At 33.4% G+C, this 135,741-nt stretch overlaps 1 protein-coding gene across 5 annotated transcripts; it reads left to right on the top strand.

Annotated features, from left to right (window-relative positions):
* Window positions 1-27,792: 27,792 nt before the first annotated feature.
* Nckap1 (NCK associated protein 1) lies at window positions 27,793-115,914 on the top strand. 5 transcript variants are annotated; one of them, XM_047547796.1, is made up of 32 exons: window positions 27,793-28,049; window positions 42,792-42,809; window positions 43,877-43,987; window positions 55,320-55,406; window positions 55,707-55,763; window positions 56,451-56,593; window positions 56,678-56,768; window positions 59,418-59,555; window positions 60,262-60,310; window positions 64,094-64,250; window positions 67,117-67,173; window positions 69,477-69,573; window positions 70,937-71,043; window positions 71,764-71,896; window positions 74,584-74,665; window positions 76,348-76,406; window positions 80,093-80,238; window positions 82,034-82,166; window positions 85,799-85,918; window positions 87,048-87,187; window positions 87,928-88,059; window positions 90,389-90,607; window positions 90,793-90,923; window positions 91,223-91,320; window positions 97,492-97,585; window positions 103,802-103,884; window positions 104,313-104,393; window positions 108,751-108,844; window positions 111,053-111,169; window positions 111,788-111,897; window positions 113,892-113,981; window positions 115,000-115,914. In XM_047547796.1, exons 1-32 carry the CDS (start codon window positions 27,942-27,944, stop codon window positions 115,114-115,116), a joined length of 3,399 nt encoding a protein of 1,132 aa, XP_047403752.1. In that variant the 5' UTR covers window positions 27,793-27,941; the 3' UTR covers window positions 115,117-115,914. The 5 variants fall into 5 exon arrangements, with proteins under 5 accessions (XP_047403752.1, XP_047403751.1, XP_047403754.1 ...); XM_047547795.1 differs by having other exon boundaries at window positions 55,314-55,406; XM_047547798.1 differs by lacking the exon at window positions 42,792-42,809.
* The last annotated feature ends 19,827 nt before the right edge of the window (window positions 115,915-135,741 follow it).

The following is a 135,741-nucleotide window of genomic DNA, read 5'->3' as shown; positions in this document are numbered from 1 at the left end:
AATTCCCTAGGAACATGCAGACATAGCCTGAAATGAATATAGTAGAGAAAATTCCTGTTGTGATTATGGCACCTGCTCCCTATATGATCTTTTTAAAGACATTTTCAAAAAATTAGTTCAAATAAGGCAATTTTAGATGCAAATTTTCTTTATGAATACAATGCCCTATGAATTGTTAATGTAGTAATTTGTTACCCAATTTGTTTTTGATTATGCAACCTTTGTTTTGCTTATTTATGTTGTAGTGATAATAAAAGGAAGCAATAAAGAGCTGGGATTGTGGTTCAGTGGTGAGTGCTTGCCTAGCAAGTGTGGAGCACTGGGTTCAACCCTCAGTACCACATTAAAAAATAAATAAATAAATAAAACAATGTTATTGTGTTCATCTACAACTAAAATAGTTTTAAAAGAAGCAATGAAAATGGAAGCCTTCTGCATTTCTTTCCAAATTGATAAGATTCAATTGATAAAAGTATAAAATTCAAGAACTAAAAATAGATTCTGATCTCTAAGAGCCTTCAATTCTATGTGAAAGACGTAAAAATCAACCCACAAAACTTTTCACAGAGTAAGAAAAACACTATCAGCAAAAAGCAAAGAAGTAATAAATAAATAATACATGTTTGTGGGTATACTTCCTAACTATAAAGAAGGGTGAATGTTGGTAGTAATATTTACATGGTATGGTTGGTCTAGATAATGTAAGCCTTAAAAACCAGGTGGAGATCGATGTTCGTACTTACAGTGTTTATGAATATCAAGAATGAAAAAACCAGGTGGAGATGTTCGTACTTACAGTGTTTATGAATATCAAGAATGACATAATCAAATATTACTATACAGGCCTAATAAGTCTAAGAATCAATTAGACACAAAGATAGTAATCCAGCTATAAGGGGCATGGCAAAGTAGATTATGTTGAAGCCCATAAAAACAAAAGTCACTTTTTAAAAAACTAACAAAAGCTTATTGAAACAAGGATAGTAGGGATTGAGAAAGAAATTCATCAAAGATAACAGCTCCTAGTTAGGGAAACTTGGACACTGTTATGGGGTGCAACTTAAGAACAGACCAATCACTGAAAAGTCCAAATTTGAGAGTCTTTATTAGCCAGTCAGCTGACTGTCTCACACAATGCCCCAAAAATGACTATTGGGAGAACAGCCCCAACCAAAGGGTTTCAGGGGTTTTTATACTGTAAGTTAGTACTTCACTCATAAGTGTCTGTTGCTATGATTCAAAACTATAAACTAACATTATGAGATCTAAAGTCATAAGCAGAAGGGGAAGTGGGTCAAAATGACCTTACTTAGGTACAAATTAAAGAATGGTTACTAACATCTAGACAATCACTGTTGATATCACTGTTGACATGGTGCATCATGTAGGAAAAATAAGAATCAAAGACACAAGCACAAGGCCCTCGCAAGCATAAGGCCCTGGGTTCAATCCCCAGCACCGCAAAAAAAAAAAATAATAATAAAATAAAAGAATCAAAGACAGAACAATTTTTCATTATATAAGAATTTGGTGTTGCCAAACATGTCATGCTAAGTAACTGATAATGGGTACAGAGGCAGGGTGTTCCCATGGGAGAAGTATTTTCTACATAACATGGAGTCTCAAGGTAAAATGGAGTCTGTTTAGTTATTGCCCATATAGCCTGGCCTACATTTCCATGGAGTCAATATGTCAACCCATCAAAGACACTAGTGTTACAAGAGTTATGATTTGTATTTTTTTAGGGAGGATCCCTATGTATTTATTGAGTGACTGACATATTGTAAGCATCCAGTGAATATTTCATGGGTGGATGTATGAGTGAGTGAAGCCAGGACATTTAAGATGAGTTGAAGTCATTCATATAGAAGTAGTGGTTGAATGAGAGGACAGGAATTTCTCAAATGAGATAGTGTGGAGAAAGCCCAGCAAAGGAAAACACCCCAGGAGACAAATGTTGGAGATCTGAAAACAGAGAACATGTAAAAATACCACTCTACACAAACCAGTAGAAAATTTGGACCATGTTAGCAAAGATAAAATAGAGTGAGCAGAAAAAAGTTGTCCAATGGTAGAAGAAGTTACAGAAAGGCCACTAAAAGAGAGAACCAAAAAAAGGTAACTTGATAGGATAAAACAAAGTCACCTGATCATTTTTTATAGGATAGCTTAGAAGAGTAGTAGGAATGTCAAATTAGGGAGGTTGAAGGAATTTGATGTATTGGAAGTAGAAACAGATATAAGCCATGTTCAGATGCACTATATTGTCCACGACAGAAAATCCACTGCCATAGTGTTTTCCTCAAGGAATGTTGACCTCCTCATCTCCAGGAATTTGGCTTTATCTAAACACCTTAATTCTATTAATTATTTAATAATATTTATATAACATTTTAATTTAAAATAAAAAGCAGAGAATAAATATGCTCAAATTATTTAAAAGAATCAGGAATAATATGGACAATATGAACAAACGATAAAATCCTTTTTTTTTTTTTCTCTTTTTGCAGTGCTGGGGATCAAACCCAGGGCCCTGTGCTTGCAAGGCAAGCACTTTACCAACTGAGCTATCTCCCCAGCCCAAAACAATGAAATCCTATGGTAGGAAAACTACTAGAGACTGTAACTTGAAATTTAAAATTACTTTTATGTCAACTAAAAGGACATGTGGGTAGTAGGATTAACTGAGTATGTTGTCTTATCTGGTCTGAGCAAACAACATATTAATGATCAAGAAGCTTAGGAAATGTTGGGGCCATGCCTAATTGATTCAGTTCAATTAGGAAATCATCCATATTGCTGAATTTTTGACTGCTGAATTAGAAAGCTATAATATGTTCTTTTTGCGGGGAGGGGTACTGGGGATTGAACCCAGGAACACTTCATCCCCAGCCCTTTTTATTTTTTATTGTGAGACAGGGTCTTGCTAAATTACTAAAGCTGGCCTTCAGTTTGCAATCCTCCTGCCTCAGCCTGTGAAGCCACTGGGATTACTGGCATGTGTGACCATGGCTATCAACAAATGAGAGCTTAACCTGAGAGTAGTAAAACATATAAGATTGACAAATCTGGGCAAAAAATAAAAGTTTCACAAAATTTTTAGTGCTAAAATTCTAGAAAACAGTTACAACAGTACTGAAGTGGAAGAGAACAAAGTTTTTTGCTGACATAGTTTTATATTTTGTTGATCTGCTGCTGAGGAGTTTATCCCAGATCTAATACTGCAATGGTGTATCAATTTGAAAATGGCAGCAAACATTTAAGAACCTAAACAACTTTTTTTAAGTGAAAAAGACTGTGAAAGATGTGTTGTTTTATAGTTTTACTTTTTATGTACTCTTAACAATTGTAGGGTGTTTGTGTGCCCATCGCATATTAAAATAGCTATCTTTAAAAATATGCAAAAACATAATTGTTATGTTTATTTGGTGTGCCTTTCTTATGATTCTATAAAATAAGTCCAGTTGCTTGGCTTCCTTTTTGTATACTTTCAAATATGTATGCATAAATTAATCTTGCAAAACCATTGGTGTATTAAATTGCCTGCAGTTTGCAGATATTATTATTATTACTATAGTTTCTAGTTATTATTATTTTACTGAATTTAGTACTTCATGCTGCACCCTATATGCAATGAAGTCTTTAAGTTTTACAAGAGTGTATAAAAAACTCCAAATTATAGAGAAAAAATATTTCTTATTGGCTATTGTAATTATTCAAATGGATATTTACTGTGATATTTTCTATTTGATTTAAAATAATGGGAAGGAGGGTTATAAATCAAACAGAATCAGCCCTATGTTGGTAAGTATTCAAGTTAGATGGTGGATACATGGGGAGTTAATTTTACTATCCTTTGTCTTTTTGTTAGAAAATATGAAAATGTCCACTATAAAAAGTAAACAAAAAAGTCAAAATAAATGAATGTAAATCAACTTTTATCAGAATATTTGCATTTGTGATCTCCTGAAAGTGGCTAGTCTCTTGGAGCTTTATGTATCTTTTTTAAATGATTTATTTTACCAACCATATTCTTCGCAGAACTCAAAAAAATAATCCAAGGATTCATATGAAAGAACAAAAGACCGTGGATAGCCAAAAAAATCTGAGAAAGAACAATTCTACAAGATATTGCAATACCTGATTTCAAAATATTACAGAGTCGTAGTAACAAAAACAGCATGGTATGGGCATATAAATAGACATAGACCAATAGAATATAATAGAGGACACAGAGGCAAACTCATGGAGCTACAGCCAGCCATCTGATTCTTCACAGAGGTGCCAAAAAAATGAAGAAGAAAACAGCCTCTTTAACAAATGGTGCTGGGAAATCTGGATATCCATATGTGGAAGATTAATACAAGATCTCAATCTTTCATCCTGTATAAAATCAGCTCAAAATGGATCAATGACCTAAATGTAAGACCTGAAACTTTGAAACTGCTAGAAAACATAGGGGAAATATTTCATGACTTGACCATAGGAAACAACTTCCTGAACAGGACTCCAGTATCTCAGGAAATAATGTCAAGTGTTGACAAATAGTACCGTATCAAATCAAAAAGTTTCTGCACAGTAAAAGAAACTATTAATAGAGTGAAGAGACAGTGTACAGAATAGGGGAAAATCTTTACCAGCTACTCTTCCAAAAGAGGATTAATATCCAGAATACATAAAGAACTCAAAAAACTTAACACCAAAAAACCCCAAATAACCCAATAAAAAATGTTAAAAATTATCTGAACAGACACTTCTCAAAAGAAGCACGAGAGGTCACTAATTATATGAGAATATTTCACATCTGTAGTCATCAGGGAAATGCAAATCAAAACCATATTAACATGTTATCTCACCTGTCAGAATGGCTATCAAAAATCCAAAAAACCATAAATGCTGGTGAAGATTTGGGAGAAAAGGAACCATTATACACTATTAGTGGGAATGTAAATTAGTATAGTACCTATGAAAATCAATATGACGTTTTCTCAAATAAATTAAAAATAAAATTACCATATGATCCAGTATACCACTCATTAATAGATAACTGAAGGAATTACTGCCAGTGTACTATAGACATACTTTCTATGTACATGTTTATCATGGCACAATTCCCGATAGCCAAACAATGAAATACTGTGACCTGCATGGATGTTAATTCAGGTTCCTGGACCTGACCATGAGGGGATGGAGAAAAGATAAACAAACACACGTAGAGAAAAAGCTGGGTCTCAGTGCTTGACTACAACCCTGGTAGGGAAGTAGTGACACACAACAAGCTCAGTTCGTTTATTATGTATGTATAAACATCAGAAGGATTTATTGGGAGAAAGTTTCTTCAAACTAAGCAGAACCAAGGTCATGAGTATGAACAGCCCAGATGTGATTATCAGCTTGCACCCATAACTTTCTACTCCTCCATCTGGCATCTGAACTTCAAGGTCAAGAACTGAATAACTCTGTGACTGGTACAGAACCTCCTATTGAATAGGGTGTCACCATAGCACCTGGGCAGTCTCAAATTGAAGCTTTCACACTGAGAGATACCAAAAGAGGCATCACCTCTGTCACAGGACAGTTTAAGACCCGTAATTCAGTTGCTGCTCCTGACAATGGAATAAACCTTGGTGCCTGTCAATATCAATGGATGAATGGATAAAGAAAATGTGGAGTATACATACAGGTGAATATTATTCAGCCATTAAAAAAAGAAATCTTTTCATTTACAGTAAAATAAATGGAACTAGAGATAATTATGTTAAACAAAATAAATCAGATTCAGAAAAACAAATGATGCATGTTTTCCCTCATATGTGGAATCTTTGGGATAGACAACATGAATATGGAAAGGAGACTACTGGAGAAGAGGAAAAGGAGCTGGACGCAGTGGTACCTGGCTATAATCCAAGCAACTTGGGAGGCTGAGGCAGAAGGATCACAAGTTTGAGGCAAGTCTTAGCAACTTAGTGAAACCCTATTTCAAAATAAAAACATAAAAATAAAAAGGACTGGGGATGTGCACCCCTAGGTTCAATCCCCAACAAAAAAAAAGGAAGATGATGATCAGGGAAAGTAGGAGAGAAGAGTAAAGAGTACAGAGGGTAATGGAAGGGTTGGTATGATCAAAGTATATGTATATAAGAATATGCTGCAATGAGGCCTACTATTTTTATAATTAAGATGCACTACAAAAATTTATTGAAGGAAAATAAAGGCAATACACAGGAAAGGAAACAAAATTACAAAGATATGAATGAACTGGCTAGATGAATATATGCAGAGAGGGAGAAAGAGAGAAAACAAATAGCAGTATTTAATATTATTGAAAGCTAGGGGGAAAATAACTGAAGTTTTAGTAATATTTTTTGAGTTTGTTTTTTGCCATTTTATTTTTATATTTGTACTTTAAATAGAAATGATGCCTAAAAGGTATGTTCTCATTTATTTTACATATTAAGTTATCCTTTTAAGTTGATGCAGACTGATGACATTTTTTAAAAAGTGGTTTTGATATTATTGTAAAGTAATATACTTTAAAATGTCTAGAGTTTGCAGGCCCTTCCACCACCAGAGGTCAGCACTGGATGAAATTTTATTATTATTATTATTATATTACAAAAAGAACAACAAAACTTGAGTGAGCATGTGTGCATGGGACCTTGTACATCTGTGTGCATATATAGTTATTTATGTCTAAGTAGCATAGATGACTCTAACTTGCCAGCTGTAGAGTCACACAACATGTGCTCATCTCCATGGTAACCATTTCTAAGATAAATGCACTCCTGAACAATGGTCCCAAAATAGTCTAGTACCCATTTTTGTAGATTTCCATTGTGTCAGCAAAGAACTATTGTGAAAAACATTGATCTGTTCCTTAATAAACGAAAATAGAGACAATAAACATATCCAAACCTTCAGAGAAACTGTTTAAATATAATGACATTTTCTGGAATAAACTCAAAATTTCATGGGTTCTGATTTTCATCTTATAGATTATCTAGACTTTGCAACTTTTTGGCTTCCTACATTTACCTATTTACCTTTCTATGCTTTCTCATCCATAAATAAAAGGGGAAGAAATTATCCCCAGGCCTCTTTTAGTTCTAAATTTGTATGATCTTATGATTTCTCCTCTCATGTGAACCATCTTGAGAGGGTGAGCAGGGGAAATAAACATAACTGATAACTTAGGCCAATCTTTCCCTCTTGCTAGGTTGGATATTGAGAGTTTAAACTACTTTAACAACTGATAGTGTTCTTATAAGTTCCAAATATTTTAGTTTTCTCCTACTAAAGTTGGTTACATTTCCTTAAAGTTTAGGACATCTTAATTTTCCTAAATGGGGCAACCTGTGCCTGTAGCTTAAAAGATGCTCATTCAACACATATCCTTCCACATCCTTTTTCTGGGGTTTCAATGTCAGACTCCTAGGTGCAGGAAATTCTTTGTGATTCTTAAAGGGCCCTGGCCTGATAAACATCAATGGAGAGAATGGTGAAAAGCAGGGCTGAATCTACCGAACCCTTTCAGTTCCTAGGAATTAGAAAGTTGACTCCTTGCCTTTGGTTGCTCTACTGTTCCCTCTCACACCACGACTTCCAGTACTCTGTGCGCTAAGATTTAGAGAGACAGGGAGGAGGTAGATCTTTTATTTATATAAAAGTAAACTAGAACAGCCTTTGACATAATCTTGATGGTATCATGTTTTCTTTGAGGGCAATCCTTCCTTCAGGCCCAACTATAAGTAAATTCCTTTTGAGCAGTTTCCAGCCCTGGGAATCAGGTCTCTCATAGCATTCCTGAATGCTGCCAACTTCTCCCTCTCCTCAGTGGAGGAAAACCTCCCCCATCTCTTTCTAGGACATAGGGACTCCTTATAGCATACCTTGGCCAGACTAAAACGATTGCTGGAATTCTTTTCCCAATTCTGACCCACTCCTAAATATATTAACCCCTCTGTATCTTCTTGCTCAGTACAAGGCTGCCAACTGACCTCATCTATGCTAACAAAGGAAAAGGAGGCTAAATACCAAGGAGTGGCATGGCTGGGTCATATGGTCTTCTATTTCTAGACTTTTCAGGAAGCTCCATACAGATTTCAATAGTGGTTGTATTAACTTACAATCCCACCAGCAGTGTAAAAGTGTCCCTTTTTCTCCACATCTTCTTCAGCATTTATTATTGTTTGTGTTCCTTTTTTCACAGTAATGATTGTAAGTTTGAGGGTAAGGGCTGGTGGCCAAACAAAAGCAGATAGAAAATGAACTTTATTGGAATTTGACTCTCGGTGGAAATTCCCAGGCCCCCAGAGTACAGGTCAGGGTGGAGAGCCAAAGAAAATCGCAGGTGGCTGGGGCTCCCAGGGTCTTTATAGGTCAGAATAGGCAGGGAGTCCTGCTGAGTGATAGGTGGACATAAGGGTCAGTGAGGTTTATCTGTCCGTGTTTGATTGGTCGCTCTTTGGCACGCTACCTGTTCCCTCAGTCATTTTGCTCCTTCCCACGAAGCCACTCAAGTCCCGACCTAACAATGATAATGTAAGTTTTAATCCAAAGATCACATGAAAATGAGTTAGCATGATAGCAAACATGGTACTTTCCCTTATGTCAAAATTCAGTATACAACACAGAATGATGTGCACATTATTCTTCAAAATGGTTGATATATTTGCAAATAATAAAATAACATGGAAGGACTTGCTCCTCAGATGTATTATAACTATAAAAGATATAGAGCTCTCTTCACGGGGCGATCCAAGATGGCGGCCTAGAGGGAGACTGCACCCCCAGTCGCTCCAGAACCCTGGAGTTAAGAAGGGGAGGCATTGAGAGACTCGGACTGAAATAGAGCCACGGGTGAGTCTGCCCACTGGGTAAAGCTCGGCCCGGGTGGCAGGCCCAGATAGAGGTGGCTTATTGGAGCCGGGCAGGGCAGCTAGAGTCATCCACAGGCAGCCCTGCGCACTCCGGCAGTGGGCTCCTCCCACACGGCCAGCTGCACGGCGCAGGCCCACAGTGAGAGCATTTCCGCACAGAGCCAGTTCCAAACCGTGGAACCAGTAGGGGGCTAGGGGCAGTTTTCTTCAGATGAGCTGCTTTATCAGATTCCTCCAAGACATCAGGCTACTGAAGGCTGGGAGGTGATACACTGGAAATCTACCGGGACACTATAAGCCAGTAGCGGAAAACTGCAATATCTCAGGGTCCCACTGACAACTGACCAATATGAGAAAACAAGGGAAGAAAATGTCCCAAACAAACCTAGATACTACATCAATAAAACCCAATGACAGCACAGCAGAAGAAATGTCAGAAAGGGAGTTCAGAATGTACGTAATTAAAACGATCAGGGAAGCTAATGAGGAGATGAAAGAGCAAATGCAGGCATTGAAGGAGGAGATGAAAGAGCAAATGCAGGCATTAAATGATCACACCAATCAACAGTTAAAAGACCAAATACGGGAAGCAAGAGATCATTTCAATAAAGAGTTAGAGATACTGAAAAAAAAACAAACTGAAATACTTGAAATGAAGGAAACAATAAACCAAGTTAAAAACTCCATAGAAAGCATAACCAATAGGATAGAACACCTGGAAGACAGAACCTCAGACATTGAAGAAAAATTATTTAATCTTGAAAGCAAAGTTGGCCAAACAGAAAAGATGGTAAGAAATCATGAACAGAATCTACAAGAATTATGGGATATCATGAAAAGGCCAAATTTAAGAATTATTGGGATTGAGGAAGGATTAGAGAAACAAACCAAAGGAATGAACAATCTATTCAATGAAATAATAACAGAAAATTTCCCAAATCTGAAGAATGAAATGGAAAACCAAGTACAAGAGGCTTATAGAACTCCAAACATACAAAATTACAACAGACCCACACCAAGGCACATTATTATGAAAATACCTAACATGCAAAATAAAGACAGAATTTTAAAGGCTGCGAGAGAAAAGAATCAAATTACATTCAGAGGGAAACCAATAAGAATATCAGCAGACTTTTCAATCCAGACCCTAAAAGCTAGAAGGGCCTGGAACAACATATACCAAGCCCTGAAAGAAAACGGATGCCAACCAAGAATCTTATACCCAGCAAAACTTACCTTCAAATTTGACGATGAAATAAGATCCTTCCATGATAAACAAAAGCTAAAGGAATTTACAAAAAGAAAGCCAGCATTACAGAACATTCTCAGCAAAATATTCCATGAGGAAGAGATGAAAAACAATGATGCAAATCAGCAACAGGAGGCGCTAGCCTAAAGGAATAGCCAAATAAAGGAGAAACCAAATCATGTCAAAAACAAATATGAGTCAATTGACTGGGAATACAAATCATATCACAATAATAACCCTGAATGTTAATGGCCTGAATTCATCAATCAAAAGACACAGACTGGCAGATTGGATTAAAAAGAAAAATCCAACAATATGCTGCCTGCAAGAGACTCACCTCATAGAAAGAGACACCCATAGACTAAAGGTGAAAGGATGGGGAAAAACATACCATGCATACGGACACAGCAAAAAAGCTGGAGTATCCATCCTCATCTCAGATAATGTGGACTTCAAACCAAAACTAATCAGAGGGATAAAGAAGGACATTACATGCTGCTTAAGGGAAGCATAAATCAGCAAGACATAACAATCATAAATATCTATGCCCCGAACATTGGCTCATCCACGTACGTCAAACAAATCCTTCTCAATTACAGAATTCAAATAGACCACAACACAGTAATACTAGGTGATTTTAACACACCTCTCTCACCACTGGACAGATCGTCCAAACAAAAATTGAATAAAGAAACTATAGATCTCAACAACACAATCAACAATTTAGACTTAACGGACATATATAGAATATACCATCCAACAAAGAACGAATACACTTTCTTCTCAGCAGCACATGGATCCTTCTCTAAAATAGACCATATTTTATGCCACAAAGCTACTGTTAGCAAATACAAGAAGATAGAGATACTACCTTGTACTCTATCAGATCATAATGGATTGAAATTAGAAATAAATGACAGAATAAAAAACAGAAACTTCTCCAATACCTGGAGACTAAATAATACACTATTATATGATGAATGGATAACAGAAGACATCAGGAGGGAAATAAAAAAATTCTTAGAAGTAAACGAGAACAAAGACACATCATATCAAAATCTCTGGGACACTATGAAAGCAGTACTTAGAGGAAGATTTATTTCATGGGGTGCATTCAAAAAAAGAAGTAGAAATCAACAAATAAACGACTTAACACTACAGCTCAAAGCACTAGAAAAAGAAGAGCAGACCAATACCAAAAGTAGTAGAAGACAGGAAATAGTTAAAATCAGAGCCGAAATCAACGAAATCGAAACAAAAGAAGAATTGGAAAAATTAACAAAATAAATAGTTGGTTCTTTGAAAAAATAAATAAAATTGATAAACCCTTAGCCACACTAACAAAGAGAAAGAGGGAGAAAACTCAAATTACTAAAATTCGGAATGAACAAGGAAACATCACAACAGACACGAGTGAAATACAAAACATAATTAGAAGCTATTTCGAAAATCTATATGCCAACAAAACAGAAAACCTCGAAGACATCAACAAATTTCTAGAGACATATGAACTACCTAAACTGAACAAGGAGGACATACACAACTTAAATAAACCAATTTCAAGCAATGAAATAGAAGAGGTCATCAAAAGCCTACCAACAAAGAAAAGTCCAGGACCAGATGGGTTCTCAGCCGAGTTCTACAAAACCTTTAAAGAAAGGCTCATTCCAATACTTCTCAAACTATTCCATGAAATAGAAGAGGAGGGAACCCTACCAAACTTGTTCTATGAAGCCAATATCACCCTGATACCTAAACCAGACAGAGACACATCGAGGAAAGAAAATTTCAGACCAATATCCTTAATGAATATCGATGCAAAAATTCTCAACAAAATTTTAGCAAATCGCATACAAATATATATTAAAAAGATAGTGCACCACGATCAAGTGGGTTTCATCCCAGGGATGCAAGGTTGGTTCAACATTCGGAAATCAATAAATGTCATTCACCATATCAACAGACTTAAAGTTAAGAATCACATGATTATTTCAATAGATGCAGAAAAAGCATTTGATAAAATACAGCATCCCTTCATACTCAAAACACTAGAAAAAATTGGGGTAGTGGGAACATTCCTAAACATTATAAAGGCAATCTACGCTAAGCCCATGGCTAATATCATTCTAAATGGTGAAAAACTGAAAGCGTTCCCCCTAAAAACTGGAACAAGGCAGGGATGCCCTCTTTCACCGCTTCTATTCAACATCGTCCTTGAGACTCTAGCCAGAGCAATCAGACAAACCAAAGAAATTAAAGGGATACGAATAGGAAAAGAAGAACTCAAACTATCCCTGTTCGCTGATGACATGATTATATATTTAGAGGAACCTGGAAATTCCACCAGAAAACTTTTAGAACTCATAAGTGAATTCAGTAAAGTAGCAGGTTACAAGATCAATGCTCATAAATCCAATGCATTTTTATACATAAGTGATGAATCTTCAGAAAGAGAAATTAGGAAAACTACCCCATTCACAATAGCATCGAAAAAAATAAAATACTTGGGAATCAATCTCACAAAAGAGGTGAAAGACCTCTACAATGAGAACTACAGAACACTAAAGAAAGAAATTCAAGAAAACCTTAGAAGATGGAAAGATCTCCCATGTTCCTGGATAGGCAGAATTAATATCGTCAAAATGGCTATACTACCTAAAGTGCTATCCAGATTCAATGCAATTCCAATTAAAATCCCAATGATGTACCTTGCAGAAATAGAGCAAGCAATTATGAAATTCATCTGGAAGAATAAAAAACCTAGAATAGCTAAAGCAATCCTCAGTAGCAAGAGCGAAGCAGGGGGTATTGCAATACCAGATCTTCAACTCTACTACAAAGCAATAGTAACAAAAACGGCATGGTATTGGTACCAAAATAGACAGGTAGATCAATGGTACAGAATAGAGGACATGGACACAAAACCAAATAAATACAATTTTCTCATACTAGACAAAGGTTCCAAAAATATGCAATGGAGAAAAGATAGCCTCTTCAACAAATGGTGCTGGGAAAACTGGAAAACCATATGCAATAGAATGAAATTAAACCCCTATCTCTCACCCTACACAAAACTGAACTCAAAATGGATCAAGGACCTCGGAATCAGACCAGAGACCCTGCATCTTATAGAAGAAAAAGTAGGTCCAAATCTTCAACTTGTTGGCTCAGGATCAGATTTCCTTAACAGGACTCCCATAGCACAAGAAATAAAAGCAAGAATCAACAATTGGGATAGATTCAAACTTAAAAGCTTTCTCTCAGCAAAGGAAACTATCAGAAATGTGAAGAGAGAGCCTACAGAGTGGGAGAATATCTTTGCCAACCATACCTCAGATAGAGCGCTAATTTCCAGAATCTATAAAGAACTCAAAAAACTCTACACGAAGAATACAAATAATCCAATCAATAAGTGGGCTAAGGAAATGAACAGTCACTTCACAGAAGAAGATGTACAAGTAATCAACAGATATATGAAAAAATGTTCAACATCCCTAGTAATAAGGGAAATGCAAATCAAAACTACCCTAAGATTTCATCTCACCCCAATTAGAATGGCGATTATCAAGAATACAAGCAACAATAGGTGTTGGTGAGGATGTGGTGAAAAAGGAACACTCATACATTGCTGGTGGGGTTGCAAATTAGTGCAGCCACTCTGGAAAGCAGTGTGGAGATTCCTCAGAAAGCTTGGAATGGAAACACCATTTGACCCAGCTATCCCACTCCTTGGCCCATACCCAAAGGACTTAAAATCAGCATACTACAGAGATACAGCCACATCAATGTTCATTGCTGCTCAATTCACCATAGCCAGATTGTGGAACCAACCTAGATGCCCTTCAGTTGATGAATGGATAAAGAAACTGTGGCATATTTATACAATGGAATATTACTCCGCAATGAAGAATGATAAAATTATGGCATTTGTAGGCAAATGGTCGAAATTGGAGAATATCATGCTAAGTGAGATAAGCCAATCTCAAAAAACTAAAGGACGAATGATCTCGCTGATAAGCGGATGAGGACATATAATGGGGGGTGGGAGGGGCTAGCATTAGGTTTAGGGTTAGGTTTAGAGTGAGGCTAAGGAGAGCGGCAAGAATGAAGGAAAGAAGGACTGTGTAGAGGGAAAAGAGGGGTGGGAGGGGTGGGGGAGGGGAAAAATAAAATAAACATCATTACCCTATGTAAATGTAAAAAATAAAAAATAAAAAAAAATAAAACCATTCATAAACGAAAAAAAAAAGATATAGATATTAAGTGATATGAATGGATCAATGGAAATCCCAGGAAAAAATTAAGACAATAAGAAAATGTACTTGGTTAAGGTTAAAGGAGGAAACTGCAGAGTGGTAGGTAAAGAATGGTCCTTTGAATAAGGTAAACAATTTATCAGAATAATTGTATATTCTTGTAATGATAAATTTCTTTCCTTACTTGTTCTTTCTAGATATACATGACAGTAGACTATATTTTGACATATTATACATACACAGAATAAGCATAACTTGTTCCAATTATGATCACATTATTGTGGTTCTATATGATGTGGGGTTACTTTGGTCATGTATTTATATATATGGATAGGAGAGATATATCCAATTCATTCTACTGTCTTTTCTATTCCCATCCCTCCCCCTTCCCTTCCCTTTGTTCCCCTTTGTCTAGTCTAATGAACTTCTGATCTTCTCTTCCCTTGCTGTGGATTAGCATCTATATATGAGAAAGAACATTCTGCCTTTGATTTTTGGGGGATTGGCTTGTTTCATTTAGCATGATATTATCCAGTTCCATCCATTTACTGGCAAATGCCATAATTTCATTCTTCTTTATGGCTGAGTAATAGTCCATTACGTATATATTTCTTTATCCATTCATCTGTTGTAGGGTACCTAGATTGGTTCCACAGCTTGGCTATTGTCAATTGAGTTGCTATAAACATTGAAGTGGATTAGAGGTCACTTTTCTTGTTGGTCCAAGGTGTGAAACCAAGAATTCAGATGCATAGATTTTCAGCAAGGTGAGAGAGGGAAACTTTGTTTGTATTCTGTGTTTTTTGTTTGTTTGTTTGTTTGTTTGGTACTGGGGATTGAACCCAGGGGCGCTTAACCACTGAGCCACATCCCAACCCTTTGTTATATTTTATTTAGAGACCGGGTCTCTCTGAGTTGCTTAGGGTCTTGCTAAGTTGCTGAAGTTGGCTCTAATTTCATGATCCTCCTGCCTCAGCCTCCCAAATTGCTGAGATTACGGGTGTGTGCCACCATGTCTGGCTATTGTTTGTATTCTAGATGACTGCCATTCTGACTTGTGTGAGATGAAATCTAGTGAAGTTTTGATTTGCTTTTCCCTAATTGCTAATGATGTTGAATGTTTTTTTTTTTCCTTGCTATTTGTATTTCTTCTCTTTGAGAGGTGTCTGTTTAATTCGTTTGTCCATTACTAATTGAGTTGGGGGGAGGGGTTGGTGTTAAAGGAGGGCCTAGAGAATTCAGATCTACCTTTTAGATACAGTTACATTTAAAAAGCAGCTCCTTGCAGTCAGTGCCATTACACATTTTGGCTAAAGGATATTGGGGACTTTAAAAGGGTCGAGTAGCCACCATACAATGCCTATGAAAGAAATGGTTTGGCCCTTAGGATCCATGGTTTCTGTTAAGGTGCCACAGAGGACATAAAGTCATCCAAGTATAAAACTTCGTTTTGGTGCCTATTAGTTATTTTAGATTTTGTTGGACCTTTGGCTAGAAACTCTTTTGTTAGAAATCAGGCTGGATTCAGTTGGAACTTAGAAGTCCAACTCAGTCATTTCTGCAGGCTAAGTGGAGCTTGAGATAACTGTTTCTGCCTGGTTCTGACCCCTTGACAGACCACCAAGCACAGGCACTCCTCTTGGAAGAACCATTGGTCTGAATTACTTAATCTTTGGTTATGACGTCAGAACCTTTATTAATGAAAATATGTATCAGGTTTTTGTAAGGCAGGGTATCCATGTTTTCTTTCATCCACATGGAATTGCTTAGAAACGTCTTGGTGTGGGTGTACTATAACTCCTGTAACTGTTCCCTACTGTGAGAATTTAGATGTGTCTGTTATTATAAATAGTATAATTTTTTTTTATTTAGGGTTTTTTCTTAGCAACTTTTTCAAGGACTGGAATTATTCAAGTATATAAGTGCATACTTATACTTAGAAGTGATGAATAACTTGAATGCTCTTGATAACTATGTCCAGATTGACTCCCGAAAGGTTACAACATTGCATAGAAGCACTGTTTTTACTCAAAAGCAGTTTGTTTTTAAATTTAATTTTTCCTCTTTTCTAGACTGTTGCTGTTCTGAATTTTGAAGACCTCTTTTTTAAACATGCTGTAAACAAATGAAGAAAATAAAATTGGGATATAGAGAAGAAAAGGCAGATGATTTCATGAACAATACAAAATTATGCAGGTTCATATTTATCTATTTTATAAAGCTCTTACAATGACTCTTAGGCTTATCTTAAAATTTACTATAAAAATTGAATGAGTATATTAACAAAGAAAAACAGAAAAAGGTTTATGAGCTTTTAGATAAAATAAGTTCCAAGAGATATGGTCAACATTTCCAGCAAAAATGCTGTTTGATGAGTCTTGATGGAGGATGGGGTGGGGGGGTGGCAATGTCAAATAAAATGATTTTGCAAAATTTTTTTTGTTACTTGGTATAAATAACTAGCACATGTTTAATACTTAGAAAAAAATTTTAGTCAATAAAATACTTACCTATGATTTTGAATATTATCTGAGTTTCTAAAATTGTTTTTGCTTACAACTACATAGCAGCCAGAGAGCTTTTTACATAATCAAATTCCCTGTTCACCAAGTAGTTGACTAACATCAAAATCAACAGAACAAGCAGTGGGTGAGAATTATTGTAGACAGGACGGGTAGCACAATTTTTGATGGTTTCATGTCTGTGAGACCCTAGAAGAAAAAGAATGTGATTATTTGGGTTGTGGTTTATCTGTCTCTCTTTCAATTCAGTGACTCAGCACAAGTGAAACACTTCATCTGCTTCTCAAAAAAACCAAGATTTAGGAAGCTACTTATCACAAGCCCTTGGGTTCTGTTTGACAGAGAGGTATGTATTTAACTGATCTTGATGAGTTGTACCCCTTGGTTTTACTATTGCCAATATTGATATTCATTCTTAGTCTTCTCTTTCAAAAATGTTAAAAATTACCAAATGTGAAAATAAAATTAAGCCCTTGTTGAGAATACTGTATAACTCCAATGCCTTTCTGAGCAAACTAAAAAAAGTGGGCTTTGAAAAAATAATTCAGAAATTACTGTCAAGAGTTTCTGATAATAACATTACATTATTTATATGCTACTATTAGGACAGCATAAATAAAGAATTCTGGGTTTGATTATAGACTAGCTAAAACCCTTTATGTTCAAGTCTGGGAAAAGATCATTAAGATTCAAAGTTGGGTGATAGTTGTCATACTCTTCTTTCTACTTTTTCATGTCTAAAATTTTTGTAATAAAAAGTTTTTAAAAACTCACAACCTCACCAGGCACAGTGGTGCACACCTGTAATCCCAGCACCTCTGGAGGCTGAGGCAGGAGAATCACAAGTTCAAAGGCAGTCTCAGCAACTTAGCGAGGCCCTAAGTAACTTAGCAGAACCCTGCCTCTAAATAAAATATAAAAAGGGCTGAAGATGTGGCTTAGGGTTAAGCACCCCTAGGTTCAATCCTCTGTACAAAGCAGTCAATAAATGGGCTAAGGAACAGAACAAGCAATTCACAGAAGAAGAAATACAAATGGTCAAAAAAAAAATATATATATATATATAAAATCCAACCTCTCTAGCAATTAGAGAAATGCAAATCAAAACTATACTAGATTCCATCATTCTAGTCATAATGGCAATTATCAAGAATAGAAGTAATAATACATGTTAGCAAGGATGTGGGGGAAAAGGTTCATTTATACATTGCCAGTGGGACTGCAAATTGGTGCAACCACTCTGGAAAGGCAGTATGGAGATTCCTTAGAAAACTTGGAATGGAACCATTCCTGGGTATATACCCAAAGGACTTAAAATCAGCATACTACAGTGATGTAGCTGCATTAATGTTTATAGCAACTCAATTCACAATAGTCAAGCTAGGGAACCAATGTAGGTGCCCTACGATGATGAATGGATAAAGAAAATGTGGTATATATACACAATAGACTATTACTCAGTCATAAAGAAGAATGAAATTATGGCATATGATGGTAAACTGATGGAACTGGAGAATTTCATGTTAAATGAAATAAGCTAGTCCCCAAAACCAAAGGCAGAATGTTCTTTCTGATATGTGGATGCTAATCCACCACACGGGAGAGGAAGATTAGAAGTTCATTAGACTAGACAAAGGGGAGCAAAGGGAAGGGAGGGAGATAGGAATAAGAAAAACAGGAGAATGAATCAGACATAACTTTTCTATGCTCATATATGAATACATGACCAGTGTAACACCACATCATGTACAACCACAATAACGAGATCCTAATTGGAACAAGTTATACTTATTCTATGTATATATAATATGTCAAAATATACTCTATTGTGAAGTGTATCTAGAAATAACAAATAAAAAAATAAAATGGATGGGTTGATATGAGGATTAAATGACATACACTTAGCATTTAGGTTGAACAATATGAAATTACTTTTTCTTGATAGGTTAAAAATGGTAGATCATCAGCAATTTTATGTGTTCAACCTAATACTAAGTCTTTAAAATATTAGTAGTAATAGCTATTATTATTCATCCATATGACCTTGAGGGAATTACTTTATTTCAGAGAGTTTTAGTTTCTCCATTCATGCAGTGAAAACATAAAGATTCTGCCTTCAGGTGTGGTACTGTATCACATACCTACAGGCCTGCTCTAGGAAGGCTGAGGCTCGGGAATCACTTGAGTCCATGAAGGAGTTCCAGACCAGCCTGGGCAACATAGCAAGACCCCATTTCAAAAATAAATAAATAAATAAAATGAAGATTCTGCTTCTTCATCTGACTGCTGTAAGATTCACATGAAATGATGTTTACGTAATCACTTTGAAGATGACAAAATATGAGAAAATCAGAAAATATTCTTAGAACTGGGCATCTCATGTACTTAAAGATGAATACTTAAAATTCTGGAAAAATTAGAGAGGTATGTCTGCACAGTATGAAACTTGGGAAGGGAGTTGCAATTCATAAAGTTTTCGGGATTCAGACAGGAAATCACTTTTTAAGCCTGTTGTTGAGTTCAGTATCACTCAAAATCACAGAAAACAGAAGAGTGAAACCTGTGGACTCCTGCCAAATTCAAATTTGTGTCATGATTGAGAGGATGGTTTGCACTATCTGCATGGAAGATAACTAACACTTGTACAATGCTTGTCACCAGTTGGCCTCTGTTGACATTCCCTACATGTATATTTCTTTCAATCCTCAAAAAAGTTGTATCACGGTTCTAGTTTTTCACAGGTGAGGAAACTGAGGGGAGGTTAAATAATGTGTCCACACCTAACAATAAAAGGCATTCAAGAACCAATACCTATGAAAAGGGCTTGTGTTAAATGAGTAAGTTCAAAATTATAGCAAAGTAAAATAAATAACAAAATATTTTACTGAGAAAAACAAAAAAACAAAAAAAAAAAACCCAAAATCCTCACAACCTTTCCATTAAAAGTAGGAATACCTCTTGAAATGAGGGCATACAAGAAAAAGAAATCCTTCACGTGAATTAAGTTAATATGTCTCCCATGAAGAAAAGAAAAATAATAAACCCTTATTCCTAGTATTTAATTATCTTTCTACATGACCTTGTTCCACAAAGAATTGAAGTAGCTTACCTAACACTGATAATGATGGTCAAGTCTATTGTGTCAAGCTTATTTAATGTTAAATGATGATGGGGTGGTGATATTTACTTTTCCCTACCTGAAAAAGCAATCACAGTATGAGACAAAGAACTGATTGTGTATTGGTAGAGTGGGAGTTTGCCACCTGGCATGGAAATCAAGAGAGGAGGTATTTTGCTAACAAGAAAATAACATCAACATTCTAAACATATGAACATCTAAGTATTTGAAAACCTAACTGATAGTAAATTTGCTTAGAATTCCTTCTTCCATTTTAGTGATCCTTTCGTCTATTTTATGTCTCCCTCGTGTTAAATTTTACTTCTTAGGAATAGGATATGAAGAGAGTGTACCAGCAACAGATTTCCAAATGTGCTGCTTTACACAGAGCAGCTTTGAAAGTTGAAAAGCTGGCTGGGTCTACTTTAGCAGCAGGTTTCTGAAACTACATTTACAATAATTCTGCAATCATTTTGAGGCAGACTAACTATGGCTTATGTAATGTGTAGGAGCCACCGGCTTTCTTTAAAACACTGTAAGTTTCATTAAGGAAGCAGCCAACCCTGTTACCTATAGCAAAAAGAGAAAGAGACAGGGAAACAAGTGATAATTTGCAGTCCATCCAAATACTTTGTGCTAAACAGCAGTTTCCATTTCTTCCTTTCCACCAAACTGTTTAGACAAGGGGTTCAATTGAGAGCAAAAACAAAACAACTTGAGTTTCATGTTTTCAGTCCTCCTTCAAACCTTCTGTTGGAGGTGCCAAAGGTCTGGCAGCCAGAGAGAGGCACATAAAGAATGAACTTGAGTAACTGAAGTAGGGGTTATTTAATCCTGATAAAATGTCAATTTTAGAGGCTACCCTGTTACCATAGGCTAATGCACTGAACTTACCAGGGAAGAGGCACTTTTTACAGCTCTGGATGGTGTTTAAAAAAGTTTGTTTTCTAACTTTTATGTCAGTTTAAACCTGGAGACTTGGCGTGTGATTACTTGGGTATAAAATTGTTTCCCATTATGTTTCTTTTGATAGACATTACAATGCAGAACTGCATCTAGCTTTGGAGCTTTATATAGAATTAGTGAACCCAGGAACTCTTTAAAATTGTGCTAAAAATCATACTTTTGCTGCAGTGTTGGAGATCAAACCCAGAGCCTTGCATGTGGGTAGACCAGTGCTCTACCACTGAGCTATCCTCTCATCCTTGCTCATTTTATGGGTAAAATGCATCATTTCATTGGATTTATATAGGGTGGGGGAGGGGTTTATGGTCCATATCTTATCAGAAATCTTAGAACCAAAAATTAATTTGTCCTATAAACCTGTACCAGAATGTTAAAAAAAAAATGATTACAGTTTTGTTTTATTTCTGCTTTGACTTCTTGGGAAAAATGAGTAAAGATGAACTATTCATTTCATTCCTTTCTTCTGATTCAATTCATAAGCTTTAAATCTATCTCACACTCTTTTAAAACAAGAAGAGTTAACTACACTAACTTTGTTATTTCTAGAATCAATTGCATAGTCAAAATTTTCTTCTAATGTTTGGAATTTCTATAGTTTGTAATCTAGTAGTTGCATTTTCAGCTAACAGTAGATAACAAAACTACTAGCTTTTTGAAATCAAATATGCTATTTTCCACTTAAATCAACTTAACATGTTTACTGCTCAAGTCAAATAATTTTATAATTTAAATCTGACACAAAGTATTTATGCATACATATGTATGCTAAAGTTTGTTTTAATAGTTCCTGATATTTTAATTCTAGAATCAACTGTATGAAATAAACAAATAAATTGAATAGTAGTCGAGGAAATGTCACTTTGCTCTCTTCAAAAGCTAAAAATAAGTTGTTCATCCTTTCATTTCAAATATAGCACAAATGAAGACCATGGAATAGGATAAATGCATAGAGTAATTGTAGAAAATGTGACTAAATTCTGATTCTAAATGTCCATGAAAGATCAATGAACTGAAGTAATTAAAAATAATGGAAGAAATGGTAAAACTTTAATACACAAACAATCTAGGTGGGGATGTAAATGATCATGGAGTTTTAATGGGGAAAGTCATCTTATAATGAATTTATAATATTTTAGCACAGTATGCATTTTATTTTTAAAATTTTTTTGTAGTTGTAGAAGGACAGCATGCCTTTATTATATCTGTTTATATGTGGTGCTGAGGATCAAACCCAGTGCCTGACACATGCTATGCACATGCTCTGTCACTGAGCTACAGCCCCAGCCCCAGTGTGCTTTTTATAATAAAGAAAAATTTAGTGTTCTTAACAATTGTATGTAATCAACACTTAGAAGTATAATGCATATGGTGTGTGGCTAACATAAAAGTGAAAATGTCACTTTCAGAAATTACTACTTGGAAATAGGAGTTTGTCAAGCAAAACAATTTAATACAATCAGGTAGGTTTTAATTTTTTTAATTGAATGTTGGAATACAATGAGCTAACTATCTAAAGGAGGCTACTATTCCATAACCAGTATGCTACTCCTTTTCTGTTTTCTTTCTCCATCGCCCTCACCTAAAGAAAAAAACCTCACAACCTCCTTTTTTTTTTTTTTTTTTTTTTTTCTGCTTCTGAAGCAACTGACCAATATAGGCAATCACAACTGGGCAGCCAGGGGCAACCACCACCACAATAATAATAATAGTAATAGAATAGTAACAACAGGCAACACTTTAGCTCATGTAACTCTATGAGATATAAGTGCTGTAAATGATTTCATGCTTTCCTCACAACAATCTAGTAAGTTACCTTAGGTACAATTATCTCCATTCAAGGTTAAAAAATGGAGAGGATTAGAGAACTTTAGTCACATGTCCCAGGTCACACTGCTGTAAGAAACAAAGCCAGAATTCCAACTCTGAGTCTGATCTCAGAACTTAGGCTTTTTTCTGCTAACCTAAATACATGACATAAAGCTCGAGTGAACATTTTAATATTTTTGACACCAGCTTTCCCTTGTAGGATGATGAAATATTTCTATTTAATTGAGAAATTAGAAAAGATGAGAAAGCTTTCTCATCTCCAAATCAATTCTGCGTGACCTACATCAATGCACAAAGCAAGTGGTTAAGGATGGGAGCATCATCCCTTACTAATTGTGATGTTAGGGACAACATCCTCGTCTGTTTAATAGGAATGATAAAGTATATTTTAAGAGTTTGTTTTGAAGTTGAAACATTAATACATGTAAAACAGCTGGAATAGGGCATGATACCTTGCAAGTGCTCAATGGGAACTAATATCATCTTGTTTTCCTCTACCCCATCCTACCTTGAACGCTATAAAAAATTAATCTGGTCCTATACCATTTGCTTCCTCTCCATCGCTCTCTTGTTCTGTCCACACCTCTGCTCCTTTAATTATTTCTTCATTATCTACTTAATCATAGTTTTCCCTCCCTGATAGATAACCTAGAAACTCCTGTTGAAAATAAAACCCTTCCCTTAGCTTTTTAGGAACTGGCACAAACTCACTTAATTTTAGTTTTAACAAACTAAAACCAATCTCATACTTAAACTGTTCATTCAATTCAACATTTTCCATGGAGAAAACTGAAGTTCTTTAAATGACTTTAAAAGGAAAGCTGAATCCATTGTTAGTTTTGTGGGGCAGAAGCAAATAAAAATGTGTGAGTTGTATTACCAAAGATCTGTCAGGCTACCATAATGAATCTAATTGGATATGAATGCTCAAGATCCAGGCTACATTAATTTTTCATTGTTTTCTTTTTGAGCTTTTTGGATCAGTTCTATTTCTGGCATCTTTTTCTGCTGACTATTGGGGACTCTTACATTTCATTTAGGCCTGTCTTGGTTATTCTTCTGCCATACCAAGTTGCAGTCTCTGATTATCTTTATTTCTTCCTTCATTTCCTACAGATACTGGGATACTGTTGCTCCATCTTTTCCCTATTTTCTTTTTCAGTCATTTTTAGTTGATCAAATTTCATACCTTACAGTCTTTGCCATGTAGGAGGATAGAGCTTGAGGTACTGAGTTAGCATATACCTTACTATGTAGCTTTTCTATAACCACTGCTAAACTACAATGAAATCAATCATCCTTTCCCACAGATCTTCACCCAGAGTTAGTTTTTCTATTTACATAACATTCTGACTTCACAGTCTTTTAAATAATTTAAAAACGATATTCCTTGAAAAACTCCATTAATTTGTTATTTATTGATACCTGTCTCTTCCCACAGTTTGGCCCTCCTTTTACTTTCTGCAGTCTATTTTGTCAGAATGTAGGGAGAAAGGGAGGACAGATGAGTCCAATATATGTCCACTCTCCTATTCTTAGACTGTTTGAAGATAAATTTGTTCATATATTTCTAGTCACAACTAACTACTAATATCTGATTTGAAATCTGATGGGGGCGGAATGTTGCATTTGTCTTGAAGAACACAGGAACATTATCTTTGACAGAGACATCCTAATAATAGGGTTTTAACCTAAGAACCCATGGAAAGGCCCTTCATCAATTTTCCTTTGTTCTTGCCTTACATAGGGAACAGTCAGCTAATTGATTTTTTAAAAAAGCAAACTAGAACATTCCTTACAATTTGCAAAAAGCATTTCAGAAATAATTCTCTTTCTAGTTACTAGAGAAAGCAAAGCTAAAGAAAGCCATTTGAAAGAGCTGGTGAATCATCAGTGAAGGAAAATATGGCAGACTTGAGTTGCAAAAGAAAGTGAAGGGATTATTTATGAAGAATTGATCAGGTTTAAGTAATTCTAGAGGAAAGAGTAGAATTAGACCATGCCAGATGCATAGCAAATGTAGTGCCATCTAACTAGTCATTAGTGGCTTCACAGTAAAGAGCATACATGACCTTTGTAGTCCAACCAATAAGGGATCCAATACCAGCTTTTCCACTTTTACAGGTGTGACTGTTGGTAATTTAAGACACCTTTCTGCATTTCAATTTCCTTATCTGTAAAATGAAAGATAATATCTTGAAGGATTTTTGAGAAAAGTAGATGAGGAAATACAACTCAAATGGGAGCAGCTGACACATTGCAAAAACACTTAATACATATTAAATTTAATTCCTATTGCTTATTTTATGCCTGATAGAGATAATGTTGCTGCAGAAACTGTTATCATTTAGAATCCAGTTAGGCTGTAAGTAATAGATCTTCCTCTCATCCCCCACCAAAAGGAGCTGAAATAAGTTTATTTCCCTTTCACTTAAAATTCAGATCTAGATGGGCCAGGTTTGATATGGCAGTTCTGAGAAGCACACACATACCTTCCATCTCCGTGTTCTGCTATTCTTATGAAGTGGCTGTTATTCTTATGGTCTAAGAGAGTAGATGATGCATCCTTGACACAGGTGTCCAAATGAAGAAGTGGCCAAAAGGAGAGCAGTCGCAATCTCTTAAGGAAGGTTCTTGAAAGCATATTTTCTACTAACCAGAACGTTAGTCATATGGTTACACTAAGTGCAAGGAAGGTTGGGAGATGTAGTCTTTATTCTGATTTTAAGGAGGAAAGAGACTACATACACATGTGCCTGATCTTAATATCAAAATTCTTGATGCAAAATGTAGAGAAATGCAAAAATTGTGAATAGTTCATTAATATCTAATCTCCTTTATTCAAAAATGAGATAAAGTACACTGGGGTTAGTATGTCTAAAAGTCAGTTACAATGCAAATTGAATAAGATTAGGATCTACAGTCAGGTGTGATGGTGTACCCTTGGAATTCCAGAGACTTAGGCAGCTAAAGCAGGAGGGTAGCAAGTTTGAGGCCTGCCTGGGCAACTTAGTGGAAACCCTGTTTTAACATAACAATAAATAAATAAAAAGGGCTGGGGATATAGCTTAGTGGTAGAGTGCCCCTGGATTCAATTCTCAGTGCCTCAGTAAAATAAAATTAAATTAAAAAAATAGGATCTACATGGGGGTCCTTCTTTTGGATACTCAGTTTCAAGCATCCACAAATATTCAAGTTCTTGAGTAAGAATTGTGTTCAAATGTATACTATAGTGTCATGTCATTTTCTTGTTCTGGCTATGTAGCACTTTCTAAAAAGTACAAAAGGAGATAAATTTTCATTGGTAAGATTCTGTAATTTGACCTCTAAAAATTGAGGCATTTGTGATTTCCACAAAAGAGCACATATTTTCCTTTATGCCCAGCACCTTCAAAGTTTCTTGCCTGGGTGCTGCAAACCTTTACCTGGGTGCCTTCCCTTCCCAGGTTCCAGACCCTTTGCCTCCTCCAAATTGAGATGTTAGCCGTCAGCTTGGAAAGTAACTGGATACATTAAATTCCTCAACCGGTTGATGACTGATAGTAAATAAGTAAATAGGTGATTGTATTAAACAAACGAGACTATGTACAAAGTATTCATTGAAGGCAATGCAACTCTCATGCATAAACTTTGAAGAACAATGGCAGTTATGCTTTCGACTTTTTTTTTTTTTTGCGGGGTGAGGGGATGGGAACAGGGTTCTTTTTAATATCCCTTGAATTAAATCCATTCAGTCTACTTTTTCTTTCCGGGACACTAAAATGAAGATTTCCATACAAATCTATATGTTACAATTGCCTTTTCCTAAGTGTTTTTTTTTTTTTTTTTTTTTTTATCAATACATTGATGGTTTATTTACTCTTGAGAATGTCTCATTGAAGGTGGGCAAGACATTTAGTCATTGACTTAAAATTAATGAATGTAATATGAAAGGTTAACATAGTGAAAGAAGGTAAAGCCCAAAGTTCTCTTGCCTGGAATTTGTCACCCCTATCAAACGCATTAAGTCCTTGATTCATTTACTTTAGAACCATGTCTAATGTATTTGATCAGAGCGGGTAGAGTTGGAGTGTCGACGAGAAGAAATTGATGAAAAGTTTCCAAGAAAAAGTGGGATTTCGGGTGGAGGCTGGAAAAAAAAAATGGGAGCGTTCCCTCATTCACTGAACAAACATTTATTTGTTGACTACCACATGCCTGAGCCTGCTAGTGTCCCCTCCGGATGGCTGCTCCTCGTCGACAAATTTCAGATTCTAATTATCTCAGGAACTTGAGTAGTCTTCACTTCCGACCTCCTTCCTCGCGAACAGGCTGGAGGCGCGGGAGTGAGGATGGGTCGGGAGGCTGGCAGAGGCGACGCCGGTCTTGCTGAGCACAACAGCTGCTGTGTTCCGTGGGGAGCGTCTGTTCAGCCGTGGGAGGAAGAGCGCTCGGATCCACCAGCCCACTCTTCGGCGAAAATCGCCCGCAAAACCTCCCTTTTTCCCAGTGTTGCTGCTGGCTTCTTTAGGGGGGTGGTGAGGAAAAGCAACTTCGGGGAACTAGAAGCAGAAGGTTGCGGGGGGCAGTGGGAGGCGCAGAGGACGCGACCCCAGTGTGTCCTGCTCGGGACGTTCGCATCGCGGCAGCGGGTGCAGTGGGCCAGCCCAGCCAGGGCCGGGCAGGCCGGGGCGGGCGAGGGCCAGCGGGCGCAGTTCCCTGATGGGCCTCGCGGGGGCGCCAGCGGGACAGATCAGGTGACCGAGCGCTCGTCCGGGGCTGCGGGAAGCGGCCTCGTTCTCAGCCGCCGGAGACGCCGCCGCCGCTGCCGCCGCCGCCGCCGCCACACCTAGTGGAGGAGCCCGGGAAGGCGGCTCGGTGGGGGCTGGGGCGGAGAGCGCCGGGGGTGGGGACGGAAGGGCGGCGGGCGGAAGGCAGGAGGCTGCCGGGGCGCTGGCTGCTGCCCGGGAAGGGGCCGCGAGGCGTCCGCCGCGGCTTGCTCTGTGACCGGCTTGGGGCGCGAGGGCTATGGGCGCGCTTCCCTGAGGCAGAGGTCGCGGGCGGGAGGGCAGGAGGCCGGAGAGAGGTTGCTGCGGAGGCCGCGGGCCGGTGACTGGGCGCTCGGCGGCCGGCGGCGGCACCACCATGTCGCGCTCCGTGCTGCAACCCAGTCAGCAGAAGCTGGCAGAGAAGCTCACCATCCTCAACGACCGGGGCGTCGGCATGCTCACCCGCCTCTACAACATCAAGAAGGTGCGCACGGGCCGGCGAGGCCGCGGCGGGGGCGGCGGGCCCTGGCGGGATGGAGGCCCGGGGAGGCCGGGAGGGTGGGGGCGGCGGGCGGCGCAGGGGGCAGAAATCTCGGCCTCGTCGCATCAGGCCCGACCCCGGGTCGCCGGGATGCGCCGCGGCCTATTGCGGAGTCCCCGGCGCCTCCCCCGTTGGCTCGCGGGCCGGCCAGAGGCAGGGAGAAGCCATTTCCCGGCTCCCGGCGGCCGATGGGAATCGGCCGGGCCCCGCGCCGGGTGCGGGGCGCCGCGGCCACCGCGTTCGCCCCTGGGCGCCCTCGTCGCCCTAGTCTCGGGATCGCGTCCTCGGGAAGGTGGGGGGAGGGACTCTAGGAGGCCTGGGAAAACTTGGCGCTCCGGGACTGAGGTCGCTGGGGCTCCGGCGGAGATGGCAGCAGCGAACAGGGCTTACGGGCCTCTGCATTTCTGGTGTGCGAGTGTGGGAATGAGGGCAGGAATGGCTAATCGGATGGACCCCGCATCCTCTCCACTTGGCCACTTTATTGTAGGTTGCTAAGTAAAAGCCCTTTGAGAGAGTGTTGAGGATTTGAGATTATTTCATTTGGAAGGTGGAGAGGAGGGGGAAGTGAGGGTGGAACCAATTTTCTTCTGAAATCCTTCTAGGCTGTGAGTCACTAGAACAGGAATAACAACCTTTTCTCTTCCCCCTTTACTCCTCCTCATTTTAGTTTTTCCAATTCTTATCTGATAATACCAAAACACTGTTTCTTAAAAGTACAGTGTCTCCACAGAGTAAATACTAAATATGTTGGCCTTACTGCTGGTGTATAGCATAGTCCCACAGTTTGAGTAACTATAACAGGTCCATTGAAAATGTACATGTCTAAAGATTGAGAGGAAGGCAGAAAAGTGGATGTAAAGATAGAAAAGAAGTTACATTCATTCATTTAAGGAGAAAACAACCTAAATCTTTTTTGCTTTTAGAACAAGGTTAAGAAGTTTTTAAAAATTTGATAAAGAGAAGATTAAAGGGAGATTTTTTGGGGGAGGGTGCAGTTTAGATCTTTGTGAGTTTTCCATGTGTATTTGATGTCATTATCTTCATAATTTTTTGTTGGCTTTTTATGATATCATAAATGTTACCTCTTTAGTTTAGTCATAGCAGTAGATTGTAGGTTGTGAGTTAGGCCTGTGGAGATTTTCACATCAAAGGGTTAGTGTATAAAATTGATTATTTCTACAGATGATTTACACACTAATTATAAAGAAGACTGTCCTGAGTAATAATGATACATTTGGGACTGAGGATGTAGTTTAGTGGTAGAGTGAAGGCCCGGGGTTCCATTGCCACCACCAAAAAACAAACAAACAAACAAACAAAAAACCAAAAAGCAAAACTTTGAGAAAGGATAGCTATCTTCTGGGACTGCTCACCTGCCTAATTGCAAGGATTAATGGACTTCTAAACCCAGTGCAATCTGGAAGAGTAACTGCAACATGCCTGTTTAGTTTGTTACATGTTATGTGACTGGAGCTCACTGTCATTACAAAGAAGTCCTCTGCATTTACAAATTTATGTAGTTTAGAAATAGTTTAATTTTAGATAGAATTACTTGTAGTTTACATTGACCTTTTGTGTGAATTTATGCTCTTTTAGAAATTTGGAAATTGGTTCCTATATGAAGTGTGCCCAAAACATGAGCAAGACAAACATTTCAGAAAGTTACTAGATCTGTGGTATTGTGGTTAAAGGAAATGGTTATGATGGTTTTCAGAAGAGGAAGTGAGAGTAACATCAAAAGTGATTTGGGTATTTGGGCAGAATACCTATTTTTAAGTAATCTTTAAACATTTTATAGTGTACATGCAGTCAGATTTTAATATCCACTTTCATAGATAAGATTAAATGATAAGCATTTAAACTCTTATAATTCCAGTTCATTGCCTTTTCTCAAAGTACTATTTTTTTCACTTCCTGTTTTGAGGAACTTTAGGCTTTTGTTTTATTAACTACTGAAATTTAAAGTAAACTAAATGTAATTGTTGTTGAAGTCAAATGTCGGATATTTTGAGTTACTGAAATATTTTAGCACTTGCCATATATTTGTAGTTTCTTGAGAAATATTTTGCCTACCTTGCCTGATGATGAATTCCCTCTAGGCAGTGTAATTTATTTATTTATTTATTTTTAGTGTAATTTATTTTTGAAGTACTGGTATTTAGGGCATTACTTGGACATGAGGCCATTGATTAGAGCTTGTTGAAATGAATTTTATGTATACACAGAAATACTTGTCTAATAATAATAGCTTTTGTTTTCTTCCCCTTGTATAATTTTGCATATAAGGCATTAGAGATTTTGGATCTTTCAGCCTATGGAATTGTCTGTAAGACTGTTATATCTTCCCAGCTGGCCAAGGCATTGAAACATTTGTTCAAATATCTTGCCAAAGAAGTGAGTAAGAACTGTTCACCATGTGTTTATAAGGTTTATGCTGTCTGCATTCTTATGGCAATGTAAACCACATAATCTTTTCAATCTCAATCTCATAGAGCCCTCCAAAAAATCTTCCACCTTATAGTTAATGCCTGCCAGCCAATTATCACATTTTTATTAATGTATGTGCACATTAAATCGTCTACCAAATGTGATTTTCTGCTCTATTTCAGTTGAAAGTATAGGCTGAGTGTTCTTTATATGAAATGCTTGGGATCAGAAATATGTTGGATTTTTTTTTTTTTTTTTTCAGATTTTGGAATATATATAATGAGATATCTTGGGATTGGGACCCAAGACAGCATTAATGTTTTGTATGTATCATATGCACATAACCTGAAAGTAAACTTATACAATATTTTTAGGACATCTGTGTTTTGACTGTGACATGCCACGTTAGGTCAGGTGTAGAATTTTCCACTTATGGCATCGTGTAGGTATTAAATAAAAATTTTAAGATTTTGGAGAATTTCACATTTCAGATTTTAGGATTAGAGATGTCTAACCTTTATACAGTGGAAGAGATGTTAGTGAAGATATGCCGATAAAAATACTTTAGTGAGCTAAACAAAATAAGTTACCATAATAATATGCTTGAACATTCATTGGGGAAGTGTAATATGGCTAATGAAAATTTTTAAAATTCAGTCAAAATATTTTGAAATCTGAATATTTACAGTTTTGAAAATTTCAGAAACTTATAGTTTAATAGAGGTTGTAGGAACACAAAGGGAAATTGTATGTAAAGACATGAAGGTGATAGGTAACTTTATGTTTAAATTTATTCCTTAATTCCTTAAAGTTTTAATTTTTATTAAAAATATATATCTTCCTTTTCCAAACCTAATAATGCCACTCAGTCACACATGGTGATAACATTTTTGTAGGCTACTTTTCTGTCCCTTGCTATAGCATGGCAGATAGTATGGTGGTAGGTTTAAGAGCATTGGGCCAAAGGTTAGGAGATCTGCATTCCAGTCTTCATTATGTTGCTGAGAGTTCTTTAACCATGAGGAGGTTACTTGACTTCTTCTACTTCACTTTTCCTGATGGGTGAAATGGAGAAAATTAAGAGGAATACTATTCTAGCTCTGATTATGTTTATCTTTATTAGTTCATTAAGAAGTAGTAGAGTACAAGTTATGACTCATTTTAAATAATAACTGAACAAGTCACTTTAGTTTTCTATAGTTTAGGAATTAAAATGCCTGTTATTTACTTCATAGGACTGTGAAGATAAAGGATGACAATATGCGAAAATAGGTTAATATTTCTTTTTTTTTTAATAGTTTAAGGTTTTTAATAAATGTTAGGCAATTTGTAAGTTTGATGAACTTTTTTTAGTATTTGTGTTTCTGAAAATTTACTGTTGTTTAACACAACAGACTCCCAAAATCCCAAAAGATTTTGCTGAGTTTAAAGTGTATTTCTTTTTTTAAATTATTCTTTGTTTTGCTGCACTATCACCAACATAAGATTGATCTCTGTTATCAAAAAGGTTTATTAATACTTGTTCATTTTTCCTATTGTTAAATTATTGCCTCAACTCTGAAGGTTAGAAGAGGAGAAAAAACCCTTGCAGCTATTGGAAATGGTTTCTTTAATGGATTATTTTCAGGGTTTCAAACACCTTTTTTTATTTTATTTTATTTTTTAATTAGATGAATTCCTTGCCCTTCTGTCCTTTTCCCATGGTTTTGGATAGTTTTATTTCTTGAGACAAGATATTATCAGAATAATAGTAAAAATCAAAACTCTTTAGCTGATAATCTGTTTAATGGCAGGGGAAAAAAGATGTTTGGAAAAGGAGCAGTGCAGGGTAAGGGGAGGAGAACTGACTTTAGTCTTCCCTTTCAGAATTAGGGCACTCCTTTTTCTGTTGGTCATTCAGGTGCAGAGAGATCAGGTTAGTCTTGTTCCAAGATCGACTTGTGACAGTTCTATGCTATTAAATATTGCTAATATCAGTATTTTTTTTTTCCGTTTTGGGCTTCATTATTGAGAGCCTTAAACACTTTATTAATAAACTGAATTTAATATGTACTTTTTAATAAATCCTGTTATATCTGCTTGTAGGTTTATTTTTTAAGGAAGCTGCGTGTAAATTGAGGATTGATCATTTATTTTTTATGTTGGAGGTAGACTGAGAGGATAAAGATCACTGGATTGGGGTGTAGCTCTGTGGTAAAGCCCTTGCCTAGTTGTGGGTTCCATCCCCAGTACTGTAAACAACAACAACAACAACAAACTATACTGGATCACTGGATAATACTGAGGAAAAATGTTTATTTTTAGTTTTTTAAGTGGTAATGATGGATTATCCATATTGTGTTTCATTGGTGGAATTAAGTAACTTAAATATTAAAACAAATTTTAATCATTACAAAAGTAGTATATGTTTATTATAAGAACTTCAAACAGAACAGAAATGTGTGACTTCAAAAATTCACTGTTCATCTCTTTTAAAAATAGGCTATATATACTCACACCCTTCTCTGTACAAATGCTAACATATGTGCATGCATATTTTATTATATTATTAAATTAGGTAGATTCTTTACAAAAATAAAATTGGAGAGGCAGCATGGTACAATTTTCAAGTAAACGAAATTAGGGTTCTTAATTTTTTGCTTGCATGTTTACATTTAAAGAAAATTAAAGGGATGAACATTTAGCTAACAATAGCCTATATGTTAAAAATGAGGAGGTTAAGAGAAAAAGTATGTCAGTGTTGAAAGTTCTTGTACTTTCTGGCTAGGATGATTGAAAAGTCTAATTTACAATCTTTGATGATGATGTGCTAACAATGTTATTAGCAGTTAGTTTAGTAAAATTCCAACAGTAATTTGGGCCAAGTGACATTTTATGTTAGTAGAGCTAAGCAGTTTTAGTCCTTCAGGCTTCTTGGACCATTTGTCCAATGATAATGGTACAGAATAAAAGTAAGGCTAGCTGCCATTTACTGAGATTTTACAATATGCTGTTTTGCATTTTTCTTTTAGTCTCCTTAGATGTGTAATATAGATCTGTGTTATAAAGAACTTGAATTATTGAGATCTATGTTGTAAAGAAAATAAATTATTGAGAAGTTAAATAATTTGCCTAAGATTGCAGAAAAATTTGATTAGTATCTTCTCTTCTTGACCCCTAATTCTGGGTCCTAAATTTAATTATTTTACCATCAGATTTACAGTCATTAGTGAAGTTTTTATAGTAGAGATTTCTTTTGAACTCTTTCTGTGGAAAGATATAATTCAGTATTTGAAATGTGATAACCTTTAAAATATGCATTTACATTACAGAAATTTTCCTTTATGTGAACTACTTCTGTATGAAAGTTATATGAACTTGTATGAAAAGATCATTTAGATCATGTTGTCAGTGTACCAGAGTGATTTTGGTACTGGGTATTGAACTGAGAACACTTTACCACTGAGCTACATCCCCAGTCCTTTTTTGTTTTTAATTTTGAGACAGGGAATTGCTAAGTTGCTTATTAAAGGAGATGTTTACATGACTTTAAGGTGTTAAATGAGAAATAACTTAGAATTATATATTTAAAAAATCAGTTCAAACTTCTTTGGGGAAGTATATTTTGTGTTGACTTTACATGTTAAATGAATTTTTTCTTATGATTATTTCTGAGATTTAGTCCCAGATGCTTTTTTTTCTGTGGGGTACCAGGAATTGAACCCAGGAGCAGTTAACCACTGAACTACATCCCCAGCACTTTTTATTTTTTATTTTGAGATAGGGTCTCACTAGGTTGCTCACAGTCTTGCTAAGTTGTTGAGGCTGGTTTCAAACCTGAGGTCCTGCTGCCTCAGCCTCCTGAGCTTCTGGGATTACAGGTTTGCACCACCATGCTTGGCTCCAGATGCATTTTGAAATATACAAACTGAAAGGAGTAACCATAGTAGTAGTACTAAAGAAAGTAAGTAGGAAATTTTGCTTAAACTGGGAGAAGGAGTATGTATAAAACAAAATGTTAAGTGTGGAGGAAAAGAAACAACAAGCATTTTTCTTTCATAATTTTAAGAGTACATGCAGTTATTTCCTCACTTGAAGATGTTTAAAGTCACATGGTGACATTTTTACATGGAATAAACCCTCTAACTTGAAATGTAGGAAATGCAATTAAGAAAGCATGACAAATAAGTCTATTTCTTTCACTGTCTTGGACTTTGCAAAATTAATTGTACTTAATTATGTGCCTTAAATGTGTTTTTTTTGTCTGCTATTTTAAACATTGCATTTATTTTAAATATAGTAAATCTTAATTTTGATTTAAAAATTTAGCAAGATTGTTAGACTTTGCTAAATTATTTAAGTGATGAGTTAAACACAGTACTGGAGTATTTTACTTGTGTTATCAAACTTCATAAGCTCTTAATGTTAGTTTGTAAATAAATTTGTATATGTTCTGTTCAAAGGAATCTCTTGTTTTAATAAAACTACTGGAAAATTGTTTCTTACTGCATAGTTGAGTATCTTAGCTATTTACCTATGATAAAACTGCATCTTTAAAACTATTTTATAACTCATAAGAACTGGTCTTGCAGGTGGTCCCAAATGTTATGGGTTCCTTTTTATTCATTTACTCTTTAATTAATTGACTGTTCTTTGGCATTGGAGAAACAGGTAAATTAAAATAAGGTCTTTAGTGCCAACACATTTGTAACTAAGTGAGAGAGAGATATGCATAGATGTTTAAATAAAATGCAGTGTGTAAATAGGATTGTGGGAATCTTGAAGGAAGTTAAGGATTTCAGTCTGAGAGAGATGGGAAGGAGAGATAATGACACTGTGCTTGGTTTTGAAGTATGAATAGGAACTTCAGCCTGGCATTGATAATCATTACTTCAGATTCCAGAACATTTATTTATTCAGTTGAATAGGTAAAGATATAAAATACATAAGATTATAAAATACCCTAGTAATGGGCTTCTTACAGGCATACAATATGTAAACTTTTCTAAACTTCCTTTCTTAACTTTTTCCATACTTGAAGTATATTTCTGTGGATTGACAGCTGTATTGTAGAGCTCTGATACTAATGTTTTTTAAAACTTGGATAAATTATCTATCCTTTTTGGGATATAGTTATTTATAAAGTGAGGAGATGAGTAGTTCTTAGCTATAATAGAATTATCTTGGAAGGTTTTTAATTTTTTCATATATCTGAATCCTTATCTAAACCTACTGAATCAGAAAAAACCCTGAAGTACTTCTGATGTTAAGAATCACTGATATAAGTAAAATGTTAATTCTTAATACCTCTTATTTCTTTCCCTGATAATTTTATTCACTGTCATGCTTCTGTTCTGTTAGGTGGCTTATAACTAAATTTCTGAGTCTGCCCATAGGCTTCCTATTATAGCAAAACTGACTTCATAGTACTTAATGTGCTCCTAGGTCCTCTAAGCTGTTTTTTGACTTTTTAAGTCATGCTAGTCTTAATTGGTTCTAATTCTTATAATCTCAAGTAGGTGTTCCAGTTCTTCCACATTTAGGAATTTTTTTTCTTAACCTCATAGTTGAGAATTAAATGGCTTAATTCATAGAAGTAGTAGTACAGTGTCTGATTAAGGGTGAGAAGTGAATGAATGTTGGATAAATGTTAACTCTTGTTTTTCTGTTTCTGGCTAAAATGCAAGGGTCTCACACATGTTAGGCAAACTTGCTACCACTGAGCTACATTCTCAGCCCTTCATGTTCATTTTTTTCCATCATTAAATAAAGTTCATGGCCACATTTTGGAAACATTGCTTAACTATTCCTTTTTACTACCAGATTTTATAATTTAATATCTACTCAGTGCTGATACAAAATAATCATTTGCATTTCAAAATATGTTCTGTAATAGTCCTTTAAAAACTAATTTTTTTTTGGTACTGGGGATTGAACCAAAGGACACTTAATCTCTGAGCTGCATCCCCAGTCCTCTTTTTTTTTTTTTAATTTTGAGACAGGATTTCGCCAAGTTGCTTAGGGCCTCACTAGTTTGCTGAGGCGGTCTTGAATCTGTGTTCTTTCCTCAGCCTCCCCAGTTGCCAGAATTAATAGGCATGTACCAGTGCACCTGACTAAAATCTAATTTTTTTTATTTTTCGTAATGAATTTTTTTTTAGTTGTAGATGAACACAGTACCTTTATTTTATTTATTAATTTTTATGTGGTGCTGAGGATCCCAGTGAGGAACTCAGTGCCTCACACATGCTAGGCAAGCACTGTACCACTGAGCTACAATCCCAGCCCCAAATCTAATTCTTAATAACAAATGTGTGACATTTTATAACACTTAACTAATGTCTTTGTTTCGTAAACTGAAATGTTCTATATATTGGAAGCTGAGAAATGTTTTAGGGCAATAGTAACAGACATCTTCTTGTAAATTGAGTAGCAATTAGTAACTCATTTGAATCACTAAGTTTTTTAATAAAGAATTTTGAAGGATGTAATGGTTCATGATCTTAAGTAATGATCATCCTCAAACTTGTGCCTAGAGAATAATAACCATAATTTCTGTATCTTCGAATCTGCTTTATTGGCTTTAATTAGGAAGTGTAGTTATTAATAAAATTGCATTAATTTGAAAACATTTCCAGTAATTTCAGTATACTGTCCTTTCAAGCCTCTTAATCTCAGCTGTTATCAGTGAATTGCTTCCTTTTTTCTTTTTCATCTTTCCAAGCTCAAGGGAAGTACTAATTTAAGATAGATTGGCCAAAACATAGGTAATATACAATAGAAAAAAAAATGGAATATTAACCACTGATACCATAATTCAGAGTTTGTTTTGCTGTCGATTCTTTTTTAAATACTTACGTACAATTTTCATACTGAGTTGTGTTACTGCTATTATTTAAAAAATTCAACGTAAAAAATAACCAGTAGAGGCAAACGTGGAATCACACACCTGTAATCCCAGCGACGAGGGGAAACTGAATCAGGAGGATTGCAATTTGTAGGCCAGCCTTCGCAATTTAGCAAGTCCCTAAACAATTCAGTGAGAGAGACCCTGTCTCAAAATAAGAAATAAAAAGGGCTGGGGATGTAACTCAGTGGTTAAGTAGGCTGGATGTAGTAGTGCAGGCCTGTAATCCCAACAACTCAGAAAGTTGAGACCAGGAGGGTTATCACAAGTGCAAGACCAAACTGGGCAATTTAGATTCTCAAAATAAAAAGGACTGGATAGCTCAGGGGTAAAATACCCTCTATCCCCATTACCCTGCAAAACAAAACAAAAACAAAAGAATGACGAGTAGACTGCTTTTGTGGCCAATAGTCTATTATAGGTATTAGTTTTAGTTTGTTAAAAACTAAGGGGTGGGCTAGGGTTGTGGCTCAGTGGCATAGTGCTTGCCTGGCAAATGTGAGGCGCTGGGTTTGATTCTCAGCACCACGTATGAATGAATGGAATAAAGGTCCATCAACAACTAAAAAATCATTAAAAAAAAAAACAAGAAGTAAGGGGTGGGGCCAGGGGTGGGGCCAAGGTTGTAGCTCAGTGGTAGAGTGCTTGCCTAGCTCTTGGGAGATACTGGGTTCGATTCTTAGCACCGCATTAAATAAATAAGTAAATAAATGTATTGTGCCTATCCTAAAAAAAAATGTAACAACAACAACAAAAAAAACCAAAAAACAAAAACAAAACTAAGGGGAGAATCTTTGTCTGTCTGTGTCTCCAGTTTTGCAAAACCTACTTTAAAAACTAAGGTGTTTCTTGGTTACTGAGTAAAAATTAATCCTTTTTCTAGCCTGAATTGGTCACATTTTATATTTTTGTCCTCTTCCTGAAAATGATTCAGATGGGGCTGCTTTCTTTTCCAGAACCTTACAAATAGCATTCTTACTCTGACCCCTGAGATTTTATTGAAAAATTTCAATTAATTTATTGAATTAAAAATAAATCATTCTGTTCTTTAGTATTTCTAGAAAATAATGTATTTTACTGCTGAGTTAGACTAGAATTTTAAACATTAAACTAATCAAATGGATTACATTTTTACCTTGATAGTAATTACTCCATGAATATTTTAAGTAGCTGAGGCATGGAAAGAATGTAGCATGTTTTTTATGTCATTTTTTTGGGAGCATATAGTTATAAATTGAACTTTTCTGTTGGAGTCAAAATATAAATTTGTGTTGAGGTCTTGTCAGGTAGTAGATGTAGAACCTTGAGCAAAATCAGTTTCTCTGAAGCCCCATTCTTCTGTTGATTGGTAGGTAGTTTAGGCAATTTCTAAAGCATAGGTGTTTTTGCAAACAAGAGTTGAGTCTTGGTTGTTTTTTTGTTTCTTGATTGTTGCTTAATCTCTTACGAATAGATAGAAGAACTTTATTTAATCTATGTTTGCTATTTAGCATCATGGTAAGTTCTTGAAAGAAAGTGTAGCATTGGGCTGGGGAGATAGCTCAGCTGGTAGAGTGCTTGCCTCACAAGCACAAGGCCCTGAGTTCGATACCCAGTACCAAAAAAAAAAAGAGTGAAAAGAAAAAAAGAAAGTGTAGCATTAACCTTGTAAAATTAAGCCAGGGTATATAATCTTATGTGTAACAGTTTGAGAAAAGGACTCAAAAGAAAGGATTTTGGTTGTAGGGTGGCAGACACACTTGATTCAAAATTCTACTTTAAAATCCTGTTGTCAGGTTTTGATGTTTCTTGTCAAAGACTTTTATTTTGTGACCCGAATAAAATATTATGTTGTTGGGTGGTGTATCTTTGTTTTTTATTTTTGGTAATAACATTGCATTTGTATTTTGTGAGAAAATGAGCATGGGGTTATATAATTGGCAATTAATACTAATTATGGTTGGTTTTATGGAAAATCCTATTTTGATAATGTGTAGATATCCACATATATTGAAAATTTTGTTTTAAAAATGAGAAGATAGTTATTTAAAACTTACTTATTAACTGCTTATGTGCCAAGTACTGAAATAAGCACTTTATATATACTTTATTCTATTTTTAAAAAAATTTAACCGTCTACCTATGAAGTATGTAGTAATAGTATCCTCAGTTTATTTATTAAATAACTGAGACTTAAGATCACACAGGCTGTGATCCTCTTAACTCAGGGTTTTTAATTGTTATATTTAAGTACTTTCTTAAACAGTACTCTAATTTAATCTGTCACATTAAGTAGTCCTAACCTTTTTGAACTTGAAGGTTATAATTAGAATATTTGTGGAGAATAAAATTCTTTAATTCTGAGAACTAGAAATTTATATATTTAAATTCATTTGAGATCTTTTGGAATTTGAAATTGTATTTTAAGTATTATGAACACAAAGTAAGATAAAGTAAAACACAAGGCATTGGAGAGAACACTTTTTAAAAATTCTGTGATTCACATCGTTTCTATATAGTGAAATAGCCTTTTTATTCTATGACACAGTTTGGTAGGATTATAAGATTGGGGGATTTAGATATAATTTTGTACTGTATTCACCTTATTTTTTTTTTTTTCCTCTTTTGGAGTGTAGGAGGAAGTAGAAGTGCTCAAAATTAATTGGTAATTTGTTAAAGATTTCGATTCAGTCTTTGTTATAAGCCTTTCCGATATGTACTAGTATAAAATATATTGGTATACATAGTTTTAAGAATTTTGGTACTTCAGAATGATAATAGTAAAGGATTCATTTTGTATAATATTGTAGCTGTAGTGGGATGAGATATGTTTTTAAGTGTACTGATAGACTATATTCTAGAAAATCCTAGTTGTCCTCTTCTAATTTCTTTGTTTTCAAAATGAATTTTTTGTTCGAGTGAGGAAGATTAATCTTTATATATAGACTTCTGGTTAGTTGGAATTTTGTTCTGTTATAGTATAGTGCAGCTTAACTGAATTATAGTTGCAACTCTTTTCTGGGATGTATTTTACCTAGATGATAACTACTAGTAACATCATAGTTTACTTTTTCCTTGTATTTTTTTCTTTTTTTTTTGCCAAGGATTCATCATACAAGTGTCTCTCTTGTTAACAAATCAAGTAAGTTGATTTCAGAAAAAAATAAAATGGAGCCTAGTACTTCTATATAGTTTCTATGAACCTTGTATTTTTTATCGGTGTTTTATGGTATGGCAGGCACTTTAAGTTACACGCAAACACACACATTCTCACGTGATGAGGACAAAATTCTTTAGGAAAAGTTTGTAATTATTATCTCCACTTTAATAGATAAAGACTCTGGCAAGGAGAGGTAAAATCTCCTGTTCATAGTTACACAGACTTTTTTTTTGATTCTGGGGATTGAACCCAGGTGTGTTCAACCATTGAGCCACATCTCCAATCTATTTTTATTTTTTATTTTGAGACAGGGTCTTGCTGAGTTGCTTAGGGCTTTGATAAGTTGTTGAGTCTGTCCTTGAATTTGAGATCCTCCTGCCTCAGCTGCCAGAGCTGCTGGGATTATAGGCATATACCAAGTGGGTAGTTATACAGCTATTAAGTGATAGAGCAGAATTTGAACATGGACAGCCTATCCTAAAAACTCATGTTCTTGGGTCTAGGGATGTAGTATGTGCTTAGTGTGAATGAGGGTGGTTCACTCCTCAGCACCAGCAAACCAAACCAGTAAAACTCATGTTCTTAACTATAAGGCTAAACTCATTTCTATAAGTAAAACAAATGCAATATGTTTAGGCTTAGGGTAAATGGAGGAAATATGTGATTGAGAGAGGGAATCATGGTCATAAGGAAATTAACACTAAATTGCTAGCTCTATACACTATGATAAAAACTGTTACTATGATTACTATTTATGTTAGACTCTTGGATAATTATTATCATCATCATTATAATTATTATTAACAACAGCTATCATTTTTAGAGCACTTATGTGCCATTTTGCTAAATTCCTTAAATGTATTGTTCTCTTGAAATCCTTATAATGACCCTATGAGGTAAGTATTAATTCCCCCCATCTTACAAATGGAGAAACTGAGGCTAGGATGTTATATATTCAAGGTCCCCATGGCTGATAAGTGGTGAAAATTGAAATCCTGTTAGTTTTATTCCAGAATCTGTTTTTAATCTCTGTGGTATACTGCCTCCTGATATAGTATGTTTAGATACAATCATTAAGCAGTATGGAAAAAGGTGAACGACTTCCAAGGAAAGAGAAATGAAATTTCTTTTTGTTTTTAGTTTAAGAAAGCTGCATACACATCTGTCTACACACACTTCTTTAGTTGATTTAATACAGTAAGATTTGTGATTTTGGGAAATGGGTATTATAATTTACTGTATTTTCATTATTTGATGATCACTAATACTGTTAGAATGGATCACTGAAATTTTAAGTAATTAGAGTATGAAAATGATACATATCAAAAGAAAACTGAACATTATTTGGGTTTGTTTTAGGATTCCAAACCACCGTAAGTGTGTTTATAAAACTTGATTTTCATTATGCTGTTGATGTAAGGAAATGCTAATTAGTAGATTTTTTTGACAAATTCTTAGTTATATGATTCTTAGTTATTTTTTAATATCTTGGGAAGAAGATAAATTGGAAGATTAATTTACAAGAAACTATATTTTAAAGGGATAATAGTTTATTCTGAAGAAAAGTCAGATACACACTAGTATTATGATGTTGGAGGTGAATTTATATAATGACCTTGTGTCAATCTGGTTAAAGATTATGAAGTTCTAAATTTTTAAAAAATTTTGGTTTATCTAATTATATTTAAGAATTAAGGGATTTTTTTAACTGCATTCCTATTTCCATTTATAAAATATAGGAATGTTTACATTGATTTTTATACTTTGGCTGAGAAGGAAGTTAGGTGATATTTTAAAAATAGTTTCAATTTTGAGCTGAAGTGCAAAAGTCATCCAATAACAATTTATTTTTATTCTTGGCTACCGTTTCTTTTTAAGGTATGTAAAATTTCACTGATGATTTTACCCCTATTTTTATAGCTGCATGTAGTCTTTATTTTCCATTCTTTCTAACATTATTTAAGTTGGTTTAGGAAGAGCACCAAGATACTGACATGGTTATACACTTACACAGTAGTATTTAAATATATATGAATAGTTTAAACTCTATAAATTTATTGTGTACTAAAACTTGCTACTTATAATACCTTAAAGTTGTAGCACCATATAGTTCTAATTTTGTTTTGTTATTCATAGTCTACAGTGCATAAGTTTTCTACTGAAAAGTATGTCATAGTTTGACAATCATTGTTTACCCATAATTTTCTCTCTTTTTATTACAATGCTTCCCCAGCAAGGACAAGTTTGGAAGGTTTGCAAAGCTTTTCACCTTCCCTCTGCCTGCTTGCCCGCTTTCAGATCAGTTTCATGTTTCATAACTTCTCTTTCTGTAATCCACAACATAGCCATAGTAAATAAATTGCAATACTGTATTTCCTCACACATGGCAGGCAGAAATAACTTTTCATTAGGATACATCCTTTTAAAAATGGAATAAAATTAAATTAAATAGGATGTTATAATTTTAGTAATTCCCTAAGAAATAATGTATCACTTGCAAGTAGTTAATTAAATGTCACATAATGAGACAGTGAACAGTACTCAAGATTATTTTCTGTATTGCTAACAGTTCAGGTAAAAGTTCTAATAATACTTTACATTTGTATAGTGCTTTACAGTTCACTACGGAGAATGCTATACTGCTGATGTGGTCAAATGTAAACATTTCCATTTGTTGTGTACTCTTGTAGATATAGACCAGATGTAGATTAATTGTTTGAAGTGCTGATGGTATGATGGAAAACAGTGTTGTAACTCAGATGTTCAGAGGAACAGGCAACACTCTTTAGCACTATAAAGATAATTTTAGCAGCTTCCAGTTCTTTTGAACTAGGGCTTTTGTATTAACATTTTTAAAATGAACGAGGAAAACATTTTGGAGAAGACATTTAAGCATAAGCTTTTAAAACACTTAGAAAGAAACATGTCCAGTACTCTCCTTAATATTTAATTTTGTGATATTTTATTAGCTTCAGATGAATACAATCCTACCTCAAACCAAAATTTTCCTTTATCTTTTCTTTTTTATTTTTTTTTCCTTTTCTTTTTTTTTTAGGTTTGAGCTTTTTCCTTCACTGCTGTTCTGCGCTGACTGCTTTGAAACTTTCCATGCATTTTTTTTCAGTAGAAGAACATCTCTGTATTGTCTCCCATTGCATATTTCAGCTGTGACAATCCCTGCACTTTGCCTATTCATTTTATCACCTGCTCACCAAAAACAATAAATATCTCTCTGATTTCTGATTGCAGATTTGCTATTCTTCCTTGATTTTAAAAGGAGGATACATTTTACTTTTCTTTATTACTGTTGTTTTGCAGGCATGTGGAGATCCCAAGGCCAAACCATCTTACCTTATTGACAAAAATCTAGAATCTGCTGTGAAATTCATAGTCAGAAAATTCCCTGCTGTGGAAACCCGCAACAACAATGTAAGTATTTTGATATTTCTATTATGTAATTTTAGCCATCTGTAAGTAGTGCTATTATGTAATTTTAGCCATCTGTAAGTAGTACTTATTCTTATTTTAATATGCAGATAATATACATTGATTAAGGTTTTTAGAGACTGTTCTTTGAAGGTGGAAAAAAATGACAACTACTTTTGCATAGAGCTTTATTGATTTTAATTAGCTGTGTTTAGTTTTAAAATACGTACTTGTTTTTCTAGAGTTTTTGTCATTGACAAAAGCATTTCTGAAAAGTAATACAATAAAATTATGGTGAATCTTTATTATCCCTATATTACTTTTCATGTGGGAAAATTTTTTCTTTATATATTATAGTATTCCTGGCAAGTGAACTTTTGGTAGTTTTTTATAATACTGTTTTAAAATAGCTAATTCTAGAAAATTAGAGTTTCTTCTTACCATAGCGTATTTATGTAAATTTTGTTGACTTCGGATATTTCTTCATGTCTTTTTACTGTTATTTGTTTTCTTTGATTTTCCCATATTATAATCCTTGCTATTTCTTTTGCTTTGGTTCAGGTTTAGTCTAGAAATTCTCTATCATATGACTTCTCTATTTTTGAGAATTTCTGTTTAAAAGATACATTGGTTTTTATTCTTTTTAGATATACATGACAGTAGAGTGTATTTTGACATATTATACATACATAGAGTATAACTTCCCATTGTTGTGATTGTACATGATATGGAGTTATACTGGTCATGTATTCATATATGAACATAGGAGAGTTATGTCTTGATTCATTCTATTGTCTTTCCTATTCCTATTCCCATTCCCCTTCCCTTCCCTTCATTCCTCTTTGTCTAATCCAAGAAACATCTATTCTTCTCTCCCCACTTTATTGTGTTAGGAAAGATACATTGTTATCTTTTTATTTTATTGAATTTCCAGTGTTCGTAGAAGATTTTTATTTAACCTATTGATATTCTTTTATTTAAAACACTTGAATACAGAAGAAAGGGCTAGTCAGAATTTTAAAAAAATTAAAAAGTGTGTTTTAAAGAATTTTTTTATAAGTCTTTTTTTTGGAAGTACAGGTTAGTAGAGATCCTGGTTTAATACATTGTTTTATAACTGGTATTTTATGCATCACAGTTCCTTCCTGGTTACAAAATGGGTGATTCGAAGCATACTTTAAAAAAATATGATTATTTATGTGGAGAACTAATCTTTTAGTTACTGACATTAATTGCCTGGCCCAATAGAGATTATACTTCTAAGGGAGAAATTTCATTATGAATGTCTTATTTAAATCTCTATATCTCTGTGATGTGAACTCTTTAAGAAAATCTTTTAAATTTAAAATGTGTTCATTTAATTTCAGATTGATAGTATAAATTTTCATTTAGTGTAGTTCCTGAAAATGAGATCTTAGAAAATTACTAAGAGCTGATTAAATATATATTCATTATTTAATAACAGTAAAGTTTCTTGTTAAATTTTTAAGACTCTCTGCTGTTCTTGATATGCTTGGCAAACTGCTTATGATAACAATACTGTTGCTTTTTGTTCTTTAATAGTATTAATTCCTTTTCAACTTTTGATGCACAAAATTGATATTTTTACTAACAGCTTTTATTGAGATAAGTTATCACAAACCATACAATTTACCCATTTGAAGTATACTGTTTATAGGTTTTAATGTTCACATCCCAGTCAATTATAGAACATTTTATCATCCCAAAAAGAAACTCCACCCATTAGCATTACTCTATATTTCTTGACAAAACTCCAGTCCTAGGAAACCCTGATTTATGTTCCGTCCATCTCTACCTATTCTGGAGATGTCATAAAAATGTAATTATGTAATATGTGATAGTGTGACTGGCTTCTGTCATTTAGCTTACAGTTTTTAAGACTTATCTACATTGTAGCATGTACTAGTACTTTGTTTCTTTTTGTTGCAAAATGATAATTCATTATGTGGATATACCACATTTTATTCATGGGTGTTTTTTACTGTTTTTACTGTTTTGAATAAGGGTGCTATGAACATTTGTATAAAAGTTTTTATGGTTTATATATATTTTAATTTCTAGGCATATATACATATATATGTACATATATACCTACACACATCTCTCTCTATATATGTGTACATATGTATATACCAGGAGTAAAATTATGGGGTTATGTGGTAATTCTGTGTTTTTAACTCTCAAAATTGGTTATATAGTATTGTCGAATATTGTGACTACTTACAGAATTTTTCGCTTATTGTTTGTGAAGCCTGAGTTTTGTCATGTGGACTTTACAAATTTTCCATATAATACTACTGTTTTTTACCTGCTGGATATTTGTAAAGTCTAGTGATTTCATTTTTGACTGGGCCTCTTGAAATATTAGTGACAGATTCCTAGCCAACTTGCCTTAGGAAATAAGTGAGGAGTTCTGTTCATTCTGTAGAATTAGTTACCAGAGGTTTAAAGACTTGGAATGACAGGTAGCATCTAGGATTGATGAAAGTATTTGGATTCTGGCTACTAGGTACACAGTCTTTATACATGCTACAGAACATGATTATCTCAGGGATCAAAGTTAGCACCGTTGCTATGCTGATTCATATACTACTTGTCCCCATTTTTAAAAAAAAGCACTCATAAAAAGTGTTTTGGTGAATTTAACAAAAGTGCGTTTTTTAAAAGTTTCTAATATAGAGTCTTACAAAAAGCTTCAATTTTTGCAGCCAAAAAAATGTTGAAATTTGTTTCTTTAGTAACTACCTTATTTTAAATTCTTCTAAAAACTATGAGCACATAGGTATCCAGTGTACATCAGAGGAGGGTTTTGCTGACAGCAGGACTGGTATACAATGTGACTTCAACAGTGGTGATGTTGGAGTCTATTGAATCATTTTTACTGTCTTTATTTAGGCCCCTTTGTAATCATTTTAATCTTCTGTATCCCCAATTCTGGATTTGGGGAAAACTTGGTACCAAGGATTGAGGAGTTTTTTTTGGTTATGATGCTCAACTAAATGCCTCATGTACTTCAGAGTAGTTTGATGAAATAAAATTCAAAATGAATAAAAGCCATACCAGTTTAATAATTATAGCAGCCACTTATTATGTGTTGATTATGTGCCCGGTCATGGGCCTTAATAGATTGCCATTTAATTTCAGATTAAGGTAGGTGTTTCTGGGCTGAGAGATTATTTATCTATAATATGATACCTCCCATTATCTTCTGATTTATTTTTATGTATGTCTTATTAATACATAGAGAAATTATTTGCATAAGAAATTTTTAAAAGGTCCTTTAAGTAAATCTTAAGGTATATGTTAAAACTTTTTGTACTAACTTTTTTCCAAAAATTTTTAAACTTAAAATTTGTTTCTTACTCTGTATTTACTTTATTTTAATTTTAATTTATTTTAATTTTGTGGTGCTGGGGATTGAACCCAGGGCCTTGTGCTTTTGAGGCAAGCTCTCTACCAACTGAGCTATATCCCCAGACCTATATTTACATTTAAAAGCTAGTTTATGCTTTTTAAGACAAAAAAATATTATCTGGCATAAAAGTGTCATTATAGAATTTGCCTGTTGTGCATTTTAGTATATAATTGAGTTTGATTCCCAAATTAATGAGAAAAGAATGTAAATTACTAACCTATGTATGTAGAATTAGAATATCTGTAAGTGAAAGGACATTGTTGGTGAGTTCAGTGTTATAAGAATGATTTAGGGATTCTATACTCAACATAGTTTCTCCACTTGTCACCTCCACCAGGAGAAGTAGAACAAAATAGATACAGTATTTCTCTTTGGTACCCCACATTTCTGTCTTCTTGAACCATTCAGTCATCCTTGAATTCCTGTTGACTGGGAGGTGGTAGACCAACAAATAAGAGGTTGTGACTGAGTGGTAGAGCGCTTGCCTGGCATGTGTGAGGCACTGGGTTCAATTCTCAGCACCACATTTAAATAAATGAATAAAATGAAGGTCTATCAATATCTAAAAAATATTTTAGAAAAGAATTGATTTAAAAGGAATCATTTACTATAGAGTAATGTAACAGAGCTGGGATAGTGTATTCATTGTGAGTAAATATATATACATATAAAAAAGACACTAATGGAAACTTGAAATGTCAGTATTCTTTTTAAAAGACATTGAGAAATAAGAGCTCAAGGTTTTGAGGTTGAAAAATGTTAAATTTACTAGGGTGAGGAAGCAAATGGAATAGGTTTGGGGTAGAGGTATAATGATACCCAGCAATTCAGTATTGAATGTTTTAGATTTGAGAGGCCTACTAGAAATCTTGAGTGGAGATGTTGAGTAGCCAATTCTATATATGAATCCAGAGCACAGGCTAGGGTTAAACCGAGACTCAAACTGAAGAACTGTTGAGGGTTTTAAGACATAAGAGAAGCAGTGCAGTAATCCTTAAGGAATGCAGGTGAATTGACAGTGAAAATGGAGTAGTGTTGTCATTAAGTTATGGTTGATGATCATGAAATCAGGTTGAGATTAAGGTAGCATAGGTATCTGCTTTCTTCTGCTGTAGGTTTATAAGCAACTATAAAAGAGATAGTAATTAAGGTGATGGACAATTTAAAATTAAAATGGATAAGAAAGGAAGTAGGACATAAGATGGTGAGTGATAGTAAAAAGATAAATGAATATTTAGGAGGTCCCTCTTAGATTCAAAAAATTGGTGGAAGCAGGGTATTAGAAGTTTTAAGTGGGAATTGATTCTCCCACTGATGCCACCTGACCTTGTCACCCATATCTTGTAAGAATAATAGATCTCCAAAAGGGACCGAGAGAAACCAAGATAGCTTAAAGATAAACTTTGTTCCTGTTTACAGGCTTTCCAATTGAGGAAACAGTATTATGTCATTCAGTCTTTCAGCTTGTACTCATGTACCAAAAATAACCCTTGCGTGCCCTCTAGTTCTAGGTACTCTTATTCCCCTATCTTGCTCACCTTTATTATTGTTGCCTTTATCATCCCACTATATAGTTTTGCTTGTTTGTTTGTTTGTTTGCCTCATTCCTGTTATTACCAGTTGGTGAGGTCCTTCGTCTTGAGGGAATGTGAGAATTGACCATTGTAGTTTTTCTATCTTTGAACTTTGTACCTAGAAGTTAGTTGTGGTGTAAATAACCAACCTCTAAAACTAGATACTTACCTTTAAAAAAAGTGGGAATTCCTGTATATCTGTCTATCCCTTGCTACACTATAAACTTATTTAGGGTAGAGTTAGTGCTTTCTTCCTCAGCTTCTTCCTGAGACCTGGCAATATGATTGCAATATTCACAAATAAATTAATAATATTATTGTGGTAACTCTACACTTTAGAGATCTCTTTTCATTTGCCTGTCTGAGTCATATCTGAGAAATAGGAAAGGAAACTCCTAGGAAATGAAACTCCTAGGAAATCTTCCCAAGAGAAATGAAAATACATCTGTCCAAAACATGTTCATAACAGTATTCATTATTCATAATAGCCCCAAACTGGAAGGAGTTCAAATGTCCATCAACTGAAGAATGAATAGACAAATCGTTATATATATTTAACTGAATAATATTCAGCTGTTAAAAGGAACAACTACTGATATAGGCTACAATTGAACATCAGAAACATTAGGTTCAGTGAAAGGAACCAGATATAAAAAAAACTCTGCATATTGTGTGATTCTGTTTTATAGGAAATGTCTAGAATAGCAAGTTTTTTGAGACAGAAAACTGATCAGTATTTGCCTAGGGTTGAGGTTGAGAACAGGATTAATTGTAAATGGCTGCAAGAGAACTTTCTGGGCTGATGGAGAAGTTCCAAAGCTAGTTGGGGTTAATGGTTTCACAACTATGTAAAAATTATATAAAAACATGATTTTGAGCAATAAGAAATGGTATTGTTTAATAAATGAAGTTTATTTAGACTTTTTGGTTCTCCTGTGACCAAGCCTATTGAATCTACTTAGGTAAAATTGTAACAAGTATATTTTGTAATACACTGTACATTAAAGGGTACTCTCCTTAGGAGTAAATGATAATTGACAGGAAGAGAAATAAAAACTTTGAAAAGTATGTAAGGCAAGGACTGTTTAATGTTGTCATTTTACCTTGCATGTGTCAGTAGCACCTGTTACCGTCAACATAAATAGCTTGATACCTTTATTGATTGCAAAAATGGCATCTAGTCATAGTTAGAAAAGCTGTTTTATATCTGGTGCACTCAGGTTATAAAATCAGGGTAATCATATAATCTTTAAAAACTATTACATGTAAAGGAACTAGCTTATTTTTGTTTATATTATCTTTGTAATAGACAATGGTGCCATAAAAATAAGTTGTATTATACAGCTTATACAGTGTGATGTTTTTTATGTAAAAATGTTAACCTTAACCAACTCCACTATAGTGAGGCATGTAATTAGTGATTTTTCTAGTACTTACGATAAAATCAATTCTACCAGTTTGCTTTAATGTAGTCATTTTGTTATCAGAATCTTAACTTTTCAAAATTTTTAGCTGAGACAAATTGATGTGCTTAGGTAGTGAAATACAGATCATTTTATTACTGAACTTTATATTTCTCATTATTATGATTACTTTTGCAGACCCCTCCATAACTTATTGACTGAAAACCAACAACAACTTTTTATTTCTTAATTCCGTGGGTTGACTGAGAGTTTCTTTGTTGGTCTCCCCGGCTCTAGGTTATAGCTATATCCATCTAGTCTGTATGTTAGTGAAAGGGCTGAACTGAGTCAGCAGAGATATTGAACTTCTCTCTACCTCTGTGATATTTTTCAGTCTTCCTCATACATGATATTTAAGTGCATTGTTTCAAAAAAGCAAAGTCAGAAGGTTCAGATCTAATAATTTAAGCCCTAGCTTTATAAGCAACACAGTGTCACTTCTGCTGTTCTCTTTTGGTCAAAGTAAGTGACAAGTCCAGCTCAAATTGAAAGGTGGGAAAATGTAGTACAACTCTTAAATTTTTTTTTTTTTTTTTTTTTTTTTTGGAGTGGGCATTGAACTCTGGGGCACTTTACCACTGAGCTACATTCCCAGCCCTTTTAATTTTTATTTTGAGGTAGGTCTTGCTAAGTTGCTTAGGGCCTCCCTAAATTACTGAGACTGACTTTCAACTTGCAACCCTCTTGCCTCAGCCTCCCAACTTGCTGGGATTACTTAAGAGGTAATAAAGTTTCATTTCTATGAGACATGGGCATACCTTTATTTCTGTATTTTATTTTTTGCCTTTTAGTTGCATTTCATCAGTAATTTTCAGAATTAATTTAAACAAAGGTCCAACAATGTAAATTTGTAAAAAAATCACTGATATGTAAAATAAAGGGACTGAATTAGAGGACTTCCTAGAAGTCTCAGTCTGTGTGATTGATTAATTAAATGCCAAGTATTTTCTAAAAAGAAGTCAGAAGGGTTGTAGATAAAGCTTAGTGATAGAACTTTTGCCTAGCATGCTCTAGACCCTGGGTTTGAGCCCCACTACTGCAAAACAAAATCATACACCGTGCGTGCACACACCTAATGATATATATGTTTATATTTTAAATAAAAGAAAACAGAGCTTTAGGTTTTCCCCTATATTATTTTTGTCTTATTGTATAGCAACTTGAATGTTGATTAGTATTGAAAATTTGTTTAGAGCCTAAATCTGATAGACTTAGACTGTTATCTGACTTTTTGCTAGTTTGTTTCTGTAGCTGATAAATTAGGATAAAAATGTATCTTGATTGGGAAGGTGAAAAGAGTTGTAGAGATGAATGGTGGTGATGGTTATACAGCAGTACAAATGTGCTTAATGCTACAGAACTGCACACTTAAAAATGGGTTAAAATGGTAAATTCTTTGCCATATATATTTTACCACAATAAAAGTAAATAAATATACCTTGAAAAGTAGTTATGAGGACTGAATTTAGTAGCACTTCTTAATAAGTGCTTATTATCAAAGTTAGTCTTAGGATAACTTTCCCTCAAATTTATTTACTTTATGATAGATGAATGGATGCAGGGGGAATCTTGACTGGAAAGATAAGTTAGGACCAGATTATATAGAGTCTTAAAAGCTTGATTAATTGTTTTGAATTTAATCATCTAAAAATTGTTCAATAGTAGCTGACGTAGAGCCTAGTAATATGTGGTTTGGGGGAAAATGTAATTGAATGAGAAATTTAGACTATAAGGAGATTATATTATTAAAAGGGGACAGATGATGGGCATATAGAATAGTCGAAAGAAAACTTTTTTAGAAAAAAGGAGATGAGATTTCTAGTAGCCGTTTAGGAGATGCTTTTTAGTAATACTCTTATTTATTTATTTATTTATTTTGGTACTGAGAGTTGAACCCAGGGTGCTCAACCACTGAGCTACATCCCTAGCCCCTTTCTTTTTTATTTTGAGATAGGGTCTGTCTAAATCCCTGGCCCTTTTTATTTTTTATTAGGAGATAGGACCAAACTTGTTGAGACTGGCCTTAAACTTGGAGTCCTCCTGCCTCAGCCTCCCAAATTGAGTAATACTTTCTTAAGATGTAAAGTGGAGATTGTATAAAAGGTCATTAATTGCTCAGACGAGGACACTGAAATTGAAAGAGGGCATTGTTAATAATTACTGTAGGACAACTGAAATAAATTGGAATTATTAAACCCAGTAGGAAGCTAATTATATTTTTCATGTCATTTTAATGAGTCTGCTTTCACCTGTTGTATTTTGAAACTCAAATTTAAAGAACTGAAAAGCAGAAAAAAAGAGTAAAATATCAATCCTGTTTAATGTTGTTGAACAAGGTAAAGATATAATCTGAGGAAATGGGATCATTTAGATAAATATTCACTTGAGATTGCTGGAGCAGTAATGGTTAAAGATGTGCATAAAAATATGGATGGAATTGTTTTGAAACATACATTATATAAAATAGACTAGGCTACTTTCATAGATGAAGCTAAAGATAGTTGCTCATAAAGGAAACTATCAGCAATGCGAAGAAAGAGCCTACAGAGTGGGAGAAAATCTTTGCCAATCATACTTCAGATAGAGCGCTAATCTCCAGAATCTATAAGAACTCAAAAAACTCTACACCAAGAATGCAAATAATCCAATTGACAAATGGGCTAAGGAAATGAATAGACACTTCACAGAAGAAGATCTACAAGCAATCAACAAACATATGGAAAAATGTTCAACATCTCTAGTAATAAGAGAAATGCAAATCAAAACCACCCTAAGATTCCATCTCACCCCAATTAGAATGGCGATTATCAAGAATACAAGCAACAACAGGTGTTGGCGAGGATGTGGGAAGAAAGGTACACTCATACATTGCTGGTGGGGCTGCAAATTAGTGCAGCCACTCTGGAAAGCAGTATGGAGACTCCTTAGAAAACTTGGAATGGAACCACCATTTGACCCAGCTATCCCACTCCTTGGCCTATACCCAAAGGACTTAAAATCAGCATACTACAGAGATACAGCCACATCAATGTTCATAGCTGCTCAGTTCACAATAGGCAGATTGTGGAACCAACCTAGATGTCCTTCAATTGATGAATGGATAAAGAAACAGTGGTATATATATACAATGGAATATTACTCAGCCATAAAGAATGATAAAATTATGGCATTTGCAGGCAAATGGATGAAACTGGAGAATATCATGCTAAGTGAGATAAGCCAGTCTCAAAAAACCAATGGACGAATGATATCGCTAATAAGTGGATGATGACACATAATGGGGGGTGGGAGGGGTTGGTGTTAGGGTTAGAGTTAGGGTTAGGGAGGGGGGCAAGAATGGAGGAAGGAAGGACTGTATAGAGGGAAAAGAGGGGTGGGAGGGGTGGGGGGAAGGGGAAAAAATAACAGAATGAATCAAACGACTTTACCCTATGTAAATTTATGATTACACAAATGGTATGCCTTTACGCCATGTACAAACAGAGAAACAACATGTATCCCATTTGTTTACAATAAAAAAAAAAAAAAAGATAGTTGCTCATCACTACAAGTTTATACCTCAATTCCTCTGGCATTTATGGGGAAGAGTGAGATATTTTATGGATGTTTTAAAGGCATAAATACTTTCAATGTCTTTAGAGACTGTATGTAGTATTTATGATATTTTTACCCTGTAGTAATTGAGTTTACCACACTGCCGTGCTTACTGTTTTAAATTGCCTTTTTTGTAGTTTTTTAAAGAATATTTTCCTTATGTTAGATTCACTATTACATTTCTGACCAGTACAATTATATATGAAGGCATCTCTTCCCCAGTGCTCCCATGTATGTATAAGTTACAATATGAGGGTCTCAAAACCACGTGGGCTTTGTAGCAAGTTTAATGCTTTGAGCTACTGTTTCATATATTCCAGTTTTTTTTTTTTTCATGTTTTAGGTAAGTGCTTCTCAGGCATATTGTATGTATTTAGATTACGTGGGTATATCTTGTTAAAAAGACAGATTTTTATTCAGTTGGTCTGCATTGAATGAGCGAGTCTCCTTTTCTAAGTAGGTCCAAAATGGAAGCTGCTATTTAATAGACTACACCCAGAATATCAAGGTTCTGGATGCTTTATTGAAATTTTGGCAGTTCTGTTTTCCTTAAATATGTCTAGATTATTTCAGAAATTATATTACTAGTTGGTTTTAAAATAATTATTAGGTCTTTAAATTTCATAATATGGTTGATTAAAATAATATTTGTCTTTCACATTTCCCTCTTCCATGTCTTAACTCTAGTTTTGCTTCTCATTTCTTTTTTGTTGTTGTGGTTTTTGCTTTTGTTTATTATTGTGTTTTGTGGATCTGGTCAGGGAACCGTTACTGTATTTTATGTTTGTATCTACATTTTATTTTGCATGCGTAACGTGGCTTTGCCTGGATGTTCTTTTTGGTAAGTTCCAAATCTCTATAGCACATTGTTTTTTTGTAGTGTAAGTTGTAATGTTTTTCACCTTCTTTTCTCTCACTTCTAGTAAGTCATGTGGTCATGTTCATGATTTATTTTTAATTTTTTTTAAAGAGTTCATTTGATAATTGTTTTTTCCTAACATTTTTCAATTTTTCTTACTTAGTAGTAATGCAATTTGGTACTAATCTGCTTTGATTTGTTTTATAGCTTCACCCTATCAGTTGCTGATCACTATTAGCAGTTGCTGTCTCAAGTACTTTGGTTTTTTTAAAAAAAGCCTTAATCATTTAGAAATATTCTAAAAGCTTATGCTTCCATGTAGCAATCATAAAAGAAGATAGTTTGTAGTAAAATTAAATACTTCTGTTCTATGTGAAAATACATTCTAATTTTGTTTTCACAGCAACAGCTTGCACAACTGCAGAAAGAAAAATCAGAGATTCTGAAAAATTTGGCATTATATTACTTCACATTTGTAGATGTTATGGAATTTAAGGTATGTATTTTAAATATGTAAAATTTAATATTTCGGAAGTAGACTTATAATTGTTTATTTTATAAATTTCTTTGATATTTGTAGATAATGAGATTAGAATTCTTCTGGAACTGAAATATGGAGTATATTTTGTTTATTTGGAATTTAAAATTATTTTTACAGGGCTGGCAATGAGACTCAGGGAGAGGGCTTGCCTAGTATCTGTGAGACCCTGGGTTCAATCCCTGACACCACAAAAAAAAAAAAGAAAAAGAAAAAATATTAAACAGATATAAGATTACAACAATCTTTTCTTTTCAGGATCATGTTTGTGAGTTGCTGAATACTATTGATGTTTGCCAAGTCTTCTTTGATATTGTAAGTATCATTTTCAGAAAATTTCTAATCCTCTGTTTCCAGAACAACTCAGGGGACTAATTGGTTTTCCTTAGAGAAAGTTTGTGTAACTAACGTGTAAAGTTTTAATATTGTTAATTTGTCTTATTCAGTAGCTTTTTAAGAAATACAAATTCGTAATGTATTTTGTATTGTCACTAAGTCTAATACATATTGGGAAATAGTTGTTAATTGTAGTATTAGTTAATTTTAGCATGCCCATTTATAAAAAGTAGGCAGTATTTTTCCTATAAAACTCATGTCAGTAGAATTTTGCTTAGTGTGACAATTTCTAAATATACTAAGTCAAAATGAGAAATGTCTTCATTGAGTTAGTGATGAAATTTTAAAAAAGTACTTCTTTTTCTTTGGTGAGATTGGTAACAGTGTTTCTTATTATTCTGATATTTGTGGTTTTTAAAACTTACTAATTTGAATGCAGTAAAAATCCTTTTGCTTTCAGCCATAAATTTACATAACAGACATAAAACTATTATCTATATCTCCCAAATTTTAGATGTTTTTAGTAAAAGGAATTTGTTAGAATTACAGAAATAGGGGTAAAATAAATAACTATAGAAAATTACTCCCTTTCAGTAACTCCTACAAATGTTTTGTGTGTGTTTAAGTTTGATAGTATAAAATTGAACTTGTTGATTCCTTTTCTAGACTGTGAACTTTGATTTAACAAAGAACTACTTAGATTTGATTATAACCTATACAACGTTAATGATACTGCTGTCTCGAATTGAAGAAAGGAAGGCAATCATTGGATTATATAACTATGCTCATGAAATGACCCATGGAGCAAGGTAGTACTGCATCATACAAATTTTTCTAAAATTCTCAATTTGATGGCTTACAACTCATTGATAATTTGATATGTCTATTTTAAGTGACCGAGAATACCCACGGCTTGGTCAGATGATTGTAGATTATGAAAACCCTTTAAAAAAGATGATGGAAGAATTTGTACCCCACAGCAAGGTAAAAACTAGTTTGTTTTATTTTTATACTGTAATAGTCATAAGAGATCATGTAAGCATGGAGAGTTAGATAAAAGGGATAAACTCTGTGGGATATGAAAAATAGCTGTATATTTTTATCCATTTGTGAACCAGAGAATATTTGGTTAAATTCACAATATTGCATAGAGATTCAGGAATATATTGATTCATTATAGTTTTTAGGTTCAGTATAGTATAAATAGATAGCAGAGTGTATGTTGTTAAATTGAGAATGACTACTATCATTCCAGTCTTCATAGTTTGTAATCTCAGTTCTGCTAGTACTGATTCTATAATATTGGATAAGTAACTTAACAAACCACACTGTAACTAAGCTTTTTTTTTTGGTAAATGCAGAGTGATAAAAGCACTTACCTCATATGATTGTTATGAGAATAAAATGAATTACTTTATAAATAATGTTTAGATATATAGTATTTGATAAATTTTAGATACATTATAATCTCAGTAAGAAAAATAAATTTTGTGGAAATAATTTGAAACATATTAAAAATAGCTTTTATTGAAATAATTTTGGTTGTAAGGAATCTTGCCATTATGGCTTGTCTTCAGTAGAACTAATTCATATACGTATAGTTGTAAGTGTTTCAAGAAAATTTTTAGGTATCTTATCTCCTTTCATCATTTATAGATAAGGATTGAGGGCTAGATAAGTATCATGACAAGGTAAAGCCATTTGGCAGCAATAATGTCAAAATCAGAATTGAAGTCCAGAGTATTAGCGTCTTGGTCTATTATTCTCTTTGAATGATAAGCGTTAATTAAACTTTTTAGTAATATAATATTTGTGTAAATCTGTTTTTTCCTGACATGCAGTTATTACGAAGAATTTTCTTTTTCCCATTAAAATTCTGAAAATATTTTCTCAGTTTAATATTTTTGCAGAGCTATGATATAAAGTTGAACATCCCTAATCCAAAAATCAGAAATGTTCAAAATCCAACATTTTTTGAGTGCTGATGTTGGGGTGGAATTATTCCACTGTGGTGTGAAAATTCCACTACTGATCTCCTATTATGGGTTGTAGTGAAAGTGCAGGCACACTAACAATATTATCCAAAGTTTCTTTTTTCTTTTTTAAAGAAGGCTAGTATAATTCTATTACCAAACACAAGATTAGCAAAAGAAATGAGATCCAAAGTTACTTTCAAACTGTGTGTGTAAGGTGTGTGTGAAACATAAATGAATTTTGTGTTTGTACTTTATATCTCATTTTATACACACACACACACACACACACACACATTACAACCTCCTCTTCCCAAATCTGAGACACTTCTGATTCCAAGCATTTTTGAAAAAGAATAGGGAACCTGTACTTACAAATATATTAATATAAGTTTTATGACTAGGAGTTAGTTGACTGACTAGTTTGAAAGAGGCTAGTGTATGGCATAACTCAAAGTAAAAACCATCAGCATATGGATGGAGGTGTCAAGATACATTGAAATCCTTAGCATGTCATGGTCATCTCGTACCACTCTGATTTTGGTGATACTTTTTTCTTACCTAAAACTCTTCCTTACCCCTCTCTTTCTCTCTATTTTGATTTTTTCCTAATCATGTACAGTCTGTTTTTATTTGGTCATTTCAAATTTGATTCTTTCTCTTGCTGGGTGATTCAGATTTCCTTAAGTGTTATTTTGCAGTCTTTTTAAAATTATCTATAGTCACTAAATTGTGTTCAGCATATAGTGTATTATCAATACTTAAAATGGTTCATTTGAATCAGATCAGTTATTTCATAACTGATTTTCCTAATGTTCCTTGATGCTCAGAATTTTTATACAAGGACTTTTATACATCTGCCAAGATTTTAAAAAATTAAATTCATGTCAATTCATTTTAAAAACATTCTTAATTGGCTACATCAGAATCACTGTGTGAAGCTTAGGAAAATGATAGATTTTGGAGTTCTCCTAAAATTTAGTTTGCTGAATTTTAGATGGAGATGTGGATTCTCTGAGAAAATTCACCTTGCATTTTATTTATGACCAAATTAATGAATCACTGTACAGAAGTTTTAGGAAGTAAAGATGAATAATAGGGATAGTTAAAAGAATAGGCAAGAAACAGATGAGATGAAACGTTAAATATTTTGATGATAAAGCTGCAATTAACAAATAAAGTAGACATTAGGTAATTTATTAAGATAGAGTACAGTGGATTATTTTATAAGGTGTTATTTGAAGAAATACAAAACATGTTAAGCTTTCTTAAGGCTTAGGGATGCCACCTTAAAGTCTTTTTCTTTTTTAGTGGAAATTATCAGAGTAGAAACTTCCATTTTGTGAAAGAATGGCAGTTGATCTCTGTGTCTTGAAATAAAGATCCCAAACTTTACACAGATTTTAACTTCTAAGAAAGTAGCAGTATTTCTTGAGTGAAGCTTTTGCTCATAAATGTAAAATCTATGTAGCTTTTGTAGAAGTTAAAAAAAAAAATGTAAAGGAGGGAAGCCCTAATTCACCTCATAGAAAGTGTGACTATAATTATGTTCTGTTGTTTTATAAAGATACAGTTGGAAAGGCACAGCAAGTTGTAGCTGAAATTCAATTGGAAAAGAAAAAGAATTGTTCTTCAACTTACTTTTTCCTCTTTTAATTAGTCTCTTTCAGATGCACTAATTTCTCTTCAGATGGTGTATCCTCGAAGGAATCTTTCAGCTGATCAGTGGAGAAATGCCCAATTATTAAGTCTCATCAGTGCACCCAGTACAATGCTTAATCCTGCACAGTCTGACACTGTATGGTTCTATTTTTCTCTTTTTGAGTGAAAATTTGTTTTTTTTTTTAATTTATAGACAATGTTGTTGAAAACTTTGTAAGTTAGAATTAGATTGTCAGCAAAATTTATTACAAAAGGCTCATTAAATCCTACTTTTTTGTTAGATTTCAACAAAAACTGATGTTTATATGACTAGTAGTTCAAGTATTTTTTCTTTGAAGTTTGTTTTGTCCTGTCATATCATGGTAGAAGAATTGGAAAATGTAGAAAAGTATACAGAAAAAAAAATTAGTTCATATTTTACCAATTGGATAAGATCAATATTCTGTTATATTTCTTTTCAATCATTTATCTGTATATATGAATGTAGAGACAGCATCCAGGCACAAATCTCTTTTCAGTTGACTAAAATTTTCTTTTGGAATAATACAAATCTGAAATAGGCTTGAAAAATTGGAACGTTGTTATTTACTAGACTGAAGAAAATTTAGGAACAGTATTTTTAAAAGAGAGTTGAGAGTGTGCATATGTAAAGGGGGCATATCTCATTGTCTTTTATTAGCTGCAAATTTACATGTAGGTTATATAACTTATTCAACTTTGTTGTGGTATTTGATGCAAGAATTGAGAAGTAAGAATTCTTGGGAGGAAGAGAGGATAAGTAACTCAGTATGGAAATTTTTGAAGAATTTCTTTTAACCACAAATGTATATTCTCTTCTTAAGATGCCTTGTGAATATCTTTCTTTGGATGCAATGGAGAAATGGATCATCTGTAAGTAAAAGAGTTAGTTTTGAGGATTACCCCCTAGGTTTTAAGTTTTAGAGAAAAGTGGTAACATGTCTTACCTCTGGCTTCCACTATGCTAAATGTCTTATGTGATTTATCTCATTCAGTCCTAATGTTGATCCTGTCATAAGGTAGGTAGTGTATATTATATATGAGGAACCCAAACCTTAGGCCATGTAGGTAGTGACAAAGACAAAGTAAGAGTCCAGGCTGACACCAAGGCTCATGATCTACTTATGTTGCCTTTTCAATGCAACTTTCAACACTATAAATTTTTGTTTTGCTTTTAGTGAGTGTTTCTAGATTGCATCTATTCTGTTAAGGTTTTTGGTTTCAATTTACTTTAGTAAATTTGACTATTACTCATATATTTGACAATTTGATAGATGAATGAGGGGTAAAATTATTAATTTTTGTTATAGGAAGCTTGCAAACTATGGGGGAAATAGGCACGTGTTGTGGTGCAGAATGAGAATTGCTATAATATAGTTGAATTCCTTCTTCCCACTCCTGAGGCTTACTGTGAGAGGGGAATAATTTTGAGCAGTTTTTATTCAGCAGGTTTTGTTTACTTTTTATTTCCTATAGTTTTTTATAGTTTCTATGTATTTTTATGGGTTTTATTTTCTATAGTTTGTTGTCTTTAATTTTTTGGATTGATATGTTAATAAAATAATAGATATGAAATTAGTAGTATTTCTAGAAAAATGAAGAAGACAAAATAAGAGATTATAGTTTTGATTATTAGATTCAGTTTTCTCTGACAATTAGATTAGTAGATTACTATTTAGAAATCATTGTGAAGTTTTATGAGAAATTTTTAATTCTCACAATTTGTATGCTTATTTTCATAATGTGCTGGCACTTTGAATAGCACTATTTTGAATGTGAAAGAGGAAGAATGTACTACCTGTTCTTAGCCATTTTTATTAAATATATTATTTTTTATGGGTTTGTGATATATTTCTTCTCTAAAGATAATTGAGATTTCCATGTTTTGTCTGTTAGTCAACGTAAAAAGAACAGCTTTTGAAGTATTCCTTTTGCTCAAATGTGTGGTGTTTCTTAGTTGTTGCTCCCTGTTTATAGATATGTGAAGAATTGGGTTGATAAGTAGAATTAGCTGTTATGGGTGACCTTTGGCATGATATAGTGTTATTTCCCCTCATTCTTTGCCTTAAATATGAATGCCTATTATAGGACTTTGTGTAATGAACACGGAGGTGGGTCAGGAAGTGGGCAATAACCACAGTCACCAAAGTAAAGAATGTTCACTCTGTGTTTTGCTGTTTTTATATATTTGAACCTTGAGTGGAGCTAAAGGAGAGCTTAAGGATTACTTTAAACTTAGCGCGAATACACACAGTACGATTTTCCTTCTGATGCTCTGCTTTCTTTTTAGCTTTGTAATAGATTAGTTCAAAGTGTGATCCCTGGACCAGCAGAATCAACATTTTCTAGGAACTTCCTATATGTGCAGAATCTTGATCCCCATCTAAGACCTCCTGAATCAGAAACTCACTGAGTAGGAACCAGCAATATGTGATTTAATAAACTTCTCTAAGTGATTCTGGTATAAGCTGAAGTTTGAGAATCACTATTTTGGATTACAATCTGGGGCCAAGAGTTATGGAAGATCTCAATTTTAAATATAAAATTGTCCTGATGTTCTTTGCAGAATTTGCTTTTGCTGTATTGACTGGACTTAGGAAACTCTTTGGGACTGATCTCTTTTTAATCTGTAGGGTTTGGTATTACTAATTCCTTTCTCTTTTTATTTAATTGATAATCCAGTTTTGTCTCTTTATCTTCAAAGATTTTCTTCAACTTTCTTGTCTAGTCTTGGTCTTCCGTTTCATTCACATTTTTTATGGCTTAAAAAATACACACACACATACCCACACACATATATATGTATTTTATCCTTTCATTGGGACCTTAGTAGGTAAAGATTAGTATTTGTAATAATCAGCCCTCTCCTTTTAGGCATTGTAATGTAGATTCATTTGCCGTTTTTGATCTTATTTTAAATAAATGAATATACTTAAACTCATTACCCATATCTTTGAAAAAATGAAATTCTGTTACCAATAATATAAGTGATAAAACTTTCAGATGAACCTTTTTTGTTGTCAGTAGCAAATATTTTATAAATCTGAGTATGGCATTCCTCCATGGGTTCCTTTTTCACAGATTCAATCAACCCCTGATCGATAGTATTAAAAAAAAAAAAAGTTGCATCTGTACTCAATATGTATAGACTTTTTTCTTATTGTTCCCTAAAAAATAAAATGTAGTTAACTAGCATTTACTTTGCATTAGATAATTGTAAGTGAACTGGAGATGATTTAAAGTATACAAGAGAATGTTTGTAGATATATGCAAATACTATACCGTTTTACATTAGGCACTTAAGTGTTTGGATTTTGGTATTCTGAAGGGATTCTGGAACTACTCCCCTGTGTGTACTAAGGAATGACTCTATACAAATAGGTATAAGATGCTGGTATGAGGGATTTGGGTAAAAATTCAGTATATAAGGCAAAAATATTTTATGAACAGAATTTTTATTTAGAGTTCTTTTACATTTCAATACATATATTTGGTTTATTTGGTTGCATATCAGACAAAATAATTGGCTTGCTTTTAGGAGCCTAATGTATGAAAATATTTTTTATATTTTAAGAAATCCAGTGGAGGTAAGTATATTTCAGTATTGATAACATCACTATATATACCTACTTAAATGAGTTAACTTGCTTGTTTAATTGCCCTTTTAAAGGAAGGTTGAACTTAAAAAAAAAAATAAGTTGCTAATTAAAAATGGGACTCGTTTGTAACTGGCCTAGCATTAAACCTTGCACATGTATAGTAGGCACTGAGTAAATGTTGAATGACTAAAAGATGAGGTCTTATATCTTAGTATAGAAAGAACATCAATAATCATATATAGAATTATATGTTTGTGTAGGGTTTCAAGATTAGGTAATAGAAGGTAAATGATACTTCAAATTCAGGTAGTAGAGAGTAGCTTAATACATTGAAAGAATATATGTCCCTGAAAACATCTTTTCTTTTTTTTTTTTTTATTGTAAACAAATGGGATACATGTTGTTTCTCTGTTTGTACATGGCGTAAAGGCATACCATTTGTGTAATCATAAATTTACATTGGGTATGTTGTTTGATTCATTCTGTTATTTTTCCCCTTCCCCCCCACCACTCCCACCCCTCTTTTCCTTCTATACAGTCCTTCCTTCCTCCATTCTTGCCCCCCTCCCTAACCCTAACTCTAACCCTAACACTAACCCCTCCCACCCCCCATTATGTGTCATCATCCACTTATTAGCGATATCATTTGTCCTTTGTTTTTTGAGATTGGCTTATCTCACTTAGCATGATATTCTCCACTTTCATCCATTTGCCTGCAAATGCCATAAATTTATCATTCTTTATGGCTGAGTAATATTCCATTACATCTTTTCTTAAAATGACTTCATTCATAACTCAGAAAAGACATTTTTCTCTTTTGTTAGTGTGGATCAAAAACTGATTTTGCAAAATACAGAAAATTATAACCAGGAAAGTAAAATATTGTTTCATTCACACACACACACACACACACACACACACACACACACACACACCCTCTTTTAAAAGCTTCAATTTAGTGATTGTGGTTATGTTTCAGGGTCTTTAAAAAGCTACACTGTAGCTGAAAGAAGTTCGGAGTGTTTTACATTTGTATTTGCTTTCTTTTTATTTAAAGTTGGCTTTATTTTATGTCATGGAATCCTAAATACTGATGCCACAGCACTGAACCTTTGGAAACTAGCTCTTCAAAGTAGCTCTTGCCTCTCTCTCTTCCGGGATGAAGTTTTCCACATTCACAAAGCTGCAGAAGATTTATTCGTAAACATCCGAGGGTATGGCACTTTCAGTTGATTTGTCTTTTTTGGAGAAGGGTTGTGAGCAGATATCTTTCCTGAGTAAGATGTAGCCTGTTATCATGTTATCATAATTTTTAAAAACAACTTGCTGAGGGCAGAATAAGATGGTATAGGCTACATCTTACTGCAGGATGTGGTCCCAGCAAGTTGTTTTTTTTTAAAAAAAACTATGCTGACATGGTAGTGATCATATTTTTACAGGTACCACCATAGATTAAAACTTAAAAAAAAAATCTAGCATTCTTGCCCTTTTAAAACTTGTAGTGTAGAGAAAGAAAGAGGTGTCTTCTTGTAAATCATACATGGTATCAGATATAAATATTACTGAAAACATATATATTTTAAAAAGTTTTGAAATCTTTAGAAGTGTTATTTGAGAATAGAATTATTTACAAAAATACTTGAAGCAATACAAAAGTATTTCACTAGATTATAATAATCACAGGTCATTCCACTGTCATGTTTCCTTATAGTAGAAGGTAACCCAAGTGATTTATTTTCACTTATTTCCTGGAAAGTCAATAATTCTCTGAAATTTATTTCATGAAAATTTTTAATACCTTCATTTCTTTCCATTTGCGGTTCTACAGCCAATATATAAAAGAGTTCATAATTGGTAATAATTCTAGAATCTTTTGAACTAAGGAACTTCTGAAAAATCCTGGGATGCCCTGTACCTATTTTCAGTAATTGTGTTGGACTTGCTAACTTCAGATTAAAATGAAATTTGCCTACATTTATTTCATATCCAATTCAATAATGTCTCAATGAAATGAGATAAAATAAAACTTCTATTACTTTAAAATAAAGATGTGTCTAGCTTTGTATAAAACTGGTATAAAGATTCTATTAGTTATTAAAAAGTAAAGATATGTTTAGTACTAGTAGTTTAAGCTGATATATATCTCAAATTTTAGTGTGTAAAAGAATGACCATGGAATACAAATGAAAATTTAGGTCCTTGGGCATTTTCTCTTACATTTTCTACTTGTATTTTGGAGACCTTAAAGGAATTTGCCCTTTTCCCCTTAGGACTTTATTAAGGTAAAAACTAGAAACAGAAAAATAAGTATATCTTAGGTATATTGCTCAGTGACTTTGCATGTGATTGCTCCTGTGTATCCACCACCTTGACCAGAATGTATCTGTCATCCCTAGATAATTATGTGCCTCTATCTGATCAGGTCACTTCTAGTTTTTTCTTCTGCTCCATTCTCAAGTGACCACTTTCTGGTCTTTGTCACCGTAAGAGATTCTGAGATTCTTATGAAGTGATCTGTCAGTCATAATGAGAGAAACAGTGCCCTCTATACTTTCCAGCTCTTGTTTTAGATGGCGGAATAGCCTAAATATTCTGTGTTAGATGGGCCTTGTCATTTTCTAATTGATGTAGATTGAAAATGAGGAAACTTGTATTATGTCTTAGCATATTGACCATCTCTTTGTGGAATCATATTAAATATATTTAACATTTAAAACCAGGTAGTCTATGTTTATTGAGTGAACTTATGTATGGTACAAGTAAATATAATGATACTACAAAACCAAGTGTTTTAATTATCCTTTTGAAATGATAAATTTGTCATTTGAGAATCTGTATTTAAATTCAAGAGGTTTAATGTTTGATTAAATTGAGTGACCAATTTAAAATGTAAATTATGTATAAAATAAAAGCTTGTTAATAAATATAAAAGCTTGTTAATAATAGAGGCTGAGGATTACATAATTAGTTTGTTTTAGACATTTACTCAAAGAACACATAGGTTGTAGAATAATTGTATGCAGAAGTTGGAGTTCATTTTGATGTAAGTGGTTTTATCAGTTGTCAGGAAGATATTTTTTCTTTAACATTTTAGAACCTTTGAGTTTTTATCATTAGTTTTCATCAGTATTTGTTTTTCCAACAATATCTTTAAATTGGATGATTAAAAGAGAAAAAGAAAGAAATGAAGTTAGAGATAACATTAAAGGGCTGGAAGATGAAAGGACTAAAAAACTGAAGTAAACACAAAGATTTCTGGAAAAGATTCCTACTGTATTATGGTTTGGAAAAGAGAGAGAGAGAGAAAGAGAGAGAGAGAGAGAGAGAGAGAGAGAGAGAGAGAGAGAGAGAGAGAGTGTGTGTGTGTGTGTGTGTGTGTGTGTGTGTTTAATAGGGGGTAAAAAAATCACCCATAATTCTACCTCTTAAAAATAATTAAAAATAAGCAAGTGATTTCCTTCCTCAGTGTTTTCCACCACAAAATCCCTATGCCCAAAGAGTCATTACTGTTGATCCCTTATTTATGTCTTCTCAGAATTTTTCTGTTTGTGACATAGACAAACTTTATTCTAGTATCTCTGTTGGGCTTAAGGAAGTAAAAAGATTTAATAAAATAAAAATCTTCTCTGGGTGTGGTGACATTTCTATAATCACAACTAATCAGGAGGCTGAGGCAGGCGGATCACAAGTTGAAGGCCATTTTGGGCAACTTAGTAAGAAGACCCTGTGTCAAAATAAAAAGGGCTGTAGATGTAGTTCCATGGTAGAACACTTGTCTAGCATTTGTGAAGCCCTGGGTTCAATCCCCGGTACTGCAGCAAATGAATAAGTAAATAAAATCTGCATTGTAAAGTTTAATTTTATTGTTGGATTTAATGTAATGTGTGAGATTTTTTTTTCTAGGAAGACTTTCATGAGACACCTAATATTCTAGGAAAAGAGGTGTATAGACATCTTTGTTTTATTTAAGGAGCAGTTGATAATAAGTAATTTAAAATGACTTAATATTTCATTTACTCCTTTTGTCTGTTAATTATCAAATTAAGATTGACATTATTCAATTTTTCTTTTTACACATAGCTACAATAAACGTATTAATGATATAAGAGAATGCAAGGAGGCAGCTGTGTCACATGCGTAAGTAGTTCTCTTTTATTTGCCGTACTTTGAATCAAGAAGAATTTCTTAAAGCATTGTTTTGTTGAAGTGAGAACAGATTAGTAATGTGCAAGATGTGGTAGTAGAAGGGAGAGACTTTTAATCAAGGAAAAATAATAAGTTTGTGTAGACAGATTTTAAACATTTTCTAAACACTGATAAAATGCCCTGAAGTACCATACAAAGGACTTTTGTTTAAGATATCATCTCTTGCTGCTGCTGTGGACCGCACACCAATAAATTGTGCTCATTTTTGTATTATCTCGTGAAACTAATTCAGTCTCACACTGTCCCAAATAGTGTATGTTTGAAAGTATGTTAATTCTACACCTTTCCTAATTTTGTTTCTTACGTTAGTAAATGTTTAGATATCCTAAATTAGAAATTAGTGTACTTAAGACCTTTGAATGACTTTCATGTTACCTCATGAAATAATTCTACATAATTTGATATTTCACCTTAATTGTTGTATTTATGTATAATGTTTTCTCCAGTGAACTTAGATAATGAAGAGAAAATATTATCTGCTTCATCAGTATTTCTGTAAGGCAGAGAGAAGACAAGTGCCATTCCATAAATGAAAATATAACACCACAAGAAGTTTTAGAATTTAAATTAGACTGTGGGGTAGATAGTGGGAATTTAAACCATCTTTATTCATTGTATCTATTCTGTCATTCCTTGCACCTATCATACTCACCTGCATGAGCCATGTTATATAGTTTAAAAATGATTCTCTGCTTGGTGCATTGGTGCATGCCTATAATCCCAATGACTTGGGAGACTAAGGCAGGAGGATTACAAGTTCAAAACCAGCTTCAACAACTTAGTGAGACTCTGAGGAAATTAGCAAGACCCTGTCTCAAAAAATAAATACATTCATAAAAAGGCCTGGGATATAACTCAGCGGTTAAGCACCCCTAGATTTAATCCCCAGTACAAAGGAAAAAAAAAAAAAAAGAAAAAGAAAAAAAAAGGATTCTGTAGTGAAAATAGCATACTTTGTGGAGGTTGTTAGAATTTCTTTCTAGACCTGTAGAAGTATACATGATTTATTGTTTCTTCATGGATAGAAATAGTGTCATAGTTACCTTTTTTGAGCATTTTTTGCACATAAGATATTCTTATTCCTTTTATTCTGTTTTATATAAAAAATCATAAATACTAAGCAGTACTAAATCCTCTAACTTATTACCTTGTGCCAGACCCAAGTTTTTTGTAAACATTTTTCTCAGGGTTAGTATATACTCCTCACAGCAACCCTATGAAGTAAAATAGTCAAAATAACATGTGCCCATTTTCTTCACAGAAGTGACCCTAAATGACTTTAATGTACTACATTATATCACAGAAAAATAACTCATGTTCTTTATGCTTGGGTTTTAACTCAGATATTCTTTATACATGGTTTTTTTTTTTTGGCATGTTCATTCATATATATGGACCATTTTTTAACTAATTAAAACTTTCTTGAAGAAGTGTACATTTTGTGTAGTATGAGGAGTTGGAAAATGTAAAACATTTTTTTTCCTTCTGCTAATATGTGAGAGTAAGACCTAATTTGCATTTTTATTTTAAAATACCTAGTGTTAAGTGCTGGGATTGTAGCTCAGTGTGTAGAGTGCTTGCCTAGCACTTGTGAGGCCCTTGGTTTGATTCTCAGCACCACATAAAAATAAATAAATAAAATAAAGGTATTGTGTCCATCTACAGCTAAAAAAATTTTTTTTAAATGCCTAGTGTGTGTGAATATTTATGATTATCCCTTTCCATATCTTGTTTTTAACTGACTTTTGTTTAGTCAGTTTTATATATTTAATAGGAGTATACTTAACAAATACAGATGTCAGTAACCAGCTATTATTTAAGATATGTTTATTTTTGTCAGTAAGTGACAAAACTGTATATAACAAGACAGGGTTTGTTTTCAAGAATCCCCCAGTTCAGTTTATGAAGTGCTGAGCTTATATAGTATTAAAATTGCAGAAATTGTTCAGAAGTAGAAGCCAGATACTGGGAAATTTTCTCGAAGTATTGGTTTTGCTGGGTAGGATTTTATTGATGGAGAACAGGAGTATAAAAATTGCTACAAAAGTAAAACAAGAAAGGCAACATAAGGTTAGGAAGTCATTTAATGTTAAACAGATAGAACATTATTTTTATTGGGCCTTCTGTTTCCTAAAAGAACTTTGGAAGTTGACCCTGACATGTTGGGTTACTTTAAGTTGCTGATGAAAATTTTAATAGAAGTAGATAAAATATAATGGTGTCTTTCCCTATAGTGGTTCAATGCACAGGGAGAGACGCAAGTTTTTAAGGTCTGCTCTGAAGGAATTGGCTACTGTCCTCTCTGATCAACCTGGCTTGCTTGGTCCCAAGGTAATTTATTTAATTCTTATTTCTTTTTTTTTTTTTTCCATTTTTATTATTGTATACAAATGGAATACATGTTGTTTCTCTATTTGTACATAGAGTCAAGGCATACCATTTGTGTAATACGTTTACATAGGGCAATGATGTTTGATTATTTTTTTTCCCTTCCCCCCTACCCCTCCCACCCCTCTTTTCCCTCTATATAGTCCTTCTTTCCTTCATTCTTACCGCTCTCCTTATCCCTAACCCTAAACCTAATGCTAACCCCTCCCACTCCCCATTATATGTCCTCATCCGCTTATCAGCGAGATCATTCGTCCTTTAGTTTTTTGAGATTGGCTTATCTCACTTAGCATGATATTCTCCAATTTCATCCATTTGCCTGCAAATGCCTTAATTTTATCATTCTTCATTGCGGAGTAATATTCCATTGTATATATATGCCACAGTTTCTTTATCCATTCATCAACTGAAGGGCATCTAGGTTGGTTCCACAATCTGGCTATGGTGAATTGAGCAGCAATGAACATTGATGTGTCTGTATCTCTGTAGTATGCTGATTTTAAGTCCTTTGGGTATAGGCCAAGGAGTGGGATAGCTGGGTCAAATGGTGTTTCCATTCCAAGCTTTCTGAGGAATCTCCACACTGCTTTCCAGAGTGGCTGCACTAATTTGCAACCCCACCAGCAATGTATGAGTGTTCCTTTTTCACCACATCCTTGCCAACACCTATTGTTGCTTGTGTTCTTGATAATCGCCATTCTAATTGGGGTGAGATGAAATCTTAGGGTAGTTTTGATTTGCATTTCCCTTATTACTAGGAATGTTGAACATTTTTTCATACATCTGTTGATTGCTTGTAGATCTTCTTCTGTGAAGTGTCTGTTCATTTCCTTAGCCCATTTGTTGATTGGATTATTTGTATTCTTGGTGTAGAGTTTTTTGAGTTCTTTATAGATTCTGGAAATTAGCGCTCTATCTGAAGTATGGTTGGCAAAGATATTCTCCCACTCTGTAGGCTCTCTCTTCACATTGCTGATAGTTTAATTCTTATTTCAATATGTATACCATTTGAAAAAATTTAAAAACATTCCTTCTATATGAAATTTTACTGAAGTATGAGTCAGGGACTGCATAAAAGGATTTTTGCATTTGATCAAGAATGAATTTGCTGACCTGACACTCATACATCAAACTTACCTGCATTTACCTCTCTTATATATAAGCATGCTTTTCCTCCTACATACCTATAATTTCTCTTTTGCCCTTTCATGTTAGTGCCTTCTCTTTTGAATTGAATATTGTTTCTTGCCAATTACTTTTCACTTAAGAGAAAGATTATGGCAAATAATGTTGTTGTTTTTAACAGGCACTTTTTGTTTTTATGGCATTATCTTTTGCCCGTGATGAGATTATCTGGCTCCTTCGTCATGCAGATAACATGCCAAAGAAGAGTGCAGATGACTTTATAGATAAGTAAGTTAGTGGCATTAGAAAAACATTATTTTCTGTTTATTTTGATTCATAGGCTATAGAACACGAGGGCTTATATTTGAAGTGAAGTTACTTTGAAAAATATTTCAGGGGTTTTTGTCGTATTAGGAATATTGATAGCATATCATTAGATGATATGAATTATAAAAATCAACTGATATGACATTAGGGCTTATACTGTTTTCTAATTACTAACAATAAAGTTATTACTTAAGTTATTGTTTATGCCTCTGCTACGTCCAGTAATATTTCCTATGGATTTGTTTTTCTAAATTGTTTACTATATAAAACATTTAAATAAGAATTCTTACAGAGTAGAGTTGCAACCCAGTGTGTTGTTTGAAATGTCTCTCTCATTTTAATCTATATTCTTTCAACATGAGTTAGATAAATAAAGCAGAGAAATAAGAGCATACAAAAAATAATAATTTCTTACCCTCTTTCACCTATGATTTTTAAAAAATGACATATTTATGAGATGTCCAAATTTCATTTTCATTTCAATTCTACTATCAGATTTTGGTTCTTAGTAGTTTTTTCTTTTTTGTTTTTGTAATTCCTTTATTCATATGAAATAATTTTGATAATAATTGACATTAAATGTTAGCTCCCTTTCTCAGAGTTCTTGAAATATCAAAAGCATTTAATATTTTCTTTGATAATGCATTTATTCATTGATATTTTTCTTGAATTTTTAAAAAGGCACATTGCTGAATTAATATTTTACATGGAAGAACTTAGAGCACATGTAAGGAAATATGGACCTGTAATGCAAAGGTATTATGTGCAGTACCTTTCTGGCTTTGATGCTGTTGTCCTCAATGAACTTGTACAGGTAAAACCTATTTCATATTATTTCCCCTTTTGTTCTTTCCTTCCTGATTTTTTAGTAATTGATTGGTTTGTTCAGCAAACGTTTATAAAATGTAATCATGTGCTCAACAATGGAAATACAGATGTAAATAAGTCATGGTCATGTCTTGTTAAAAAGAACATTTTATAAAGGTGAGGAAATATTCGTTGCAGTGTATGTAGTATGGTAGGTGTTATGCATGAGTGTGTGTAGAGCTCAGGATGAACATAATGAAGAGAACAGTTATTTATTCTGGATATGAAAATGTACACTAACCAAACTATAGAGGGCCTTGGAAAAAAGGAGGTTAGTTATAATCAGATTTACTTCTTAGAGAGATCACTCTGGCTCTGTGGGGTGATGATTGCTGAAGGCCAGAGGAAGAGGCAAAAAGAAGAAAACTTAACTGCAGTAGGCTAGATGAGAGCTGATGAGAACCTGAACTTCTACGGTGACTATGGAAATATAGAAAAGATGATGTAGATAATGTATGTGGTAATTAAGTACTAAGAAAAAAAGAATCTTTTCAAATAGTGTGTTAGAGGATGACCAGTAAATAAAAATTGCATGTAGATGTTTGTATTGAAGTGTCATAATATTATTTTCATTTTGGATTTTCCTCAATTTGTTTTTCTTTTAGCTTTTATAATTTCTATTTATTTCTTCAATCTTTTTCATCTTATGTAAATTTCCTTTTACTCCAAATAAAGTAACCAGAAGGAAAATTAATATCTTATTTTGCTTTATTTTGGGAAATCACAGATATCTGAAAGTACTGCAAGCTAATAAAACAGTACAGAGAAAGAGCTGTAAAAATTCTCTTTATATAGCCACTGGTCTTCCTATACTAATATGTTTCTTCTTTTATCCACTAGATGGAGCTCAGATACTTCCTTTCTAGATTGGCCATTAAGAAAAGAACTGAAAATCTAGAGTATTATTGCCTTGTAATTTTATTTGTGAATATATATCACTTACCAGATAAACCAGAGGTTATGGTTACTGTTCATTATTTATTCATACTACCTTGCAATCTAAAAAGGAAACTAAAATTTTGGTTTCATGTAATTTTGTTTAAGGTACTAACATTTTTAATTTTTGAATCTATGCTGTGGCTATTTGAATATTTGTTAATAAATTTTATAGCTTTTTGATAACAGTGTTAATGTTTAAGTCAATTGAAATTTCTTGGTGTCTTTTATATAAAGTGGAATTTACCAATAGTGAGAAAATTAATTCTTAGCATTTCTTTTGGTATTATAGTATCAGTAGTAGTAATAGCAGCTTCAGGAATAATGCTGATATTAAAGTTGCTAGATTTATTGGTAACATTTTATTAAATCTATACAATAACTCTGTGAGGGTACATATAGTTATCATTATTTACTGAAGACAAAAGACCTAATGTAACTTGCTCGGTATCACATGGTTCATAAGGAATAGAGCCATTCAAACTTAAATCTAATCTCCAAAGTGTGAGCTTTTTACCACTCTCTTCTATTACAAAGTACTTTCATAGTTCTTTTAACCTCTTACTAGGATGCAAATTTGTTTTTTTATTTTTATTTTTATTTTTTGCTGTTCTAGGAATTAATACATGCTAGTCAAGCACTCTACCACTGAGCTATGTCCCTAGTCAGGATGTAAATTTAGAGCAAAGATGGCAAATCTTTTAATATATTTCATTGTAATACTGTTAAAATTTTTATTGTGGTAAAGTATGTATAAAACAAAGTATACCATTTAGTTATTTTTAAATGTACAGTTCAGTGGCATGTAGACTTAACATTATTGTGTTGGTCTTTTCATTTTGAGAATGTATTTTATATATATTGTTTGTTAGCTAAGCATTCACTTTTTAAAAAATATATTTACTAGGGCTGGGGTTGTGGCTCAGTGGTAGAGCACTTGCCTGGCACGCGTAAGGCCCTGGGTTTGATTTTCAGCACTGCCTATAAATAAATAAAATAAAAACATTGACAATTTAAAAAATGTTTAAAAAAATATATTTTTTTTCTATCATTCACTTTGGATTTCATTTATCAGATATTTGTTCTCCTTTTTTGGTCTGGTTTTTTTTTTTTTTTTTTTTTTTTTTTTACAGTGCTGGTGATTGAACCTAAGGCCTTATGCATGCTAGGCAAGCACCCTACCATTGAGCTATGCTCCCAGGCCCCAAATATTCATTGTCTCAACCAGTTGAAAGGGGATTTTTTTTAATCCTAATTTTTTTGAAGTATAATTTACATGTTAGTAAGAATTATCCATTTTTATTGTATGTTTTGAATTTTGGTAGTTGTATATATCCATTTAACTGCCACCACCTTGAAGATGTAGAACATTTCCAACACTTTTGAAAGTTTTCTTGTACACCTTTATGATAGATTCCCTGACAGATCCCCAACAACAACTGATTTGCTATCAATATAACTTTGCCTGTTACAAAATGATCATACAAGTGGAATCATACACTTTGTAACCTTATTTTTTATTTCTTTCACCTAGCATAATTTTAGATTTTTGTTGGTGTATATCAAACATCATTCCTTTTTATTTCTGAAAAATATTCTGTAGTATGACTGTACCAGTTTATCTACCTGCTATTTGATGGATCTTTGAGTTTCTACCCAACTAGATCTTTTTAACATTACTTTTTGTTCATTTTACAGAATCTTTCTGTTTGCCCTGAGGATGAATCAATCATCATGTCTTCTTTTGTTAACACTATGACTTCCCTAAGTGTGAAACAAGGTAAGTCTTTTAAGTAAAGGCATTTTTTCTTTTTTCTTCTAATTAGATTTTAAAGTTTGATTATTAAGGAGAGAATTTAACAGTTAATATTTACAGAATTATCTCATTTTGGATATATATGACCTATTTTTTTTTAAGTTCTCTCTGAAGCAAAGATTTCCAAAATGGATTTGTGATAATATTTACAGAAATCACAAGAATGGTGTCTTAATATTTCTTATTCAGGGAAAAAGAAGTATTCTGTAATAAAAGTAAAATAAGAAGGGATACTGAGTATTCTAATGAAGTATACATTTGGTCCAAGCATACATATAACAATACTTACAAACATTTATAAAATGTTTAATCTTCCAGGCACTTTATATTAATTATCTCATTTAATCCTTTAAAAAATACTGTTATTTTATTTGACAGATTTGGAAATTCAGGGTTTGAGAGGTAACCTCTAAGTTATTTAACATAATTTACGCAAACTCTAGCAGCTATTATATAAGAATCAGAATTTGAGCTCAGGTACGTCAGTCTCAAAAATTGATAATAACAAGATCACTTTCCATTATTTCAACACTGCATTCCAGTAAATTGACATTAGTCTTTAGCTTTGTAGTCTTTATATAAAAATTATCAGAAACCTTGGAAGTGTCTGAATAATGTTTTTAAGTATTTGTTTTCATTCAGCCAATCTTAGTTACTACATTGTGGTAATGAAACCACTATAATCTTATGTGGTGATATTTGGTTTAAATGGGGTTATTTTGTGGGGCTTTAGCATGCTGCCAAAGTTTCTATTCGTAGGATCTTTCAAATTTTATACTATTTCTTGAAACTGACAGATAAGCACACTAGTGTCAGAGAGCTTAGGAGAAATGTTTATTTCTCCTAGTATAACTGCTTCCTTTATCTTTATAGAATTTAGAAATGTTGCACTATCTAAGCTCTTAAAAGTTTTTATTTTTGTTTTTAATTATAAAATATACATAATGAAATTTTATCATTGGAACCATTTTTGCACATGTAGTTCAATGTAGTTCTTGTACAACCAGGCTCCAGAAATTTTTCATTTTGAACAACTGAAACTCTGGCCATTAAACAATATTCTAGTTTCTTCTGCTCCCAGCCCCTAGCAAAACTACTCTATTTTTTATTCCAGTGAGTTTGACTGTTCAGTGTACCTCGTATAAATGAACTATACAGTTTTGACTTTTGAGACAGGCTTCTTTTATGTGTATGAGTATGTGATGATGGAGTCTCAGTGTGTTGCCCAGGCTGACCTTGAACTCCTTGGACTCAGGTGATCCTCCTTAGCCTTCCATGTTGCTGGGACTTCAAGTGCATGCCACTGAACCCAGCTCTATTTTATTTCATTAAGCGTAGTGTCCCTAAGGTTCAGCCATATTGTATCATGTATCAGAAATTAGCCTTCTTTTTAAGAAAAAATAATATTCCATTTTAATTATATGCTATATTTTGTTTATCCATTCATCTGTCAAAGATGTTTAAGTTGCTCCTACTATTGGCTATTGTGAATAGTACTGCTGTGAACATGGGTTTACAAGTATCTTTTTCAGACTCTGGGTTTTAATTCTTTTGGAAATGTTTTAGCTCTTAAGTTGTATGATGTGATTATAGATTTGTAGAAATGTTAATTTGCTTTGTAATCTTTTTTCCCCCCATTATTGCAGTTGAAGATGGAGAAGTATTTGATTTCAGAGGAATGAGATTAGATTGGTTTAGGTTACAGGTATGAAAAACAATTTTTATTATTTTTCTGTTTTGTTATTGAATACCTTAGTTAACAGAAAAAAATTTTATAGAAGATATATACATATATATAGTTGTATCCCTTTTGGAAAGACTTCCTTTGTATAACTAACCATAAAAGAAACACATTGTACTAGTTACTAAACTTGGATAAATGTATTTCTAATTTAAGACAATATATAAGTACTTTTGAGAAGATATTATTTTATAATTTAAAAGAAATTATAAAAATTTAAAACTTAAATACCAGCCTCTCTTGATTATACTGACTCAGATATTGAAAGTAAAAGCATAAAATGTTTTTTACAAAATACGTATAATCAGTTATTGACTTCTTAAAAATAAAGAACCAGTTAGTAAAAATTTTAGGCTTGTGGACCATGCAGTTTCTGCCATAGCAACTTGGCTCTGCCATTGTCCTGAGAGCATCTATAAAGAATACATAAATGTAGGGTCATGACTGTATTCTAGTAAAACTTTATTAATAAAAACAAGTAACTAGGTCAAAGGCCACAGTCTATCATCATCACCTCATCTAGTTCCAAAAGCTTTAATTTTCTGAAATACAGAAATAAATAGTTTTAGATTTTGACAGTGTTCATTTACATAGATCTCTCACGTGGTATTAAAGGACTTTAAAATTCAAGCTATTATTTTCTATGTACTATAAATTTAACAATAGAATTTAGTTGCTCTTTTAATGATTCTAGTACTTAGGGGAAGAAGAAAAGAGGAATTATCCTGTCCTGTGAGGATTTTATAATCTAGCTGTGGAAAGAAGGCATAAAAGATACAAAAATTAAAAGGCAGTTGTAAACCTAAAAGATTTAGAGATATCAGATAGAATATAATTATTTGTTAAATACAGGCCTTACAGTCTTCTCCAAAGGGGGAAAGCTTTTACGAAGTTGGAATTGCTAGTAATGACTTTAGAGAGAAAGCCAAATTTTACCTGGGAATTATAAAAGGGAAAATAACTTGTCCAGGGAAAGGGCGAACAATGAGTAAAGGGCAAATAAAGAAACTTTTGAGTATGAAGTTTTACTATAAGGAGGAGCAGATATTCACGATAAATAAATGATTTGACTTTTATCACTCGGTTTCAGGTAGAAGAGTTATTAGATAAAGGAAGCTGGCCTAAGAGACATGAAGAGTTCTGTAGACAAATACCAGTAGTTTCTAAGGTAGAACAAGGCCAACAGAAGTCTTTGGGAGATTGTTAGTATACTTTGTGCCTTCACTGGCGTCCTGTCCAGTTTTAATCCTAAGGTTAATATTCTTCAATAGGTCACTTTAATGTTTTCTCTTTTTTCTATTCTTAAAAGAAGAATTCTAAAAAATTCCCTATGTCAACCTTATATTTTTTCCTTTAAAAAAATCCTGCTTAAGGTGTCCCTTGGATGGCATATCTAAATGTTGGGGGATCAGAACTAGTTATCTGGCTTCTAGTTTGTCCATTGCTTAGGTTTGTTCTTGTTGTCAGAACTGTCCCTCCAAAAAAAAAAAGGTGTGGCACATGCTTTTGCATAAAACGTTAAATGAGTACATCCTTGTATTTGTATGTGTTTTCAATGTTGCCAAGGTGCTATGGGAAATTAAAGTAACAAAATTAGAAAAAATAATGAAATTATTAAAAAGCACCAAAAAAGAATTCTTTTTTTATATATGTATTCTTTGTCATTTTTTCCCCCTACTTCCCTAAAGGATCTTATTCTCCTTTGTTTTCCATCAGTCCCTTAGGTATCTCTAGTTCCTTTTCAAATTATCTTCTTCCTTTTTGTATTCTAAATTATTTGGTTTGTTCTTATCTTAGACTTTTATTTAAAAGCATTTAATAGCATATGTTTCTCTTTCCATTGTTGTTAATCCTTTCACATGAGTGCTTTATATCAAGTTGTATCATTTTGTTACTTTCTTCTGAATCTATTTTCACAATGTTATTTAAATTCCGAGTTGTTAAAATGAGCATCGGTTAACGGAAGTCTTTATTGAATTCATGGTTATAGCTGATTTCCTCTTTTACTATAAAACTGATTAAAGGTAAATAAATCTAATAAGACTTCGTTTGTGATAAATATTCAGAGTATTATCTTCATTATTCTTCAGTCCCTCCCCTTTCCTGACAGAAAAAAATCAATAAAATGCAAAACTCCACTTACTCTATGGTATTGCTCTCTTGGTGAATGGTAACATCATCCACCTAATGGACTCTTATCATTGTAGGGTTTGAGATTTGTTTTTTATCTTACTTAGAAGGCAAGTTCTTAATGTTTCATGGATTTCAGAAAAAGACATGGGCCTCCTGGGGCAGAGACCAAGTACTTCATTATTCACAGTACAGGAAGCAGTGTGAGGATCAGCATATTTGCTTTGATTTGTCCATATCCAGTAAGTCCTGCAGTGGTGGCCAGGGGGTGCTATGTAACTTGTAGTGGACTTGTGTCACACCTAAGGAATACTGAGTTTGAGGTGCCTTCACTCTATCATCAACAGTATGCATGTTTCCTCTTTGTTCCAAGGAGAACATGTACCTCATCTCTCAGGTTTGATACTTCAAAACAACCCTGAGAAGTGTCATACGGAATAAGTAATCCAGACCTTGCATTTCTTGCATACCCATCCTTTGTTCCACAAAGGATGTCCCCACACACAGAATTCTGGCCAACATCTGTAATTCTTCTGTTGCTCACCATATCTAAAAATTTCCCAGATTAAACTCTTTAAATGGCTTCTATTCTAGACCAGATCATCATAGTCCTTGTCTGATTTATTGCCACGGTGGCTTTCAAATAGATTTCTGCCTCCTTTGCTCTTCCTAACTGCACTTTACCATTTTACCCACTCCTCCATACAGAACCATCTTTCTAAAAAAACAAAAACTGGCCATCACACAGAATCCTCTGTGGGTCACCAAAAGTTTAAATTCTTTACCATGGTATAGAAGACTGTATATGATCTAGTTGAATCTCATTTTTCACCATTTTTCTTCTTTTGTTTACAAACTCTGGGCATAGTAAGCAGTATTTATTCTGTAGGCACCTCTCTTATTATTATTCTCTGCCCTCTGAAATGTCCTCTATCCACAGGCATGATTCTGTTCTCCTATGATTTAGTATCTCATGGAATTTCTTTCCCTACAGCCTATCTCGATGATTTGGGTTAAGTTCTATTAACTTTTTTGACTGACCTACCCTAATTTTTTACTATCTTTTATACTTTTATAGACTCCATCAGATCAGTGCAGTATATACTGTCCAGTGTTTTAGTGATTCAGTATAATCTAAAATCTCACTAAGTCAACATATACAATACTTAGTTTCATCTGATGTTTGCTATATTCATTTTAAGATTGAAAATTTCTTTTGGTAAGGTTAACATAAAAACTAAATGTTTTATAATTTTGATATTGTTAACTTTAGTTTCTTTGGAATTTAAGATGACCCATGTCTTAGATTCTATTTTATGAACATTGATATTTCAATTTATTTAAAGAAATTTTTGATAGGAATTTCAAGTTAGGATCTCTACAGACAAAATAAAAGAGGTAGAGTGTCACAATAAACAGTTTAAATATTTCTCAGTAATGCATTTTTCCCCCTATAGAATGTCAGGTCGAGTCATTGGTCTCTACCTAAACTACTTTTGTTTTTTGCTGTGCTTTTACAGGCATATACTAGTGTCTCTAAGGCTTCACTTAGCCTTGCTGATCACCGAGAGCTTGGAAAAATGATGAATACAATAATCTTTCATACAAAAATGGTAGATTCCTTGGTGGAAATGTTGGTGGAAACATCAGATCTCTCCATATTTTGGTATGTTGTAATTTTCCTCAAATCTGGATTTGAAGTTCTTAGAAATACAAGTTTCTTGATTGTTTCTATGTTTGCCTGGTTTTTAAGATAATTCAGTAAGACTCTTAAGAATAAAGGAAATAGTAGACTTACTTTAAGGCTCATCAACAAAAAGTTTACCAAGATAGGGTTAATGTCTAGTTTTAATTCTCTATAAGAAAATTATTCTTTTGATGTGAATTTTGTTTCTTAGATTTTGTTTGAGGGCATGAAAATCAGTTCATATTACCTTAAGTCCCTCCTTTGCATGGTTAGACCAAGGGGCAAAAAGTTGTACATGAGGGTCAATTAGCGTAAATGTTAGAATTTATTAAATACTTGATAATTTCACTTCTGTTGTGCTAAATTAAACATTAGTATTATGACAATGTGATGATGATTCCTTATATTGTGCTTCATTGTCCTTTGTTTCAGTCATAGCCTATTAGTACTTAGCACTGTAGTTTACTTTTTGCCCCTTTTCTTCCTTCCTAGAAACCTTTGAAAGAAGGTTATGGTTTTGGTACTTAAAAATGTTTGAATGAATAAATGAACTTGTTTGTGATCAACTAATAAACAGTGGGGCCAGGATTCAAACTCAAGTATTCTGGCTCATAGCTATATAATATCAATTGTATTTTCTGATTCTTGGTCCTTTTTTTTCTTCTTTTTTTCCTTTAGGGAAGTGAATTACAGTAACCTAGTCTGTCTCTTTATTTCTAAAATGCTGAGATAATCTGAGTGAATAGTTGTAGTAATTTCTAGCTTGAACAGAGATCATTATGAAAAAAGTATCCTTTTCTTTTGGAAAATAACCTAATCCATGATCATTTGTACAATTTATTTGTTAGCAGTATTATAGAAGCTATCTAAATCACCAGGCAGAAAAGGCCAACTTCTTCAGTACATACATTTTTTAGGTTTAGATACATCACATGTCAAATTTACAAGAATTTTAAAGATTATTTGGAGACCTGTGTTACTTTCTGGCCCAAAAGCTATCCTAGAAAGAAAATGGGACATTTTAGGTATTCTGATATTTTTAGCCACAGAAAGGTTTCTATGACAAAAGAAGGATACAACAATTAGACATTCCTCTCCACTTTCTTAAACTAAAAGCACTTTGAATAATGTTTAAAATTTGTATTTTTAGTCATATTTCATTAAATTTTATCCATATCTTTTCACAGTTGCATTCTAATTTACATGTAACATCAGCATAGAGATAATGCTCTTACTGTTTCTGTTTTTCTCATTACTCTGAGATGTATTGCACTGTATCCATGTATATTCTTTTACATGTAGATTTAACATCTTAAATTTGGATGTAGTTTCAAATTGATGGCATGTGATTATTTATTAGGCAGTGTTTTCTCATTGGTACTTAAATTTCATAGTGTCTCTTAAAACTGATGACTCAGTTTTGATGAAATTTAATAATGTAAGACTTGAATATCATAGTCTTATTCCATAGATATGGCTTATTTTCTCTTTAATTTTTCATTTTACGTATTTGTTAATGATATACAAATAACATTTGTATTATCCTGAAATGATTATTGGCATGTAAAAGAAGCTTTTTTGGGAAAATAACTATTCTCTTCTTAAGGAAGTAAATCCCAACAGTTGGCAACTTTCGTTTACTTGAATCAAACTAAATTAACTTTGCAGTATTGTATCACAAAATTTTTGTTTTAACTATTAACATATGACTATTTATAACTGTCTAGAATTATAAAAATTGCAATTCTAATTTTCAATTTGTTTCTTAATATAGTTTTTATAGTCGTGCTTTTGAGAAGATGTTTCAACAGTGTTTGGAGTTACCCTCTCAGTCAAGATACTCAATTGCATTTCCGCTACTTTGCACTCATTTTATGAGTTGCACACATGAACTGTGTCCAGAAGAGGTAATTTCAGTGTAGTACTGTGATTTATCTGGTCTGCAGAGTGAACTAGATCAAACTTATAGCCAACTAATGTTTACAAAGTCCTAATAACTCACTTCCCATTTAGAACATTTTTATGCAGAATAAAAAAATGCTTGCATAGATAATATGATAAAGTTATAAAAGCTAAAATATGTGGATGAATAAGTATATGTATGTATAGATTAGAACATATAATAAAGCCACTTATAATTGCCGTTATTAAAATAAATTGTGAGATAGGGTCCTGCTACACATAGCATGGTGATGTGTATTCATCTAACCCCTGCTGGAGGATTTATGACACTGTACAAACAGTTCACTTCCCTGCTGCAACTTAAAACAAGCAAAATGCAAAGTTGATAATGTACTAAATTTTCCTCTATCCTGTACTTACAAAAAAGTCACATGCAATATTTATGCTTTAAATTTAGTTTACAGAATGGAACCAAAATGTATAAATTTTGTGTTTGCTAACACTTTACCATGTACATTGTGTCTTTGTACATTTTGCCTGATTTACCCTAAATTTAAAGTATTATTTTTTGCTATATAAACTTTAACAGTTATTAAACAGTGTTTTCTTTTTGGTTACATATTGTTTCTGGATATCAAGATGTTAAATATAGTTCTCACTATTGTGTTAGGATGAGAGACAAGTGCTCCACCTTTCACTGTATACACTGTACATTGGGTTGATATGACACTGCTGGAAACAAGAAACTGAACTAGAATAGCATATTGTATTTAATCTGTATTGATCATGGATGCCTTCCTTAATAGGCATATGCAATAAAATAAAATATGAAAAAGTAGTGGGTCAGGTAATAATATTTATGGTAAAGATGTATATAGTACTTGAATTTATGTACTTGCTTTTCATCTTAAAGTATTATTGAAAACACTTAAAATTTAGATGGTAGATTACTGAGTAAACAAAATCAAAGAGGAATTTCTGACTTATGTTAATAGATACATTTGTGAGGTAGACACATGCACACACATATACACAATTGCTGAGCAATTGAACTAATTAATTTTATTGAACCCAAGTATCAAAGTACAAAGTACCAAAATGTACTCAGTATCAAAAGGGTAGTGATCTGTGGCACTTCATGGAGGCATAGTTAATAATTAGGTGTATTTTTAAATTGCTAGACTACATTTCAGATGTTCTAAATACAAAAGAGTGAGTTGGTGAAGTGATGGATACATTAATTAGCTTGAGTGAATTTTATTTTGTACCAGGGATTGAACCCAGGGATGCTTAACCACTGAGCCACATTCCAAGCCCTTATTTTTTATTTGTTTATTTTTTTAAATTTTGAGACAGGGTCTTGCCGAGTTGCTTGGGCCTCACTGAGTTGCTGAGGCTAACTTTTAACTTGTTATCCTCCTGCCTCAGCCTCCTGAGTTGCTGAGATTATAGGTGTGCACCACCATGCCTGGTATTGATTGTGCAAATCCCTGGGTTTGATTTTCATCACATTCTATCCCCCCCCTCTCTCTTTCTCTCTCTCTTTCTCTCTCTCTCTCTCTCATCCTCTCATCATTTGTCAACTGAAGATAAGAAAATAAAAAAAGGAAAAAGTATATTCAGTGTTTCTTCTAATCTTTAAAGAAAAAACACCATTTCGTAAGTGTGGTAAGAATATATATTAAAAGTAATATATTTCTTTGAGTCTTAGTACTTTGTTCCATAACTTTGATCTGTAGAACTGATAGAAAAGAAACTTGAGATAAGACTAACATTGTCAGAATCTTTAAGCATTAGGTAACATAACATCTGTTGTACATTGTATGCCAGTATTCCATGGAAAGAGGACTTTGAGGCAGATAGCTTGAAGGAAAGTTTTTGGGAAGTACTTTTAGAATTAATACCTTTGAAGGTGTTAACACCAAGAATTTTAATGGATTTATAGATTTTTCTTAGATGGAATGGATTTTTTTTTCATCCCAAGCTTGACACTTAAGATATGCTATTAACTCTGTTAACTCTTTCCTCACCATCATGCCCATCATCACCACAGTCTGGATATTCTAGTGTTTACATATAAGCTGTGTACATCCCTTCATATACTTTTAAGTCATCCCTTGATGGCTTATAATTCCTAATACAACATAAGTGCTGTTTCAATAGTTGTTAAGTATGACAAGTATAGAGAATAATGACAAGGAATAAAGTCTATACTTTTTCAGTACTTTTGCAATTTTTTTTCCTCTCAAATGTTTTCAATCCATGGTTGGTTGAGTCTGTGGTTGGGAACTTGTGAATGTCAAGGGCTGTCTATACACTAAATGTATTCCATCTTTTACTTGGATTTTGTTGTGGTCTCCTCAGCATTGCCCTTTTAAAGTCTATTTTCAGCACTGCAGTAAGAGGCAGAGGGAGGATAGTAGACTCATGGCATGTTGTATGGCATGTTTTTCACCCTGTGGCAGGTAAACAGTATTTAATTGTATCTGGCTGCAGATCCCTTTTGGTTTGGATTTCTGTTTAGTTTTAAAGGGCATTTTAAGTAAAATACATTGTGAAGTCTCATAATGAATCTAGGAAAGTTAATTTTTATGTCAAGTATTTTTATATTTTCTTATTTCAGCAAAATATATATAATCTCATAATTATGGAAGGGAAGGGAAACTTTTAATGAATTTGTTTCTTTCGAAAAGTGTCACAAATGTATTGTGCAAAAATTTATGGCATTATATCTTCAACATCCGAGTTGCCATTGACAAGAAAAAACAAACTGTTACAACTCACTAGGACTGGAAAAAACACAGGGGTTTGGGTATGGCTTAGTGGTAGATGATAAGTTCCTGCTTTTAATCCCCAGCTCTGCCAAAAATGAAAATACAGGTTCCTATAGAGATGGGTATGTTTGAGAGAGAAAGTGTGTATGTCTACACGTATACATACGTAGTATTTTCTGTTTTGTTCAAAGAATGCATGCTTATTCGGCTCCTCCCCTCCTCTCCCCCTTCCCTTCCTCCTCTTCTTTCTCTTTGACCCTCTTCTTCCTCTTCCCACTCCTTCTCCTTTTCTTCCTAGTCCTCCTCCTCCACCTCCTCCCTCCCCCACCCCTCCCTTCTTTCTTTTTTCTTTTTTTTTTGTATTCTCCCTGGTAAAGAATGACCAATTTTAGAAATTTTGAATGTCTTATGGGTTTACCAAGTTGACTTCTAATGCTTTTATGTAAATAATTGAGTTCTTTTTCTGTTTACATGTATTTTAAAGTGAAATATGATTGGAAGATAATTTAAATATGTTCTTGCACATATGTTTAATTTTTTAATGTTGCATCACTGGATTTAGGACTTTGTGGATGTGAAAATTAAATGCATAGTTGTTTATGTTAAGGAAATAATGGTCTTTGGAGATTCTTCCTAATTATATATTTCTTGTATAGTCAACAAGTACTTGTTATTTTATGTTAACTGTGTGCAAATACAATATAGTAGGTTAACTGTTAAAAGAGGTCCAAGAAATCTATAATATCTTTCACTCCTTATTGCAGAATAGAATTTTAACCTAATTTTCCATGTTTACTTAGTGTTTTAATTCAGACTACTTTCTTGTAACCATTATTGTTGTTATTATCCTCTTATCTTAACAGAGACATCATATTGGAGATCGCAGTCTCTCCTTATGTAATATGTTCCTGGATGAAATGGCCAAACAAGCTCGAAATCTCATCACTGATATTTGTACAGAACAGTGTACTCTTAGTGACCAGGTAATAATTTGTCCACTTATCCTTTAGTGTATTAGGAAGGACTCATAGGGATCAGTATTTCTTACATTCTTGAATGTTCCTGATAGGTTATGTCCTTTATGACAGAAAGTCTTTGGCTAAATTTATAAATCTTGTTTCACCTTTTCTTTCTGAGTATTTCAGATGTTCATTTTCTTCTGTTTCAAAACTTTCCTTTAAGACTCTAACGATAATATAATTTTCTTTTCCAAATCAGTTTTTGACTAGATGATTGTAAGATTTATATGAAATTAATTTTCCTGATCTTAGAAGTAGTAGTTGTTGAGGATAACCTTTCTTACTGCCCAGAACACTTTTTTTTCCTGTTATTTCCATAAAGCATTAGCAAATATCACTGCTTGCTATTTCAAATTTTCTAAGCCTTTTTTCCAGTTCATGCCTGTGTCTTCTTTTTCATCTCTGTTGTCCTTACCTTGTCCTAATTTTGATTTCAATTCTAGGAATATTTTCTCAGCATGGGGCACTCAGAGAGCTCTGACTGATCGTTTTGACAATTAATGGGGACTAAACTCTTAGCCCCATAAAACCTTGGTATAGGCCTCTTGCACTTTTTTGCTTTCAAATGAATTCTAGGCTTTTGTGGATTTTGCCTTTCCTGGTTTCATCAGTTTTCCTTTTGTTTCTCCCTGTTTCCCACACAGACACTATAGAATAACTAAATTCATTTCTCTGATTCAGCACTGTCCAGTAGAAATATTATGTAAGCCACATATTTTATTTAAAAATTTCTAGTAACCATGTTTAAGTATAAAAAAGAAATAGGAGAAGCCAATTTAAAAAGTATGTTTTCTTTAACTCAATGTAGACAATTTTTTTAAGTTTTAGGATGTTATATTGCTAATGAAATATTTTACATTTTTTTCTATTCATTCTTTGAAATTTGGTGTGTATTTTACACTTAAAGAACAATAAAATTTGGACCAGGCATATTTCAGAGGTACAGTAGCCACATATGCCACATGAATACAGTATTGTATAGTGCAGCTCTCCTTCTGTCTATGAATTATGTTTTTATTTCTTGTTGTCTGTCAAACTGAATGAATTATTTCCCATTTGTGTAATATAAGATTTCACTTCTATTTAAATTTAGTTGCTGCCTAAGCATTGTGCCAAAACCATCAGTCAAGCAGTGAATAAAAAGTCGAAAAAACAGACTGGTAAGAAAGGGGAACCTGAAAGGGAAAAACCAGGCGTTGAGAGTATGAGGAAAAACAGACTTGTAGTGACCAAGTAAGCCATCTACTTCTATTGTGTCTTTTTGTTTTGGTAGACACCTTTTCCCCCTGTGTCATTAGTGCTGAGAAAATGGTAGGAATTGTGTATTATTTTTCATCCTTAAAAAAGAAATCTTTGTGAGCTTGAGTCACCTGTTAGTTTTTATTTCATTCTAAAATACAGATTTTTGGATTTTAGAAGAAAATATATTTAATACGTTGTATTTGTCTTAACATATTGGGGCCAAGAATCTATGACTAAAATTTTTCTGAGGTGTACTATAAGCAACCTGTAATATTTTGATTTATTTAAAGTCAGGTAACTGAGACTTTAGATATATTAAAATATACCTGATATCATTTTTTTGAAACAAATGTCAGACCAGGTAGCATTTAGGGCTCTTAGTTTACTTGTTTGATTGATTATTAAACAGTGTGCCTTTTCTCATAAAAAATTATAGTAGCAGTTGGAAATGATTGTTTCTTTGGGTGCAGAGTAAGCTATTACTGTCTTTTAACTCAGTATAATCATTATTAGCTGAATATAGACATGAGTGATGAATGATGCTGTCTTTCAAAAATTGTTCTTTTAAGTTGGTTGTACCCATAAGGATTTTGAACTTAGTTTAAGAGAGGAAAAAGAAAATCAAATTCTGAAATTAACTCTAAATTTTGATATTTTTATAAAATTAATTTTGTACCACCTATGAGGAAATGTCATAAATTTTATTTAGTGTTTATTAATATTTTTTTCAGCCTTGATAAATTGCACACTGCACTTTCTGAGTTATGTTTCTCTATAAATTATGTACCAAATATGGTGGTATGGGAACATACCTTTACACCACGAGAATATTTGACTTCTCATCTGGAAATCCGCTTTACTAAGTAAGAAAGAATATAAACTATTTTTGCTTGTTCATTCAGTTAATGTGTTGGTTTTATTAATTGTTAATATCTGCAGTGTTTTCTTTTGTGAGGAAAAGCATTAGTAGAATTGGTTTAGTATAAAGAATAATGAATTTGGAAGTACAAAGAATAGTGATCTGAGAATTACATGAATTTCCCCAGATTTTTGTTCTGTATCTGTTGTTATTAACTGGTAACATTGGGCAGTCCACTTAATCTCTGTGTTTTAGCTTCGATATATGCAAAATGAGATGATTGCAGCAAATGAGTGTATTACACCTTGGAAGTGGCAGCCCAATAGGTCATGAAATCAGTGTAGGAAGTTGCAGTCGATATTTAAATAAAAAAGAATTGGGAGGGAAGAAGGAAGAAGAAGTAAGAAAAAAACCAAAATCCATTGTATAAAACTTTTCAGTTTTGTATATGTATATATATTCTGAATTGTGCTATTAGAGATGTATTTTGTACTAATGTAGGTCAGAATCATGTTTGAAAACCTCAGGATTAGGTGAACTCAAATCTATTTTGAATTCAAATATATGCTTTTATGTGGATTGAAGTCCACTATCTTGAGGACTTGATTCTAATTAGAATTTTGTTAAGTTATGGATATATTTTTTGAAATGGCACTGCATGTGATAAATCAGACACCCCTTGACTTTATAAACATTGCTGCATTTTTTTTTAAATGCACATTTATTAAGGAAAATGTCAGGTTTTGACAGGTTTGTTTTTCTTAAAATCCTTGAAACAATTTATAAAACAAAATTTTGCCAAAGGTTTTTCAAGGTTTCCGTGGTCATTAACAAGTAATTGTATTTGCCATTAGCTAAACATGTATACTGTAAGTAGTAAGAAAATAGTATAAATCTAAGGTAAGACTTTAAGAACAAAATAGATCAGTATATAAATGGGCACTAAATTGAGTGTTAAATCATCAGTTGACTAGAGAAGAGGCTACTATTAGACAAAGACTGTCTTTTGCTCTCTTTAGTTAGGCAGTCATCCTGAGAGTAAAACTTAAAATGCTCTAGTATTTAAATCAAAAGGACATTATGTCTCTGGGATTTGTTATTCTCAACAGAATGGGGTTGGGAGTTTGGGTGGAAGATAGGATTTAGTTTACAGCTCCCTTATATAAAAAGTCTTGTCTGTAATCCATGGGAAAGCAAATGTTCTTTTCACCAGACATACTTTTTGATCAGGACAACTCATTTGCCTGGGAAAGATTTTTATGTGAGGACAAAGATTGCTTGTGAGTATGAGTGGGTTGATTTTTGCTGATCACTTGCACACAGTTTTAATCTTGAGTTGGTTCTTCTGGGTCTTCTTCTAGTGAGGGATTTGTCCGTTTTCTTTAAGGATCTGTCTTTGTTAACACAGACTAAAATCTTTACAGATCTAATGCCCAAGAGAGATTTTAAAGAAAGTGAAATAGAGGTAGCTTTGTGTAGTATAAGATTGGTTAGGGAAGTATTTTCAAATTTATATTTAATTTTACTCTCATACAGTTTCTTGGGACATAAACAAAGCCATATTTTAATATGCCGTAAGTGATTAAAGAATAGTAAAATTGTTGCCTTGTTTTGACTGTTTATGCATATTGTTGAGAGGTGGCAGTAAGACAGGTTTGTGATCAAATGCTAGACAAACTACTTTCAAAGTGACCTTTTTCAGTTTATGTGAGTTCTGAGCCTTAGGTTTTTTTTTTTTTTTTTTTTTTTTTTTTTAACTTTTTTAGTTGTCAATGGACCTTTATTTTATTTATTTATATGCGGTGTGAAGGATTGAACCCTGGGCCTTCCACATGCCAGGCAAGCATTCTACCACTGAGCCACAACCCCAGCCCCATGAGCCTTAATTATTTTTTTCTTCCCCATCCATGAAATGTTGTGATAATTTGTACATAGTATGGCTGTTAAATATGTGGGTTGTAGTTAATTTATGTAAAATCTTTAAAAATTCTGGCAGCAGTGACAAATGAATTCAGACTATGTACTGTATAGCCTGTGGTTCTTGTTATAATCAACATGTTTTAATTTCAAAAACCCTCTTCATGTTTTAATCATTTTTGTAACTAATATTCTTAGAATGCATTTCTGTTTGTATTTTGTATTTGTGTTTCATTGTAGTTTTACATACTCTTTTTGTTAACCTTTTTTCTTGGGATGATAATGATAGTAGTAATTATACAAATTATTTTTAGACTTATTTTTATTGCTAATTTAATATTACATATTAGTAGGTTGAATGGATTATATGTACAGAAATTGAAGTTTTATCTCTTTTATTATTCTCCCCAACCCAGATCAATTGTTGGAATGACTATGTACAATCAAGCTACACAGGAAATTGCAAAACCATCAGAGCTTCTAACAAGTGTAAGAGCATACATGACTGTACTCCAGTCGATAGAAAACTATGTGCAAATTGATATTACGAGAGTATTTAATAATGTTCTTCTTCAACAAACACAACATTTAGACAGTCACGGAGAGCCAACCATTACAAGTCTATACACAAATTGGTAAGGAACACATTTAGAAATTTGGAGTGATAGAAGTTTTTTAGTAATGAACTACTTAGGAAAATTAATTTTTATGGATAAGTATTCATATTATCACTAGACTTAAAATTATATGCAGGACGTATACCATAATAAATTTTGAATTAAACTGTTTTTTCCAGTTACAAATTAACTTTTCTCTTTAGGTATTTGGAGACTTTGTTGAGACAAGTCAGCAATGGCCATATAGCTTATTTCCCTGCAATGAAAGCATTTGTGAACTTACCTACAGAAAATGAATTAACATTCAATGCAGAGGAATATTCTGACATATCAGGTGAGTAATACCATAACATGATTTAGAGAATGAAGAAAATTTGTTTTGCTTGAAAACTTAATTTCTCCTGATTGTTTTGACTTTTCATTGTTTCGTGACTATTTTCATTCAATTTTATGCATTGTACATTATATCTTAGAATTACTTCTGCATCTTATGTTATCTTTTTTATTACAGACTTTTCTTGGGCTATTATATTAGTAATTTGTTCCTATAATGGATATTCCAAGGTGTTAATGTTCATTTTCTTCATGTATCTGTTCTGTTAAATGTATAAAATTAATTACATTTCCTTTCAGAAATGAGGTCATTATCAGAACTACTAGGCCCATATGGTATGAAGTTCCTCAGTGAAAGCCTTATGTGGCACATTTCATCACAAGTTGCTGAACTTAAGGTAATAAGTCTTTCTATCAATTTTACTTTTAAATATTAATTCCTGAAAAACATTTCTTGAAGAATGTGAACAATAAGCCTAGAATGTTAATTCCTTTAATACGACTTGAAAATACTAGCATGTGAAATTAAAGAGCAAGCAGAACCTTTCAGTGTCATCTTAATATAGTAGTTATCTGTTTTATAAGTGAGAAAAGAGGCAGTCTAAAGAGGTGAATTGATTTGTGACAGGGGACTGAATCTTAGATATCTTATCATTTTCAATCAGTCCTTCATTCTTTTGTATCACAGTGCTTTTCTTTGAATGATCAGGTTCAAAATTACAGCCAAAGCTATTTGTTCAGATTTATATTTGAATGTATTGTTTTCCACAAATTGAGATATAAATATGAACATTGTTAGGCTTCATCACTTTTCCTTTTTCTTTTCCTTCTTTCTACTTTTTGATTTTTTGTTTGTTTTTTGTGGTGCTGGGCATTGAACCCAGGGTCTTAACCACCACTGAACCACACCACCAGCCATCTTTTTCTTATCATCATAAACCATTTAAACTTGATGGGAAATATTTAGAATGCTTAGTGTTTAAATAAAGATATGAAGGGCATCAACCTCTTAAATAACATTTAGAAATATCTTAATTTTGAGGTGATTTATATTGAAAAAGTCTTTCTGCATATTTTAACTATAGTTTTTCAGAGAATTTGAACTTGGGCTACTAAAATTTGGGGGACTTAAAAACAGACTGGAAAAGTATGTTTTAAAATATGCCTTTTTCTTTGTGAAAGATTTCTTGTGGTTATTTGTGCCTTGCATTTTTAATTCCTTAAGATAATTCTATATAGTAGTGTTAACTTGCATTTCAGATGTAACAGATTTCTAAATGTGATAATCTGATTTACTTAGAATTGAGCAAATATGTAAATTCTACATATTTCTTAGCTGCTCTGAGAAATTATCCTGGCTTGCCTTCTCACAGTATTGATGTATTTTTGTATATGAACCTCATTTCCTAAAATAGTAAATATCACTTTTTATTCTCTCTATCCAGGTGTGTGTGTATCTTACTTATGAAGTCTCATTCTGTGTTTATGTCTCTTTGACTGGAAATAAATTCAGTTATACACTTTCTTAAAACCTAGCTGCTTAAATAGTATTTAAGATGTAATAGGCATTTAGTAAATAGTTGTTGAGTACAAAAATATCAATTATTAGTCATCTTGATTCTTTACTTTGTTCCAGGATTTTTCTAAGCTCTGTACATGTATTATTAACTTAAATTCTTAAAACAGATATTTTCCCTATTTTAAAAATTAGTAAAGACAAGCCAAGAAAGACTAAGTAACTTACCCAGGCTAATATGATTAATAAGTAGAGAAACCAAAATTTGAACCCATGTAGTCTTAATCTAGTTCCAGAGCTTATGCTAGTACATGCTTTATACCCTCTGGCACCAAGAAGGATCTCAGCTGTCATTTGACCCACCCTTATCTGAGTCAGAAATATGCTTTTATTTTTCTAGGTGAATGCTCTTTTTGAAAACGAAGCAGTCCCATCAGTTACTACATATTTCTAGTTATGATTTATCACTATCTCTTTTCGCTAAAGGTTGCTTTGCCTATTTGGGTGTTTTTTGTTTGTTTTGTTGTGGTTCCATACAAATTTCAGTCTTGTTCCTCTAGTTCTGTGAAGAATGTCATTGATATTTTGATAGAAGTTGCTCTGTAAAGAGTTTTGGATAATATGAACTCTTTTTGGGTCCTGGGGGTTAAACCTAGGAACACTTTACCACTGGGCTTCATCCTTAGCTCTTTTTTAATAATCATTTTTGAGGCATGGTTTCACCAAGTTGCTTAGTTCCTCACTAAGTTGCTGAAACTGGCCTGGAACTTGTGATCCTCCTATCTCAGTCTTTGGAGTTGATGACATTATAGGCATGTGCAACTGAGCCCTGATATTATGGACATTTTAAAGGATATTGATTTTTCCAATCCATGAACATGGAATGTCTTTCCAGTTTTTGTGTCTTCTTCAATTTCTTTCATCAATGTTTTTTATAGTTTTCATTGTAGAGAATTTTCACCTGTTTTATATTTTTAGTGTTCTATAAAGTTACTTTCCTTAGAATTGCCTGATTTTTGAAGTTATAGAAACAAAAGAACTTAAGGTGTTTATTTCCAGTATTGGTCAGATGGGCAATTTGGATCACCTCTTCTCCTAAGGATCACTTAAAAAGCTGGCAATAGGTATATAAATGAAGAATCTTCTTTTAAGGAGGTGTTAGAAAGATGGTTAGTTACTTCTAAGTTAATGTCAAGGAGAACCTGGGAACTCCGAGACTTAGATTTAGCATTAGCATTGGAAGTTACTTTTGACCTGAGAACATTTGCTGATCCATAAGTGACACTTACATAATCGAGCTGTAATTTTGGCACCCTTTTTGGGCAAAGTAATCAGTGATAAAATCAAGAACCTGTGCAAAGAAGGTAATAGGAAGTTTGCTTAAATCCTCCCCACACTTTCTATATAGATACCTCAAAGTGTTATACCTTAAAGTGAAAGTGATTCACCTGCTCTTGGATTTGTAGCCTTGTTTTGTGTTCCTTGCTTTGTTGTAGTAATCTTAAGTCTTGAACCTTAATTAAGGTGGCTGTAGATTAGTAGGCACACAAGGTAAAATCCTCTCTGGAGAAAGGTGTCTTCATCCTGTGCTTCCAGTGTTTCTTCAAATAACTTCAAACACAGTGACCTTCAGCTGGAGAGTAGAAGTCTTTGGGAGACCAGTGGGGAGTGGAGGTAGGAGGTTTCATACATCTGGCTGGCTGCCATGATTCTTAAGTCATTCTCTCCTTCCACCTTGTGTTCTTGAATTTAGAACCCTCTTTGTTGACTCACTTTAAGATGGTGAGAAGTTTGGAGTATAACTACTTCCCACAAAGACATGTAGTAACCCTCTAATTTTCATCCTTAAGCTTTCCTAGCCTTCTTTCTGTGTTATGTCCTTCAATTTCAGATCCCTTCCTTTAACATGAGGAATTAACTGTTACTCTCTGTATGTCTTCTGTAGGAACTAGCTAATCAAATTTCTTAGTTCTTCTTATTCTTTGTTCCAGTTTTTTACTTCCAAACTTTTGACATCTGCATATGACCTGTTTCCCCTACCATTTTCTTATTATTATAGGTTTATGCCTTTTTAAATTCTTCCCTCTGATTTTAATGGGCTTCTGAAAGGAGCAGAATTTTAGAAATATGTATAGAATTCCCTGCAATTAACCAATACTTCCACAGAGTGTACATACTTATTTGAGCATTTCTATAGGAAAAATTTCTAAAAGTGTCAGCTCCCTGAAGAGGTTTTATTTCATAGTTTCCCCAGTAGAGCATTATGATGCCTCTAAGAGCACTTTTTTTTTAAATTGATGCACAAAATGTTTTGGGGGGAATTATATAAGATCATTCTATCATACCTTTGCTTTTTTTTTTCTATTTTATAAAATATATTTGATCCAAACTGACATAAACTGAATATCATGTGGCTGCATCTTTTTATCCTAAAGGAGACCTTAATTATTTTAGTTCCTCTTTTAGATTAGGACCTTTTGTTTGAAAGAGTAAATTTGAGGACAAAAGAGAACTAAGCAGAGCTTCATATTTGAGGCTTGTGAATAATTTGTGTGTCAAGCTTATTCAATATTATGTGTATGGACTTGTGGTGAAACATGTTTATTACTTTCTAGAGGAAAAACAACCAGTCTTTTTCATACTAAAATTCTTCAGTGTTTCATTTGGAGTAGTATTTATGGAGTTGATTTCTCCTTCCAGTCTTGAGAAAATAATTGTTTTGGCATTTTACTGATTGGTTCCCATTCTTCATAGGATCCAAAAGATAGGAAATTTAAATTTAAATTATGCCAAGAGATTAATATTTTCTTTCTAACACACTATCAAGTACATTTAAAAATAATTTTAAAAAACCTCTATTCCCTCAGGTTGTTCCGAACCATTTCATTTGTAATTCCTGTTGTTATTCTCAGCTTTCAGTCCACTTGTTATCAGAATTAATTGCTGAATTTAAATGCATATAGAGCCCTATTTCAGGATGCAATTGAGGAGGAAGTGGAAAAAACTAAGAACATAGACTATAGTGTCAAGAGAAAACATTGTTAATTGGTTTTTGTTGGTCTGTCATGTCTTTTCTTTCACAAATACTTGAGGTTAATGGTTCCCTGACCACCAGCAGCAGCATTCCTTAGAACTTGTGAAAAATGCAAAATTTTAAAGCTGTATCTCATACCTGCTAAGTCAGAAACAGTGGGACTGGGACCTAACAGTGTGTTTCAATAAATCCACCAGGGCATTCTGAAACACACTGTGTTAGTCAGCTTTTGGCTGCTGTGACTAAAAGACCTGAGCAGAACAATTGTAGAGGAGAAAAAGTTTATTCAGGAGATCCTGGTTTCAGAGGTCTCAGTTCAGAGGAGGCTGGCTCCATTCCTTGGGGCTCAATGTGAGGTTGAACATCATGGTATAGGAGTGTAGAGGGAAGTGATTTTTGATCAGGAAGAAAAGAAAAAGAGACTGCACTTGCCAGATACAAAATATATACCCTACAGGCACATCCACAATGACCCACCTCCTCCAGCCACACCCTACCTGCCTTTAGTTACCAGTTACTCAGTTAATCTCGTCAGGATATTAATTCACTGATTGAGTTAAGGCTCTTGTAACCCAATCATTTCTCCTCTAAACCTTCTTGCATTGTCTCACACATAAGCTTTTGGGGGTCACCTCACATCCAAACCCTAACACACACTAAAGATTGTGACCATTTCATTAGAGATTAACAACATGGATTTTTAAAAAACAGACATACCTGAATTCAAATTCCAAATTTTCTTATTTATTTTCTTACTGATTTGGGATTAGTTTTACAACTTCTCTGAGGTTTCTCAGCTGTCAGATTAGAGTATCTACCTTTCATTTGGATTAGAGTAAAAGCCATTGTTTGTAAATTGTCTCATATAGAAACTTAACAAATGATTATAATTATTCTCTCCATTAAGTATGCACTATAATTTAATGATTCTAAGGCACATTTATTTTAATTTCCTGAAATTTTATGTATCTTATAGTATTTGTAGTTTTTTTTTCCCTTAGTGGAATATATAAAATAAAATACGTTTTAAATTTGATGTTTTTGATTTACTAATATATAACATTATGTTCAAAGTTTACGAGCACTATCTAGGATGGTCTTGGGGACCTTGCACATTCTAGGCAGGCGCTCTGCTACTAATCTATAGCCCCAGCCCAATGAATGTGTATTTAATGAAGTTTTAGGATGGGACAGTATCAAAGTAGCCCAGAGAAAGCAAGCAATCTTTTCAGAGACTATAGAAGTTGAAAATAGCAATGAATGTGATGAGAACAGAGTATCTGATTAGGAGCTTCATAAGAAATAATCTGGAGTAATATCATAAGTAACCTCAATAAAATTTATACTATTGTTTTAGTAAAAAGGATTTCTATGGATTTTTTTCTCTGTAGTTTCTCATGTTCCCTTTAACTCACTTGTCATCAACCTTTTGTTTGTAGCAAAATCACCAGAGCCCTATAAAAGTAGATAGATTGCATTTCCATTTTATATGTAATAAAACATGTTAAGTATATAATTTGTGCTGGGAAATGTTGCTGTAATGTGATCTTCATCAAGAGGTACCATATGCTAACAAGTTTTCTTCCTCTTATTATGTATACCCAGCTATGTACTCATTGTCTAAAGATGTACTTTGACCAACTTTAATTTCAGGAAGTTTCTTTTTTTTAGTTAGAACTTGTTACTTTCTATATCTACTTTAGTGTCTACTTTTTATTATTGATACTGTTCTGTATCTAAGCATAAGATGATCCTTTATCCTACTGCTTATCTTTGCTGCTTTTTCCTGAACTCATCTTGAATTGCAAACTGAAGAAAAACATTAATCCTATGTAAGTAAGTTTAAGATTCTTTTATTAAAGCAACAAAAATGTATAGTACAGAGCATCTAGATTCTGTGAATTGTGTTTTCTACTTGCTGAATTATAATTTGCAAGCACACTTTTATCTTATTAGCGCAAAGAGGTCTGTGCCTGACCTAGGATCTTCCTTTCTTTCTTTCTTTTTCTTTTTTTTTAGAAACTTGTAGTGGAGAATGTTGATGTGCTAACACAAATGAGGACCAGCTTTGACAAACCAGACCAGATGGCTGCACTTTTTAAAAGATTGTCATGTGGGTAACTCACGGTACTTTTTGTAAACATTGAAAAAATCTTTACACTCAGTATTTAAATTTTGGCCAAAATTTCTAACATAAACACAAGTGGTAAATTGTGAAAAGTACTCTTTAGTTTATGAAGAGAACTAGAAAACTTTTGTAGTCAAAGGTATATGGCTAACTCTTTCAGATTTTTTTTTTAACCATACTTTTTTAATAGGTGTCAGTTATTTAACAGATATTGTCATTAATAATTAGCTCTTAAACCCATTAATATAGTAAGTCTACATTAATTTAGATTAAAAGTATTAATTTCTGAGCCTGTGATTTTCTAAAAATCAATTTTATTGATGTATAATTCACATGTTTAAAAATGCACACAGTTAAGTGAATAATGTGGTAGATATCAACAAGTGTATACATCTGTGTAAATTTTGCCAGAATCAAGATACAGAACAGTTCCATCACCTCAGAAAGTTGCCTCCTGTCTCTTTGTAGTCAGTCTCCTACCTCTGACCCCAAACCCATACCACCAATAATCTTATTTCTTTCACAATAGATTAAATTTGTATCTGGCTCCTTTGACTTAGCATTATGTTTTTGAGATTATCCATCTATGTTAAGTAAATGAATAATTTGTTCCTTTTGGTTGCTAACTAGTATTATGTTGCATGAAAACTTGAGCCTGGAGGTACAGTGTGAAATGACAGAGAATGATAAATACTATTAAAAAGTGTTTAGCTGGATAACTATTTGGATATACTGGAATTAATTTTATTTTATTTTGCTTTTTAGTACTTGAACCTTTAAAGTTATAATTAAAATTGTTTTAAAGTCACACTTCATTATTTTAAAAGTCTTCCCAACACTAAGAAATTAGTGAAATCCTGAATAAAATCCTTATATTAAATAAAACTAGAGAAAGAGGTTACTTTCCCAAATAAAAATAATTCTGGAGGCAGGGGGAAATAATTCACTGAGTACATGCACATGGTTCTGGGTTCAGTCTCCAGCACCGATGATGATGATGATGATAAGAAAATTAAAGCCATGCATATATTTTATGTACTTCCTATTGATATTTTTCTTTTAAATGTTTAAAGAATCACTTTAATAGCCCATCTTATCTTGCTTTAAAAAAATAACTTGTTCAATATGAATTAGCACAAAGTTAAAATATACTAATGATTGTCTTATACAACAGATCTGTAGTTTTCAGGACTCTAAAGGGAAAGCATTGAGGGAGTTTTTTTGGGGAAATGGAACTGTTTGTAATAGCAGTGATGGTAACAAATTTATACATGTTAAAATTTATAGGACTGTGTTAAAAGGAAAGAAATAACAGGTTTATTATGGTATGTTTAAAAATAAAATGAAAAAGAAATGATTGACTTGATAGTATCATAGGTAAGAGAAGTATGAATAAATAGGAAAAAATATTTAAATTCTACATATGTGCTTTTTTAATTGTTCATTGTTTTACCCCCTTATTTTTCCTTTATTACTATTGGTTTTCTTTTCCGTATTCCTCTCATTTTTAATACTCAATTGACCACCTTACTAATTTTTACCCTATATAACTTTCCTAATAGTAAACAATCTTTTGACTATACCTTCTGGTTAGAAGCACCTAATGAACTGAAATGTTAACTATCTTGTTTACTTAACTTTCCTATTTGTGGAATTAAAACAAATATTCATTAAAGTTCCAAAGAGAATTTGCAAGTTTTCAAAATAGAATCCATGGTGCTTTGTCTAGATTGTTTACTTGCATTTTGTGTATAAATAGCTATGATTCTGTGACTTTTGGATTTGTCCAAACCAAAATCTAAATCATTGAATTTTTATTACACATATTTATTAAATTTGTCTTTACATAAAATTTATTACATCTTTTTGTCATCTGGGGGAAAAAAACTACTTGAGAGTGGCTTATTTAACAAGTTCAACTGTTTTGAAAACACACTCTTTCGCCTTTGTTGTCCTTCTTGTGCTTCCTTCACCCTATTCCAGAAATCTGTGTATTTTTATAGGAATTTTATTTCACAATTAACAAACACATTCTATAATAAAGATAGAACATTATAATTTACAAAAGTAGCTCTGAATCAAGAAGCATTCTTGAATTTGTTTTCATTTTTAGGGCTTCCTGAGTGAATCTCATCATGTCCCTATTCCTGGACTTTTGGTTCTAATACATTTTGTTGGAGCTCCTTAATCCCAGGCCATTATTTTCTAGTTTTCTGCAGCAATTCTTCTTCTTCTTCTTTTTTTTAAGGTACCAGGGATTGTACTCAGGGGCACTTAGCCACTGAGCCACATTCCATCCCTTTTTATTTCTATTTAATTTATTTATTTAAAAATTTAACCTTTATTTATTTGTTTTTTTTTTAATGTGGTGCTGAGGATCAAACCTAGGGCCTCACCCATGCTAGGCAAGCGCTTTTCCATGCTACAACTCTAGCTTTCTTCCCCAATCCCTTTATTTTTTGAGACAGGGTCTCAGTTGCTTAGGGCCTCACTATGTGACTGAAGCTGGCTTTGAATAGGCAATCTTCCAGCCTCAGCCTCCAAAGCCACTGGTATTATAGATGTGCATCACTACACCAGTGTGATTCTTCATTTTAAAAATCATTTCATTGACTTTTGCCCTCTTCTTACCATCTACAAATCTACAAGTTGTTTGAGAGGCCTTTTTATTAGTAGTTTTTTGAAAGTTGTTATTGCCTGTGCATACTTCACCAGTACAAATGTTGAACTTTGAAACTGTTCTCAGACCATAGTCATGTCTTCCAGGTCTCTACTCCTTTGCTGTTATTAAACTTTTTTTGTATAGCTCACTGAAACTTTGATGCCTCTCTGCTTTCTTGATCATTCTCTTCTTGACTTTACTTATATCCTTTATGGACTATAAAATTTGGTTAGCGAAACTGTGTTGTCTTCATTTGCCAAATGTTTATCTCTACATTTTCTAACTTATTTTTGCTGGCGCATCTTTTACATTTTATCAGTGTCTAATATCCTGTTCTTCCATTCTTGCTGTACAATCCTGTTTGGAAAATTTTCTTCAGTTGTATTTACCAGTGACTTAAATATTTATCCTCAGCCTTTCTGTTGAGTTCCAGACATTTAAATAACAAATGATAGTTTGATCAGTGCTTCTCAAAGTCTGATACATAGGCCATTTAGCAGCAAGTAGCACCACCACCTGGGAACTTATTAACAATCTAAATTATTGAGCCTCAGCCCAAACCTACTGTATTAAAAACTGGGTTGGAACCCAGCAACCTGTATTTTAATAAGACAATTTGAGAACTATTGAATTAGACATATTCAGCTGTATGACCCACAGATGCTTTATATCTCTGCAATAGCGCAGTATTTCCCTCTTAAGGGAGGTACAAGTAGGTGGAAAGAAAAAGTCTGATATTTTTTATTGACCATTTTTTTCCATCTTTGAGTCTTCCTCTCCTCACATTCCACATACAATAGCTATGTATTTTTGTTTATTTTTGTACTGGGGATTAAACCCAGGGTTTCTTTACCACTGAACCACATGCTCAGTCCTTTTTATTTTTTTATTTTGAGGTAGGGTTTTGCTCAGTTGATGAGGCTGGCCTTTAACTTGAAATCCTCCTGCCTCAACCTCCAGAGCCACACCCAGTATCTTATAGATCAGAGTATGTAAAGAGGTAGGTCACATTTGACTCAAATACATGATTTGGCCCCATGCTACATTAAATTCTTAAAAACATTTTTCTTTGGACATTATTTTTGAAATAGAAAATTTCATATAAAAATCCAGACTCTTGGCTTCTCTCCCCAAAATCTAGGCAGTACTTTTTCACATGGCAAGGCTGTAGCTAATTTGTAAGTAATTGCTCCCTTTAGAATGCTTAGAATGTTTCAGTCTTTCACAACCACTATTCCCTTTCACCCAGTTTACTTCACCATTTTATGTTAACTGCCTAAAGGTGTTTGAACTTACAACTCTGTTGCACATCCTACCTCTTAAATGTAAAGCTCCAAATCTGGTGCTTTCTATTCCTGCAGTTCTTGTTTATGGCTTCTAGTCATAGCTTCCTAGTATGTGCCCAGTTTTCCCATTCTAACCTATCATATTCAGTCATATTTCTAAACATAACTTTTCATGTAACTATTTTTTGTATTTTGATTTGTGCATTATAATTATACATAATAATGGAATCCATTGTTGCATTTCATACATGCTTATAATAAAACAATATAATTTGGTCAGTTTAGTTTTCTAGTACCTTCCAACTCTATTTCAAAAACCCTGAATATCCCTGTCCTCTTTTAAAGAATATTATAAACTCCTTAGGATAGCCATTCAGAAATCATTATTTGGATTAACCTCTATTATTTTGCATTCTTCCCTCTACTCTCTGAGTCTTGCCTGGCTCAGGTCCCAAAGCTGCTGTTCTTGTAGTACTTCCTTGGGAAGTTAATGAAAATTTTGGGAAATAAAGGAGGCAAATAGTCCATTAAACAATAAATTAAAATTTTGTTACTGTGAAGTTTATTGAAACTTTTAATATGGCATTGTACGTATTCAAGAGGAGGTTGTAGGATATCTTTTCACAAACTTGTTTGGTAAAATTTTGGAGAACATCCTCTGGAAAGTATTTATGACATCATCACTTATTTTCTACTTCTTCATTTTATTCTCTTTTTATCCTTTTTATAGATTTGTTATTGTTCTGTGTTTTGACCTGCAATGTCTCTTTTTTCCTGCTCATCCTTTTTTACCCAACTTCGATGACTTCCCCTGGGCACTCCCCTCCCTCCATTTCTTTCTTTTTCTGGTTAGTGACAATTTCCTAGTTTTATATTGTACTACCATCCCCCTTACCCCCACATTTTTTAAATTAAATTTTTACAATATTTATTTTTAGTCATAGATGTGCACAATACCTTCATTTTATTTATTTATTTATTTTATGTAGTACTGAGGACTGAACCCAGTGTCTTACATGTGCTAGGCAAGCACACTACCACTGAGCTACAACCCCAGCCCCCCAAACCCTTTTTATTTTATGTTTTGAGACAGGGTCTTGCTGATTTTCCCAGGCTGGCCTTGAACTTGTGGTTCTCCTGCCTCCGCCTCTGGAGTCACAGGCATGCAACACTGCCCAGTTTTGTGTCACCATTTCATTGAATATCTATCTGCTAGTCTGGTTATCAGGCACTCTTTCAAGGACTGCAGCTAGCTAAGATTGATGCTTACTTATGGAATTCATAAGGCATTTATGCCTTACATCATCATCACATTTTATCTTATTATGCCCGTTTATGTGGTTTAATAAAACATACTTATGATCAGAGTTTAAAAAAGCTACACAGGAAATAGAAAGTCAAAACAAAATACTTCTTTCCATTCCTGTTCCTCAACTGGTAACTATGGTTAAGTTTTCAATATACTACTTCCAGAAATTTGTTATGTAAATATAAATAAAGGTATGTGTATATGTCTTTCTTCTCTTACATAAATGTAATCATATTTTGTTAGTCATCTTAGTAATCCATTTAGTTTTTTTGATAGTTAGGTTCTAGATCATTATTCTGTTTTTAATCTCATGCTGCAGTGATTTATGCGGGTGTGTGTGTGTGTGTGTTAGTAGATATCTGTTTGGCTTTATAAAATGTAAAGGTATTGACATTTCCAATTCTAATATCCCTTGATTTTGTTAACCTAGCCTGAATAGTGAATATATAATAATTCCCTAAGATGTGAATTCATTGTGGGCTTCAACAGTCTGGTCCTGCCCAAACTACTTGTGATCTTTGTTTCTTGACTCAAGACCACAACAGCTTAAGAATTTAGTATTCCATAGTTCCTGTGCCATTTGAGGATTTAATTTCTATGTACTCTGATCATCATCTTTCTCCCTTAGTCACTGGTTCTTGACTCCTATTTCCACCCTTTTTATATTAGTGGCAACATAAATATTGAGGAACCTTCCAACCAAAACCAAAAGGCAGAGTGCTCTATGTATATTTGAAATAATAAATGAATTAACTTAAAAGTTTACAAAGTTTAAATATTAGCTATCAATACTTTTGCCTATTTAATCATTTATTATACTCAAATTATCATTAATTGTGCCTTTTATCATAGAAATTTTATGACTTTAAGAGTTTTCTCTAAGGTTAAGAAAGAATCCAGTTCATACTTTTTCTTCTCTTCTCCTCCCCATCCCTAAAATTTAGCTGTTGACAGCGTCTTGAAGAGGATGACAATAATTGGTGTGATTTTATCCTTCCGATCATTGGCACAAGAAGCACTTAGAGATGTAAGAACCCATTACAAGTACATACCCTATATCCAAATAATCCCTTTTAGTTTCCCAGAAATTTAAAGTTACTCTTTAAATTCACACCTGGCAATGATATAATTAATTCCAGTTTTCATAGTTATGGCAAATAAATGATATAGAAAGAGTTATTTAAATTCATTTTTTGTTTTTGTATTAAAATTTATAGGATATAACTTGTCTGGCTATTATATCACTCTTTCAGTTTTGTTATTCATTGAAACATTTTCCATTTTGACTATACCAGTTTAATACTGAACATACTGCATTTCCGTGTATCTTGGTACTTCGAACAATCACATGGAAATAAATTTTATGAAGATTAGAATTAATGAAATGGAACTATTTCATAAATTTAGAGATTGCCACTTAAAACTAATTGTGTTCTTATTTGTTATCCTGCCTAGGTGTTGTCCTACCACATTCCTTTTCTTGTAAGTTCAATTGAAGATTTTAAGGATCACATTCCAAGAGAGACCGATATGAAGGTAGTAATATAACTTATGTTTGAATTTTGCAGTTTCTAAACTGAAATATTTAAGTTGTATATGAAATAAAATGTAATAAATCCTAAACTACTGAAAAGTTTCTGTTTTAGAGTTAGAACACTTGCCTTTGAAATTGCATGCTCAAGACCCCAGCAGCAAAACACCACCTAGGCACTTTGAAAGTTAGTCTTCTTTGATCACCCATGGCAATGTCAAATTGGTTAAAAACCTGTCCTTTGTTCTGATGGTAATTTAGGTATAGTCTTAAAGGGAAATGAGAAATTTTAGTTTCTTATTTTTAATTAATAAATATAAGGTAGAAGCTTGGAAGCCTTATGTGAACCCACAGTTTTTGTTTTGAAATTTTTTGAGTCATGAAATCCAGCCACTGATCTAATCTCAGCAAATTTTCAGTGATTATACATCTAGTATATGACTTACTAATACTTTTCATATATGTGTTATCTAAGCTTTTATGTTTCCTGGAAAGGTTATTTTCTGTTTTTTTTTTTTTTTGTTGTTGTTGTTTTTCCCTGCATATCTTGAAGAACACTGGCTAAAAATAATAATGTCTAAAGTCTTCTGTATAATACTTGAGTCTCAAATTGGTGCTTTTTAACCTTTTTTAAGACTTTCACTTTTTGTTCCTTCTCCCATTCTCCTCCCTTTCTTTTTTCCCCCCATTTTATTAGTGCATTATAGTTGTATATAATGGCATTTGTATTATACATTCATACATGCACACAGTATAAACCATATAATTTGGCCAGTATCATGCCCCAGCTTTCCCCCACTCCCTTCCCACCTCCCACTGATCTCCATTTGATTTTTGGGAGATCTACCCCACCTTTGTTTTCAGCTATCTCTGTAACTTTCTTTTGATTTTTTAGGAGATCTACCCCACTTTTGTTTTCAGCTACCTTTCTAGCTTCTGCATATGAAAGAAAACATGACTCTTAACCTTCTAAGTTAGACTTATTTCACTTAACAGGATGGACTCTAGTTCCATCTATTTTCCTGCAAATGTCATAATTTCATTTTTCTTTATGGTTGAATAAAACTCCATTGTGTATATACACCACATTTTCTTTATTCATTCATCCATTGATGGATACCTACTGGTTCAATAGTTTGGCTATAGTGAATTTTGCTGCTGTAAACTTGGGTATGCATATATCTTTGTAGTAAGATGACTTTAATTCTTCAGGGTAAATACTGAGAAGTGGTATAGCTGGGTCATATGGTAGTTCTATGCTTAGTCTTTTGAGGAACCTTCGTACTGATTCCCATAGAGGTTGCACTAATTTACAGTCCCACTAGCAGTATAAAAGTGTTCTTTTTCTCCACATCCTCTCAAGCATTTGTTATTATTTGTATTATTGATGACTGCCATTCTGATTGGTGTGAGATGAAATCTCAGTGTAGTTTTGATTTGTATTTCCCTCATTGCTAAAGATATTGAACATTTTTTCATGTATTTGTTGGCCATTTGTATTTCTTCTTTTGAGAAGTGTCAGTTTAGTTCATTTGCCCATTAATTGGGTTATTTGATTTTTTTTTGGTATAAAGTTTGTTGAACTCTTTTTATATTCTAGGTATTAATCTCTGTCAGAAGAGTAACTATCAAATATTTTCTCCCATTCTTTGGCTTCTGTCTTCACATTCCTAATTGTTTCCTTTACTATCCACTTGCCTTTGTTTACTTTTCTCTTAATGTGTATCTTTTGAGTTAAGTAGATTTGTGCACATTCTCTCATGTATCCATTTTATCCTCTTAATGTATTCTATTTGAAAATACTGTCCTTTACTGCCTTTTGAAATCCTGACTGTCTTTTAAGACCTGAGCATTTGCCATTTTCCGGTGAATATTTTTCTTAGCGTCATCAGAGAATGAATGTTTTGTTTATCTACTTCTATAGTACTCTGCCTTGTGCTTTTTCTGCTTACATTTATGACAGATTGGAAACATCTTAAAGACTAAAATCTTGTTCCTTTTTGGTTTTTCTTATAGTGTTTTATAGAAATAAATATTTGAGATCAATAATTGTCCTAAGATTCTGTGATCAAAAACTATGAATAGTTTAAAACGATTTCTTAAGTGTAAGCTACAGAAAATGTAAAGTTAAGAAAACATGAAAACCTAATCAACATGGTTGTGTAGATTATAAGAATGCTAATTAGGATTCTGACCATATCAAATTAACCATCCAGTTCTCTTATCACTTGACACAATTATAATTTCCAGCAAACTTTCAATACAATTTGCTGTTTTGAAAAAAACAGATATTTTAAATTTTATTGAATTGAGTCACCTATCATAAAATTTATTCATTTGTAGTATACAATTCAGTGATTTTTTTTAGTACAGTAACAAAGTTGCAAAACTGTTACAGTGATTATTTTCAAACCTTTTCATTATCTCACAAAGAACCTCAGTACCCACTGACTATTAATCCCTACTTTCCCAGCAAGTCCCCAGCCCTAAGCAACCCCTTATCTGTCTCTAGGTTTGCCTCTTTTGAACATTTCTTATAAATCGTACACCATGTAGTCTTTTGACACTGACTGTAATTTAGCATAATCTAAGATTCATTTATGTTTTATCATATCATATATCAGTACTTCATTTTTAAAAATTATTGATAATATGCCATTTTTATTGAAGTACCACAGTTAGTTATTTGATCACCAGTTGATGAATATTTGGTTTATTTTATTTTTTGGGGGGTGGAGTACTAGAGATTGAACTCAGGGGCACACAACCACTGAGCCACATTCCCAGCCCTGTTTTGTGTTTTATTTAGAGACAGGGTCTCACTGAGTTGCTTAGCACCTTGCTAAATTGCTGAGGCTGGCTTTGAACTCAGGATCCTCCTGTCTCATCCTCCCGAGTTGCTGGGATTACAGTCATGCCCCACCATGCCCAGTTTTTCACTTCTTAGCTATTATAAATAATGCTTTTATAAACATCCATGTACAAGTTTTTGTGTGAACATATGTTTTTATTTCTCTTGGGTATAGACCAGGAGTGGAATTGATAGATCATATTGAAACTATATATTTAGCTTTTTGAGGAAATGCCAAATTATTTTCAAAGTGAGTACCATTTTACATTCCCATCAGCAGCATATGAGGGTTATAAGTTTTCTACATCCTCTTGATTATAATCATTCTTGTGACTGTAAAGTGGTATCTCATTGTGTTGATTTGTATTTCCCTGATGGCAAATGATGTTGAACATCTTTTCAAGTGTTTATGAGCTATTTGTCCATCTTCTTTAGAGGACTCTCTTTCACTATCTTTAAATTAGGTTTCCTTTTTCTTTTTGGAAGAGTTCCTTATATATCCTGTACAGAGGTCCATTAATAGATACATCATTTGTGAATTTTTTTTTACCATTCTGTGAGTTTTTTACTTTCTTGGTGGTGTCCTTTGAAGCACAGAAATTTTTAATTTCAGTGAAGTCCAGTTTGTCTATTTTTCTGTTTTTGGTGTAATATATGATAACTATTGCCTTTTTAGTTATGAAAATTTGTGCCTATATTTTCTTTTAAGAGTTTGTAGTTTTACCTCTTAATATTTAGATGTGTGATGCACATTGAGTTCACTTTTTTATGTGATGTGTGAGTAGAATGTCACAAACATACATTTACCTAGAACTTAATGCATTCACTTATTCTAAGCTGCATATGATTACTTTTGAGGGTTTTTTAAAATAATTGCAAGGTCAGAGATAAAAAACTACGTAGATAGTTTTTAATTATAGTATTGGTCCATCAGAATAGCTTGGAATACTTGAAATTCAAGTGTGAACAGAAAAATTTCTTTAGTCACTGGAAAGCCTTTATCATATTCTTAAATTAGTACTTGTTTAACATTTATTATAATAAGTAACTATATTTATAGATATTATATGATTAAGCATTTTTTACCTCTGTAATTCTTCATTAAACAACTGAGGACATAAACAGGAAAAGTAATATTGACTCATTTTTGTTCAGTATTAGTTTTGACTTGATATTTTACATCTCTTTTGACTTGGTATTTTATATCCATGCTTCCAAGAAAAATGGTAACTTCAGAATGACTTTGTTGAAATTTGCCACAGAAAGTATAGAAGTTTTGTTTGGCCTAACAATAGGAGGTGATAACTAGCAGTGAATCACAAAGTACTAAAACAGTTGTTCACTATAGGCTAATTACACTGTAACTGTAGTTTCTGCTTTAGCCAAGTTTTAGAGATTTTATTCTTAGTAAGCAGATTCTGATTTGAACAGTAAATTTTTTTCTTACTAAAGTGAACTCTCAGAAACTTATTATCATATTTCTTACTCTATAATTCTTGTATTTTCATCAGGTTGCAATGAATGTGTATGAGTTATCATCAGCTGCTGGATTACCTTGTGAAATTGATCCTGCCTTGGTTGTAGCTCTTTCCTCACAAAAATCAGGTAAAATGCATTAGTACACATGTAGTTGTAGTCATAGTTAAAATTATCCAGGCCCATAGGTATTTAGGTGTAATAGTTATCCATTTATTCAGATACTTGCTTATGTTCAGACTGTGTTTATAATTTTTGGTCTCAGTACTATAGCAGTACAAAAAAGACAAAAGATCCCTGCCTTCTGGAGCTTATGTAGTAGTATAGTTATCATGCAAATGATCTCTTAGCCATAGGACTGGATAAGTTTACTAAAGTGGTCTAGTGTATGTAGGTGCAGCAGTGGAGAGGATCAGAGTCTGAATTTGGTCCCTCCAACTCTGAGAGCTCCAGGAAAAGAGGAAGAACCACAAAAAATCAACAGAAAAGAAAGTGCCAATAAATTTGAAGAACACCAGAGAGGAGCATCTTTCAGGAAAGTGGAAAGTGAATGATTAGCTTTGTAAAGGGTTGTGCTGACAAGATCAATGTCAATAGAGTTTGAGTGGCAAAAGATAAGCTAGAGAGCACTTAATGGTGAATAGGAGGAAAAGACCTAGAAACAGTAAGTATAAAGCAACTCAAATAGCTTTTATTGTGAAGGAAAACAAATCAAATTATAGTTACAGGCAGGAGAAAAATCAAGAGGAGGCTATGTGTGCATTCACGCTGCTGAGGATCAGACTCGGGGCCTCCCACTTGTTAAGCTTGTGCTCTACCTCTGAGCTATACTCTCAGCCCATGAGAAGGATTTCTCCGCCCCACCGCCCATGGGAAATATAACAGCATTTGTATGTTGGTGGGACATGATCCATTTGATAGCAAAAAATTGGAATCTAGAAAATGGTGTGCTGTTTTAATTGGATTAGAGTTATTTACTGTAAAGAATTTGTGCATCGTTAAATAATATTGAACATTTCAAAAAATTGTAAGGTAAACTTTTTGATATGTAGTACCCAAAAAACTCTGGATAACTCAGAATTTGTTTACAATTTAAATAACATTTCATTTGTTTCTGGTACTGACATGCCCTTCCCTAGCCCCTTGAGGCAATAGTATGGTATTTTATTAGGTTTATCAGTTTTTTTATCATTTAATGACGTTTTTTGTTTCTTTATTCATAGTATGTTAATTATAGTCATGCAGATAATTATTACTTGATTTACTACAGCTATTTTTTAAATAATGAAGGTTTTGCACACATATCGTGGCTTTTTTTCTTGTGTTCTATTTTTAATTATATGTGATGGTAAATAGTATGGTAACTGGAAGTTTGTAGGTGTCAGATAAGAGGTCAAATGTCTATATAACTCCCAATTTGAGTATACAATACAATAAATATTTTAGAAAAAGTTACTGTCTTAAAAGATTTAGGGTAGTTACATGACTGGTTCCTTCTGTCTTTTGAAGTATAGAGACTGGAAATCCAGTTTACTTTCCACATATATGTCTTTTAAATAGTAAATTTCATAGCATAGTCTTATCTATTTTTGGAAAAAATTGGATTCTTTTTAGTGATTCTTTTAGTGATTTCAATAATTTAGGAGATAATTTTTTCCAAATTTATAGTGTATAGAATTAATTTCTCATCAATTTTCAATTGGGAGATTTTAGTTATTCTAATCAAATAAAATTTTAAAAAGTAAAATCTTGCCTAAACTGTTTTATTAAAAACCCTTGAAATATGCCTGAGTAGTTGATAATAGCCAGTGGTAATAAGTGGTAATAAATATTGTTTCTACTTTGTTCTTTATTTCTTTTTTTTTTAGTGTTTTTATTAGTGTACTATAGTTATTTATGTAGTATTGGGGTTCATTTTGGCATAATCATACATTCAGAGAATATAATTTGTGCCTTTGTTCCTCCTAGTACTTCCTCTTTTTTAATTATTTTAGTTTATTTGTTCTAATTAGTTGTACATGACAATACATTATGTATTATAGATCATACATAAATGGAGTATAATCTCTCATTTTTCCATTTCTTTCTCCCTCCCTGTTCCCCTTCTTCTACTTTACTGGTCTTCTTTCTATGTATTCTGTATTTCTTATAATAAAATTGTGACCAGTTCTAAAGAGTTCTATTAAAATACTTTAATTTTGAGTAAAATAGTCAATTTTTAAATAATTATTCTGAATAAATATAAATGTTTATATTTAAAAAGTTTAGTTTGAATGATCAACTCTTAACTAATCTTGAAGAAATTGCTTGATTTTATTCTTAATTTTTCTCTCATAGAAAACATTAGTCCAGAAGAAGAATATAAAATTGCCTGCCTCCTCATGGTCTTTGTAGCAGTTTCTTTGCCAACACTAGCTAGTAATGTAATGTCTCAGTACAGCCCTGCTATAGAAGGTAATCATGGTTTAAAAATTGTTTTGGCAATGAAAAAAATAATTTTGGTATAGTAAATAATTTTGGTATACTAAATGATTTTGGTATAGTAGCTATTTTTCTCTTCAAGTAATTGATACTCTTTTATATGACTTGAGTTCTGCCACTTAACTGTGTAACCTGGGGTAGTGTATTTTTTGAAGCCCCAATTTTCTGATATCTGAAATGTATATAAGTGAGCCCACTCATTGGTGAATGTGTGCATGTTAGAGTATAGTGAGGGAGTATCTACATCATAGGATTATTTTAAGGATTGAATGATAAAATGGTTGTAAAGAATCTTATCTTATGTTTTGATGATAGTATATAACCAGTGCATGATTTCTTTTAGGAATTTTTTGAAGTATTTGCATGTTTAATATAATACAGACCTGACATTGTTTGTTCCCTTGCTATAGTACTTTAACAAACACTAGTCATTATGAAAATAAAAGGAGAACAAGTTAGTTTATGCCCCAACTATTTTAATCATTATTTATTTATCGAGATTGTGAAGTCATCAAAGACTTGCCTTCTGTTTCTTGATAGTTGATTACACAGATATTTTGGGATAAACATAACCCTATTGTACTTTTCCAGGGCACTGCAACAACATACATTGCTTGGCCAAAGCCATCAACCAGATCGCAGCAGCTTTGTTTACAATTCACAAAGGAAGCATTGAAGACCGTCTTAAAGAATTCCTGGCGGTATGTATAATCAGAAAACAACAAAACTCATAGCACTTCATAAAGAAAACTAAAAATTATGACTGTGAGATATAACAGTAAATTCTCTCTCTCTAAACATTTTATTTAGCATCCTCTAATGGCATTTTTGTTTTTAAATTCTTTTCTCAGGCATATAAATTACATTTTCCTTTTAATGTTTATTGGGGGTTTTATTTTGGAGGGAGGAACAGGTGAAAGCAGGGCATTAAAATCAAGGAACAGTCACTCCATAAGTTTTTCATAACATTTTCTGGTTTTCATCCATTGCAGCTTTGATGAATGTTACTGCACTAGCAGTAGTGAATGATTTCAAGCACTGAATTATGTGCAGATTAGAATCTGTATCAATTGCTGATTGAATGTGGTCAAATACCAAGTGGGTATATGTGACCTTGACAAATTAAATAATGCCATGAGTAAGGAACTGATACAGAGGTTGTATTTGGAGGTAAAAATACAATGTGCATTTTCATTTTCAGAGTGCTAGGTACATTTCCTGTTAATAGACTTTAGAATTCCAACCCTTCCTCTTCCATGTATTTTTTTACTTCTGAGATTAAGCATTGGAAGAACCATTCCATAAACAAGAGAACTGGCACCCATACTTTCTCTGATTATGTTGCCAGAACATGGGCAGATTTTTAGTTTAGTTTTGAGAGTACTTAGATTCTTCACTTTGAACCTTGTGTGATTGGCTTTATCATATTCCCTGTAGTATTGACACAGAGTATCAGAGTTAATCTGTCCTCTCTGTATTTTATACCTTGATGCCACCTTTGTATTTTTGTTCATATTAAGTTTTATTTGGCATCTTATTCTAGAAGAGCCTGGTTTTGTCACAATAGAAGGCTTAGAGAAGGTATCCTTTTTCCTTAATCAACTACTTTGATTCTGCTGAAAATGTAGCAGCAGCTTCTTCATTGGCAAATGTAGCCTCTCCAGTAATTATTATAATTTTCAATCCAAACCTGTTTGTGAATCTGTGCAACCATTCCTTACTTGGAATAAATGGTGTGGAGACACTCATTTCAGGGAATCCTTTGCTGAAGTCTTTATATAGTTTCAGTTCTTTCTGGCACATGTTGCCATAATTTGTAATACATTTTCCGTTTGTGTCTTCCATTCCCAAATTCACTGCCTTTTTTATCTTAACTAAGCACTTAATATGTACTATGACTAGAACCTTCACATTTTGAGGTGTGACAGCAAAACTAGCACAAATTTCTTCTTCCTACGTAATTTCATTGATAGACGATTTGTTCCTTACTGTAGATCTTAGCAGTCTTAGCATGTGACTTTATTCTTTCTGTACGTTGACAACTTTTGATCTTTTTACTTACAGGAAACAGTTAATTGCTTTTCTTTGGCCTATCCAAATTGCCGACATCACTGCTGTTGTGCTTTGGGGCCATTACTCAGTAAATTAAAGGTTATTTGAACATAAGAACTGCATTATTGCCACAGTCAATCTGATAACTAAGATAGTTAACTGAGTGGCTATTTGGGTAGGTAGTGTATACAGTATGGATATTCTGGACAAAGGGGTGATTCATATCCCTGGCAACATGGAAGGGTGTGGTATGAGATTTCATCACACTACTTAGAATGGCATGCAATTTAAAACTTAGGAATTGTTTATTTCTAGAATTTTCCAGTTAGTATTTTCTGACCATGGGAAGTGAAACCATGGATGGTGGATGGAGAAACCACTGTATAGTTGAGAGAAACTAATTAGAATCATTTTAAAGAAACAAATATTTTGAAAAGTATGCTTTAAAGACCCCTAAGAACATTTGATTACATTTATACCTTAATAGCTCTCTAAATTATTGTTTGAATGTAAGGTGTCTAAACTTATCATTACTTTATATGTAGTATTGAACGATTGAAATGTGTTGGAAGGTGAAACATACTGAAAATGAGTAACTGATAAACATTTTGTTAAAAACTCAATATGTACATATACTTTTAAGCTTGCATCCTCCAGTCTACTGAAAATTGGCCAGGAAACAGATAAAACTACAACAAGAAACAGAGAATCTGTTTATTTACTGTTAGATATGGTAAGTCTCATTTTAATTTTTATTAATAACAAAAGTAATTTCTGAGTGTCTTTTTCTTGATTCTAAATTAGTATCATGTTTTGTTTTTATTGGTGAACTACCGTATGTAATAGTTGGATTCATTTTGACATAATCATGCGTGCATGGAATTTAATTTACCACATTTCTGTCCCCATCTGAATTTCGCCTTTATTTCTTGTATTCACTCAACCCAAGCCATATTACTTTGTAGAAATTGCTGAAAAGACCGGCATCACTCATTTTATCATTAAGCTAATATCAGAAAATAATAAAATCAAAGATTAGCATTAACTGTAGAGGATATTTTTTTATGAAGAGCCTTTTCAACCTGTTGGGAAATACTTGGGCCTTATTTTTTTCCTAATTTCAGTTCTCTTCCAGTTAACCGATTTTTCTACATTCTGACTCTTGTTTTGCCCATCTATTATAGTTTCCTATAATTCTCTAGGCCTTGTCAGTTCCTTCTCTGCAGTGCTTATATTCCAGCTATGCTTGTTTCTACTGAGTGGTCTTCCTTTACCTTAGAGTCATTTATTTTACCTGCAGAGTTCTGTCTGTCTTAAAGACTTAACACACCCCATAGTTGAAATTTTTTTCCAGATAGTCTTGATTTCTCTGGTGTACATTAATCTTTCTGCTCTTTTGAACTTTAAAATTTATAGCTTCTCACTTAATTATAGTTGGTCTTAGGTTTGATTTTGGTTTCTAATTTAGTCTTGAGTCCCTAGTTACACTTAATGGTGTGTACCATATTTGAAATATTTTTATATTCTTTTTTTATGTCTAGTATATTGTTGGAGACAATGAAAATGCTCAATATTTTCCTGTTGATTGATATTGGAAGTTAGCATTTAAAAAACATTTTGAGAGAGTGCACTATGACACATTTACATTGTAGATTTTAAAGGGAAAATAATTTGTGTTTTTTTCTAATAAGAGCAGTAAATGTTCCCATTGCAAATAACTTGAATTTTGATGCATTTTTGGAATTTTTCAGATTGTACAGGAGTCACCATTCCTGACAATGGATCTTTTGGAATCTTGTTTTCCTTATGTGTTGCTGAGAAATGCATACCATGCTGTCTACAAACAAAGTGTTACATCTTCTGCATAAAATATCTACTTATTCAAAACAAGCACGCATTTTTGTTGCTTCAGTTTTTTCTGTAAACTGTGGAACTATTTTACCTTAAGGCCTGAAAAACAGTTTTGTGGATTATAAATTGCTTTCATACGGTTGTATTTTCCGATCATTGGTTTCTTAATATAATTGTACTACAGTAGGTTAATTTAGTTTGCACATTACTGAATTCACTGAAATTATTCCTATAATTTTAGAGTATCATTTGTTTGAAAGACATACATTATCTATATGTTTTTGATATTTGATAATGGGAAAAAAAAACTTTGCTTGTTTATTTCTGAAAAAATGTATTTAGTGATTATTTTAGATAGTGATATTATAGCATTCATCTGTGTGTAAATTATTTCATATAGGGAAGAGTTCTGATCTGTACCTATGTTCTTATTGAAAACAAATTGGATGTGCATTTCTGTGATGTATGAATACATTTCTACTTTATTTTGAAACAATTGCCAAACTAAATACTCTAACACTGTATAACATTAAAAATGTTAAAAGAACTGCTTAGTGTTAGAAGCAGGTCGTGTCCCAAAATTCTAAAACAGCAGCATATGTTGTTGCTTGTATAAAGCCTAGTGATAATTTTAGAATAACTTCCATGGTGCCCTGTTGGCATTAGCACTACCATTGTATCCTGCTGTATAATAAACAATCTTAGACATTTATCAACTATTGATACAAATGTTAGTCCCTAACCACTTTTTATATGTTTTAAATTTTTGAAATTCAAGTGTACCTGCCATAACATAAAATAAACACTAGACTGTATCACAGTTTGAATGATTTCTTTAATTAAGATCTTTGGAAATTTATCGAACAATGTGAAAGTTCCAATTTAAACTTAGTTTAGGAGTATCTTAAGTACAACATTTGTTACCAAGTCAACTATTACAAGTTGCTGTTGTTTTGTTTTGTTTGCAGTGCTATAGGGATTGAACCTAGGGCATTGCACATGCTAGAAAAGCAGTCTACCTCTGAGCTACATCCCCATCCCCTATTATAAGTTTTGTTTAAATGTTTTGAAAACTATTCCATTGGAAAAGACATTGCAATTGGAAAATAAAATTACATGACTTTGTTTAAAAATTAAGAACTAAAAGAAAATTTATGTGCCATTAGCTTGCTAATTATATCTGTTAACAAATGGAGTTATTTAAAAGAGTAGGGGAAAATTGAATGATCATGAAACTAGTGTGAATGTTGTTCAGAACCCAACATCAGTGAGTAATGAATGGGAAATACATAAGGGACCTTTTGCTTGAAGTTGGCACATAAAGCAAAGCAGCTCATTTAGTTTGAAAACTAACCAGATGTTTCACTCTTTGATGGGCATTGTAAAGGCTGTTGCTTAACAGCTTTGTGCCAGATGTCATAAAGAGCTGTTGTTCACAGCTTCCTATATATACACTAGTAGTTTGTGTGGAGAGAAAAGAAAGCTGCTGTGAACTCAGTAATGTTTCTCTTCGTTCACATATAGAATGTGGAATGAAATTAATGTGCCATAAGATTATCATACTGTGATTTTGTGTACAGTTTATTCAGTTTATATTTAAGGCAGAGAATGGTTGTCACTGTTGAAAAATTTTAGTAGTTCCCATGGGATTTTTTAAAAGAAGTTTTTAAATAAAATAGTTTCAGACTTAAAATAGTTTCAACTGTTCACTGCGTAGTCAGGCTAAGATTTAATGCAGTTTACTTCAAAATATTAGAGTGGTAATAATATTGTTAGCAATGCTATCTTGAGAGGTAAAAAAAGATAGGTATTTGAATATGTGTACTTTGGAATATGTGCAAGAGAATAAGGTTATAAAATAGGCATTTTCTACACTGTTAATAACAAGAAAAGATCACGTTTTCATGATCACCTGAAGTTTCTCTTTTCCAAAAATATTTTTTCTCATATACGCAAACATACTTAATGACTTGTATTTTGTTTGATTATTCTTTACCCCCCACCCCCGAAAAAAGAAATGGGCTTGGAGGCCCAAAGGCAACTTAAAAGAAAAAGTTAAAAATAAATTGATAACTACGATTTTTTCATGTCTTGTTTTAACCTTTGTTATTTTCTTTTAAACTTATACTTTTTCTGTTGTTTTCTCTATAATAATATACCATGATGAATTTAACAATTTTTATTTGGATGGACATGTAGGCAAATTCTTGTTTTTCATTATTATAAGTATCTTATATCTATATCTTGGTGAACTTGACCTGTTATTTCCTTAGGAAATGTCTGAGAAGTAAAATTGCTTGCTTTTTACCACTTTCCCATTCATTCATTTAGCAAATGATAAATATTTAGCAAATATTTTTGGATGCCTGGATATAATGGTGAACAAAATAGTTTCCTCTTTTCCAGTTGCATTTTAGTGATGGTGGACAGTAAAGGAGCAGCCTTCTGCTGGTGATAGCAAAGTGTCCATGATGATATGCTGGGAGGCAGTGAGGGAGTTTGTGAGGGCACTATTGTAGAGAGTGCTGTCTGGAAAGACCTCTGAAGAGGACATGCCTAAGCTAATACATGAAGGATCAGAATGAACCAGAAGTGGGCGGAGGGAGGAGCAGTGAAGGTAAAGGCCCAGGAGGCAAGCGCAAACTTGGTATGTATGAGAAGTTAGTGAAAAGTGTACCTATTAATGTCTCTGGCACAAGGAGTGGTCAAGAACCTTTTAGTAGCCTTTCATTTGGTTAACCAACTCTTTTACCTTCCTAATCAGCCTTCTTTCTTTTCTTGCTTATTTAGTCAGTTCACAAATCCAGTCTAAACCAGGTTGGTTAATAAAAAGTAAATGAATTCACTGATATGCTGTAGAATTAATCTGAAAATGGTAAAGTCTGTTGTGTACTATCCGATCTTCTAAACCAAGCCCAAATTCTATCAGGTAGTGAACTGTTGCCTACTAATTAATGTAGATTGTAATCATGTCCATTCTATTATAATGATTTGCCTTGGTGAGATTTCAGCTGTTTCTAAGACTTTTGTGAATAATCCTTAAAGTAGTAACTCCTTACATCGTTCTTTGATCACTTCTTTGTAGCCACTTGAAATGATAGCATAAACCTTCAATTCATTTGATGGCATTAGCCTGAATTTTCGTATGGACAAAATGCCCTCTTTTTTGTAAGACTAGCCATGATCTCTGCCTTTGGGGAAAAAGATGTGTTTGAAAGTTTGCATGTCTTAGTCTTTAATACAAAAATGATTTTTTTTGTGTGATTATGATGCTGTTGAATTGAAAGGACAACTAAATATTTGTGAAAAGTTGCTTCAATTATCCTAAAATACTTCGACCCATTCTTGTGTGAGCCAAACTTTAATACATATTGTTGTAATTAACAATCCAGATCAAGCATGTGAAACTGGAATATTTCGTTTTCAAGATAAGTTTTCAGCCTGTTGTTCTAGCCAAAAACTAACAAAATAGGATAAATTGGCAGTCTGAAGTCCGGGACCTGGCCACGGAGAGCCATGTCTTATTTCTGGTCTAAATGTGCAACCCTACTCCCTTACCTCTTTTCTCTTAACTTGAGGAGTGAGAACATGGACATAATTATTGGTATAGCAGCATCCTGGTCAGTCTTTGACTTAGGTCCATGAACCTGGCAATGGGGCTGTAGTGCATATGTGTGTGTATATGACTTTGCCGATTACCATGCCTTGCCTGTGGTATAGGGCTGAATCATATTCATAGCACACTTATATACACATATTGATAAATGCTCAATAAGCCTTGAAATTAATACTTGGCCAAGACCCAAAGTGAAGATTGCATCATAGGATAAGCTTTTAGAATGCATGAATAAATATAAATTTTTTTTCAGAAATTAACTTTATGAGAACATTAGTCATGTTTTAAAATCTAACAGTACAGAATCATTAATTTCTCAGCATTGTCAGCAGTTAAATCTTCCAGACTCATTAAATTGCTTATTTCAAATATTAAATAGTTATTTTCCAGTATGGAGTAGACAATAGGGAGCAACCCGTGATGAAGGCTGCCAAATTGATTTGCTTTTTCTCTATTAGTAACTGACTAGAGTAAAAGCATCTCCCCTTTAATGCTTGAATTGAAGATTTTTTTTTTGGGTCAGTGGTAGTATAATTTCATTGAGCCATTCTCACAAACTACTTAATGATGTTTTAATTTCTAGTATTTTGGGGCAGGCATTTACTGCATCATATGGTTGAGAAAAAAATATTGTCCCTGAACACTGTGTTATGCGCTGAATGTTTGTGTCCTCCCAAAATTCACAGGTTGAAACCTGATCACCCTATGATGGTATTATGAGATGGGTCTTTGCGAGGTGATTATGTCAGAAAGTGGAACTCTCATAAATGGGACTAGTATCCTTACATAAGAGGCTCCAGAGACCTACCTTTTCCCTTCCTCCATATGAGGCCACAGAAGATGCCATGTCTGCCCAAAAGCAGGCCCTTGACAAATACTAAATCTGCCAGCACTTGATCTTGAACTTCTCCGGTTTCGGTACTAAGAAATAACATTATTCTTGTTTATAAGCCATGAGTCTAAAGGCATTTGTTACAGCAGCCCAAATGGACTAACATCTTGGTTCCAGAAATGTGGCAATGGAGTAATGTTGCAAATACAAATCTCAGGATGAAAATATTTGCTTTTGAATTTGTATTTGCATATCAACTTTAGTTGTATACACACGTCATTTCAGTGTCTTGTCTTGAGTAGAAAGATTCTACAGCAAATACATAAGAAGGGCTTGGATTCTGAAGGCACATTCACACTAGCTGATTGGATAGAATTCAACATATAAAACACAAGGTTTTCACTCCACATTATATATACAGTTTATATTCATTCAATTATTAATAACAAATCAGAGTGCCATAGTAATTAGGTATAGCCATATCTTTTAATCACATGGTCGTTGATTACACACAAGTTCCAAATGCCAGGAAGCACAGTGAAGTAAGAGCTTGATTTTTAGACTTTGCAAAGGCTGAAGCTGAGGAGTAGATAATCACAGTTTCCCAGATTAAAGCTGAGTATTTTTCATTCCTAATTCTTACTTTTAGTCAAAATGTACAAAAGTCTTTTGAGTGCAATCTGATGCAAGGTCCAGTGGGTAGAACTTGAGAATGGTAAGGAGGGAAAAATTTGACCTTGAATGATGATAGGAGTTTTGTCCAAACCAAAAATTCTGGCTAGAGTAATAATGAGAGTATTAGTTATTGAGAGCTCACAATGTACCAGATTCTGCTGTTTTGTCTAATTTAATCCTCAAAATAGTGTTCATTTAGTTCTAACCCTATGTGATGAGTAGCCCCATTTACTGATGTGGCAACAAGCTATGGAAAGATAAAGTCATTTGTACATGCTCACATTGCAAGGAAGTTGCAGAGACCAAGATTTAAATCTGGTTCCAGAGCTGAATTCTTACTACATGACCTCAAATCTCTCACATATGAATGTGGATTTTCCTATCCAATAGCATTTAAAGCTGCTTTACACTAATTTAACTACAGCTGAAGGAATAGAAAATAGCAAGTGCTTACATTATGCCACTCTGAATACTAAACATGTTCATTATTTCACTTAATCTCTACAACCATACTGCTCCGTGGGAGTTTCCCCCAACTTTCATAAATGAGGAAACTAACTCAAAATGTTTAATTGCCCAGTGTCACAAAAATTTTGAATGACAGTGCTGAGATTTAAATTTATGACTGTTAAGTTTCTAGTTCATATTCCTGCTTATCATACAGTTCCTGCTGTATCATGCTTTCCCAAAGCACTGAAAAAAAATTCCTGGTTAAGTGACAGTGGACATGGGGACACTATGCTCTATTTCTATCCTTCCTGGTTCTAATTTGCTTCTTTGCTTTTTCTCTGTGGTCCTCCTCAACTTGATCTACTGAATCAAATTCTTTCCTAGTTAATCTCCATCCCACAGATAGTTATACCACATATTTAACGATTTCAAAAATACTCCTTTTAGGCCAGTTGTGGTAGTACACTCCTATAATCCCAGCAACTCAGAAGGCTAAGGCAGGTGGATTGCAAGTTTCATGCCAACCTCAGCAACATAGTGAGACCCTGTCTAAAAATAAAAAGGACTGGCAATGTAACTCAGTGATAAAGCATCCCTGGGTCCAATCCCAGTATCAAAAATGGGAAGAAGAAAACAAAGAAAGAAATATACTCTTCATAAAAAGTCATAAAATGATAAAATAGTTTTCTATTTTAACAATAATGTTTTGGCTATTCTGTGAAGCTCATCTACCTATTGAAGTGACAACCCACTTTGGAACATACAACTTTCCTAGTATTTGATTAGTGTAAGGAGCTGTCTGTGATTGATTGAAAGATTATTGACTTTGACTTTATAAAAGATAGACTTGTTTCAAGATAATAGCTAATCCTTGAATGGGCAAACCATTATGTGGTAATTTCCCCATACACATATTCATTTCCTAACCCTAATCCTAACCCTTTCCAACCCAAAATTTAGTACTAACCCTAACCTTGGCCCTATATCTAAATGTAATTTTACATAAAAACATATATAATAATATGAATAGCTAGCTACATGTATATTGACACATTCATTCATCAATGGTATATTTGTTTTTATATTATTATATACTCATTTGTATAATTCATCCATGCATCCCCAAATTAAAAATGACTTTATGACAAACCCTACCCTACTTCAAAACATGTTTTCATACGTATTTCACATGTATATTCTTAAGAATATTCATGTTTTTGATACACATTCATTTTTTAACCCTAACCATAACCCAACCCCAAATTTAATACTAACCCTAACCTTACCCTTATACCTAAACCTAATTTAACATAATAGCATTTGATAATATGAATATGTCTATTTTGATTTACATTCAATTATCAATGGTATATTTGTGTCTATATTATATTTTCATATATGCAATTTATCATATATAATTTATACATGCATCCCCAAATTTTTAAAAAGTGTATTCATATAACACATTAAACACTTCATATTTCAAAACATTTTTGTTTTCATATTTTTATGCATACATTCTTATGAATATGTTTCATGATATATTCATTCCATAACCCTAAACCAACCCAAAACTTACTCTAAGACTAGCCTAATTCCTATACTTAAACCTAATTTTACACAAAAGCTTATATATTTATTGTATTTTTCCTTATATGTTCAATCATCAATTGTATATTTGCATATGTATTAGTATATATTCATATATATAATTTATCCATTCATCAACAAATAAGAGTGACTGTATGACTCACAAAACATCCTTTCCTATTTCAAAACATGTTTGTTTTCATACATTTTCATGCACACATTCTTGATATACATATTTACTCCCATAACCTAACCTTAACTTACCCATACACCTAAACCTAATTTTACATAAAAGTGTATATAATAATATGAATATTTATGTGTATTTTGACTTACATATTCAATCACCAATGGTATATTTGTATATGTATTATGATATATTCACATATATGCTTTATCCATGCATCACCAAATTAAAGTGTATTCAATGACTCACTAAACACTTCCTGATTTTGAAACACATATGTTGTCACATATTTTCACACATTCTTATGAATATTCATGTTTCCCAATATACATATTCATTTCAATCCCTAACCTTAGCCCAACCCCAAATTTTCCCAATACCTATGTAACATAATTTTACATAAACACATATATAATAAGTGTATTTTGACATATTTAATCATCTATGGTATATGTATATATTATCATATATTAATATATATAATTTATCCATGCATCTTCAAATTAATAAAAGTGACTATACAACTCATATTATACCCTTTCGTGTTTAAAACATGTTTTACATATTTTCATGCACACATTTTCATGTTTTACAATATACATTCATTCCCTAACCCTATCCCAATTCCATCCCCATTATTCTTATTTTTTTGGTACCATGGATTGAACCCAGGTGCACTTAACCACTGAGCCTTATCCCTAACCTTTTTATCATATTTTTAATTTAGAGACAGGGTCTTGCTAAGTTACTTAGGGTCTCACTTTGAACACACAATCCTATCTCAGCCTCCTGAGCTATTGGGATTACAGAGGAGCACTACCATGCTTGGCCCAACCCAAAATTTAATATGAACTCTAAATTTACCACTATGTCTAAATATAATTTTACATAAAAGCATATATAATAATACACATATTATGACATTCAATCATCAATGGTATATTTGCATCTATATTCTGTATTTATATATATAATTTATCCATGTATCTTCAAACTAGAAAAAAGTTACTTCATAGTATTCACATTAAACACCTATTTCAAATTATGTATTTTCATATATATTTTCATGTATACATTCCTATGAATATTCATATTTTTGATAATCATATTCCCTAACCCTAACCCTAAAAAAACCCTAAATTTAATACGAACCCCTACTTATCTATATACCTAAACCTAATGTTACATAAAAGCATATGCAATTTTATTATTATTTATGTCTAATAATTTGACATATTCAATTATTACATATTCATATATAATATATCCATGCATCACCAAATTAAAAATAACTGTATTCAAATGACATTAAACACTGTCCTATTTCAAAACATACATTTTTAAAGATGTTTTCATACATTTTCACACATGTTCTTATAAATATTCATGTTTCCCAATAAACATATTCTTTCCTTAAGTCTAACCCTAATTCAACCCCAAATTTAATACTAACCCTGTACATACCACATCATAAGCCCAATCTTACATAAAAGCATATAAAACAATATGAATATTTATGTGTATTTTGACTTACACATATTTAATTATCAGTGGTATATTTGTATATATATTATACATTCATATATATATAATTTATCCATGCATCGCCAGTAAACAAAAAGTGCATTCATATGACTCACATTAAACGCTTATATTTGAAAACATTGTTTTTATACCTATTTTCATCCATAAATTCTTATGAATATTCATGTTTCCCCATTCATAGTCCTCCCATACCAGTAAGCAAAACCCTACCAATTTAATACTAACCCTAAACTTACCTTTATACCTAAACTTTATTTAACATAAAGCATATAAATGTAAATATGTGTATTTTGACATATATTCAATGACCAATGGTATAGTTGCATATTCTTTATTATATATATGTAATTTATCCATGCGTCTGCATATTAAAAAGTGCATTCATATGACTCACATTAAACCATTTCCTATATTTTTATATGTATTTTCATGTACACATTCTTATAATATTCATGTTTCCTCATACATGAATTAATTCCCTAACCCTAAACCTAACCCAACCCCAAATTTCATACTAACCCCAACCTTACCCCACATCTAAATTTAATTTTACATAAAAGCATATATAATGATATGAATATTTATGAGTATTTGGACATATATATAATTATTAATGATATGTTGATATATATTATTATATAGTCATACATATAATTTATCCATGCATCCTCAAATTTAAAAAAATCATGTAATCATATGACTCAAATTAAACCCTTCTTTATTTCAAAATATACATATTTATATGTTTTCATAATATTTTCATGCATACATTTTTTTTTTTTTTTTTTTTTTTTTTGTGGTGCTGGGGATTGAACTCAAGGCCTTGGGCTTGCAAGGCAAGCACCCTACCGACTGAGCTATCTCCCCAACCCCACATTCTCATGAATATTCATGTTTCCCAATATACATATTCATTTCCTAACCCTAACTCTACCTGGACCCAAAATTTAATACTAACCCTAGCATTAACCCTGTACCTAAACCTAATTTTTCATAAAAGCATATATAATAATATGAATATGTATGTGTATTTTTTCTTACATATTCAATCATCCATGGTATATTTTTATATATGTTAATATATATATAACTTATCCACGCATCCCCAAATTAAAACATTGACTTCATACAAATCACAAAAATGCCTTCCCTATTTCAAAACATGTTTATACATGTTTTCATACATATTTTCATGCATACATTCTTATGAATATTCATGATTCCCAGCATATATATATTCATTCCTTAACCCTAAACCTAAACCTACCCAATATTTAATACTAACTCTAACATTAAACCTATACCTAGACTAATTTTACATAAAAGCATATATGATATGAATATATGATATGAAGTGCATTTGACTTATATACTCAATCATCATGGCATATTTTTTTACATATCATATGTTCATATATGTAATTTATCCAAGCATCCTAATGTTAAAAAAAGTGACTTCTTATGACTCACATTAAACCATTCCCTATTTCAAATCATGTATTTTTATGTTTTCATACATATTTTCAAGCACATATTCTTATGAATATTCATATTACTTGATATACATATTCATTATCTAATCTTAACCCTAATCCTACCTAAAATTTGATACTAACACTATTTTTACCCCTTTACCTACACCTAATTTTATGTAACAACATCAAAAATAATATGAATATATGTGTATTTCGACTTATATTTTCAACTAATGGTATGTTTTATGTATGTTATTATATATTGATATATGTATTTTATCCAGGCATCTCGAAATGTATAAATTGACTTCAGATGACTCAAACACTTCCTTATTTCAAAATATATATATATTTATATATATTTTCATGCTTATGAATATTTGTTTCCAATATACATATTCATTTCCAAACCCTAACCCTAAACAAACCCAAAATTTACTAATAAACCTAAACTTACCCCTGTACCTAATCCTCATTTTATATAAAAGCATTTATAATATGAAAATTTGTGTATTTTTACTTATACATATATTCATATATATAATTTATCCATGGATCCCCAAATGAAATAAAATGACTTCCTACAACTTACACTAAAGCCTTACCCTTTTTAAAAATATACATTTATACATGTTTTCATACATATTTTTATTTATGCATTCCCATGAATATTTGTTTCCTGATATATATATTCATTCCCTTACCCTAAACCAAACCAACAGAAAATTTAGTTAAATCCTAAACTTAACCTTTCATAAGCATAATTTTACATAAAAGCATATATAATAATATGAATATCTGTGTCTTACGACATATACTCATTCATCATGGTATATTTGTGTACATATCATTATATGTTCATATATATAATTTGTCCAAGCATCCTAATATTAAAAAGTGACTTCATATGACTCAGATCAAACTGTTCCCTATTTCAAATCATATTTTTATGTTTTCATACATATTTTCAAGCACACATTCTTACAAATATTCATATTACTTGATATACATGTTCATTCTCTAACCCTAACCCTAATCCTATCCCATATTTAATACTAGCCCTATTTTTAACCCTATACTTAAACCTAAACTTACATAACAGAATATATAATAATATGAATATTATGTGCATTTTGACTTACATGTTCAATTATTAATGGTATGTTTGTATATATGTTATTATATACTCATATACGCAATTTATCCATGCATCCCAAAATTTTAAAAAAGTGACTTCAGATACCTCACAATAAATCCTTCTGTCTCATCCTACATGACAATTTATTCAGAGCTAATGAACCATTTGATTAGGGAATTAGGGAAAAAAAGACAAACAGACACAAAAGTAGAGAAAAAGCTGGAGAATGGTGGTTCAACCTGCCTCTGGTAGAGGAAGCCTGACTGGGAACAAGCTCACCATGCTTATTATATATGTTTAAACATCAAAAGGTGTAAAGGTACTGAGTAAACATTTTCATTTAAAAAATAGGGGCATAGAAAGAAGGGTTAGGACCAAAGCAAGACCAAAATCCAGCTGGGCAAAAGTCCTGTAGCTCTATGTCCGGCACCTGGAGTGCATGACATCTTGATGTTCTTTCCAAATGGCATGTGTATTCCACCCCTGTGGTCTTGTTTGTTGCAGCCCAAGTGACCTTTCTGTTGGTTTGTCTCTGCTCATTTCCTGCTGCTTACCTAGAATGATGTCCCATATTACTGGCATTTCTTCTTTTTTAAAAAATTTTTTAAAGATGTTGACAGACCTTTATTTTATTCATTTATTTATATGTGGTAATGCCTCATAAGTTCTAGGCAAGCGCTCTACCACTGAGCCACATTCCAGCCCCAGTTTCTGGCATTTCTTAACCTGGGGGGTTTCCACTGCAGCTTCGGCTTCCTCCTTACCTCTCAGGACGTACCCACAGAGACTACAACCCTGCTGCACTTTGCCTGGTCTCCTAGGCCTTCCTTTGAAATCTTGGTGGAAGCCTCCATGATCCCCTAACTCTACCATCCTACATTCCTGCAGAAACGTAACTACATGATTGATGCCAAAGTCTGCCGCCATCTCAAATGGCAGCCAAGCCTCCAGGGGCCCTTGTTGCAGAAGCCTCTGAAGATCTGTGTGGTTGAGCATGTTGAAAGAACTTCCTAGACCACCTTGTGCAAGAATACTGCCACACCGGTCTCTTCTTAAGAAAATTTTCATCTTTACTCCTTTAGGCTTGAGATGGGTGTAGTCTTGCCAGATCCTGAGATGCCATCAAGCCATTTTTCTCATTGTCTCTACAGACATAGTCTTCAGCATTCCTTTAGTGGCAGTAATGTCTTAAACAACTGCAATTTCCTTAGCCCTAGTTTTACGCTAGCCTTTCAAGTTCATGTTTTCCAAATCTTTCTGCCTGCCTTCTGTTCCTGATTATAATAAATTTGACTAAAAGCCACTAGCAATATAATGCCACCACCTGAATGCTATGCTGCCTAAACATTTCTTCCACCAGTTTAAGTAATCCATTGTTTCTAAAATCAGCCTCACAGAAAGTCTCAGAACATGGGCAAAATGCAGACAACTTCTCATCCAGGACACAACATGAATAGCCTCTACTCCAATTTCCAAGGGAGTCCTCCTTTTCTGAGCCCTCTTGAGCTGGGTCTTCACTGATGATGGTGCTATCACCATTTTGGTCTTCTGAGCTCCCACCAGAATCAGCCATTAATCTCTGCTTACAACAATCTAAAGCATTTCCAGATTGCACTGTATAAATTCCTCCCACCAATTCCAAAAAGTTCCAAAATCTTCTGAAACACATGATCAGATTAGTCACAGCAACAACCCCACTCCCAGTACCAATTTCTGTTTTAGTAAGCTATTTTGTTGCTGTGACTAAAGGATCTGAGCAACACAACTGTAGCAGAGGAAAAGTTATATTTGAGAACTCACAGTTTCAGAGGTCTTAGTCCATAGAAGGCTGGCTCCATTCCTTGGGGCTTGAAGTGAGGCAGAACATCATGGTAGAAGAGGGTGATGGAGAGAATCAGCTTCCATCATGGTGATCAGGAAGCAGAGAGAGACTCCACTTGCCAGATACAAATATATATACCCCAAAGCCATGTCCCAATTCTCACCTCCTCCAGTCACACCCTACCTGTCCCCAATTACCAGTTAATCCCTATCAGGAGTTTAAATCACTGTTTGGATTAAAATTCTTACAAACCTATCATTTCTCCTCTGAACCTTCTTGCATTGTCTCACAGTGAACTTTTGGGGGACACCTCACATTCAAACCATAACACTAACCAAATACAAAATTTAACACTAACTCTAAACTTATCCCATACCTAAACCTAATTTAAAAAACTATTTTACAAAAAACATATATTCATATGAATTTTATGTATATTTTGATATATATTCAATTAACAATGGTATATTAGCATGTACATTATATAGTCATATATATGATTTTTCACGTATCCCCAAATTTAAACCATATCCCAACCCAGTCATATGAAGATGTTTAGGTAAATGAATATGGATAGGGTTAATATTAAATAGTTTTTAGGGTTAGGCATAGGGAACGAATATGTATATTGGGTAATATGAATACTCAAAAGAATGTATGCATAAAAATATGTATGAAAACGTATAAATATATGATTTGAAATAGGGAAAGGATTAAAGTGAATCATAGGAATAGACTTAAATTTGTGGATGCATGGATAAATCACATATAAATATATAATATATATGCAAACATACCACTGAGAATTGAATATTTAAGGAAAAATATACATAATTGCATTAATATATATATGATGTTATGTTAAAATTAAGTTTATGTAGAGGAGTAAACTTAAGGTTAGCATTAAATTTTGTGTAGGGATAGGTGAATATGTATGTACTGTATATACATATATATGTATATATGTGTGTATAATAAAATTTAATATATGAACATAAGCATTAAAATATATATATGAAAATCTATATAAATATATGTTTTGAAATAGGGAAGGATTTAAAGTGAGTCATATTAATACACCTTTTGAAACTTTGGGGATGCATAGATAAATCATATGAATATATAATAACATATGCAAATATACCATTGATAAATATACAAGTCAAAAGACATGAATATTTAAATTAATATATAAGCTTTAATGTTAAATTAGGTTTAGTTATAGGGTGAAAGTTAAACTTAATATTAAATTTTGTGTTGGATTAGGGTTAGTGTTAGGAAATGAATATGTATATTTGGAAACATGAATACTCATAAAAATATATGCATGAAAATATGTGTGAAAACATTTGTAAATATGTAAGTTTTGAAATAGGGAAGAGTTTAATGTGAGTCATGAATACAATTTTTGTAATTTGGGGATGAATGGATAAAATATATATATGAATATATAAAGATATATACACAAACATACCATTGATAGTTGAATATATGTCAAATATATATAAATATTCATATATTAATATATATGATTTAATTGTAAATTAGGTTTTGTTATGGGGTAAGTTCAATGTTAGTATTAAACTTTGTGTTTGGTTGGGGTTAGGGTTAGGGAATGAATATGTATATTGGGAAATATGAATAGTCATAAGAATATATGTATGAAAATATATATGAAAACATATATAAATATATACATTTTGAAATAGGGAAGGGTGTGAAGTCAGTCATAGCATTGCAATTATTGTAATATGGGGATGCAAGCACAAAACATGTATATGAATATATAATATATATGCAAATGTACCATTGATAATTGAATATGTAAATCAAAATACATGTAAATATTCATATTAATGTATGTACTTTTATGTTAAATTGGGTTTAGGTATTGGACTAAATTTAATATTAGTATTAAACTTTGTGTAGTTTCATGTTTAGGATTAGGGAATGAATATGTATATCAGGAAAAATGAATATTCATAGGAATATACATGTGAAAATATGCATAAAATAATATATAAATATATATATTTTGACATAGGAAAGGGTTAAAAATCAGTTATATGGACTCACAGTCAGTACCTGCTGTGTCAGTGAACACTGTGAGTCCGAGCTCGAGCTTGCAATAAAGACCCTTTTGCTTTTGCATCAGAGACGGCTCCCTGGTGGTCTTTGGGGACTAGTGATCTGGGCACAATAGTTGGGGGCTTGTCTGGGATCCCCCAAGATCCCCGGGACTCCTGAACCAAAGGGTTGATCACTGGCTGGGAGGCACAGAGGAAGAAGTCATCTTTCCTCCCCTGTATCAACCCAGGGTTCTAGCACCCCCTGAAAACCAGCCCCACTTGACTGACACAGCCGTGGCCACCCAACCAGTCACAGAACCAGCAGCCGGTACCCAAGCAAGGAGCCACTGGGCAGGTTCCTCTGCTGCTCAAGTACCAGCAGATTCAATGGTCCTTCCCCTCAGGGCCCTGGGGCCCCCTGATGAGGAGGGAAACCAGCAGTACCATTATTGGCTCTTTGACACCAGTGATCTCTATAACTGGAGGTCCCACCAAGATCTACACCAAGAAGCACTCACCCCCAGATGACTTTACAACCTGCTCTTCCCCAACCAGACTTCTGGGCCCCTCGATTGACCTGAGTTTTAAAAGGGAACTCCAAACTGCTTGCTCCACGCTGCCCCCTTCCAGCTCAAAGCAGCCAGAATGGTCATCACCCCCTTTCCCTACAGCAGCAAGGAGTTCCTAAAACTAGAGGGGGGAATGAAGCCAGAATTGGGGATAGGCAGTTAGTGTAGAAATAGGGAATCAGGTCAAATCAAGGAAGTGGAGGCCATGAAAGCCATCTGCCTCTGGGACCCTTGATTATTTTACTAATGTTGCTCACCTTCAGTCCCTGTATCCTTAATATAGTGGTCAATTTCAGGAAGGACTGCTTAACCACAATTAAAACTTACAGTGCTTAGAACTCAATATAGGCCAATACAGGAGACAGAAACTAAATTTTCAAACCAGGATCCATGATTGGCTCCCCTAGGTACAAGAGATAGGGGGAAATGAAAAGGGAGCTGAACTGCAGCCATGACAGGCTGTGTTTAGGGCATGAAAGATTCCAGGCCTAGGTTTCTATCAGGAGCTAACAAGCCAATGCCTAACATTCCAAACCATATATGTCAATATGTTAAGACCTGGGTACCCTAAGCCAATGGAAATGTGCCAAACCACACATGCTTAAAGATCAGCCAGTTGTGTACTTTGCTTTGTTCAAATTTCCCACTCTACTGTGGAGCTCATAAAAATCCTGCTGAATCTAGACTGGGGACTCACAGCCAGTACCTGCTGCATCAGTGAATGCTGTAAGTCCAAGCTCGAGCTTGCAATAAAGACCCTTTTGCTTTTGCATTGAAAAAAAAAAATCAGTTGTATAAATTTTTTTAAAATTTGGGATAAATGAATAAATTATACATAAGAATCTATAAAAATATATCCATGAATATACCATGGACAATTGAGTAAGTGTAAAATACACATAAATATTCATATTTACATATGCTTTATATTAAATTAGGTTTAGTTGTTAAGGTTAGTATTAAATTTTGTGTTGTATTTGGGTTAGTGTTAGGGAATTAATATGTATATTGGGCAATATGAATATTCATGAGAATGAACATGTGAAAATATGTATGGAAACATAAATATACATGTTTTGAAATAGGGAAGAGTTTAAAGTGACACAAATACACTTTTTAAAACTGGAGACACTAGCATAACACTAGCATAAAACATAAATATGAAAAACGTATATATAATGATATATTTCCATTGATAATTGAATATGTAAGTAAAAATACATGTACATTTTCATTTTCATATACAGTTTTATTTTAAGTTTTAGGTATACAGGTTAGGTTAGGATTAGTATTAAATTTTGTATGGGGTTAGGTATAGGTTTAGGGAAATGTATAAATATTCATAAGAATGTACTTGTGAAAATAATATATAAATATATATGCTTTGAAAAAGGAAAAGGTTTACAGTGAGTTGTGTGAATACTTTTTTTATTTTGGGGTGCATAAATAAATCATATATATGAATATATATATAATATACATGCTAATGTACCATTGATAATTGAATATATAAGCAAACATACAAATAAATATGCATATTTATATATGTTTTTGTGTTAAATTAGGCTTAGGTATATGAGTATATTTTGGGTTTGTATTAAATATTCATATTTACTGAGATACATATTCATTTCCTAACCCTAACCATAAACTCTATCAAAATTTAATATGCACTTTAATCTTACCCCTATAAGTAAACCTAATTTAAAATAAAACCATGTATATTAATATGAATGTTTATGTGTATTTTACTTATATATTCAGTTATCAATGGCATATTTACATATATATTATTATATATTCATATATGTGATTCAGGCATGCATCGCCAGATTAAAAAGATGTATTTATATGATTCACCTGAGAATTCTCTAAGCCCTTAATAACCTCAATGACATTCATAGCCACTATGTCCTGTGTGGATTATTTGACTTGATTAGTCTCTATGTCCTGAGAAACCTTTATGACCTGCACACTCCCTACGAACTATTTAGCCTCTATGACTTGAATATTGTCTATGACTTGTGTTACATCTATGACATGAGTAGCTTCTATGATCTATGTAGCATCTGGGGCCTATGGACTCTATATGGCTTGCAAAATCTCTAGGATAGAGTAGCCCCTATGAACTGAGAGCCTCTTTTCCTGAATAGACCTTAGAGTCTATTCAGGACATTAACCCCTGTGTCTCATGTGACCACTATTGCCTTACATCCTCTATGGCCAGAGTTCCCTAATTAAGCAGAGGAGCCCCTATGTCCTATGATGCTGCAATGGACTGTGAAGTGCCTGAGATGACTCTATGACTGGCATTGTGTAGATCTTGCATAGCCCCTGCTTCATAAGTAGCCTAAATTATTTGATAAGACTCTCTTACCTTAGTAGTCACTATGACCCAGTTAGACACTATATCCTCAATGGGTATATGATATGAGTGGCTTCTATGAACAGAGCAACCAGAGTCATCTGCATAGTTTATGTAGCCTTCTATAGCCTATATATATCATATATAACCTGAGTATCATTTATGAACTGTGTAGCTGCTATGACCATGAATAGATTTTATGGCCTGTGTAGTTAGTCCCAAGGACCTGATTATTTCTATAATTTTCTTATCCTCTGTCTTATGTAGCCTATATGAACTACATAGATTATGTCACTTATATAACTTCATTGACCTGTGTATCCTCTTTTACCTAGATATTCTGTATGGCTTGCATATTTCCTATTGCCTGACCTTCATATCTCTACGACCTTCAGTCTCTATGATCTACAAATCTTTTATTTCCTGCAGGCTTCTGTGTCCTAAGTAGCAAAATGAACTTAATATCCCCTATGAACAGCATAGCTTTTATGATCTGTGTACCTTTATGGCTCTTGTAACATCCTATACCTGAGCAGTCTCAGTGACCTGTCTAGCATTAATGGCCAGCATATCCTGTATGATTCTGTATCCTATATAAATTTTATAGCCTCTATTACCTGAAAATTCTCTAAGCTCTGAGTATCCTCTATGAAATGATTAATCTCTGTGGCCTGCATAGCCTTTAGAACCTACAAAGTGTCTATGAATGAGTAGCCCCTATGTCCTCACAGCCTCTATAACTCATGTAGTACTTTTTGCCTAAGTGAACTAAATGACCTGATTAACCCCTATGACCTCAGTAGCCACAGAGACCTTCTTGGCCCATATGACCTGGGTAGCATTTATGAACTGAGTATCATAAATAGTTTGAGTCATATCTATGACCTAAGTCACTTAAATAACCTGTATTTCCTCTATGACATAGTATCATCTATGAGCAACATAACCTCTACTACCTGGTTAATGTCCAGGTCTTGTGTAGCCCCTATAATCTGTGAAGTCTCTAGGATCCAATTATCTCTGAAACCTTTTTGGTCTCCATAGCCTCTACAAGCCTGTAGCCACTATCACCAGCATAGACTTGATGACCTCTGTAGCAACTGTTACCTGCCTAATTTTTATGGCCTGAGTATTCTATGATCTGGTTAGCTTCTATGGTCCAAGTAGCTTCCATGACACATGATCTGTAGAGCTTATGGCCTAAATTGCCTAAATGACCTGAGTCACCTCTATGGTCTTTGTAGCCTAAATTACCTTAGTAGCCCCTATAAACTTTGTAGACTATATGTCCAACATAACCTGCATTATATGAGCACCCACAATGGACTATGTAGCCCTATGACCTGAGAAGCATCTATGGCCTCAGGAGCTTCTTTGACCTGTATTGTATCTATTGCCTGCATATTTTATGTGGACTATGAATCCTCTATGATTGGAGTAAGCTCTTTGACCTGCATAGCCTCTATGACCAGTGCAGTCTCTTTGACCACTATGGCTCCTACAACCTTTGTGATCTGAAACCTCTCTGATTCAAATAGAATCTATGACCTGCATAGCCTTTTTCATTTGAGTAGCTTCTATTGTTACTTAGCATCCATGATTAAGTAGTCTGTATGACTTGTCTAGACTCTATGACAAGTGAAGCCTCTGTGACAGTCACTGCCTCAATGACCTGAATTCTGTATCACTGTGTAGCCACTATTTCATGCATAACATATGGCTTATATAGTGTATTTTCCCCAGTGACCTGAATAACCACATTATCTCCCAGACCAGACGAGCCCCTATGGTATTAGTAGCCTCTGTGAACTGAGTAGCTTCTATGGCCAGCATAACCTCTATGATCTGCATAGACTCCATGATTCGCGAAGATTTTATGACCACAATAGTTTGTATGATATGCATACAGTATTGACTTGAGTATCCTCTGTGACCTGTGTTGCCTTTATAATCTGCATACCCTCTATGATCTGATAAGCATTTATGACGTAGTAGCTTTTTAAACTGCATACCTTTATGACCTGAGTCTCCTCTATGACACTGCATAGCTTCTATTACCTGAGTTGCCTCTGTGATCTGTGCAGCCAATAAGACCTGCAAAGATTCTGAGGATCCTGTTTTCATAGCCTCCATTGCCTAGTAGCTGCTTTGACTTACATAGCCACTATGTATCTATAGTGTCTATATGGCCTAAATGCCCTGGGTAACCTTTATAACCTGTGTTGCCTCTATGGTCTGAATATCCTCTATGTTCTGCTTAACATCTATGTATGGAGTGTACTCTGTTACCTGAGTAAACACTATGGCCT

The sequence above is a fragment of the Sciurus carolinensis genome, chromosome 3, assembly GCF_902686445.1.
Source record: "Sciurus carolinensis chromosome 3, mSciCar1.2, whole genome shotgun sequence".
NCBI lineage: Eukaryota > Metazoa > Chordata > Mammalia > Rodentia > Sciuridae > Sciurus > Sciurus carolinensis.
The sequence above is the reverse complement of the archived record's forward strand: the minus strand, read 5'-3'. Positions and strand labels throughout refer to the sequence as shown.

Coding starts and splice junctions, on each gene's coding strand:
- Nckap1 (XM_047547795.1), top strand. CDS start 27,942: ATGTCGCGCTCCGTGCTGCAACCCAGTCAGCAGAAGCTGGCAGAGAAG. Junction 43,988..55,313: donor TGGAAACCCGCAACAACAAT/GTAAGTATTTTG, acceptor TTGTTTTCACAG/CAACAGCTTGCACAACTGCA. Junction 71,044..71,763: donor GCAGATGACTTTATAGATAA/GTAAGTTAGTGG, acceptor ATTTTTAAAAAG/GCACATTGCTGAATTAATAT.